Source organism: Nothobranchius furzeri, chromosome 1 (genome assembly GCF_043380555.1).
Source record: "Nothobranchius furzeri strain GRZ-AD chromosome 1, NfurGRZ-RIMD1, whole genome shotgun sequence".
Lineage (NCBI taxonomy): Eukaryota > Metazoa > Chordata > Actinopteri > Cyprinodontiformes > Nothobranchiidae > Nothobranchius > Nothobranchius furzeri.
Genome location: NC_091741.1, coordinates 91,027,501 through 91,169,081, shown reverse-complemented (window position 1 = coordinate 91,169,081; position 141,581 = coordinate 91,027,501). Strand labels below are relative to the sequence as shown.

The window sequence follows — 141,581 nt, the reverse complement described above, 5'->3', positions numbered from 1 at the left end:
AATAAGATTGAAGAAAAAAACTTAACTGATTCAGAGTCATGGGTTGAGATGGCTTTCATTTTGAGATGAGCCATTCACATCATCCAGGTTTTCTAGGAACTCAATGGTCACATGATTTTCTCTTAACTGAAGCCTCATGTTGCACTGACCAAAGTGACATCTTGCAGACATGATTAGTGTGGTCCAAACTTCCATTAAGGTTCCTGATCTGGTTCCAAAATGTGGTTAAACCCTATAGCTGGGATATTAGATTCTGGGCCTGGTGGACTGGCATCCAACAGGTTTTTGTGGTTTCACTGTTGCCAACACTTGAAGTGGTTGAATCCTCTGTGCAGCAGCTCTGCAGAATCACATCACCTGCTGATTAAAAGCAGGTGTGTTTTGCCAGTTAACTAAAATGTGCTGGATATAGCCCTCCAGGTCCAGAATCAAATACCCCTGCCCTAGGGTCCAAATCTTATGCCATGACGTTTGACTTTTGTATTGGAACAAGACAGATTTTTCCAGAGGCTGTACCTGGAAGGTATCTGACAGACCATTTGCTGCTGTGGCCCCCAGACTCTGAACTTTCTCCCACTGAGCCTCAGATCAGTAGTCTCCTTCAAACAGCAGCTCAACTCACCTGCAATTTGACGTGTGATAACCAAACCAATCTCTCCTTGCTCACCTATTCCACCTTCCCCAGAATTAGCCAGTTCCTTACATTGACCTTTTGCCAATTTTAAAATGCTTAATTCTTTAAAATGTTTCTGTGCCTCGTGATTTTAATTGAGGCATTACAGAGAACTAGTTTTAAAGTTCAAGTCACACAGGTGAAATTACCCTTCTCCATAGGGAGCTTTGAGCTGCGCTCAGGAAATTGTTTTAAAGTTTAACGTTTTATTTACTTGCAATCCTCTAATTGAGGTCAAAATGGATCTTTAAAGTTTTTTAAACACATGTATAGATTTTCATGGGTTTAGCTTTAAACATTAAATCTGTGGTCCCCGTTCAATGCACACACACACACACAATACTTCAAGACTGATCAATTGTGTCGGATTTATGAAGGAGTTTCAATTTACCAGATAGTAAGTAAATATATTTATTCAAGAATCATTTCATACCAAGAATCGAGAATGCAGCTTACAATAGTCATTTTTCAACTGTATGCGCTCTATGGGAAGATTTTCTTCTGCTGCCCAGGAGGGAGAGTTTCAGGAGCATGCTCTTTCAGGTAGTGGATGCTCTGGTAGTAATCCTTTCCCTTTTCGTTGCTCTTGCTAAATGTGGTGTAGGTGCCAGTAGGGTACATGCCATACAGAAGCCTGTAGTCAAAGTACGGGTAAGGAGAGGAAAGAGGGTATAGATAAGGGCTACCCCAGAAGACTCCTCCACCAACATATGGCATAGGGTAACTAGGAAGTCCTTGTCCAGGCCCAATGCTGGCACCTGGGTAGCCAAATTCCTCCGTTTCATGCTGGTAGTTCCCAAGTTCAGCTTCCTTCATAACATTGGACGTCTCCCCAGACTGGAGGACTGGTCCAGGCCCCATGCTAGCACCTGGGTAGCCAAATTCCTCAGTTTCATGCTGGTAGTTCCCAAGTTCAGCTTCCTTCATAACATTGGACGTCTCCCCAGACTGGAGGACTGGTCCAGGCCCCATGCTAGCACCTGGGTAGCCAAATTCCTCAGTTTCATGCTGGTAGTTCCCAAGTTCAGCTTCCTTCATAATATTGGACGTCTCCCCAGACTGGAGGACTGGCCCAGGCCCCATGCTAGCACCTGGGTAGCCAAATTCCTCAGTTTCATGCTGGTAGTTCCCAAGTTCAGCTTCCTTCTCAACATTGGACGTCTCCCCAGACTGGAGGAATGGTCCTGATGGTGCAGGGTTTTGTGGGAGCAGCATGCTGGAGTCAAGGGTCTGGGTGTTGGCCAAGCCTTCCTCAGAGAAGATATTAGGAGCAACGGTCCACTTTGTTTCTGGAGAGAATAGATCAATTATACCATTTATTAAACAGCATTTGGCAAACTATACTTCATACCTGGTAGACTGGACCCAGGACCTCCAGCTTCATATCCTGCTGGAATAGTTCCAACTGGGTATGCTGCTTGAACAGGTACAAAAGCACCATCAGGGAATCCCTCTTGACTAGAAGTACTGTACAAGGGTGCATAGCGACCAGTGGCTGATCCTCTGTGATGAGTAAAGTCATCTCCTTCACCTGGGTGACTGCTGCTCTGGCTGTGGGATTTCAAGCCTGAGGTGAAGAAGAAAGATCAATGACAACAGTTCCAAGATTTCCAATTTCATAGGTTTTTTTTAAAATTAAGAACACTATACCCTTAGATGGAAAGCCACAAACATCAAGGATCAGCAAAGCACAGAGAGCAAACCTAAATAAATAAACATACATGAAACATATTGCTTATACAAAATAGTAAAATTAATAAATTTAGTACAACTCTACCTCAAGAAGAGCTTTACAGTCACCATTGTGAACACCCAGCTGTCACCATACAGGCTGAACTGAGGCTTTATATCTGTTGTCAGACAGGTCCTGATCAATCAGAGTTTAATGAGTTAATGACACACAGCTGGTTCAGAGGCATTGATTGGTTGGTTTGAACTGTGAGAGAATATCAGAGAGAAATAAAGAGTCAGAAAAAATGAGAACATGTTGCAGAACTAGTATGACTGATGTCGGAGAATAAATGTGGAACAAAACTTAAAGAATTGAGTACGTTGAGCTGAGATGCTAAAAAGACGTCCTTAAATATTGAAACTGTTCACACAGTCAAAGACCTGTAACACATGGCTTAACACGTCCAAGCAGCATCATCATCTGGAAGTGAATGTTTTGGAAACTGCAGCTAAAAACAAAACCCATCAGACATGAGCTGGATTACCTGAACAGTTTCAGAAGAACATTTTTATTAGTAAATCATCAGATTTTTTTATTTTCTCATAAAAAAAATGTAAAATCCTGGATAGTGGCTCTCACACTCACTAGTCCTCAGCCTCCTCCCTTATGGCTAGTGTACACTCTCTGTGCTGGATTTAGATGGAACCTTCCATGCATGGTTAGGAGCTTCTGTGTCTTAACATCTGTGGTCTGTATTTCTTTCTTAGACCAGCTTGTTATTCCAGCAGGATATTTGATTACTGGCAGCGTGTAGCTGTTAATCGTTCAGATCTTGTTCTTGCCATTGAGCTGACATCTTAGGACTTGCCTTACCCCTTCTTTCCACCGGAGCCGTCAGCTGCGCGAGTCGGCCGCGTCTCCCCAAAATTCCACTATCTCCGCTCCGCTCCGGCACGAACTCCGCAGCAAAATCGGTCCCGTTGTAGTCAATCAGAGCTGTTCCACTACTGCGGCCGTGCAGCGTAGTGCGCCGCCCGCTGTTGCGCCATCCGGCAAAAATAGGATAGATTCTATTTTTGCCGGACGCCGGAGCACCTCCGCAGTCAATGGACAGAAATCACAATCGCCCAACAGAAAAGGGAGCAAGCACAACTTCCATTATTTCACAATAAATCGATAAACAAAAAGCGTTTTTTGTTTCATATGCACAGGTTTAACAACTTTTAACAACTATCAATGGCGGTTGAACTTTATATGCACAAAAATAAGACATAAATACAGTTTCCACTATCAAAGTAGTCACACTTTGTTGATCCAAACACTGCTGATCTCGCAACACAAATGATGGGCAGATTAAACAGTTCATGCCGATGCTTCTCCCACACAACGGGTGTTTGGATCTAACTTCCGTGTTTATTGCACGGACTGTATTGCAAGATCTTGAAAATCCCGTGCATGCCTGTTTGCGCACCTCAGGTCTCCGCACCGGAGCGGAGCCGTTGTAGAGCGGGTACCAGTATAATTTGAGTTCGGAAGCGAGAGGCAGCGGAAAGCGGGGGCGGAGCGGAGATAGTGGAATTTTGGGGTCAGGAGCAGCATGTCGCGGCCCTTATGCGCCGGTTCTATTTTCTACGCGCGACGCCTCTGAAACGGGTCAAGTTCGACATTTTTGGGGAAGGAAAGACAGGAAATCGGACGCGGAAACGGAGCGAAGCTCCAGAGATTTTCAGAATAAAGAAACACACTGCCTTCCGGTTGCTTTACTTTAAAAAAGGTTACTAACTGTGCAGCTCCGTGAGAAGCTATCACCTAGCTAGCGGGCTCCTTTGTTTTTTCAGGTCCGTATAGGTGATTATAAAACGGACAGAACATAAACCAGAAACCTTTTGGAGCCATGTTATAATTTTCTCCTGCTTGTTGTTGTGCTCTGTCGGTGACAGCTGCTCCCCTGCTGCTTCGCATCTCGTGGGAAGGGCCAAGCAGCAGCTTACGCAAGCAAGACGTGCTGCTGCAGTAACGTGCTGCTGACGGCTCCGGTCGAAAGAAGGGGACAGGATCTGCTCGGGTACAGGATCTGCTCGGGTACAGGATCTGCTCGGGGTCCTTCGACTGCCGATGACGTCACATTACTGCAAATCTACTCTGCTTTCACACCGCTGACGTCGTTAGGTCCGTTTTAGGGGGCTTCAGCCCCCCTAAAATAATCACAAGCCCCCCTATCATTTTGGTTTATTTTATTTTTTCAGTTAACTTTTTTTTATTTGTTCACATCTACATGCTCAACACAATCACGACACGTGTAGTTGGTACATGAGTTTTTTAGTCTGAAACAGAAATAATAATTAATGAATAAAGAACTACACCGTCGCACACAGGAAGTATCAAGAAAGGACTTCCTCCCCTTAAGCCCGGCAGCTTTGTTGACAACTTGACAAGTCAGGGGCAGGGGTTATACAGCAAAACCTTTATATCGATGAGCAAACCCTGCTCAGCGTTCTTGTAAGTCACTCAACATCACATTAGGGTAAGACAACAACAGCAGCACACCGTTAATATTTCAAGGTTATAGTTCAGACGAGAGAGGAAAATGTTACCGTACTGACATGCTAATGCTAACTCCGCTAGCATGTTTAAATGCCGCAAACAATAATGAAAAGCCGCGCCATAGTTAAATGGTCGGAAAACTCCCCTGAAGTGACGTGATTAACGAGCCAGCCAGTTCATTGAGTGACTTAGTGCCACCAACTTGAGGGTACAGTAATGAGTCTGCACAAACAGAACCTGCTCTGCGCTTGTGTGCAGGAGCTGCAGCCCTCTCTGTGGGCTCAACTCTGTCTCTGCGATGCAAATCTCTCCCTTCTTTCAACAAGTAGCCTCTCCGTCAGCCAATCAGACAGCTCTCCATTATGCAATCAAAGCATGTCCAGGAAATACTGCCTTACAGAAAAACACCCATTTAACAGCTTATTGAACTGCTTTCTGCTGCTGGTTAGCTACCAGTCACCATTCACTGCCTGCAAAATACTTTGTTGTAATTCATGTGTCATGATTAGGGTGACCATATTTGACTTCCAGAAAAGACACATTGCCCATTCCTAAAACTGTTAAATTGCACTATTTTCAGTTAAAGAGGACTTTTAATTTCAACATATAAAGTGTTTCTTCTCTGTTTGGTTAGACATAAATGAGCCCTTGATGTGTAAAAGGAAGTGAACAGTGGAAATGTCCCAGGAAAAGAGGAGGGTTAATCAACCTAATTAAATATAATTATATAAAGTCCTCTTTATCTGAAAAAAGTGCAATTTTCCTGGCAGTATTTCCTGGACATGCTTTGATTGCATAATGGAGAGCTGTCTGATTGGCTGACGGAGAGGCTACATTGCTTTGTAAATTGCAAATTGAGCAACAACAGGGAGATTTGTGCAGGCAGAGACGGAGTTGAGCATGCAGAGACAGGGCCGCATATGACTGCAGAGCAGGTTGTGCTCTTGCAGATTGATCACTGCACGCTCCAGTTGGTGGCACAAAAATCACTCCACACTAAAAACCTGAATCAGAATATGGCCGAATGTGTATATTATTGACCATTTTTCTATATTATATATTTTTTCTATAATATATATATTATATTATAGGTACATATATGTATCTATAATATAGTAAACAGCCAGTTTTATGATGTCACATATATTCAAAAGCTACATAAAAACATATATTAAAACCTATGTGTTTATATGAATTCTTTCCATGTGGGTTGTCAATTGCTTAATATTTCCTATGTTTACCTATGGGAAAGAAAGGAGATATTGTACTCATCTAACTTTAACATAAATTTTGGCAGCTTAATGTGACGTTATGGAAAATGCCATCATCATGAGCAACCAAACATAGGCTATATTAGGCTAACAGTTGTCCATATTCTGTACCATCTATCCACCAATGGCTGTTTCAGTTATTGTGAGTGAAAACTAAATGGCTTAGTAGCATTTTTTTTTGGCATTAGAAATTGAAAATGTTTTTCAATGTGTTGGCTAGATGGATATACGAAGATTTTTTTAAGAGAGTGAGTGAGGAACAGGAGAGAGATCAGGTGGTTGATGCTGAGGAGATCTGCATGGTCAAGGTCAGTGATCTACAGCGAAAACACGGGCGAGCGCACCGTTATGAGCATTTACCTGAGCACAAAGTTCCCAAGCAAAATTGAACAGTTTTCTAATTAGGAGTGAACAGGTAAGAGAACCTGAGAAAAAAAACTATAATTATCATGTGACCTGCAACCTTATGTCAAGTTGTATCTGTATAGTTGACTTTCTGTATTATAAGTTCTACTACTTGCTGGATATTTTCATATATACTGTTATTTTGTCTTGTAATAGTTAATTATATACTCCTTTATTCCATATCATAGCAGTATTATTCATATATTAAAACTGTCAAATGCACACTCATTTGGCAGAATAAAAGTTTTACAATTATTCATTTGTTCTTTATTGCCATATTTCAGTAACAGTTATAATTAAACACGTTGTAATTAAACAAATTAAATAAATGACTACAACATTTCCCCCTGTTAAGTGCAGTAGACTGAAATGAATAGCTTTATTTGGAAATATAACATATCAAATTTTTAATGGACTTACATAAAATCTTTCTTCAACATAGACCCCACTAATTAACTGATTAAGTGTTATTTTTTATAAAAAGAAGAGAGAAAATGCACAAAAGTAGGAAAGGAAAAGAAAGTGATAAAATAATAGGTTTTGTTAGATTTTCTTCAGATAATGAATTAATTGACAAAGTTTTTGCAGGGTGTGACAAAAAACGTTCGAGGTCAAGCTCCTGGGGCTAAGCCCCCCCTATATCTCAATCCTAATGACGTCCATGTTTCACACACACGTTTTGGAAAGACAGCAGCAGTTTTGTTAATATATTCTTGTTTCTTAACACCTAAATGTGTTCTTTATAATTGTCATTTGTTAATAAAACACCATATTATCTTTGTTTTGTAAAAAATGTGAAACTGCATAAAACCAACATCGAACTGACAAAAAATAGAACAGTTCTTACATGTGAAGCCACATCTGTTTATATTAATGTGGAGTTCATCTGTATATTTCCTTAGTTGTTATCTAAATACATTCTGTGACTCTAAATATTGCTTGGTGTCTTTCAATAAAGTTCTTATATTTTATTTTGCCCCATTTCATCTTTCATATATATATATATATATATATATATATATATATATATATATATATATATATATATATAATGTTTATATAGTGAAGGAGTTCAAGTATCTCTGGGTCTTGTCTATATATATAATTTAAAATTCTCATGTGTGTTTTTGTTTATGAGTATATACCTACAACAATACATAAGATACAGCTGCTAGTAATAAAATTAAAACATCATGACAAAATTCATTTGTTTCAGTAATTCCATTCAAAAAGTGAAACTTGTAAATTAGATTCATTTACTACATACAAACTGATATATTTCAAATATTTATTTCTTTAATTTTGATGATTATAACTGACATCTAAAAAAGTCCCAAATTCAATATCTAGGAAAATTAGATTATCAGTTAAGACCAATGCAATAAATAAATAAATAAATAAATAAATAAATAAATAAATAAATAAATAAATAAAAAGAAATGCTGGCCAACTGAAAAGTGTGAGCATGTACAGCACTCAATATTTACTTGGGGCTCTTTAGTTTGGATTACTGCAGCAATGTGGTGAGTGGATCAGTCTGTAGCACTATACTAGAGCCCATGTAGCTCTGATGGTGGGCTTCAGCTCTTCTAAATTGTTGGGTCAGGTGTATTGCCTTTTCACAATACTCCATAGATTTTCTCTGGGATTAAGTTCAGGCCAGTTGAGTAAATGTTTCAAAGTTGTTTGCTAAGTGCTTTTAGGATAAAATGTTGCTAAGTTGTCAACACTGTGAGGAAGGTGCGTTTGATTAGCAACTCTGAGCAGCACAGGAGGTAGGAACAAATATTTGGCTTGTTTTGTTTTTATTTTCAAAACCCAGATCGTAATTGTGTTTAAAACACACAAGGTTCATTATTCTGTGTAATTCCTTTTTCAGATATTTTACATTTAAGCTGTAATGAAGTCCAAAATGTCCTACAAATTCTCCCCAGAGAAGAAAACATTTGTAACATCGGCAAATAACACAAATCTTAATGCTTTGGGAACCTCACTTAAATCATTGGTTTCAGTTTGAAAAGTATGTATACAGTTTAAAAGAGAATACAAATATTATTTGTGAACAGAAGACTTGGTTAAAGCCACAGTCAAACTGTGTCATGTAGGACAAAAAGAGCAGAAAAGTAAGGAAATGAGAACTTAGATGATGGAACAAACCATGAATTGAGACCGTCTAAACTTGTTCTCCTGTGATTTACCTAAGAAGACTTATTACCTGTGCCTATTAAACTACTCTCAAGGAACAAAGTGTTTCTTTCAAAGTTTAAATTGAAATCCTATGATTTATCATGATGACCAAAAAAGTCCAACGTCAGAATTAAAGAGTTAAAAGTGTCTCATGTCCCATCATTTAGTTGGCTTCTTTTATTGTTATTAATAACAAGGACATTGATTTGCTGTGTATGAGAAGACAAGCATGTTTGTTGTCAGCAGCTGCATGTTGTTAACTCGTTAAGGTCTGACTGATCAGACCTTTATAAACCCTCACCTGTGTCTTGTTTGTCACTGCTGTGTTTAACCATGTGGACTGCAGGGTTTATTTTGGGGTATGGGTAATGTTTCTGCATTAGTTATTGATGTCAGGGTAATAAAATGACTTAATTTGTTTTTTGTTTTTTATCAGGTTCTCCTTGTGTGTGCTGATTCTGGATGTGCATGGCATACCAACAAAAGGTATGGTTTTATCACCACATTCTAACAATGAACCTGTAAACTTTTTGTTTGTTCTTTTACAAGGTTTTTGTTGTTTGTTCTCAGGCTCCAAATCTCATGGCCAGAGCAGTAGTCACCCAGGTGAAGGAGGTGATGTTGGTTCTCACCCGGGATCAGTCGCTGGCCACTATGCCCCCATGTACAGTGCTTCTAGAGATGTCTCCAGGGCAGGGCAAATGGTTGGACCAGCTCAAGCAGCATACCCAGTTGGTGCTGGTGCTGTTCCTCTGGTATATCTACCAGCAGGATATGATGCTGGCTCTGCTCGGGCTGGAGGTCCTGGGTCCAGTCTACCAGGTATGAAGTGTATTAGATTGCCAAATGCTGTTCAGTGAATACTGTTATCTTTTGAATCCCCAATTCTCTCCAGAAACCAAGTGGACCGTTGCTCCTAATATCTTTGAGGAAGGCTTGGCCAACACCCAGACCCTTGACTCCAGCATGCTTCTCCCTCAAAACCCTGCACCATCAGGACCAGTCCTCCAGTCTGGGGAGACGTCTAATGCTATGAAGGAAGCTGAACTTGGGAACTACCAGCGTGAAACAGAAAAATTTGGCTACCCAGGTGCCAGCATGGGGCCTGGACAAGGACTTCCTAGTTACCCTATTCCTTACGTTGGTGGAGTCTTCTGGGGTAGCCCTTATCTCTACCCAGCCTCTCCGTACTTTGACTACAGGCTCCTGTATGGCTTGTACCCTCCTGGCACCTACACCACCTTCAGCAAGAACCAAGAGAAGGGCAAGGACTACTACCAGAGCATCCACTACCTGAAAGAGCATGCTCCTGAAACTACCCCTCCTGGGCAGCAGAAGAAAATCTTCCCACAGAGCGCATGAAGTCTTACAATGGGTCAAGAAATTGTATCTACAAGTATTGTAAGCTGCATAACCATCACATTGTGGTATGAAATATTGCTCTAATAAAATCTTGCAAAAGCAACTTTGACTGGTAAATGGACGCAGTTATAGATCAAACAACTGATCTGCCTTCATATTTTAAGTGTTCCACACTGAGTGTGTGGCAAGGTGGTGAAACGAGGGCCCAGGTGGTATTTAATCCCCAGACTCCAGGGTGAGTAAAGCGTGCTAACCAGTGGCCAACTGGCCAGGGTACATAAACACTTGGGATATAGTGACAGGATGCTCACTGTATTCCCCCCCTTTCCACAAGCATGTGCCTGTGCACTCGCACAGTGTCATATGCTTAAAATCAGGGGCAGCAGTAGCTCAGGTGGTAGAGCGGGTTGCCTCATGATTGGAGGGTCATGGGTTCGATTCCAGCTCCCGCCAGGGGTATCCTGCTGTTGTGTCCTTGGACAAGACACTTCACCCAACTTGCCTGTGGTGGTCAGAGGGGCCGATGGCGCCAAATGGCAGCCTCGCCTCTGTCAGACCTCCCCAGGGCGGCTGTGGCTACAAGTAGCTTACCATCACTAGCAGTGTGAGTGTGTGTGAAAGCGTCTTTGGGTGTCTAGAATAGCGCTATATAAGTTCAATGCATTAAATCCATGGGTCTACTTGACCGTACATGGATCCTGCCAGCACCAAAGGTGGAGAAACAAAAATGAAATGTAGATGAAGATTTTAAAGTTAAATGTGAAATTCTAAGTGAACTGGACACACATTCCTCTGCTTAACTTTAGCTTCACTAGTGCATAACTGTAGTAAAATGTGTTTGACAAAGTTGAAGGTTTATCCTGTTCATCCTCCACATCAGCTGATCCATGGGTCTGACAGCTGTGCAACACAGAGCCAGAGATTAAAAGATTAAAGTTTTGTCACTTTCTCAGTCATACAAGTACAACTTGGAGTGAAATGTAACCCTAAGTCGCTCCATAGACTAACGGTTAAAAAAAATGTTCATTAAACAAACAGTACAAGTAATGGTGCAAATGTGTTCATGTATTCATACGCCCACTGTACTGTAATGTCATGGTCTTCTGCTGTCTAGCCTTGTTGGAGTGTGGTTGTGTGTAGACCAGGTGGATCTGTACATTAGTTGGACTCCAGGGTATTAGTCTTTCCACTTGAGCACCATCATTGGAGAGAACTTTCAGTCACATTTCATTACTAAATAGGACAATGAGCTGAAACAGTTGAGGGAAATTTGTTGAAACTAAATCACAGGAGATGGCCAGAAAGTTTGGAAGCCTGTGCACATGTTTGCCAAAAGATTTGTGCGATAGAGATTTTTATTTAACACATTTTTTATTGTATATCACAGACCGTCAATTTTGAAGTCAAGCAGGATGGCTCACTACAGTGCTTACAGGCGAGCAATTTTCAAGTGCTTTGGGAGTTACAGGTAGCTGGCGAGCGACGTGTTGGAGACCCCTGTTCCAGATAGCAAGAAACAGTTGTAAAAATCTTTCTTATAGATATTATAGAATGCAACTGCTTTATAGAACATATAAATGTCAGTTTGTTACTAAGTACTTTTATGTGATAACTGAGTTAATCACTTGGTCACTGGCACCTTAAAATTATGTTGTGCCTTCAACAGTCTGCCCTTAATGTAGTGTAATGTACTTTTATTTGGTAAACAAATAAGCTGCAACCTTGGCTAGGAGTCCAATGCAAAATATATTGATCTTAAAACATATTTTTTCTAGTAAGAAAAAGCCAGTAATGCCACATTGTTTCAAACAGTGTTGTTTTTATTAATGATAACCATGGCGTGTTTATTTTGTCGACGCCCCCTTTTCTCATAACAAAAACGAGATGCTGACGAGCTAAAAATAGCTCTTTGGTGAATAAAACACGACGAGACATGCGGGAGAGGACTAGATGAAAACTGCTCAAAATGCACATTTCTTCCTGTCTCACAGGAAGGGTGGATCCAGAAAATGATTTTCGGAGTGGCATTTTCTAGGGTGGTGACACACACACACACACACACACACACACACACACACACACACACACACACACACACACACACACACACACACACACACACACACACACACACACACACACACACACACACACACACACACACAAGGTGAATGTAATTGCACTGTGTGCAAAGAAATATTTCACTGCAACAAGATACTGTAGTTTGATTTTATTGTTCTGTTACGTATCCAAGGGGTGAATTTTCACCACACAAGATTAACTTTCATTTGCAGACATAAACCCACTATCTCTCTGGCCCCCAAATCCATAAATTTCTGCTCAGTGCTTGTTTGTAAACAAGAAGACATAACAAAATCACTCAAGGCCTCTTGCAGACTGCAGCATTCCTCACTCTGAATAAAGTGAACCTACTCGAAGTTCCTATGTGACTTTACAGTTATAAGTTATAAGTTATAATCATATGTGTTGAATGAACAAGATGTGTAAATCAAATGTTTCAAAAGTCTGCGCTTCAACCAACGATGGCTTTAAAATGAATATTGTTCCTGCAATGATCCATTTCAGATCTTATCTACACCAGATCAGTATGCGTTTAACAAGTTAATATCTACACTCATACACATTACAATAAGATACATATGAATGTTAATATTCACTTCACATAAGTGTTTTAAAACATTCTTATTCACAAAGTGTTAAAACATATGTATCTGAAGAAGTCGTTGCTTTCTGAGGGATGTTTGGTAAAACCCTCAGTGAGTTCAATAAAACAAGAATCACTTCCCGATTAATTCAGTTTCTAGCGGACTCGAACCGGCCAATATGGGAACAAGCATTTTTGAAACCATCTCTTTTGACATCCAGTCAAAAGCCTCTTTGTACGCTGCAAGCTGATACAGCCAAACGGCTCTTTTAAGAGCCAAACAACAACCTTGGATGCAAACAAGCATTCCAGCTTACTGTTGTGACCTGGATATATCTCAAGACTAGACGGGTTGTATTGGAGCTAAACTATACGAGCTCCAGGTACCTTGAGGTTGATGTCCTCTTGACTCTGTGACTCCCTGGATATGAAAGGGGATCTCCACAAAAGGGTATTGTAGACTCTACAGATTGTGTCGGATGACTTTTATAAACAATCCTTAGCTCATCAAACAAACATCTAAGTTCTTTTACAAATTCACAAATTCTCTCAGATACAAAGAATGGTTTTGCTAAAACATCTAGCTTCCATTACAATATTTCACACATCACATTAAATCACTCCATATCCATTACATCACATATCATTATTCATATCTGTCATTAGTTTAGGAAAAATAATTAAATTCATTTTTATAAACCTGACTCTGTCTGAATTATTACGAAGTGTGTTTGTGGTCCCTAAAAAAGCAAAGAACTCTAGAATCTTCTGATTAAACATTCAAAGATCAATCAGGTTGATATTTCATATTTGTATGGAATCATCACATCTTATTGGTCAAAATCATAAGTAATATGTTTCTTGACAATCATTGTCATTGTGTGCAGAGAAAAGTGTAAAAATGAAAAGAAACAACGTGTGCTGATTATATGAAAATAGCTGGCAAGCCATGTTGATGCATGCGCTGTGTGAGTGGTTCTGATGCTGTTGGGTCGCAGCACTGTTACAACAGTGCAGTACCCTATAAGGGATGAGCTAAATATGAAACATGTTAGATATTTGTGCGACTGCACGATTGATGATTGGAGGCTGGTCGTGAGGTGTTAATCGCCTCTCGTTAACCCCCTGTACAAGTCGCAAAACTCACCCCTGCTCGGGGGTTTTGTGTAAATATATCTGCAGGGCTTTAGGCCCAGGGCAGAGTTTTATACCTCAGACCAAACCACATTAATATTAATGTGTATTATTTACAGCAATCAGAAAATTCAGTAATGTTCACAGACATCCAAACCTTAGAAATGAAATAAAATCAATATTAAAATAAAAAAAGATTAAAAATTTTTATTCATTAAAAGTTTAGTTATATGTTAATATTTTTTGTATACTTATATGGATATTGTCCAGCTGAAGCATCTGAAGACAACATCTGCTTATTTCTAACAGAGCTGAGCGGTGGGAGAAAATATTCAGGCTTATTTAATCTTATCTTCCATCACCTTTGGGTTTAGTGCATTCACTCAATATTAATTATAACATTATACAGTAAATAACAGGTCACTACAGTCTGGTTTCTAGTAACAGAAGTTTGTTCGGTTAGAGTTTTCAGCAGCTCACCTGTTCCTGACAGGAGAAACCCTCTCATCAGCAGCTGGTGATCAACAGAATAACACAGGCCCGGAAAAAACAAAAACAAACACCGACCTCAAACCGGCCCACTGGGAATTTCCCCAGCTAGGTCCTGGTTCCGCCCGCTGTCCCCGTTAGACAGGAGCTGCTCATCACGTTAACTCTCATTGTGACACCAGATCTTGGCTAATGGAGCTCATTAGTGTGACTACATTCTACAAAGTTTTCATAAATAAACACCCAACTTAGATCTGTGGCTCGTATTAAACCAAACCAGATCAAGATTGTAATGATCGCACACGTTTATACCGCTTGGGCGATGCAGAGCGATGGAGAAACACGTTTCAACAGCGGAACCAATTGGAATACTGGCGTAACACCGGTGGAGAAAGGTGCGGGTTTCAATTAGCAACAGCAGAGTCAGGGGGAGTGGGCAAACACAACCAGAGAAACTCTGAGGGACTGGACTGATGGTACATTTTTTGAGCTTAACTGCAGGAAAAGTGTAGGTGTTTAACCTCCTCATTAAAAAATGTGTGGGTGTTAGAACACACACATTCCGCACCGGTGCGACACCCATGCCCCAGAGGGGTAGCAAGGCTTTCTTTTTCCTGCCACCCTTGTAGATCCGCCCCTGCTCACAATAACAAAAAGTAAAAGTAACTGCTCTCTGCAGCTGCCTGTGTCTCAACAGCAGCGGCTGCGTGCATTCTGCTCAGCGGACCAGCTTCAGCAGCTGAGTGAAGCTGGCTCCGGACCCACATCAGAAATCCAGCACTAACATAACACTAGCCACTCACTCTGCCGGTTAAAAAAGTACATAATTAAACAAGAAACGTGAAGTCGCCATCTCAATAAAACGGAAGGAGAAATTATTTGTGTGATATGCTTGCCAGCTACTAGATAGTGCCATCGAATAAGAGACATACTACAGAAGGAGAATTTAATACATCAGAAGAGCTTTTTCAGACAGGAAAATAAATCTGACAATCATCTGTGTACAGGTGAAACTTAACTTTATGCTTCCAAAAGAGCAGTCCAAACTTTAATAAATAAAGTAAGAAGAGCTTGGGTCCAAGGATAGAACCCTGCAGAACCCTCCCCTCCCCCCCAAAGGAGGGTAACTCTGTCCAAGGAGCAACCCCCTATACTAACAGAGATACTACTGTGCGTCAGATAGGATCTAACCCATTCCAGTGTAGTTCCTGTAATCCTGACCCACTTTTCAAGCCAGCCCAAAAGGAAGCTGTGGTCCACGTATCAAAAGCAGCTGACAAGTCAGGGAGAAGCAAAGTCACAGGATCTCTCTTATCAATAAAATTAAGAACCAATAAAAGAGTAGATTCTGTGCTATGAGCTGCTTTTAAACCAGACTGAAAAATCTCTAGGATCTCGTGTTGCAGGAATATCATTAGCTGGTTGTAAACCAGCTTTTCTAGTAGCTTATCAGTAAAAGGTAAACCGTGAGACAGGTCTAAAATTCACCCACTCCTGGGCCAAGTCTTGGTCTCTTCAGCAAATGGCTTATTGCCACAAGAGATTACAGAACCACTCCAGACACTAAGCTGCTGTTCACAACTTGTAGGACATATGAGCCTATGGCTGGAAACACATCCTTCAGCAACCACGCTGGCACAGCATCAAAAGGCGACCCAGTGGGTTTCAAACTAAGCACTGCCTTCTCCAGTTCCTTTAATGACACAGGTTGGAAGGCAGTAAAGACAGCAGAGGGATAAAAAGGCCATGTTTTATTCTAAATGGCTATAAAGAACAAAGGTGTAGTTCTAAATTTCGGACACTAGAGGGCAGCAACTTCCCATCTTCCTCTTTGGAGTGTTATTCTAGTTTAAGCCAGCAGAGGGCAGGAAATACCCATACTTTTAATGCCACAAGACGGTTTAGCTAGTTGGACTTGACTCTACTAACAACCAGCGTGTTTAAAACTGACACATAAACACAGTTTAATTTTGTTTTAGCTAATTAAATAAAGAAAATTGACTTTTTTATTAGCTGCCAACACACACAAACACAAAACCCCATAGGTTTTCATTTCAAATGCATTAAAAGAAATAGTTTTTATTCAGTAACACTTGCTCTTTTGTAAAATCCATTTTTCTTGTCTCCTCCTCGTCCTCCTCCTCCTCCTCCTCCTCAACATTAATATTACCAAAACGTCAACTAAAAGACTACATTTTTTAAAGCTTAACTAAAAAGGAGGATACACATTTTATTCTAATTGGATAAAAAACATAAAATTGTAGTTCTAGGTTTCAGACACTGGAGGGCAGCAACACCCCATCTTCCTATTTAGAGTTTTCTTCTACTTAAATACAGTTTTAATTTTGTTTTAGCTAAACAAAAACCAGCCAAAGCTATATCACCGATTCTGTTCATAACTTTTATGGACAAGATTTCTAGGCACAGCCAAGGTTATAGGGGACCTGTTTAGGTGGCCTAAGGATCAGGTCTGTCTGTGATTGTTGCAGATGATGTGGTCCTGTTGGCTTCATCAGACCGTGATCTCCAGCTTTCACTGGAGTAGTTCGCAGCTGAGTGTGAAGCAGATGGGATGGGTTTCTCTGAATCTGAGACCATGGTCTTGAATCGGGAAAGGGTAGAATTCTTTCTCCAAGTCAGAGACGAGGTCCTATCTCAAGATGTTTTCACAAGTGAGGGAAAGCTGGAGCATGAGATTGATAGGCAGATTGGTGCTGCATCTGCAGTGATGCGGGCGTTGTACCGGTCTGTTGTGGTGAAGAGAGAGCTGAGTCAGAAGGTGAAGCTCTCGATGAAGAAGAAGAAGAATAAAATATCTTTTCTATAGCGCCTCTCAAGACAAGAATCACGAGGCGCTTCACAAAAACAAAAAATGTAAAAATATAAAAAAGAATTTAGAAAATGATTAAACATATTTTTAAAATGAGCAAAAAATAGACAATTGTGATTAAAAATGTCAAGAAAGAGAGAGAGTGAATAGGAAAGAGGGAAATCTGTGGATCCTGAGGAAAGTGGAATAGGTGGGGAGAGCAGAACAAGAAGAAGGTGATGAAGGTCACACAAAAGCCAGCCTGAACAGGTAAGTTTTCAGCTGCTTTTAAAGGAGACCACTGAGTCCACGGATCTCAGGCTCAGGGGGAGAGAGCTCCAGAGTCTGGGAGCGACAGCAGCAAATGATCTGCCACCTTTCGTCTTTAGCCTGGTGCTGCACAACCAGTAGGCTTTGATCACTGGACCTCAGGGACCTGCTGGGGGTGTAGGGACTAAGAAGATCACCAATGTAAGATGGTGCTTGTCCATGTAAGACCCTGTAAGGCTCATTTTGAATATATTTTTAAACATTTTCTAAGTGCTTTATTTTTTGTTTTTGTTTTTGTGAAGCGCCTCGTGATTTTTATCTTGAGAGGCGCTATAGAAATGATATTTTCTTCTTTTTCTTCTATAGACCAGAACCATGATCTTGAAATGAACCCTGAAGGTGACTGGCAGCCAGTGAAGCTGGAGGAGAAGTGGGGTGATGTGGGTGTGTTTGGAGGACTTGGTCAGAAGCCGAGCACAGGCATTCTGAACCACCTGTAGACGGTTCAGGGAGGTTCTGCTCAGACACGTGAAAAGAGAGTTACAGTAGTCTAAGCGTGAGGAGATGAAGGTGTGGATAAGTGTCTCAAGTTCAGAGTGGGACAGAATGGGACTCAGCTTTGCGATGTTCCTGAGATGGAAGAGGGAAGAGCGAACAAGAGAACTGACATGAGAATCCAGGGTGAGAGCTGGGTCAAAGGTCACGCCAAGATTCCTGACGGAGGGTTTGATGTGAGAAGCAAGCTGACCAAGAGAGTCTCTGACTTTGGGAACCAGCTTGTCTGGGGCACAGATGAGGATCTCAGTCTTATCTTCATTCAGCTGTAGAAAGCTCCCAGCCATCCAGGTTTTAATAGAGTCTAAGCAGGTGTGTAACAGCTGCAGCTTAGACATCTCATGGGGCTTAAAGGAGATGTACAGCTGGATGTCATCTGCATGAAGATGGTAAGAGATTCCTTTAAAAGAGCTCAGGATGTGCTGAAGAGGAAACAGATAGGAGAAAGAGTTTTTGCCCCAGCACAGAACCTTGTGGGACACCATGGGTCAGGGAGGTGGTGGAGAACCAAAACATGGAGACGGCCACCATGAAGGAAAGCTCAGACAGTTAAGAAGAGAACCACTCCAGAGCAGATCCTGATAGGCCTACCCAGTCTCTCAGCCTCTCCAGTAGCAGGTGATGGTCAGCAGTGTGAAAGGCTGGAATCAGGTCCAGCAGGACCAGAACAGAACAATCTCCTGCATCACTGTTAGTCAGAAGGTCATTAGAGTCCCTAAGAAGAGCGGTTTCAGTGGAATGAGCTCTAAGAAAACCTGACTGGAAACAAGATGTTGTGAGTTTTTTCACCACAACCTTGTCCAAGATCTTGTAGATGAACCAAAGTTTAGAGATGGGTCTGAAGCTGCTTTAGAGAGATGGGACAAGACCAAGCACCCATAATTCGGGTATGGAAATGAAGCCAAACAGGAAGTAACAAAAATTGCAGTTCCACTCTCATCCACTGGGGGCTGGTGTCAGAAGCGAACAAATCCTCATTGACTTCCATGTTAAAAATACCAATTTCACAGCAGAAATAAACATGTTTACAGCCTGGTTCCAAAACATGTTTTAGGTTTAAATTATCTAGTTTACACTCATGACAACTCTGAGGGGGGTGAATTTTTTGTCACTCTTCTGTTTAAGTGTATTAAATGCCTGAAATTCTGAATAATTAATGAGCATCAGACCCATGTGACTGCAAAGCTAGCTCCGGGGAAAGGCCTCAGCCTGAGCCTCAGCCTCGCCTGAAAATTGTTCTGCGAACTTAGACCATTAGTTGTGCTGTTTGTGTGTTCTTTTTGGATATTATTTGTGGAATTGTTGGACAAGATGACTTGCTGTGGTATTAATTGCACTAATAGAGCATCCAAGGAGTCTCCACTTCATTTTTTTCCGGTAAGTAAAATTACATTGATGTATTTATGTAGATGATTTTAGGTCACTGCCGCTCTTGCACTAGCTGAGCTTAGATTTTAACATGTACTGTTTAACATGAAATTTAAATGTAATAGGGTAAAACCCAGTGCATGTAACATAACGCTGCATTTTTGAAAATGGGTTGAAATATAACATGATGGTGGAGCTGGGTTCCGACTATCGGTATGGACTCCCTCCCCTCAGCGGCAGCTCGGTGCATCTTTGATTGCAGCAGGCGCTTGTCTGCTGCTCGGCTGCCGGCTTGTGGAGCTCTCGGGAGACCTTTGTGTTCCACCCGGTTTTACCCAGCGGTCAGCCCGGCGTATCTCTGACCCAGAAGCTCCGGTGTCGTGCACAGTTAACTCTGGTTGTAGCTAGGTAGCTACCTCCGTTGGCTTAGCTCCCACCTCCGCGTTAGCTTTGGGTTAGCTTGTAGCATCGCTTCAGTTCGACGGGTGTCGTCATTTGATCCCAGCCTTACAGTCCCACCCTCAGCTCGACCTCTCTTCCCTTTTTGGAATTGTCTGGGCTTGACGGAACCTGTGACACGGTCAAAATGGCGGTGGTGGCCACCTCCCATTTTGGCACATAAACTTATAATTGGAGCCTATGGAAACAAATTGTCCAGTATATATGTTGATGGTCAAGACTTGTTTATTTTAAGAAGTGGGTGGATTACAGTGTTCTTAACTCATTCACTGTCAACCGTTTCCTGGTCAGAAAAGCCCCTGGCTGCCAGTGTTTTAGAGCGTTTTTACAGTTTTTTGAAGAGTCACAGAATATTGTGCTCTATGATGATGTAGATGCCAAAACTATCAAAAGAAAAGACTCACTTCTTAAATCAGGAAGAATCAGCGTGTTTCTAGTGTTATCCGTTCTTTCATAATGTATTGTTGAATTATGAGTGGCAGAAGCTTTTCCGGTTTGTGGCTTGCCTTTTTCACAGCAGCGGCCCAAAACTATCTCCTAATTCAATTTTCTGCTTTCTGATCAGGGGACGTGTGACATACGTGGATGAAGATCAGCTTTAGAAATGTACTGTTAATTCTCACGGTGCGAGGGCTGGTTCTGACGCCCGCCCCGTAAAAAATTGCAATTGATGATTTCGTTGTGAAGAGTTTTGTCCTGTCTGATTCTGTTTACTACTATGTTGGTGTTTTGGGTTGGTCTTTTTTTGAACAGAGATATGACTTGATGTGAGATTAGTATGTCGTTTTCTATTGTAATCTTTTTTTAGTTATTTTGCCAGTTCTGTGCTGCAATGTTGATCTGTGTTGCCTAATAGTGGGCTGATGATGTAGCTGATTTATTTTGCCTTATTGTATGTTGGTGCTCCTATGCTGTCTACTATTGGTCTAAGTGGGGTGTTCTGTTTGTGTATTTTTGGAGTTCCATAGATTCTTGGTATTCTGTTTGCTGTAGGAATCCAGTGTTTATACATTATTTCAGTTATTTTTGCCTTTTTTCTTGTAGCTGTTTCAGCAATTTTTACATGTTTTTCTTAATGTCTTCTGTTGGATCTATTTTTTAGTGTTTTCTATGTATTTCTGTCATTTAGCATCTGTTTCATCTGTTGTTTGTATTTTTTGTAGTTCATGACCACTTTAGTTCTTCCTTTATCTTTTGGTAGAATAATGTGTTCATTTTTGGATAGTGCGGTCATGGCTGTTCTTTCTTCTTTTGTTACGTTGCTGTGTTGTGTCTTACTGCTCTTTAATGTCCCAACTATAGTATTTATAAGTTCTGCTTTCTTTCCCTCGTCTGTGATCTGTTGAAATGCCACTTCTGTTGCTACTATGACCCATATGGTCTGTTTTTTGGTGTTATTGCAAAAATGAAACCTTTTTTAATTATGGTTTCTTCTGCTTCTGTTAGTTTATATTGTGAAAGGTTTACATACCCGTGAGCTTTGTGTTGTGTTGTCTTGTTTTTCTTTTTTCTTGTTCTTGTTGATGAGTTTGGACAACTTCTTTATGTCTTTGTTTTACTTTTATGAATGATTTTTCTTGTTGTTCCTCTGCTCTCTCATCTAATTAGTTTCTTTTGAGGTCCAGTTGTCTTCTTTCCAATTTGTTTTCTATTAGTTTCTGTTTCGTTAAGATCCTTCTCCTTTCTTTGAGTAGCGCTTTCTGTGTTCTTTCTATTATGTGCTGTGCTGTCTTGGTTAGGATCTGTGTTTTTAGCTGTAGGCTTGCTGGTGTGATGTTTTCATCTCGGCATCTTAAGCTGAAGCGGAGGTGGTTCCTCAGACATGCTTGTTTAAGATGTAAATGTTCCAAACGGCAAAGGTCCCTTTTTCCTTGTTGTCTATATTTCTCTTTAAACATGAGTGTCCTCTGCTGCCCGCAGATAAACGAAATAGAGATACAAGTTAAAAAAGGGACGAAGAATGAATGTACAGCAGATGAGAAGTTAGGGAGTCTGGGTCATTAATAGTAGAACAGTACCAATATTACATATTAATTATGACCAATAAGATGTGATATTCCATACAAATATGAAATATCAATCTGATTGATCTGTGAAGGTTTAATCAGACGATTCTAGTGTTCTTTGCTTATTCGGGGACCATAAACACACTTTGTATTAATTCAGACAGAGACAGAATATAGTTTATAAAATGAATTTAATTCTTTTTTCCTAAACTAATGATACATGACAAGATATGAATGAGGAGATGTGGTGGATGTGAGGTGTTGTGATGGAAGCTAGATGTTGTAGCAGAATCTTTGTGTCTGAGAGAAATTGTGAAATCTGGTTGTAAAGAATTTGTTGTTTATTATAAACTAGAGAGTTAGTTATTGATAAAAACCTCATCAGACACCATTATGCAGGTTTACCATACCCTTGTATGAGATGCTCCCAGCGGTCCGGAGGGTTGCGGTCAGAGTGGTAAGGCCACCAGACGTCAAAACCACAATACTCAGAGGTTAGTAGTTTCCTCTGAGCTCAGCTTCCCCGGCCATGAGATGCAACTCGGGGTCTGCAGTTTAGTTGTCCATGGTGGATGTCTGAGTTGAAGTAGCTCTGAAAGGAGCTGTTGTGTCTGTAATCACTTGCAGTGTCGCAGAAAGGTTTTTTGACTTAAGGTCAAAGGTGATGGTTTCAAAAGAGAGGCTTCTTTCCCGATTTGGCCGAATCGGGGGTCAGCTGGAAACTGAATTACTTGGGAAGTAATTCTTGTTTTATTAAACTACTTTGTTATGATTTCTGGCCAAGTTTGGCAAATCAGAGTTTGACACGTTTCTGAGTATTTACCAACATCCTTAGAGAGCCACGCCTTCCTTCAGATACAAAAATGTTTTTAACCTTATTGTAATGTGTATCAGTGTAAACAATGATTAACTTGTTAAATCAAACATACTGATTTGTGATATGAATCTGTGTAAGAACAGCATATTCAAATTCATTGATTTAAGCACAGATTATTCAAACATATGATTTAAACGTCTTGTTCATTCATCACATATGATTATTGTAGTGGTTAATGAACTACATATTTAGGAATTAAAGGCTGTTGCTATTCAGCTCATGTTTTAATTCCTAAGAAAGATCAAACAAATTTAATGAATGAAATTTACATGCATATATATACATGTACAGGGATATATATACATATGTATATACATATGTGTGTATATATATATATATATATATATATATATATATATATATATATATATATATATATATATAATATATATATATATATATATATATATAATAGATATAAATTCATACACCAACTTGCTTGGTTTATGTTTAAAAGAGACCCCCTTTTGGATCTGAGATGTCAGGAGGAGATGATGACCCCAAGCACGAGGTGGGTAGAAGCACCTTGGTGCGACCAGGTCGGTCCTTGGGATGTCTCTGGGTCACAACGACTGATGAAACTGGTTGCGTCTCAAAAATAACTCTGAAGGAGTTTGCGTCAGCTTTGTTCTGCAGGTGTCGTTTGTTGTGTCGTAGCAATCCTGCCTGCGTGGCAGAAATCGCTTGTTGGTTAAAGAGCATGTGGGCGACCGTCCCACTTCTCTAGAACTCATTCGCAAAATGCAGAGAGTTCTGTTTTATAAGATGGGCATTCCCTGTTCTAACGAATCAGGTTTTGACATGAAGATTTAACATACCTCCGAAACACGCCTTCCCTGAAGATAGGAAGTTCTCGTGGATGAGAAAAGAACCATGTGAGTGCAGTTAACCTTAACCCGATTTACTGTGCCCTGTATGATTGTGTATAAGTGCAGATGATCTTGTTATAGTTAAACATCACTGATTATCATAAATAATTATTATTATTAACCAAAGAATAATAATTCATCTCAGTAATCAAACACAGTTATAATGAACCATGATGATTATTTATGAACATTGTAATAGACAGTAAAAAGAGTTTATTAAAATGATTCTTTTAAATCTTGAAGTGTCCTTCGTCTTGCGGATGGAACAGCAGTCAGATAAAGGCAGTCAAATTAAAGGGGCGGTAGACAGACATTCAGTCTCCTGTGAAAGAAACACTGTAGATTGTTGTAGCAGCCAGGATCAAGGTGACCCAGGCTGTGTCTCTGACCTGAGGGTCAAGAATCAGGCCATTCAGTGACGCTACATTATTTAAATTATAACTACAACATTTTGGAGTTAACTTATTCAGAGTGAAGAATGTTGACGTCTGCGTTTCTCAGAGAGTGCGGGAACCTTAGGAGAGAATCTTTGTTTGAAATTTTTGTCTTCATGGAATGGCAACAGGCGCTGAGCAGAACCTTCTGGACTTAGAAGGTCACCTAGACAGTGGATTTATTTCTGTGGATGAAAGGTTCCTATGTTGATCAATATATAGGTGAATAATGACCCTTTTGGACGTTACAACTCCCCCCTTTCCAAGGTCACGGGGTCACAGCAAAGACCACGAGGTGTTGGATAATCTTAGAGGCCCTGAGGACTCAGCAGAGGAAGACAGATTTAGTTCTCAGGCACTGAAGCATCAGGAGTGAGGGAAAAACAAATCCCCACAAAGAAGAATAGTCAGTAGATATCCCAGTCAGGAAATAGTAATCCCATTTAGCGAAATCCGCAGGCAGGGAGCAAGATGAGAAAGAAACCAGAGCCACGAGCAGTAACAGACCAGATCCCAGCGATCCGTAGCGATCCGTAGCCGTCATGGATTTCATCAATATGTTTATCAATAATCCATTTCCTGTAGTGATGAGAGAAGGAGACACTGAACAAGTCAAACAGTTATAACTGTGGCAAGATGCTCGAAGCACAATGCACTGAACATCCGGTCACAGACTTTATTTATAGAGAGGGAGAGTGTGTGTGTGGGAAGTCAAGAATGTGTGTGTGTGTGTGTGTGTGTGTGTGTGTGTGTGTGTGTGTGTGTGTGTGTGTGTGTGTGTGTGTGTGTGTGTGTGAGTGGCTTGTGTGGGTGTGTCTGAATGAGTGAGCATGCAGAGAGGCATAGAGCAATACATTTACATCCAGTTGATTGGGTCCATGATCAAGAATTAATAAACATAAGTTTTTCCATAACATTCCCTCCTGTTTATCTGAATAGGATAACCAAACAAAGGGAAGCAACAAAACAAAACCAAATAAGGAAAACAAAATAAGTAAAGTAATAAGGAATATTATCTACTTCCATAACTTGTCACCACTAACCATGAAAGCTACATAAATCACAAATCAAGTAATAGAAAAGGGGTAAACCAGGGAAGGTGATCATCTCAGTAGTCATAAGGGCCGATAGGTTACAAATCAATTAACTCAAGACAGAAATGATAAGCATCAAAACAAGAAAAATAATAAGTAAAGTAATGAACACTACGGTCAGATATAAAAGGTCAGAATCAACACGATAAGGCAAACACAGCATGAGGTGCTGCAATCAAGGAGATAAAATGCAATGTGACAATAGTCATTAGTTTTAGTTAGTCTGGGATTTAATCAATTTCCTTCAGGGATTAATAAAGTATTTTTGAATTGAATTGAATTGAATTAATTACTGTTTGGCCAAAATATACAGTCTTAGTTTTTTTATTTGGGCACTCATTTTACTACCAAGTACTGATAGACAGTTGGTGTCTCAAATTGAGGGATTCCACTAAACCCCTTTACCTTCAGCCACTAAAAGTGACACAGTTCATAGTTCAAATAATTTTAATCACCAGATACCAGAAATGAAATACAGTTGTGGTCAGAAGTTTACATACACTTGTAAAAAATATAATATAATGGCTCTACTGAGTGTCCCGTTATTTGTAAAACTATGATTTTTCTCTGATAGAGTGATTGGAACAGATACTTCTTTGCCACAAAAAAATTCATGAAGTTCGGTTCTTTAATGTCTTTATTATGGGTTAACAGAGAAAAGTGATCACATTTGCTGGGTCACAAATATACATACAGCAGTGCTAATATTTGGTTACATGTCCCTTAGCCATTTTCACTTCAATTAGGCGCTTTTGGTAGCCATCCACAAGCTTCTGGCAAGCTTCTGGTTGAATCTTTGACCACTCCTCTTGACAGAATTGGTGAAGTTCAGTTAAATTTGATGGCTTTCTGACATGGACTTGTTTCTTCAGCACTGTCCACATGTTTTCAATGGGGTTTAAGTCAGGACTTTGGGAAGGCCATTCTAAAACCCTTATTCTAGCCTGATTTAGCCATTCCTTTACCACTTTTGATGTGTGTTTGGGGTCATTGTCCTGTTGGAACACCCAACTGCACCCAAGACCCAACCTTCGTACTGATGATTTTAGATTATGTTGAAGAATGTGAAGGTAATCCTCCTTCTTCATTATCCCATTTACTCTCTGTAAAGCACCAGCTCCATTGGCAGCGAAACAGCCCCACAGCATAATATTCCCACCACCATGCTTGACTGTAGGCATGGTGTTCTTGGGGTTAAAGGCCTCACCTTTTCTCCTCCAAACATATTGCTGGGCATTGTGGCCAAAAAGCTCGATTTTCGTTTCGTCTGACCACAGAACTTTCCTCCAGAAGGTCTTATCTTTGTCCATGTGATCAGCAGCAAACTTCAGTCGAGCCTTAAGGTGCCGCTTTTGGAGCAAGGACTTCCTTCTTGCATGGCAGCCTCTCAGTCCATGGAGATGCAAAACACGTTTGACTGTGGACAATGACACCTGTGTTCCAGCAGCTTCTAATTCTTGGCAGATCTGCTTTTTGGTGATTCTTGGTTCACTCTTTACCCTCCTGACCAATTTTCTCTCAGCAGCAGGTGATAGCTTGCGTTTTCTTCCTGATCTTGGCAGTGATGAAACAGTGCCATGCACCTTATACTTACAAACAACTGTTTGCACTGTTGCTCTTGGGACCTGCAGCTGCTTTGAAATGGCCCCAAGTGACTTTCCTGACTTGTTCAAGTCAATAATTCGCTTTTTCAGATCCATGCTGAGCTCCTTTGACTTTCCCATTGTAGCGTTTGTGGGCGTTTGTATCCAATGAGCCCTATTTACCTGGCCTAAGAGAAGTCACCAGCTGTAGTCACTCATAATCACTCACAAGAAGTTAAGAGGCCATGCTATGAAGCTCAGTTCACTGACACGTTTCTAAGTCACCTAAATTGCTAGTTCATGTTGCTGTATGTATATTTGTGACCCAGCAAATGTGATCACTTTTCTCAGGCCCTGTCCACATGTAGCCGGGGATCTGCCAAAACGTGGATATTTTTCTACGTTTTGGCCTGTCATCCACACGAAAACTGAGTTTTTTCACACGAAAACGGATCTTTTTAAAAACTTCGGCCAAAGTGAAGATCTGCGTTTTCTCCGTTTTGGGTGTCTGCGTGTGGACAGACAAAACCGGAGTTTTAAGATCCGCAACGTCACTTTCCGCGACAAAAAATGCTGACATCACGTGTGCGACCTGTGTTTACACTAGCCGGCATCATGGAAGCCCTCAGAGCTGCGCTCTGTCATTACCCGATCCATCAATTGTCCAAGCGCTTTTTGCTTTTTTGTTTTTGCAAGCGGAATTACTGCTCCTTGCAGAAGACCACAGACGAAGGACGAGGTTAAGAACGGGGGAAGTACTGCCGCCTACAGGTCTGGCATGTCCTTAACAATGTATTTATCCGGGTACGTGTGGACAGAGTTTTTTTTTAAACGAGGTGGTGTGGATGCAAGTTTTTGGAGGGGCGGATATTCGTTTTCAAAAAACCCCGGCTACGTGTGGACTAGGCCTCTGTTAACCCATAATAAAGACATTAAAGAACCAAACTTCATGAATGTTTTTTGTGACAAAGAAGTATCTGTTCCAATCACTCTATCAGAGAAAAATCAGAGTTTTAGAAATAACAGGACACTCAGTAGAGCCATTATATTATATTTTTTACATGTGTATGTAAACTTCTGACCACAACTGTATTTGGTTAGTGCTTAACCTTTTGATGCACAAATGATAAAATCTTCAACCATGATTATTTAACAATGTCTTTCATTTGTCTTTAGATGTGAATGAAACAAATTTCAACAAATATTGTTTGTAACATTTAATAACTTGCAAATAATTTTACTACATATCCACCTCTGTGGACAGCGTGCATTCTGAACATGGAATATATTGACTAGACTTACTGAAGTCCACACGGAGGGTCTCAAATGCAATAAAGTACTCAACAGCTGTGCTTAACAGCAAAAACAAATAAGTAACTATTTTGAGAACCTGTTCAAATTATATTTTTCATCTTTATTTCCTAGTTATAACCATCAGGCCACAATTGACCTTGTTATGGAGAAGGGGCGATGACAATGGGAGAAGGGGCTCCCGGATGCCCCTAAGGACAGAGCCAGCTGGGTATACCATGGACTCCTGGAAAAAGTGGTACTTGATCTGCCTCTCTCAACTGTCAGTAGAGGATTCTGAAAATGTCTGGATATTTGTCATTTTGGTGTCAGGATTCCTGCTGTTTGGCCTGAGTGGTTACCTGGCATACCGGAAAATTAACGAGCTTTCGAGAAACATTGGCTTAATCCCGGAGCTCAGGGATGGAATGCATCGCGCTGTAAACTCACAAACTCATATAATTGTCGAGATGAGTCGTAAGCTTGGAACTTTGGCTGAGATTCAGGCTCTGGCACAAAAGGTTGAGACCATCAAGGAGAGAGTGGACGGATCAGCACCAATTGGAATAGATTGATTACGCCATTACTGGATTTAGAGGGATTGAAGACCAACAGAACACTAAAGCAGAGAAGAAATTGTCTCTGTCGGTACCCAAAACAATTCTTATCTGAATCTGGGGCCCTTGAAGCCTGTGAGTGAAAACTCCCCCTTAGAAGAAATGTGGAATGCTGCCGTCGCTATGGAAACCCTTTCTCCCTGTCCCAGCCTGGGCGAGATTGTGACCAGTGAAGGCTGTGGAACCGTATCTAGGAGTCAATGTGCTCTCTAACCCATTATCTCCCTCCCCTGTCCAAACGGAGATGATGAGCACTGCTCTTGCGGCTGCACGCTCTGAAGTGAGGAGAGTCCCAACCCTACCTCCCCACCTAGTGGACACTTATATTGTGTATCGTCTGAAGTCTGTGTGCATATCTGTCTGAGGTGTTTTTTTTTTCATAGCAAAGCTGCCCTCTCTGTCGGGGGTAACTCTGAAGTGCCTTTTTTCCCCTCCCCCTGGCTCTATCCTCATATAAACCCTCTTGATCTATAATGGTAGCACGACTCGGGTTGCAAATGACCACAGTCACCAATTCTTGTCATGTGTCTATGTATGTATGTCTGATCTCAGAATTGTGTGTACTGAAACAACTGAATTTTGTCGTTAGGTGCTGGTAAACATTCGACCCATTTGGTGAATGCACAGGTCACGGTCAAGAAGTATTTGTTACCTCTGCTGGACTTGGTCAAGGGCCCCACCCAATCAAACTGCAGGTCTGACCACGGTGGACGTTCCCCTGCTTTGTTGAGGAACTCTGTGGATGGGGTTAGATGGTTGAAATTGACCGCAAACCAAACAGCTCTGGACGTAGTCTGAGATGTCTCGATGGATCCCCGGCCAGTAAGCAACCCGGCTCAGGGCACCGAACGTGGCCTTGACACTGTTGTGTCCAGCGGAAGGAAAGGCATGAGCTTGCGTGATCATACCCCACCTTAGGGACGGCGGTGCCACAAGAACAGGCGACAATTGAGGCAAACAATAGGGAGCCTAAAAATTAATGGAAGTCAATGGAGCTAAAAGAGCAATTTTCTAATCTGCTTTGCCTTATGCCCTGAATCACACATATGCTGTACTTCTACTTAAATGAAAAGTAATGATGTATGTTTCAACCATGCCAGTCCCGTACTTTGATTTGTAGCCATGCTAATTATGAGCTTTTACAAGCTGATCAATGTCAGACGTATGTATGTCACATATATGACGTCACCACAGAATCTCCTCTCCCCTAGCGTATCTGCTACTTACCAAATGGCTAGATTTATGGTAATTCTTTCCTCCTGTAATGACATGAGTCACACCCATCTACTTCCAAACCATGGATCCCCAGAAGAACAAAAAAATGAATGCAAGTCAATGGGGCAGAAGAAATGCTTTTTTTTTTAATGGGGGGAAATGCTATTTTAGGGTTTGTGTGAAAATATATCCAGGACTACAAATGTGCATCATCAAAGTGATGTTATCAAACCAGATACAAACAAATATAGGAGGAAAATGGATAAAAAATCAGTGAACTTCAGATCCTTCCTTCAGGAGGAAAGAACCAATATAAATCTGTCCATTTAGTAAGTAGCAGCTACGCTAGGGGGGAAGAGATTCTGTGGTGATGTCTTACATCTGGTTTGTAGTCATGCTAATTACAAATTTTTACAAGCTGATAAATCTCAAAGTACATGACAAGCGTAGTCGAAACACCCATCATTATTTTCAGTGAAATAGAAGTACAACACGTGCGATGGTGTAAGGAAAAGCGGATTAGATATGAGCTCTTTTTGCTCCATTGACTTGCATTCATTTTTTTATTCTTCCGGGGACCCATGAGCCGACCGGAAAGGGAGGAGATGGATGCCTAGCCGAACAAAAGAGTATGTTTATTTCATGTGACAGAAGATAGTTTTTTTTTTCAATTTCTGAACAGCCAGTATTTAGATTTGTTGAACTCACTGAGTTCTGCGATTGGATTTAACACTTAAAGTGTCTTTTACTATCATTCATGTATTTTTTCTATATTGTTTTAAGTTTGGGTTGTTGATGTAGGAATGCAGGAGTCAATGCTTATATTCTTAAGAACAAAAACCCCTCATGAGGCTCCTATTTAACAGAGATGTGAGCTTCCTATTGGCGCAGACCAGCTGTCCAGCTCATGGCAACACACACGTGTGTCCTCTATGTGTTCCTGCTCTGTCTGTTGGTTAACAGTGACTGTGTTAGTTAGCATAACACAACAGCTGAATCTCAAAGGCCAGGTGTCACCTCCAGGCAGCGCTGCACAAACGGTTCTGTTTGAGCTCACAGCTCACCCGGGGCTGGTTCACAACACAAATGTTAGAAAATTATTTTAAACTCGGCACATTTTACACGAAAAAAAAACAGCCATGTTGGATGTGACAGAGTGCTCAGAGGTCTGTGCAGTGTTAGACTTCTCTACGCTCAGCATGTCTGAAGCTCACTCCAGACAAAGTTCACTGACAAAACTTATTATTTATTTGGTTATTTGGAGGAGACCTAACGGGAGACCCAGGACACGTTGGAGGAACTATGTCTCTTGCCTGGCCAGGGAATGCCCTGGGTTCGACTGGAAGAGCTGGCCCAAGTGGCAGGGGAGAGGGACGTCTGGGCTTCTCGACCTATGCCGTTGCCCCTGAGACCCGATTCTGGATAAACAGAAGAAAATGGATGGATGGATGGATGGATGGATATTTTTGAAATATGATCGATTACTCTGTGTTTCACATGCAGGCTGAAAGTGAAAATAGTCTTCTACCCCTGTTTTCTGCATTAGCCTGTGATAGACAGAGAAACTGTCGGATTAGAAAAGCCTGACAATTATTCGACACATAGAAAATTTGTACTCATGGACTCAACCATCATGGCTCACGATAGGAAAAGTGGTTGTTGGTTTAGTGCCCAGGAGAGAGTAAAGCACGTGTCAGCTAGTAGAAGCTAACCATTAGCAACTCCAAAACATGGCAGAACTCCTCCAGGCTTGTGTTATTTGTGGAGATCAAACATCAACGTTGCAAAGCAAACAGAGTCAGTGGTGGAGTTGTGTTGCCGTAAGCCAATTCGAGACGAGTTGTCTGGATATCAGGAAGTAAGACTCCAAATCCTGCCATCTTCAGCTCCACTCTCCTTTGGCTGTCCTCCAGTTCCTGAAACAGGACCATCAGAGCATTTTTCTCCACAAAGATTGACTCAAAAGGAATTCATTTATACTAAAGACCACCATTGATTTTGCTTCAGCACAGTAAAAATATGGCGCCAGTGCTTGGCTTTGTCAGAGTGTTTGGTCACCCTTTCAAACTTTACACTGCTAATTTTCATCTTTCTGCCTTACTTTCATAGGCGGTCTTCTTTGGTTGTCCTGGATACCATCTTGTGTGATCACCAGACTCTTTATTTTTTTGAATGTCCATGATCACTCAAGCCGCATTGTGGCCAAGCCAGAGCTGGAGGCTCTGGATCCAAGCTGAACATCACTAGCAATGTTTTTTCAAACCTGAAAGGAATGAATACTTGGAGGAAAAGGGGAAAAATATTGGATCCATGAAAAAAAAAGACCGCATGGTTTGGCCGGTAAACATCAGCATGATCTCTTTTCTGATGTGAGCTCAGCCTCTACTTTCCAGCTGAGTTACAGAGTGAAACAGTTTCTCCATCCTTGTTACCTCAGGTTTGTTTATCCTCATTCTTACGGTCTCCAAAAGGTTGGAGACCCCTGCATTAACTCCAGCTGTTTCTGTAGTTTCTGATTTCTTCACCTGACTCAGCATGCCGTCATTAAATACCCACCGGTACTTTCTGCTTAACAATATAATTCTATAAACATACTCACACCACCCTGCTCCTCTTCCAGCTACACCCCAGCAGGTCCCTGAGATCCAGAGACCAAAGCCTACTGGTTGTGCAGCTCACAAGGCTAAAGACCAAAGGTGACAGTTTGTCACACACTGTCCTGTCTCCCCATTCTGTTCAGTCCTGTGTCCATGTTAACTGCTCCCACCTGCCTCTCGTCTCCCAATCACCCAAGGTCCCAGCTCCTCATGTATTTAAACCCTCTCAGTTCTGTGTGTCTTGTCGGTTCATTGTTTCTAGGTCCTGCGTGCTCCGTGTCATTAAAACCCTTAAGTTTCCTGTCTGCCTGATTGCCTGCTTCTTCCCCTGTATTTGGGTCCTCACCTCCGGCTCACCTCACCTGCGCACGTCGTGACACAGTTCATCTGCTGCTGTGGCCCCCAAACTCTGACTCTTTGCCCCTGAGCCTGAGATCAGTGGACTCAAAGGTCTCCTTTAAAAGCAGCTGAAGACCCACCTGTTCAGGCTGACTTTGGCGTGACCTACTCTTAATCCTCTATAAATTCTGTATTTTTCAGGCTCAGTGTTAACTTTATACATTTTTGTCCCATTTTTGCTGCTGTAACAGAGGGTTGACCTACTAGCCCAAAAGCTTATAAAGACTGATATTGAAATACCAAAAAACAGTGCATTAAAATAGTGCATAAAACTTACTTAACTTAGTTTTAACTCTAGTATTTTTACCACGATAACAGCCTTGCACATCTGAACCTGCAGGCAGAATAACTGCTACGTTCATATTCTCCTCCTCCTCATCATTTCCTGCCTGTAAGTCAGTTTATTCAAATTAAAACAAAACTCATATGGAGTTTAGGTTTAAGTTTAGAGTTTACTGAGCCCACCCCCCCCCCACCCACCCACCAGGCTTAGTGAATCTATTTTTAATTTTATTGTTTTCTCTTTACTCCACCCTCGTTTTATCACTTCTGCACCATCTTCTGCCCCATTGCCTTGTTTTTCGAACATGTCTGTCCTTCCCGTCTGTGACCTTGCTCTTGCTGCACCCTCATGTGTTCACGCCTCTCTCCTCCAGCTATCTGCATGCACCACTCTGCCTCTTTACTTATGCATCCTCCCTTTCAGCTTCCTCCTCTGCCTCTGTGCTTTTATTGTGATCACCACCCTCTCCTTTAACCTGGATCCGCCATGCTGGAGTGAAAGTGATGGCGAATTTCTGTCTGAAACTATTGGCCCAGTTTATTTGGGTGGAACACAGTTTTCCTCTTTTTCTACCCCTAGTTACACATTTAACACATCCTGAACAAGATTTGGAAAAATGCACAAAATATGACAGATCAGCTCATCTTTTAAATTTAAGAGTTCATCACATGTTTCACTTTACTTTTGTCCACTTTACCCTGAGTTATTATAGTTTAAATGTTGTTCTTACCTTTAAAAAACACCACAATCCTGTTGATCATGTTGCATTTGCTCAAAAATAAAGGTGCTTTTACTTCTTTAGGACAGCTAAGGTTAGGGGATGAAACACAGGTGCTGTCTGCGTCTTTTTTCGACACAAATAATGACTAAACTCAAAGGTTTCCCCAAATTTTGAAGTGAAATATTTGTTTCTTTGAACATCAGAAGATTTTTCTCCTATAGTCTTCATTTTTCCCACACATTGTGTTTTATGCGTGCAAATGTTAAGTTCTGCATTTATACATGTGTGTGAGAGAGAGAGGAGGGGTGTACTGTGCAGGCCGTGCAGAACTGACAGGATACATGGATTCTCCATCCTACTGTTATATAAAAAGAAAGTGAGGACATCAGGCTCTTCCTGCTTCACTTATATTCACACACAAGCATCACTGAGCCTTACACGCTCATTTCCCCTTTTTTCTTCTTCCTGGTTTCACCGTCTGAACTGAACGGTGCAAAGCTTTAATGCGAGCAGGTCGCTCCCCATCCGTCTCTCTGAGTGAAGTGTGTATATTATTTATTTCATAGGGATTCCCCTCTCTGTGAGCTAGATGGCTGCTGGATGTGTTATGTTCTGAGCTGCCAGTGCCAGTGGACATCAGTGTCAATGGTGGAGCATGAGGTGTGTCTGAGGAAGAACCAAGTAAGAGTGAGGGTTTGAGGTGAGAAAGGAAAAAGCTGCAAATTATCTGTTGTGTATAATAAAGATGGCTTTACAAATGAGATGGAAGAACACAGTTGTTTGGTATCTACTGAGTAACACAAATTCAGGTGCATTTTCCATCTGAAAAAAATCAGAGATCTTATTTTTCTTTGTTCACCAGAGATTTTCCCTTTTGTGTTCTTCACTCAGAAACTAGTAGAATAACCAAATAAACTCCAAAATGTGAAGTAAACACCCCAAATGTTTCTGTAAAGTTTATCAAATGAGTTTTGCGCTAGTTTAAAGGCCACCGTGCAATAGGCATCATCATAACCTCATTTTCAGTGAAGAGCAGATTTACTGTCAAAAGAGCACAAACACTTGTGAGTAATTACACTAAAGTACGTTTTCAACATTAAAAGTACAATGATGCAGTTATCTTACATTTTTAAGCATACAGGCATTACAAACCAAACTAAACTAAAATAAACTAAACCAAACTAAACTAAACTTTTTCATTGTTTATAAGTTGTAAAATAACAGTTTTATATAAGCTTTAATAAAAAATGTTCTGCCAATTTCTGAAAGAAGCAAAAAGATCAAATAAAAATATTTCTTACATGCAAGCAACAACACTTCTTTTACAAGCGAAGACAAAATACTTTTGCTTTCATCCCCCCATAAATCTTTTTCCATCGGCTTACAGATGGAAAAAAAAATACAAGAAATAAAATTGAATATGGTCAAAATTAACAAATCACATTAAAGTCGTTATGGATTTCCTCTAAAGACCTTTGTACTTTAATGACTAAAGTACAAAGGTCAAAATGTCTTCTATGACTGAGATGTTGCTTCTTCTGCTAATGATATATTCTGAATCTCTTCTTTACAGCAGGGAGATCAAGAAAATCATGACATTGTCATGTTCTATGTCCCTTTGTTCCCCAGCCCCTCCAGTTCCCACTCCAGGTTCTCCTTTTGTTTTCTCATGGCGCCCTCATGTGTCCTTTGTCTGCATCTCTGTTGTGTGTCTTAAGTTATAGTCACAGCCTCTTGTTCCTTGTATGTGTGTATGAGTTTGTGTGTGTCAGTATGTGTATGTGTTTGTGTGAGTTCTTCCCTTAGTCTTTAGGTTTAGTTTTGTGTTTTATATAGTGTCAGGTTTATCTGATTTATTCTCAGTCTGCTCGTTCCTCTTGTGTTTTTGGATTTCCTGATTTTTGACTTTGCCTTCCTGCCCTTTTGGATTTTATGTTAGTTTTGGGGTTCTTCCTAAAATAAAAGGATTGTCTTTATACATCTACTCCTGCCTCATGTCATCCTGGGTAACTGCATTTTGGGTCCAAACCACCCTCTCATCGTGACAGACATGTTCAAACTTCACAGGCTCCTTTTCTATTTGTTGCATGCAATTTAAAAAACATAACTCCGGATTAATTTGAGAGGCTGAGGAGTCCAAGTTTGAATCTTCCACTATGTCAGAGCAGGTCACAGAAATACAGTTTATGACTGAGGTCAAGGGAAGGCTCCAAAGCAGAATATCAGATGTCATGTGCTTCATGAAGGATGGACAGATGAACCAAAGTGTGAAATTAGCTCCAACAAGTCTCATAAATTATGTTATGTGATGAAGATTAATGTAAGATCTTAAACAATTATAAATCAAAGATGCTTTTGTTGATAAAACATAAAAATAGACATAATTTAACTTAAATGTCATAACTTCAGTCTGGTGCAACCATTTGCTGAAACTTACCTCTTAAAGAGGAATATTTGAATATCCCTGAGTGTTTATGTTCATGTGACAACATTCCCATCAGCTCAGCTGTGAGCGTGAATGCTTCCCACCACAACAAACATGCTCCCACAGAGGAGAAGCAACCAAATGAAACACAGACTGATCAAATTAGGTATGTTTTATAAAATGTTCAATCTGGTGATGCAAATAGTGTGAAAACATGATGCCTTCTGTGGCTTTTACAGTAGAGAGCATGCAGCATCTGTGTGTCACACCAACAACATGCTAGAAAATAAACATAAATGGTCTTAAATTGGGCAGAAAAAAGTCTGTCACATCAGCAACAGTCCACACAGCTGCAGTACGAAAAAAAAATACACTGCATGTTTTATTGTTTTATTTAACAAGGAGAAAGATTGTCTTAGACAAGACATACAGTTATAGTTTCATAACATTCCAACTCAGTGGTGATAAAACATGATAAAAATGATAAAAGTCAACTAAGAAGGACTGAGAGGTGAAAAAACACCTGCAGCCTGATGTTGGTGATTCAGTATTTTTATAGATTTAATCCTGTCTGAGGTGATCTGCTCCTGAAGCCTTGATGACTTGTGTAGTCTGTTCCACTGGGAGCAGAACTTCAGAATGCTCTTTCTCTGAGATTAAAATTTGGTAAAGTATATGATGTTTTTGTTTTTTCTGAGTTAGGTCTGCAGAAATGGTGGAAGCCTTATAAATAAGTCAATGATTTAATCTACAGGCAGATAATATGACCATATAATCCAAGCACACAGAAGACAGTGATGAGTACGTTTTTTTTTACAATTGAAACTCAACCTCGGTGCTCCTTGGCTTGGTCCAGAACGGGTTTACAATAACCCACTCTTTCCTCTGTACGTGGAAGCGTCGCAAAACATCCACAAAACATGCTATGCAGCATCTTTTAGTTCTTTTTAAAACACAGAAAGGTTTTATTTACCTGCAACGTTTCGTTTGTGGCTGCAAACTTCGTCAGGCTGACGCTGATGGTGGCGTCACTTCCTTCTCCGTTTATCCGCGGGCAGCAGAGGACGTTGTCGCCCTCTGCTGCCTGCTCTCCCCTCTTCGATGATGCAGTCCCATGTGCGATCCAATGAGTAAACTCCATCGTCCCTGTTCATGGTCCCACATCCACGTCTCCTTATCTCTATAGCTTCTTTTATCCATCTTTTGTATTTCTGTTGTTTGGTGTTTATGATCCTTGTGTTGTCCCAGTCCATTATATATATATATATATATATATATATATATATATATATATATATATATATATATATATACAGCTATAATGCTTGATATCAAAACTTTTATAGAAATGCTTTATGTTGTTATCAATCCCAATGGGCATGGAGGTGGAAATGAAAGAGAAAGGGGAAGAGGAAAGAAAGGTGGGCAAAAAAAGATTGTAAACATAAACAATAAAAAATGAACAAGAATCAATTTCTAGACCTGCAGAAAAAGAGTGAGAGAGAAAAGGGGACACATAAAAATACAACAGAACCAAAGTGTCACTACGTCAACAACCAGAGGATATACTCTGGCTCAACTCAGATCTGTCCTTTAGAAATCATGTTCAAACAATTACAGATAGTCAACTTTCAACTATCCTATATCAATCAATTAATTATTTTGATTTTTGGGTAAAAAATCATATTGCTACTCAACTTTTGTTCCCAATTATAGTGTAATGAATCAAATAGAGGGTAAATTGGATTAAATAAATTGCTTAAGAGCTATTTATTTCTATTATCATTACTTGTGACCACTAGCTGTAATACTCTATTAATAATAGAACATCACCTTGCTTGGTCTTAAGATGATTGATTATAAAGTTCTAGGATTCTTTTAATTATTAAGGGATTGTTCACACTTAGTCTATGATTCAAGAACCAGTCAGTGTTTGCAAACAAATAAGCATTTATTTTACAAACAATTAAGACTTGACAGATTGTTTAAACTATTATGTGAGTGGATACGAACTAAAAGATGGGTGTCAGGAAACTATGTGTGAATATAATGTTAGAGTCAAAATCTCCGTATCTCAGAGGGGTGCGTTCTGGCTATAAAAGAATTTGGTTTGCAGATAAGCTATAAGCTGTTATTTATCAAACTGCATACAGATGCAGTGTGTGCAGTCTGTGTGTCTACATTACCGTAGAGGCACCCTCTTGGTGGATCCGAAAGTCAGAGTGGTCGGATGACCGCTGGCACCGGAGGACTGTAGAGTACCGAGATGCCGTCCTTTCAGTCCTAGAGATGTGTCTCGGGTCACGACAGATGGATGGAAACCACGCGTCTTAAAATAACTCTGAAGGAGTTTTGCAAAATCAGCTTTGTTCAGCAGGAAAACTATCTTGTTGTTCAGCTTCGCAGGTGCAAAAAGCTTTAAGGTTTTGACGGTGTGTCAAAATCTTTCTGAGCTGCTAAGAGATGGCCAGTCTCCAGCTTTCTCTCCCGACTCCTGAGAAAGCAGAGCGGCTGGTTTATATATCCTGGTGTTATCTATTACAAAAGTTACCAAGAATCTCAGAAACACACACTCTGAGACGCAGAGTCTCTGAGTCTAGGGACAAGGTTAGTTATGTGCCATGCGTTCTTATCTTAACCTTACTCTCTGTCTGGTGTGAGCAGATGGTGATGACCTAATCCAGTAAACATACTTAAACAATCTTTGAACATGAACAATGAACATTTCATTGCTTAATTATATATGGTAATATGTAATGATTTTTAATCATAAAATCTTCTTTCTTCCATGATTATTTTGAAATATAAAATGATTACTTTTAATTATGAAATCTTCTTTCTTCTGGGAATAAAGATTTATCTAAAACAGTTCTCTTGTGAAGGGCCTTGGCTGCTACTGTTCATCTTTATTATCTGATGAAGCTGCGCTCAGCTGATGAAGTCATCTGATTAAAATGCTGAGTTGTGCAGGCTCACAGACTCCTGACAAGGGAAGATACAGCAAAACATGTAGTAGCTAGGGTTATTTGCTCTGGCTGCACATGACCTGTGGGATCTTTAAAATCAGGCCATTTGCTGACGTTAAAGATTATGCTGATATTGTTTATCAAAGTGTCACTGCTTCCTGTCTTCAACATCTTGATGTTGCCTATTGTAACATCCCCGACATGTGTTGTTAAAATGTGAAGGAGGGGGTAACATAAGAAATGTGACAGTGGATTTAAAATGGGTTTAATTGCCATAGAAGGATTTAAAAACAAGCGAGCAAGCAGATGGAGAGCATTATTAAAATAATGCCTAACAAAAATCTGGACTAAAAGTTTAACATTTAAAGGACAATGTAACATTAAAACACCTGGTTAAAACTTTGTTAAAAGTTTTACCAAAACAGAAGGTGTTTTAAAAAACACAAGTTGATAATAAAAACCGACGCACTACGAACACACTGAGTGATTTAAAATCCCAAAGTCGGTAAACTACAATGTTAACCTAAAAAAACAATACGTACACCACAAAGATCACACGGGTCTTCAGTAACACACAAAAGGGGTTTAAAACAAAGTGTAAGGCCTGGAGGACAGCAGAACCCCTAGACTGCTGAAGGCACAGCCTTTTTATCTCAGTTGCGGGTCGTCAGAGAGATTCATCTCAGCTGTGCTCCTCAGCAGCCTGGAAGAGAGGAGGAGGGGAGATGTCAGGCTGATCACCAGGGCTGGGTGATCCTGGCTCCTACATCCAAAGTGGCCAGACTGGTGGCCATAACATCTATAACAGCATTTGCCATTTTGTTTTACGTTGTCCGTTTAACACATATCATTGTTTCTTGCATGAAAGTTTGTCTTGGCTTCCTCTAAAAGCCAAACGTAGGTTTCACTGGCTTTTGTTTATTTTCAAATGTATCTTTTTTGATTTCCCGGGATATTTAAAGATCTATCTAGTTCCTATAGAATGTCAATACAGTATCAGATTGAATGATCGACTCTCTTTTGTTGTACCTCTTTTCAAAAAAGAATCAGGAAGAACTGCCTTTTGTGTCAAAGACCCGGCAGAGTGGAATAGATTCCCTCTGGAGATACGATAGTGTAATGTCCAGAAATGGTCAGTTTTCATGTACAGTTTGACCCCTCCAGTATTTGGTCTACATGGAGACAGGAGTCTACATGTGTTGCCTTTAATCTGCTGGATCTTGCATTCCATCAGCTGGAGCCCGGGCCTCTCTGCAGCTCAGAACACATGACAACAAACTGTCAACAAACTGTTCCCTTCTCAAGGCCCTTCTGTGCCAAGCTTGCCTGGTTATCTAGGCTGGACTGGACTGTTATTAGAGTGGCTGTTTTCAGCTTATATGGGTTAATCATTCATGAAATGAAATTAACAAATGGTATATGGTTAATAATGATGTTTTGATTGATCTGTGCTCTAATTACTGAAATGAAATGAGTTATTACATTGAATGATTTATATATATGGTAAGCAGTGATGTTTGATATGACAAGGCAATCATTACCTGCACTCAGACACAAGGACAAATTAAAGTTAACTTAAACTCACGACACATAGATATATATTTACCCCAAACCAGAGCATCCGGTATCTCAAAGAAGGCGTGATGTTGTGAGGTTTTCATAGTAATATCCCTTAACATGGCATGTTCCAATTGGACAAGAATTCATAACATGAGAATATTAAAACAGAATCACTAAGGTGATTCAGCGGTCACATTCCAACATCCTGGGAGATTCAGCCTCAGCTCTAGAGAACGCTACGGAACGGCCATCCAGAGCAAAAACTCTTTAACCCTGCCACTGACTGCCTACCACTGACACAGCAAATGGTTTCCTGCCGAACAAAGCTGATATTGTCCCGACTCCCTGAGTCGTTCTAGATGCAGACGGTTCCATCCATCTGTTGCGACCCAGAAAACCTCTGGACTGGAGAGTCGGTGCTGCGGTCATTCTACAACCTCGGTCCCAGAGGTCATCCGACCTCTCTGACCTTCGGATCCATGAAGAGGGTCTTCCAAAGGGTGAGGTAGACACACAGATAGCGTCTGATGCCTTTTTGATAAGAATCAACTTTGTAGCTTAACGCAAACCAAATTCTTTCCTTTTACACCCAGAACTCATTTCTTCTAGATATGAAAGTTCTGATAACATCACATTCACATATAGCTACCATACATCTCATTCCATCCACCTAGATCCATCCATCCACAATAATATTAGTTAACTTGTCATGTTTTTAATTGTTTGGAAAATAAATTCTTACTTTTTATAAACCTGACTCTTTCCTTGAATCAAGACGAATTGTTCTACAATCCCTGAAAAAGCAAAGAATCCTAGAATCTTCTGATTAAACATCCAAAGACCAAGCAGGTTGATATTCTATATTTAAATAGAGTATCACAGCTTATTGGTCATACGTAAAGGTAATATATTAAGCTTTAAAGCACTACATTTTACTACTCTACAATTGATTACTTCTTTTGGTCAATTTAAAATTTCCATCTAATCACATATTCTTGTATCTGTAATTGTTTTAGAGTTTGGTACTTGATGTCACATACTCAGGCTGACAAAGCAAGGTGTTTATTTTTATTTATTTATTTATTTATTTTAATCCTATTTACTTGTTTATTTTATTTAAATTTTTGTATGATTAGTTTGTTTCTTGCTCAATTTATTAGGTCTGTATGTATTACTTAGTTTTGGTTTATGCCACTGATAGTCTTGCTATCTCTCATTGTTTCTGTGTTTTAAAGGAGGACCGCCTTGAAAACAAGATGATGCATCTCAAGGGGGTTTATCCTCTAGAAATATAAGTAAATAAATAAATGAATGAATAAATAAATAAATAAATAAATAAATAAAGATACAACAGAAACAATCTTTGCTGCAAAGCACATAGTAATAATTCATAGTGCATTTAGAGCCAACCACAGCCTCAGGTTATGTGTCAAAAACTCCCAAGTCCATACTTCTGAGAGCACCATGTGAGAGAACATGTGTGCATACGCACTTGTGTAAATAAGGTTTTGTATAGGAGTGTTCAATAGTGAGTGTGAGGGGCCACAGACCTACCCCCAAAGACTCGAGGAAAATGGAGTTGTTCACAGTTTAGATCGGGCCAGAGAGGAAGTCAAACATGAAAGTAGTGTAAAACATCTGGAAACATTACAATAAAAGTCATGTGCAGGCAAAAACCCCAGAGCTAAGGTAAACAGAATAGAGACTAAGCCACAGATCTTTTGCAACCGTCTTTCTCCTTGCTTGGAACTTCTGAAATCACGCATGGTGTTACAGTTCTCCAATAATTTTGTGACCTCACGGGACCAGCTGTGTGGAACGCTTTCTCTCCTGTTTTGTGTCAGAACTGCTCGTGGTTGGAAGGGACCTCGTGGGTAAAACGCCTCTATTTCATTACACACCGGTTTTGTGTGCTGTGAAAAGAAAGAGGAAAGAGGAAAAGTACTTGTACAAGACATCGCCACTATCCACCAAAGGCACGACAGTGACAGCAATCTGTCTAATTTTGTCTTCAAAAGAAAAACAAGACTGGCTCTAAAAACGAAGTCCCAGTCTTTGTCATGCTTTTTAGGTAGGACCCAAATGCGGTGAGATGAGAAGACAATCAGGGAAGCAGCCAGGTGAGGTAAAAACCACAAAAAAAAGTCTTTATTTCAAAACTCAGGAGCTCGATCAAAACAAGGAGCCAACATTAGGAACCGACATGGAACAGAGAACGAGCTGCGATAATATAGATAGGGAATGTAAACTAAGACAATGGAAACAGGTGAGATGGTTGCTAATGACAAAGAGCCTACAGGTGGGATTAACGGACTGAAGCAGCTGAAACTGAGCCAGCTAAAACAATAAGACAAAGTAACAAAAACAAGACGATAATAGAAATAAATGCTGAAAGAACTAAACTAAGTAAGGGGCAAAAGTAAAACATGAGGCAGAAATAGGTAGAACAAAACAGAACACATTCAAATGAAAACATAAATACAACTGAACTAAAGGCTGGGAGAAATAATGCATGAATATGAATAATATGAAATCTATGATAGAGGAGAAAACACTGAAGGATGGGGCAGAGGAGTGGCAAGAAGGTACAGTGGCTGGGTGCAGCATATATAATAGAACATGAATATTAAGGGACAAGGAGGCACAATAAGGCTCTGGACATGACAGTACTAACTTTATTATGAGCTGTAATTACCATCTGCATAAAAGTGGATGGAAATTTGAAAATCTCAGACAATAATGTACCAATGATTGCGTGATTTTCCTCCTACAAAAAATGTGAGAGGAGGAGCTCAGGGAGGAGGTGTGATCAGGTTAAAGGAGGAGGAGGCAGATAAAGAGACAAACAGGACAAACAGGAAACATAAAGCCTAATGGCTGTGGGTGATGCCAAAGGACAAAAAGTCCCTGGAGAAAACTGTGATGACAAAATGAGAAGAGATGATGTCCTCTCATACTGATTCTGTAGTAGAACAAGACATTGACCAGCTGTGACAGGTTACCAGAATGAAATATAAAAAAGCCCGTCTCGTGCTGTCAGTTCAAGACACAGATATCCCCCAGTGATACGGATTTATGACGACATTAATACAGCGGCGGAATTGGTCACTTCACCAGGGCACACGGTTACTGAGTACGCTGCCTGGAGGCAAACAAGCATCAGATGACACAGAGGCTGGTGAGGAGGACAGGAAACAAATGCAGTTAATTTAAATTAAATTAAATGCAACATGGGCTAATCCTGAATTTTGATGTGTTTGCTGCCATATACCAACAGGAACATTTGACACCAGGTTTAGATTAGGCTTGTGTGTGAATACATAGCTGTGAACACCTGACTGAGTGTATGATGAGTGTCTAGGCTAAATGAGAGTTGAACACATAGATAATCATTTTTAATGGATTATAAGATGGATCCAAACATCCTCTCAGAGAAAAATGATGATAAAAAAGAAAAGACTACTCTAGTGTAATTCCATGAGGTGTTTTTGGTCGGTTGTTTGTATCAAGACTCTTTTTGGAGGTTTTAGATTTATCAAACAAGTTTTTGTTTATTTATGTTTTTAGCAGATTCTTTATTTATTTCAAGGTTCCAAAAGCAATTATTATTATTATGATTTACATCAATCACAAGAATTTGATCCATTATGTAACTGTGCCCTCTTAAAATGTATCTAGGCCGTAATAACCCAGTAATAACCCCTGCTTATTGCTGGAGTTATGGATAGTCCAAAGTGAGCTAAATCTCCTCTGGATTCAGTCCATCGTCTCCCCTCTCTCTGCCCAAAATGTAGATTTTATATTTTATTTTTTCCGTAAGAATGATTTCTGAGCACACTTTATTTGTGTCCTTTTCATAGAAGATTATGATTCATGTATTGCCAGTTTAAAGCACCTTGATAGAGGGCATTTTTGCAGTATACAACAAAAATCCTACATGTACAAACTAATGAATAAATAAAACAAAAAGTTCTTTGACTTTGATACCACAAAAGAAGGTTTCCTGGTCTCATAATTCATGTTTTCTGATTGATGTGGCTTTATCTGATGAAGAGATATAGGTCAGTGAGGTCATTGTGGCAACCTCAGTGATTCAGATCCATCTAAATAGGTCAGAGACTGTTTTTGACAGGTGCTGCATACTGGTATATACCAGCTTCAGTGAGCAGAAAAAGCAGGAACAAAGATCTTCCTCCTTGTCACGTGTTGGCCACAATGCTCTACAGCTGACCCCACAGTGAGTAGCTGTGATTAAATCTGGCCTCCCCTCCATTGCTTTTAGGATGCACATATTATGCTCATTAGGGGGACGAGTGGAAACTAATGCTCACATGTTGTTGAGGTGTGGCTGTAACAGGGTGTGATGGGAGGATGGTGGATCATTTAGTAGATTATGTATTTATGAACATAAACTGCAGAAAAATTCTCTCTCTTTTTTCTTACACAGAACTGAACGAGAATTAGAATTATAATGCTAATTTAATCTCATTTTTGCACATTTTTCTGTTTCTTTAACAGCAACAGATCAACGTTTTTATTTTACACAAAACATCTGACAGACCATCACATCAACACCGAGTGACACATCTGAGGAAGGCAGATGCTGTTGAAACTTGTATATAAACCCTTGATCTGTCCATATTAAGGAAACCGAATGAAGAATAAGAATTAGGTTTAAATCAATGTTAGATGTTGCATTTTGTGTTTTTGTGTATTACATCTCATGTTGTAATCAAGATTTACCGAAATCTGTGCAATACGTGTGGACCTGAAGCTTTGGGATGAAAGATTAGCAGCTATGTGACTCACAGAAAGATGGCCGGTGTGTTCAAAATCCACATAATCTTTAATTCTATTCAGAACCAAGATGTGCATGACCTTACTAAACACTGAAGGCATTAACACATTTCTCCCTCAATGGGTAACAGAAAATTGAGGACACCTGCAGGAACACTGGTTGGTCCTCATAACTGTGGATTTTATTGCATAAAGTGCTCTGATGAATATTAACAGTTAATTTAATATTGATCTGCTGCAGCTTTGTTATCACTGCATCACTTCATATTCACATCTGCTGTTGGTCCATGCAGTCATATTTATTTTTCTCTATTTCTCTGCACACAGCAGATTCGTGTTTTAAACGGACAGAAGCTTCAGAGCAGATAGTAAATAAAGCTTAATCATTGATATGATAATGATAAATATGTGAGATATCTTTTCATACTAGGTCAACAAAATAAATGAATAAAGTCAATTAACTTAAATGTAAACTAATTAACTCTGATTTATTGGGGGAGATTAGCTCCAGTGGCTCCTGAGTGGTTTAAGACCATCCCTGGGTTTTTTTAGTAAATCGCTTCCTGTTTGTTGACACATGTTCAATCTGGGGAGTGAAACCGAAGCCTGGTGGGAGACTGTGCTGGGCAGCGGGGACAAATCAGGACAAATCCTTCATTTTATCACCAAAATCGCCAGAAACCCGTTTTTATCCTTCAAGCAGATTTGACTAGGATTGTGGTTTCACTCCGCGCAATCCCAGCTCCAGGACCAGCGGTGCGCTCTGGCAGAAAACATTCATCCTCTTCCGGAGCTGGAGCTCCTCTCCATGTCTCCAAGCTTCAGCCACCGCTGGCCAGCTGCAGGAAATATCACGACGAGACCGTTTTAGTTGACAGTGTGTGTCACGGTCTTCCCGCAGCAGCCCAGAAAACACGCAGGAGTCTGCCCATCTAGTTCAGAGTGTTGCGCTGGAGAGGGGCGCGCGATGGCTGTCCCGGTGAAAGCAGCGCTGCCTCTCCTGGTTCTCTCCGTGGCAGGTGAGTACTCTTATCTGGATGTAGCCTGGGTTTTAATTAATATAGCTTAAATTATACAAACGCACTCTTTTGCTTATTTCCTAATCATGCATCGGCTCGACATCTTAGACTATAATGTGTTTTGTTGCTAAACCATCAAGTTGCTGCTGATAAAAGTCAGTGTAAAGATTTTAGTTGATGTTTGAGGCTTTCCTCTCACAGCTGGACACAAGCGGTGCAGGCAGGCAGGCGGTGGATGAACACTGGTTAACATTCAACACACTAACTTTCTGAACATTTGATTTAAACACAAATATGATATCATGGCTCATCTGCACGACACTATTAGAGCTAAATCTGCTATTTTTTTTAAAATAGAAAATGCACCAAAAACTTTAAAGTCAGCCACATTTCAATCTGCGCATTTATGTCCACTTGCTTTAAAAAACCTGATTATTGCAAAGGTCCTATTCTCTTTTAGGACTGGCACGGTGCTGAAATCTTTCTCAGGGCAAAATAATAAAGAGAAAGTTAACCTCAAAAGATGGAGGACTAAAAAATGTTCCTTGTGGAGTGCTGTGTATTATTTAATTACTAGTTAACTGTTTTCATAACAATACAAAAACAAACTTTTTCTCCGGATTTTTCTTTTCATACATGCTGTCTTAAAACAGTGATTCATATTCTCATTTATGTTTAATGAATGTTGGCCTATAAGCTGCAAGTGAATTAGGATGTGTACACAATAAAACACAGTTTCTAGAGCCTCTAATAAAAATTCATACGTACATTATACCCATTACAACTATTAAAGTGGTAAATTACATGGCGGTATTTTTTTTATTTATGGACCTGGCAGCTGAAGCGCAGCACTGGAGTTATAATTTATTATATATTAAACTTATCCTTTCTCATATTGTGTGACTTCATTCATTTATTATCATTAATTGTGAGCTAGAACAAATATTCATGGTTCTCTTTTACGTCCATTTGGGGTTTATCTTCGTTATCCACTTCTCTCTGATGATGGCTATAGCTGAAACATGTCAGGTAAAAAGCACATTTTTACTAAAACTGTGTAAGAAAAGAAAAAAATAATAGTCATTGTTATTCTTAAACTAATTTATTATCCAATTTTTCTAATAATAATAATAATAATAATAATAATAGATTTGATTTGTAACACACTTTACATTTCAATGAAATCTCAAAGTGCTACAGTAGGAAATCAGAAACAATGTAAGGAATAATTAAAAACAATGAATACAAACAAATTAAAAAACACATAAAACCATACAATGCAAAGTTAACACATGGTAAAACAACAGCATTACCAATCAGTTTGGAAAAGCTTGTGTAAATAAAAATGTCTTCAGATGTTTTTTAAAACATTCAACACTCTGAGGTGCTCTCAGTGTTTCAGGGAGTGTGTTCCACAGACGTGGGGCTGCTGCTTGAAAAGCTCGATCTCCCATGGTATGAAATTTTGTTCTGGGCTGTTGCAGGAATTGAGAATTTCTAGAGCAAAGATTTCTTGAGGTGATGTGGATAGTAAGGAGCTCTTTAAGATTAAATAGGAGCATTTCTGTGGATACACTGATAGGTAAGGAGACCTAGTTTGTATTTAATTCTATAGGGGATTGGTAACAATGAAGAGACTTCAGTACAGGTGTAATGTGGTCATATTTGTGACCCCTTGACACAATTCTGGCAGCACAGTTCTGGATGTACTGAAGTTTCTGTAGGCAGCCACTAGAAATTCCAGTAAGTAAAGAATGGCAGTAGTCTAGCCTAGATTAAACAAAGGCATGGATCAACTTCTCAGCATCTGATTGGGTAAAAAACAAAGTCTTGCTATGTTTTTTAGATGGAAAAATGATACTTTAGAAAGGTGACGGACATGATTTTCAAGTGATAAATGTTGGTCCAGTTCGTTTCTGAGATTAGTGTTAGATGTAGAAAATGTTATGTAACTTACAATTCTGTTTAGGTTAGAATTATTGCATAACTTTGTCAAACTCTAACTGCAATGCAAATCTAACTCTGACCTGTCATTTTAGAAAATGTTTTAGCTTTATGGTCAATTATCCTTTCATGTGCACTCTTCATGACCGTGGCTATTGTTTTCTGCTAACTCTGTTTTCCCTTTTATGTAACTTTTATTATTATTATTTTTTTACATATTTTCCCCTTTTGTAAATGTGTAGGCATTGTTTCTGTTCCTTGTTCTCTCCCTTTTTCTCACCAAGCTACACATTTATGATGTAATTTCTACCCTTCTTAAATATTAGCAATAACTTCTTAAATCAGCATTTATTTAACAAAGCTTTGAAACACCTTTGATAATTTTGTGTTGAAATTGAATTCATAAACAGGACAGAATAGGAAGAAATTTCTACCAAAGTTGCAGTAAAGTTTCAGGTTGTCATGAATCTCAGAAGCAGATGAGTCAACGCCTCAAGTTGTTTTAGAAATCTTGTTTGAATGCAGCTCTCAGAGGGAGGCAGGTGAAGTGAGACATGGGCTTCCTTTTCAAGCACAGAGGTGACACCAGGTAGTGAAAACCTTAAAGAGCAATTCCGTGTAAAGAACAGAAAAATGCTAATTTTCCAGTCACTTCTCACATGAAAAGAACAAAACAGGACAGAAACTGTCGTGAGCGAGCAGAAAAACTAGGGAAGAAGACAGGGACATAACGTAAACCTGTCAGGCTGTAGTTACACTCCGTGATATGGTAAACATCTCACTGGAGTGTGGACAAACATAAATGAGACATGGGTGTCTTTGACGGGATGACCGATTAGAGCAGTGTACTGAGTGAAGCCAAAGACAACTGAAGCCTGAATACTTTCCTCCTCCACAGATGGTAATGCACTGAATTATTCACCATCCCAAAAAGAGAAAGCTACAGGATGCAGATTTTTTTTGTATTGTCTGAGGACATCCGTCCATCTGCCTCGTTCAAACATGACAGCATGTCTGAATGGCTTTTTTGTTTGTTTTATGATGTCTGTGTGCTCGCGCCCTAGGACAGTTTAATGTGGGTGCGAAATAATCTGTGATCGTGTTTGAAACTAAGCATCAGAGATGATGGTATTTTTATCTTAGTAGATATGAATTATTGAGGTGTGGAGAGTGCAGTGATGTGGACAGGAGTTTCACTGTGTGTGTGTGTGTGTCTGTGTTTTACGAAATCTACTGGTAGACTCAAAGCTCAGATCTCATTCTGCATTAACTTCTGCCTCTCTCACTCCTTTTGTTATAACCGCATTCTCAGTTTGAACATTTTACACTCAAATTTAGCTTATTTCAAAATGATCAACGTCACAACCCTCCAGTCATTTTTAGACGTCAGTTGAAGACAGTCGTCTGACAGGGCAGCAGTAGCTCAGGAGGCAGAGCGGGTTGTCCAGTAATCGGAAAGTTGCATGTTCGATTCTGGCTCCAACCAGGGAATGCTGCTGTTGTGTCCTTGGGCAAGACACTTAACCCACCTTGCTTGCTGGTGGTGGTCGGAGGGACTGATAGTGCCTGTGTTGGATTCATATAGAAAAGTAAATGTGGTAAAGATGATTTGCTAAAGTTCAAATCCAACAACAAACTAAGGAAAAGAAGTGTAACCCAAGTTCTTTTAAGGCTCTAATCTACATTGATACATTGATCTGTAGAACACCCAGGTATGGTGAAAGGCTGCGAGTTTCATAAGGAAAAAAGGACTGGTAATGAACTTTGGTGACGGATGGTCCCATGTGAGTATTTTAGAAACTTCTTCTCTTTTGATTCTTTTGATCTACTGATCTTCAAGCACAACTTTGACCCCTCAGTACCACCTGGGCCAGGTTTAAACACCACAGCCTCACTGAGTATTGTTGCTGGTCATGTCCATCCCTTCATCACCACAGTGGACTCATCTTCTGGTGGGTACTTCCAGCAGGATAATGCACTATGTCACAAAGCTCAGAATATCGCTAACTGGTTTCCAGCACATGACCATGTGTTCACTGACTCCAACGGCCTCCAGAGTCACCAGATTTTGGTCAGGTCCAGAACATTTGGAATGTGGTTGAACCATCAACATATATACTGGACAGTTCGTTTCCATAGACTCCAATAACAAGTTTTTGAGCTAAAATGGGAGGTGGCCACCACCGCCATTTTGACTGTGTCACAGGTTCCGTCAAGCCCAGACAATTCCATAAAAGGGAAAAGAGATGGAGCTTAGGGTGGGGCTGTAAGGCTGGGATCAAATGATGACACCCGTCGAACTGAAGCAATGTAGCTACAAGCTAACCCAAAGCTAACGTGGAGGTGGGAGCTAAGCTAACGGAGGTAGCAACCTAGCTACAACCGGAGTTAACTGTGCACAACACCGGAGGTTCTGAGTCAGAGATACGCCGGGCTGACCGCTGGATAAAACCGGGTGGAACACAGAGGTCTCCGAGACCTCCACAAGCCGGCAGCCGCACAGCAGACAGGCTCTGCTGCGATCAGAGATGCGCAGAGCTGCCGCTGGGGAGCACTGGGAGAAAAACATCGGTTTCCGTCCGAGAGCTCCACAAGCCAGCAGCCGCGCAGTGGCGATCAGAGATGCGCCAAGCTGCCGCTTAGAGGAGGGAGTCCATACCGATAGTCGGAACCCACCTCCACCATCTTGTTATACTTCAACCCCTTTTCTAAAATGCAGCTTTATGTTAAATGCACTGGGTTTTACCCTATTACATTTAAATTTCATGGTTAAACAGTGCATGTTAAAATCCAAGCTCAGCTAGCGCAAGAGCGACAGTGACCTAAAATACATAAATATAATTTTACTTACCGAAAAAATGAAGTGGAGCCTCCTTGGATGCTCTATTAGTGCAATTAATACCACAGCAAGTCATTTTGTCCAACAATTTGTAGCGTGGGAACATCTACATACTAGGGTTTAACACTGTTTGCTTCAGTTTGGTTAGATCCTTAGAAAAGATCGGACATTAGTATATGAACTTATATTATGCACAACTATCTAGGATATTAATGCAATCAATAGAAGTTCATACACTAACTGTCTTGGTCCATATTTTAATCCAAAGATTAATCTTTAATTTAAGATGATTAAATTTAATAGCAAAAGTTTATTTATTGAATCAGAAGCTTAAAGGAATCTTTGCTTATTCAATAACCAAATATACACCATCGTGTGTTTCATTTCAAAGAGGAGTCAGGTTTTAAAAAGTTAAGAATTTATTACTAACACTTTTAAAAATGACAATTTGAAACAGCTTGATATTAAAACTTGTTATTAAAAGCTTTACCTGTGTCTGAATGAAAAGCTAAAGTGACATGCGAGGTTTGGATGCGTGAATGAATCTCAGAAGATTTATTTCAGAGAGAGAAGCGCATTCTGGGTGAAAATGTTGTTTTGCAGCTAACTGATGTTCTTAGAGAGAACAGCATCGAACGTCATCTGTCGGACAATGTCTAGCTCACCCAGTTCAGGAGACCTTCCGTGGATCCGAGATGTCAGGTGGAGAATTTCTTCCTCCGGGCACGAGGTTGGTAGAGAGACCTCGGTGCGTCTCAAATCGGTCCTGAGATGTCTCCGTGGGTCACACCACTGATGAAACTATTCACATCTCAAAATTAATAACTCTGAAGGAGTTTTGTGTCAGCTGGTTACAGGTGCATCTTTTCGGAGCAATTCTATCGGCGTGACAGCACAGCTTAGGAGAGGCTTGGGCGACTGTCCCTCATCCTCTGGTGGGTTCAAGAACTGAACTACAGCTGCAGAGATTTGGTTTTAACAAAACCTCAGAACATTCCCTCTCAGCGTCAGAAAGCTTGTTGTTATGGAGTAAAGACATGTGAGGTGGTTTACCTTTACCCTGGATACACCCTCTGCATGAGGTGGTTAACGTGCAAATGACCTTCTGGTTTACTGAACACACATTACTGATTACCATAAATAATAATAATTATTATTACCCAAAGCATAATAAGTCATTTCAGTAATTAAATACATTTATACTGAACTAAGATTATTATTTATGATGATTGTAATAAACAGTAAAACAGTTTATTAAATTATTATTTTAAAATTATTATTTTAAAATCTTGAAGTGTCCATCTTGGGACGGAACAGCAGCCAGATAAAGATGGTGTTCAGCAGACATCACGGCTCCTGACGGGTAATCTGTGGGACAAAGTTACAGCTCGACCCAGCTTGACCCAGCTGGGAAAGTGTGACCTTTGGGTCACAAATATGAGGCCATTCATGATGCTACAAATTGCACAAATAATATCCAAAAAGAACGCACAAACGCTACAACTAATGGTCTAAGTTGAGAGACAGTTTTCAGGCGAGGCCGAGGCTGAGGCCTTTCGCCGGAGTTAGCTCTGTGCTCACGTGGGTCTGATGCTCATTAATTATTCAGAATTTTAGGCATTTAATACTGTTACGTCCCCGACAGGAGATGTTAAAATGTGAAGGAGGGGGTAACATAAGAAATGCGACAGTGGAGTTAAAATGGTTTTAATTGTTATAAAAGGTTCTAATAACAAGTGCAAACAGATGGCGAGCATTATTAAGATAACGCAAAAAAAAAAAAAAAAAAAAACTCAAAAAGGTTAACATTAAAAGAGCAGTTACCAGTCCTGCATCCCAATGGCCAGGCTGGTAACTGTCACAAATACACTTAAACAGAAGAGTGACAAAAAATTCACCCCCCTCAGAGTTGTCCTGAGTGTAAACTAGATCTATTAAACAAAAAACATGTTTTGGTACCAGGCTGTAAACATGTTTATTTCTGCTGTGAAATTGGTATTTTTAACGTGGGAGTCAATGAGGATTTGCTCACTTCTGACACCAACCCCCAGCGGATGAGGGTGGAACTGTAATTTTTGCAGCTGTACTATAGCCCATAGGAAGAGGCTACAACAGATCATCAACACTGCACAAAGATAATTGGCTGTCCCTTGCCCTCCTCAAACAATTCATTACCGCAGTAAAGCAGAGAAAATCTTGTTGGACACCTACCGCCCTGCTCCAAATCTTTTCCAATTGCTGCTTTCTGGAAAAAAGATACTGGAGCATCAAGGCCAGAACCAACAGGCTGAAAAACAGTTTCTTTCCCTCAGCTGTGGGAGTACTGAATGGTCATAGAACTGCCTTTAGCAGGCCTACCCTGATTGTGGATTTTATTGCCCTGGTTTCATTGGTTTTACTGTCTTATGCATTTAAAGGTCCAACATCTTGGTTTTATTTATTTATACCTAGGATTTTATGTTGTTTTATGCTTATACACCAGAGGGGTGCATCATTTGGCTGGACTGGTTGCAAAGGCAATGAAGCTATTCTATTCTATTCTATTCTATTCTATTCTATTATGTGGTTTCATTTCCAAGGCTGGAGAAACCATTGAACCACTCTCTTTTAATCCGAACTAGAAAGCATCAGACTCAGTTTGGGCTCTTGAGCAAAAGGATGTAATCCTATTAAGTTAATCACTGTTGTTTATTTGTCTCCCAAATGCTTCACTTTTAATGGATTGTTCTAATCTGGGGATTGTTTTGCCCCAAACTCTTCTTTCACCGTTGTTTTTTTTTTAGCTGCGTCTTCCTGTTCATGTCTTCATTTCCTTCTGAGAGATGGAGATTTCTGTGTCTGAGTCAGTTTATCCCTCAGAGTTTAGAGTCACGTCCTAGCTACTTGCACACTCAACACTTAGTGGTCCTCCTTATTTGAGAGAAGCTTGTTGGAGGTCAGTTGAGACTAACCATGTTAGAGTCACACCTCTCCTTCCTAAACCTGCCTGTTTAGAGCTTAGTGTTGTTCAGTTTCAGTTTGTTCCTCATGTCCCCCAGAGCTACCGTGAGCACTAGACAACCCACCGAGTCAGAACAAAGCTGTTGTAGCTGCAGATGGAGCAGTGTTGAGATGTTTAGATACAAACTGAAAGTGCTTGCACAGCTATTTGTGTAGAAGTCATTGACTACATGAGTAACTTCTGCTGAAAACAGTGTGATGCTTTGTTCAAGCGTCAGAGCATCACATAATACATACTTGATTAAACTACAGAACAAATTATTTGAGCAAATTATCACATTTAATAGTCTGGGCTGCATGGTGGTGCAGCAGTGGTGCTTTGTAGAGAGAAGGTCATGGGTTCAAATCCCTACTTTGGGTCTTCCTGCATGGACTTTGCATGCTCTGCCATTGCATGCACAGGTTCTCTCTGACTACTCTAGTATCCTCCCACAGTCCAAGATATAACTGTTAGGTTAGTCGGTCTTTTTTAAATTGTCCAGGTGTGAATGTGTGCATTCATGGTTGTTTGTCTTGCGTGTGTCTGTGTTGACCTGTGATGGACTAGCAGCCATCTAGGGTGTACCCCGCCTGTTTGTCCATAGACTGCTGATGCGGAGTTACAATCCGATATGGTTGTAGAAGAGAGTCCTTCACAACAACACAAGAACACAAGATCCAGCAGCATTACTCCAGATCATTCATACTTTCCTTTCCAACATTAGATCAAAACTGCTATGACTCAGCTATTTCTCACAATTAGACCATTTCAGATTAAAAGTCCTGAGTGTATTATGCATCTCTTTTACACAGCTTCCTACGTTTTTGTCTGAATGCAGGCGCCCTGTGTGCAGATGTGGAGGAGAGGCTGGTGAGTCACCTGCTGTCGCCGGAGCGATACAACAAACTGATCAGACCAGCTGTCAACAACAGCCAGCAGGTCACCATTTACATCCAGGTGTCTTTGGCCCAGCTCATCAACGTGGTAAGAAAACATGTCACAACGGACATTCAGAAGCACACAACTACACTGTTGCCCCGCCTGGGATGGTGGTTTTAGGCTGCATGTTTACCTGTGTTTCAGAACGAAAGAGAGCAGATCATGACCACCAACTGTTGGCTCACTCAGGTTTGTGTTCTCACCTGATCTTACTCTGTGTGTGTGTGTGTGTGTGTGTGTGTGTGTGTGTGTGTGTGTGTGTGTGTGTGTGTGTGAGTGTGTGAGTGTGTGTGTGTGTGTGTGTGAGTGTGTGTGTGTGTGTTTGCACGCTGCTTTGGTTATTCCAAGGGACGGAGCAAGTGTCTGAGTCATGCACACACACAGACACATACTGGCATGTATTTAGATTTGTGGCAGTGCAGCCGTTTGTGGAGAAATGCGCAAAGACATAAAGCCAGTTCACTGGTGAGGTCAGCTCACGGCGTGTTGGGCACGGTGTGCCCATGTACTCTGAGTTTTCAAATGCATCACGACAGGTGACTCAACCAATATTTGTATGAAGGAACCAACATGTTTACATGTGACTTTAGCATTTACCTATGTTGAAACGTTACTGGGATTCTTGTGCTTTTTCATATTTCTTCTTGTTCTGGCATGCTAGTCTCATGGAGGTTGTCTTTATCGTGTGTTTGTGTTTACTAATGATATTGAGTTCAACTTTCAGTGTCATTTTTCATCAGGGGTGGAATGACTACAGGTTAATGTGGGATCCTGATGAATATGAGGGCATCAAGAAAATTCGACTCCCATCTCAACACATCTGGCTGCCAGACATCGTTCTCTATAACAAGTAGGACAAAGCCTTTCTGTAAAACCTGCATCTTAAAGTAATTTTATGGCTTGAAAATATAGCTAAAGGGGAAAATAAGCATAAAAACTATTTCTGCTGCCTCTGTTTACAAGGGTGTATGCCAAGCTTTGGGATTTTTGCTCACGAGTTACTAAAATACAGTGGGACAATAAGTATTTAGTCAGCCTCCAATTGGGTACATTCTCCCACTTAAAAAGATGAAAGAGTCCTGTAATTTGCATACTTAAACTATGAGAGACAAAATGAGAAAATAAATCCAGAACATCACATTTGAAGACTTAACAAGACTACTGATAATCTCCCTCGATCAGGGGCTCCACGCCACAAGACCTCACCCTGTGGGGTCAAAATGATCACAAGAACTGTGAGGAAAAATCCCAGAACTACACCGGGGGACCTAGTGAATGACCTGCAGACAGTTCAGTGCCAGGCGTGTCCCCTGTTGGAAGGAAGGAAGGAGTACGAAAAGGTTCTACTTAAGTAAAAGTACCAAATACTTTGGTACATTCCAAGTTCTTGTAGTGGCTCATTTTCATTTTAACCAACAATGATATGAATCTAAGATACATTGGATTTTAAAATAGTTTTAACATATTTCATTTACAGATAATTTCATGAGATTTCAACAGCAGAATAAAACACATAATGCAGACCAGAATTCACAGTGAGCTGATGGAGCTGTGCATTTTTTATTCATCTGCAGGCCCCAAGCTTTAGAGACTGAGTGTGATTCCTGACCTACTTTATAAGTGGACTTTAATTCATAATTCATCACCTTTACCTTTAACAGGTGAAGTCTTCCTGGGGAGGTTTGAGCTTTATGCAGTTGGATGTTCCAGGTTAAGCCTTTTCCCTGATATGAACCCATCACCTGTACGCTTTAAAATGAAACATTGAATTTAATTAACCAACTTATGTCAACTGGTTCCTCCAAACCTAGTCGCCTAAATGTAAAGGGAAATGTACGTGGTATACATTATGGCAAGAGTACATTTTTATGTGTATGGACACCTGAAGGACGATAATAAAATATATGCAAACTCTATATATTCAAAGTGATCTGATTAAAGCTGCAATGGCAAATTTGTAAAACACGTTGACTTAAAACATTTTTATTATGCCTCTTAATAACGCTCTCTTGCGGTTCTCTCCCACTTGTCTAAAAACCTCACTGTAACACAATTCCAACAGAAAACAACTATTGGACCATCGGGTTGCTGATCTCACTGAACTTCCACACTTCCCTGGGTCCTCCACTCATCACACACTCGCATATTTAGCAACAAAACATCACTGGTGTGTGAGGTTCTCTGCTCAATAATATCAGAGAAGGAGAAACAGCTGGCTGCTACCACTTCAACTTTAGGACAAGCTACCAGAGTCCTAAATTGGAAGACACGGAAAACAAAAGACGTTTGGACCTAGAAAAATGGCAACTGGTGCTCTCTTGCCTTCAGCAATGCAAATTTATGGTTCCAGCAGAATCGTCTCAGGGAAGATACCTGAGTGTTTTGTTATGAATCAAAAGGGTCAATTTTCACCATCCAATGGACACAGCATAACCTTTCATACACGCCAGAGCTGCAAAGTCATGGTTACACCATCTGGAGGATCCAGACACACACCAACCTTTTGCTCACTTATCGTTCTTCAATGCTCACATAAATAAACTGCCATGGTCTCCTGCAAAAGCCCTTCTCTCTGCCCCAGACTGCTGGATTCCTCACTCTGAATAAAAGTGAACCTACACGAATCCTACAAGGCTTTACAACTTATAAGTTAATTAATCATATGGTTGAATGAACAAGATGTTTAAATGAAATGTTTGAATAATATGCGCTTAAATAATGAATTTGAAATGAATATTGTTCTTACAATGATCCACTGCAGATCTTATGATCAGTACGTGTTTGATTTATTAAGGTAATCATTGTTTGCACTCATACACATCTTCATAAGATACAAATTAAGGTTAAGGTTCACCTCACATAAGGGTTTTAAACCATTCTCATTCACAGTGATAAAAACATTTTTGTATCTGAAGAGGACGTGGCTTTCTGAGGGATGTTGGTAAATACCCAGAAATGAGTCAAATTCTGATTGGTCAAACTTGGCCAGAAATCATAACAAAGTAGTTTGGTAAAACAACAATTACTTCCCGACTAATTCAGTTTCCCAACCGGCCAATTTGGAGCAAGCCCCCTTGAGCCATCTCTTTTGACATGTAGTCAAAACCTATTTGCATACAGCCAGACGGCTCCCTGCCTCATCCAATTTGAACGCAAACAAGAATTCCAGCTACTGTTGTGACCTGGAGACATCTCAAGACTGGACGGGTCATATGGGAGTTTAATCTACGAAATCCCGATGCCGTGAGGTCCACCCAACTTCTGATAGTCTGGATCTGCTGGGGATCTCTGCCAGGGTTTGTACACACAACAGATTGCGTCTGATGCTGTTTTATTAATAATCAACTCTCTAATTTAGAGCACACAACAAATTATTTTACACCAAGATTTCACAATTTCTTTCAGATACAAAGATTCTAATAAACATCTAACTTACATTACACCACCTACACATCGCATTCCATCACCGCATATCCACTCCATCACATCTCATTATTCATATCTTGTCATGTATAATCATTAGTTGAGAAAGAATAAAATTCCTTTTTAACTATATACTTGACTCTGTCTGAATTAATACGAAGTGTGTTTATGGTCCCTGAGCAAGTAAAAGTAACTATAATCTTCTGATTAAACATTCAAAGGTGAATCAGATTGATATTTCATATTTATATGATTATTACTGGTCATAATTCATTTGCGGTTGTCACGCTATAAAATGTGACCGATAAAGTTTATAACCTGGCTTGTTCGGTAAATTCGCTATAGCAGCTTTAACGGTTTCTTTGACTTGATCCTGATAGAGGTTTTGATGCTTTTAATGAGAAGAAAACATATCATAAGTCATCCACATCCCTTGAAGAGAAGGTTTATGAGCAGTCAGTGTCTTACCTGCAGCAGCAGTCAGTGCAACTTTGATTTGAAGAATCAGGGAGACAAACTCCTAGCAGTGGGAGATAAATATAGAACAGAACCAATTCAAGAGGGAAATTCAATCAACTGAGACAACTTAATAAAACACATTAAAAGATATTTCACCAGATGATAAATTATGTAGATTTACACCTCATTAGTTTTGTTTTTAGTTGCAGAAGGCCTAAAGAGATGGCACAGGAGTCCAAAGTGGGCTGCACTCCACTTTTGCAGCTATAAATATTGGTTATTTTTGTAGAGAAACAGAAATTCTTCTAAATGAAATGCTACCATGTTAAATACAAGTCTAAATGTCTGCTGTGACAAGAATTTCTCGTACAAATGAAAAAGTTGATTAGAGACATGGAGCAAACATGGTGAAGTGAATCAGTGGTGGGACTTTTTTAGCAGCCAACTTTAAACCTGCATAGCAACAAGAATGTTAGGTGGAACCAAAAGCAACTGTAGTGATTTGAAGTTGTATATTTATACACTGTAATTAGATAATTTAATTATCTGATTTTGTATATTTATACACTTTAATTAGATGTGGCACAAACCAAAGTTACAAGTGGAACATTACTGAAAATAGCTGGTCCTTGAAAATCCTTTTTTATTTTTTAGATGGAGGGAATTTTCTTGTAAAATGAGAAGATTTTTCCTTTTTCCTGTCTTTTGATCTTTGTGTTTTTCTTTCTTTTTAGTGCTGACGGGACCTATGAAGTCTCCTTCTACTCCAACGCTGTGGTATCAAACAACGGAGAGGTAGCTTGGCTCCCACCGGCTATCTACAAGTCGGCCTGTAAAATTGAAGTCCGGGATTTCCCCTTCGACCAGCAGAACTGCACTCTGAAATTTCGATCTTGGACTTACGACCACACAGAGATTGATCTCATCCTCCTCAGTGATTATGCCTCTCGTGATGACTTCAAACCCAGTGGGGAGTGGGATATTGTTTCACTGCCTGGACGGAAGAATGAGGACCCTAATGACATCAGATACCTGGATATCACCTATGACTTCATCATCAAGAGGAAGCCTTTGTTCTACACCATCAACCTGATCATCCCCTGCATCCTCATCACATCTCTAGCCATCCTGGTATTCTACCTTCCGTCAGACTGCGGTGAGAAGATGACTCTGTGCATCTCCGTCCTCCTGGCCCTGACTGTGTTTTTACTCCTTATCTCAAAGATAGTGCCACCGACGTCTTTAGCAGTGCCTCTTATTGGCAAGTACCTAATGTTCACCATGGTGCTGGTCACTTTCTCTATCGTCACTAGCGTTTGTGTGCTCAACATTCACCATCGGTCTCCCAGTACTCACACCATGCCACCGTGGGTCAAACGCATCTTCCTGTACCGGCTTCCCTCATTCCTCTTCATGCGGAGACCCGGTAGCTCCAACATTCGTGAGAAGTTCAGGAAAAAATACCAAAAGCAGATGTATTCAGACCAGAGGTTGTGTGGTGCGGAGGGTGGGACGGGAGGTTCTGCTGGAGTGGCAGATTCCTCCTCATCCTTCTTCATCAACGAGGAATCAGCCAAACGCTACGGCTGGAGAATCAGGGATTTATCAGACGGCACAGACTTCAGGAGGAGGATGACGCTCAAGAGAAACATTGATGTGGAGGATGCTGTAGATGGAGTTCGCTACATTGCTGAGAAAATGAAGAGTGAAGATGATGATGAGGGGGTAGGTGTTTGACTCATTCATTATGCACTTATACACACACACTGCACCTGTTAATGTATTTCTTGTTGATCTAGTTTAGAGTCCATGCAAACACACACACACACACACACACACACACACACACACACACACACACACACACACACACACACACACACACACACACACACACACACACACACACACACACACACACACACACGCACACACACGTTTAAGCCTAAAATAACCAGCTACACAAAAAGCATTTGTACTTTGATCATACAGCAGCAAAGGATGAAAAACTGATTAATTAATTGTATTAAATTATTTTAAATCAGAACAATGTTCCAATAGTTTACATAAAGGGGACGGGACTTAAAACTCTCACTGGGAACAGTCACACTCTTTTATTTCTTCTTTACTTTTACATTTTGGTCAAAATAATTCTCCATTGGGTTGACTCAAAGGTCTGAACACAGTTTGGAAGAAATATAACATTATTTACAGACCAGTGGTGTCCCACAACACTTTTCCTTAAACTCCACCCTGGATTGTAACAACACTCAGTCATGTTCTACACATCAGACATTTGCTGAACTCAGTGTTTCTGACTTTTTGGGGCTAATTTCACAGTTGTTCAGCTGAATGTTTTAGAAATCCAAGGACATGAAGTCCCTTATTCGAAGTACAGATTATTTAATGTTTATGACAAACTTTTACCTTTTCATCCTGTATTGTGATTGGGTTTAATTTTTTTGTGCATTTGATTTGGTGGAAACAGGAACACCAAAACTGACAGGTGTCCTAATCTCTGGTCAAATTTTGGTTAGGGTTAGTGACACACAGGCATCATTTACAAATGTCTGTTTCTCTCTGCAGATCATTGAGGACTGGAAGTATGTTGCCATGGTGATTGACCGTCTCTTCCTATGGATTTTTGTTTGTGTGTGTGTAATTGGCACTGCTGGCCTTTTCATGCAGCCTCTGTTTGAGAGTTACAACACTCCGATTGTTGACGACATGGAGCATAAATGAAGTCTTGGACGTTGGTTTCATCAAGGCTCCTGAAATTTTGTACATTTTTTTCTCAAAACAAACTTTGATGACTTTTCAATATAAACTTTTACATCCAACACTCCAACCGTCAGCCCTGTTGTCTCGTCTGTTGTGCTTTGATTTCCTCTCATTGTCACTTCTTCACCATTGCGGGAAGGGGCTCATTTCTGTTGATTATTAAACAAATAAAACTGAAAGGTGTTGCACACTCATTAAATCAATACATTTGCAGTGGTTTCTTGTAGGAATAAATGAAGGAATGCCTTGAATGCGCCTGAATCAGGAAGTACAAGTCAGCTGGAGAAGAAAGTAGCTTTCAGGTTTTGGTTTCTTATTTTCTGATATTTGAACATTTCACCTCTGATTGGCTAACAGCAACATGACTATGCAGACTGTTTGCTCTGCACTGATGATGTTTTATCTCCACAAATAATACAAGCCTGTTGTACTATGTAGTGGAGTTGCTAATGCTAACTGTTAGCTTCTACTCGTCGAGACGTTCTCTGCTGTTTCCTGGATGCTAAACCAACAGCCTTCCCCGCTGTGAGTCAAGATGGGTGAGTCCATGAATGCTGAGCGACAGTGTGACATAGATCTGTCAGGCTTTTCTAGTCCTAGAGTTTCACTGTCTATGTTTATCAGAAGCTAATGCAGGAGATAGGTGTAGGAGACTATTTTCATGTTCAGCCTGTATGACGAATCCAGAGTGACAGATTATAATCAGACATATTAGAACAAAAATGGTTTGAGTGTGTCACACCTTTAAATGAAACGAGTATCCGTCTGACCCTAAGACACTACTGTTGAGGTGATGCAACAATAACCCCTTAACTGCTTTGTTGACAGAAGTCAATTTGTATTCATGACTTTTACCACAAGTAAAAACTATTTGTTCCTTTTGAATGTAAGACATGTGTATTATCAAAACATGTTTTTTTTCTTTCACATGTATGTATTTTCACCCTCGTTGTTTAAAGAGAACTAGATTATTTTACATTCTGAAACATAAAGTGGTTTTGCTTCTGTATCTAGATGTAATACCAATAACTTGTCATGATGTGGTAGAGCTGGACCAGGAGGAAGAAATGGCAGATGAGGTTAAAAAAACAGCTTAATGAATGGCAGCAGATGACACCAACAGGAGCAGCATAACAGAAGATGCTACAATGATCTGACAAAGGACACGTGCAAAACGGGGTATAAATACCCAAGGATAATCAGGAACACACGGGTAGGTTAACGAGGGGCTGGTGAGTCCAATGAATCAGGTGTGAATGAGACCAAGAGTCAGAGGGGGTGGAACATAACTGAACTTATTTGGGACCAGAATTTGATTAACAAAACCCAAACAGAGAAAAAAATACAAGTAATTTACTCACAACAACTAGAGCGTCACACTTAGCAAGTCCCTAAAAAATTAAAACGATGTGTTGGAAAAAAAATTTCAGTTTCTTGAACTTCATTCAGCAACATATTTATTGATAATAGTTGTCTTTAGATGAAACAGAATGGACTTAACCTGAAATATACATGGAGAACATCAGTTGGGACATGTAAAGCATGGGCTGCATGGTGGCACAGTTGTTAGCATTGTTGCCTCGCAGCAAGAAGGTTTGCAGCTCGAAACCCGGCTGCAGCCTTTCTGTGTGGAGTTGCGTGTTCTCCCCTTGCATGCGTGGGTTTCCTGCGGGTACTCCAGTTTCCCCCACACATCACAACGTGCCCTATAGGTTATAAATTGTATGTCGCTTTGGGTGAATGCATCTGCCAAATAAATAAACGTAAACTCAAAAGCAGCTATGTGTTTAAATCTGAAAAAAAAAAAAATCAGGAAAAAACAAACATTTTAGAAGACTACTCCTGATCATCGTGCTTCCTTTGAATGTTCATCTTGCAGCTTTTTGACCAGAAGCATCCATTTAGCTTGTCTCCATCACCATGGAAACCAGCAGCAATAATATTGTGTTAAATTTGATGCACAGTGTCCTGTAACTAAACATCGCTTCACCTATTGTTCGTCTGCCATTGTTTTTCATTACAATTTTTTCTAAAAGACATTGCTTGGTTGGGCATCCAGTACTCATTTTGAGATTAACTGTCATAATGCCCTCAGCTGTCAAGGAACACAAAGGTTCTGTACTCCTGAAACTGTGTTAATAAAATTAAAGTTTGTTTTCTCAGTAAAAGATAAAGGCAGTGTGCTTTTTTTCTCTTTCACTTGCCAGCTTTGATACAGTTTTTATAACAATAATAATAAACCTGGTGTTTGGCACAAAATGATTGACAATAGAAATGAAACTGGTTATTCAACACAGAAACGATTTGACGACTGGCTCGACACTTACGGTTTTTGTATTTGAAGATCATTTTTCAACACATTTGCAGTGGTTGTGAGTAGATCTCTGTGACAACTGTTGCTCCTATTTCATGAACTCGAAGTGAGCCACAGCAGAGGTGAGCAGAAAGCAACGTGATTTTATTCTGATATTGGGACATCTCGTCTCTGATTGGATGACAGCAACGCGACTTTACCACAGACTCCATTTGCTCAGCAACATTGATGTTTTATCTCCACAAATGACACAAGCCTGAAGGGGCTCTGCCGGGGGGGGGGGGGGGGGGGGGGGGGGGTGTTCCAGGACTCTAGAAGGCACTATATCAAATACAGGTAATTTACCATTTAACATCGTTTGTTTCCCCGTCTATTTTCTATAAGAAGCTAATGCAGGAGATTGGGGTAGAAGAGTATTTTCACAACAGTCTGCACATTTAACTCAGACTGGCCAATCATATATATATAAAAAAACAAAAAAGGGTTTCTGTGTGAATTTTGTCTTTAAAAATTAAAAAAGAAGACCATACTCTGGATATAAATACCTGGAAGACCCCTGCTCCCTCTTTCTCTGTGCATGTGTGTGTAAGGTGAACCTTAGCTGACAACAGATTCTTGAAATAGTCTCATATCCTCAGGACTTCCTGCTGTTACAGTAAGGAGGGAGCAAAGCCTTGTGATTCTCGGGCATCACAGGCTGAGTAAACACACCCAATGTCGTCAGTCTGGACTGGAAGTCACACAGGAGCTCACAGTTTTCACTGAAACCCCATTTTAATGTGACCTTTCTAAAATCTGGAGGTGATTTATTGTTGTTGATTATAATGTTTGTCATTCAATTAAACACTCAGACATATTACTAAAATGTAATCATAACATTCAACAAGTTTCATGAGAACTTTGATAGATACATTGTTTCTGTTTTTTATTCTTTTGATAAAACACAACATTTTTATCTTTCTTTGTGAAATCTGCTCCAAGAAAAAACTCAACCCCACGTTGTCCTTGATCTCCTGATCGTGTGTGTGTGTGTGCGCACCCCCCCCCCCCCCCCCCCCCATTCACACACTTCTGGCTTCAGAAAGTCCTGGAGGGGTTCCATCTTCATCTTCGTATGTGTTACGACCTCAACCTGGTCTAGGATCCTGGGAGGCCTAACACAGAAACATGAGTATGGATACTAAACATTCTGACACTAAGTCACAACCAAAGAAGTAGTTTTATTAACAAAAAGCATCCCTAAGGGAGAAAACCTGGTTAATAAAACAAAGGGAGTTTTAATTTATGCTGCGGTAACAAAACTGAGTATTTAACCCTTTGATGCATGAATTATGAAATCTTCAACCATGATTTTTTTAACATTTTTTTTCATTCGTCTTTAGGTGTGGATGAAACAAATTTCAACAAATATTTTTTGTAAAATTCTATAATGTACAAATAATTTATTACATGTCAACTTTAGTGGGCAGTGTGCATTCTGAGCATGAAATATGTTGGCTTGGCTTACTGAAGTCCAAACGGAGGGGCTCAAATACAATAAAGTCTTCAACAGCTGTGCTTAATAGCAAAAACAAATAAATAACAATTTTGAGTACCTGTCCACTGTAGTGACCATTATGCATCAAAGGGTTAAGTGACTTAAAGAGCACTAAAATGAGAACTAAAACTCTCTGGTTCCAAAATGGGAACACCAGGAATGAAAGAAGCTTGCCCAGAGGCCTTACCCAAAAGTCCACTGGTGAACTAACTCACCCACACAACCAAAAGCTCTGTCAAGAGCAAGGGAAGACCAAGTCTCAAAACCTGAAGGTTTTCCCTTGCAGGTGGAAACTTAAACCATCCGAGGGCAACTATGAATTCCCAAAGTTCTCTAACACAAGTCTCTCTCTCATTAATCCTCTCCTGTCCTCCTCTCCAGTCCTCTCCTTCAGTCCTCTCCATTCAGTGCAGCAGTGATTTTATCTGCTCCAGCCGGGGGATTTCCTGATGCGAATCAGCTGCGTGAGTGTGGCTGGCCGCTCTCCAGGGTGCTGACCATGGTGCTGAAACGGAGCGGAGTAGAAGCCGGGCGCTGGGGAACTTAGGGCTCGTAACAGTATGAGCTTGATTTCTGACTTTTGCATCATTTTTGATTCAAGGAGGAAGTGCACATGTCTGGAGATGCCAAAGAGAGACTGATGGGTGTCAACACAGAACTAAACAGCCTCTTAAATGTAACCAGCTCATTTAGAGATGAGGTCCGTCAGTGACGGCAGCGCTGAATACTGGTTCATTATTCAGAGCCCAAGACAAAAACAGGGACAGCTGCTGAAACTCGAATGGTCTTCTAAAGTGATCATAAAGTATGACCAATGAGATGAAACCCGATGAGTGAAAAGAGAGAGACAAGATGTTGGATAACTGGACAGAGGATGACAGGGATGATGGAGGTCAGTAATAAACAAGAGACATGGGACTTGAGCAGTCTGAGAGACCAGCAGAGGAGCCGGCACTAAAGGCCATTTCAGGCTGTAGACAGAAATAAATAAGCGTTTCATCTTTGCAAGACAAACCCATATTAATGTATGCATATGTTGTGTAAAATCATGAAACACACACTCACCACAATGGATGAGCTTTCATTCCAATGTTACAAAATAAGTTTTTTTGTAATAAAAAGTATTATGTTAACAATTGTGATTAGAAATTAAATAGTTTGAAATTCAGTCACAAAGAAAAATGGGACCAATAATACCACATTTATAGTTATTATGTTCATTTCTGGTATGTGGTTGTCAATGTAACTCAATCTGCAATGACCTGATTGAGTAAACATGCAGGTAGCAGTAGCCTAGAAATCTAGACAGACTGTAGCAGAAGCAAAATGGGTTTCCTCTGCAGGTCGGTCTAGCCACGCTCCATCAGGGTCTTGGGTCTTGCCAATCACACTGCTCTGTTGGCTTGGTGGGCAGGGTGTTATTGCTATGGAGCAAAACAACAAAAATGGTGGCAGCTTGTTTTAAACTTTGAACTATTTAGGCTTGGGCATTTCTTTGAGTCAGGAGCAGATAGAGGTACTTAAGTTCTTTCATTTAGAAAAAGGAAGTCTTTGCATTTTCTGTAACAGTGTGTGGCGGACTGCCCCGCTGGCTGACATCCATAGTGTACATCACGTTGTCTGTCATCCAATAGCATCTGGAAATAGTTTCAAAGACAACCATAAACCCCGTGCCACGACTGAGCTCTGTCTATGGGTCGTGGCCAGACTATATTCACATATATAGGATTGTTTTCCATCGTTCTAACAGCTAACCAGATAATCATTTTCAATTTACCAAACAACCAGGCAGACATGTACAAAACAACTGACTTTTACCCAAGGTAGTACAAATAAAGTTAGTAGAACAAAATACATTCTTCATTTAAAGCTGTTATAGCAAATCTGCACAGTCACGGAACACTCACCCCTCTCCTCCAGTATCTCCACTGGATACGCCTCCTCCAGAACCTGGGACCCACACTGACAGAGTAAACTAGAAAGTGCTGAACAGCAGATGTGGTTTTCTAGGTGCAAATGTGTTTTGTTTTTCATAACTTCTAATGGTGTTTTTCTGTTTGAGACTCAGGTCGTTTGTTCTAAATATCAAGTGGTAGAAGCCGGCTGTTTCTCCTTCTCTGACATTACTGAGCAGTGGGCCTCTCATACCAGTGATGTTCTCTTTTATATGTTCATTTTGTGTTTGTCTTCATTATCCATGTTTTGTTATTTTCTTACATGGTTGAAGTAAAAAAAAGTTTTTTACCTGACATGTTTCAGCTAGTATCTCTAGCCGTCATCAGAGATTGTTTCCAAGTCAACACACAACAAATAGAACATCAAAGGGAGTGCGAGAGGGAAACAAGTCAATTTAAGACAAATGCAAGAAAAAAATGGTTGTTTTTTAGGCTCCACAATACATTTATAGCTATACTATGTTAGAACGTTGCTGAGAAGCATAAAAAACTGTTTTAAGCTAATATATTTATTTATTTATTATGAAAGCTTTAAAGGGGCATTATGGAAGTTTGACAGCCAAAACATTTATAGAAATAATAAATTTCTTCTTCATACATTCTCCAGCAATGCCCTGGTCCTGTAGAATGAGCCCTGGCATTTTTACTGTGATTGCCTGTTTTTCTGTAAAATCACAGAAAAAGAGAGATGCTCGGGTTGAGCAGGCTGCTTCATGCGCGTTCACGCTCAGGCATCGCCCGTAGCATTTGCTATCAGTAGCTTTAGCAGCAGAGAGAGAGGCAGTGCCACGTTGCCACTGTTCCTAACGCCTAGTGACAAACCTAGCTACATTTATGAGGACCTTTAGCTACTTTCTGTAAAACTTTCTTCTAGAGATTTCCTGCAAATTAGCAACAAAATAGCCATTTTCGCTCTGAACTGTTCTTTGGTTTGACGTTGTTTCAGGTGTTATCAAGGATATAAAAGTCACAGATGCTTTGAATGTTACTGGTGCTTTAGCTCACCTTGTAAGGTGTCTGACTCTCATGCAGAAGACCTGGGTTTGATTCTGGATGTGAACATAGTTTATTTAGAGTTTCTTTTTTACATTAATGGTATTTTTTCTTACAGTAAGATGCTCAAATTTTTATTTGAGACTCGCCGAACGGCATTGAATTCACAGATAAAAAAGATGTGGGTTCAACTTTCATTTTGGAACAATTTTTCAAGCAAGGGAAGGGAATGATCTGAGCATGCAGGAGGACTGACCCATCATAAAACTTTGTCAGCTGTGCTGAAGGGAAAGGTACATAACCAAATTATTTAATTAAGTAGCTGCGTGTTCTCCTGTCTTTTGTCCTCCGGGCCACACACACACACACACACACACACACACACACACACACACACACACACACACACACACACACACACACACACACACACACACACACACACACACACACGCATGCACACACACACAGACACACTCAAGTGATACAGCATGCGCGCTTAGTGCACGAGCCTACTATTGAAGCTGCCGTTACGCTTTTGGCCTGAGGGGGCAATCGCGAGCATAAAAATTCACAAGTCCGTAAGGCACCTTTAACTTTACTGTACTTTTTAAGCTAAAACAGCAAATTAGATTTGACAGTGTAAAGTAATCCACCAGATACTGCACATCAGCCATTAACAGCATTCTATTCTATTCTATTCTATTCTATTCTATTCTATTCTATAATCTGACTCTTGCAGGCAAGTGTCAACAGTTTGATCTGTTTCCTGTTGTTGGTTGTTGTTCTTCGTCTCCCCTATCATCCTGCTGCAGGATTTATATTTGCCATTTCAGCTCCGTGGTCGATATTTATGAACTACATTAGTGCATTACTGAACGTGTAGCTGCCGTGCAGATGAGTCAGACTGCTATCAATCCTCCCCTCTGAGCCACTGAGCCACTGACAGAACCATGGTGCAAACGCTTGACAGGGATTTAAACCGTGTGCAGTGATGTGCTCTGATAATGTACCTGCTGGAAGAGCAATTATCTCCTATGCTGAATGCTGCCAGCTAGTGGCTAAAGATTGATACAACATCTTCAGGCAAAACATGCCTTTAAGTCAGTTTATGCTTTCAAAAACAAAATAAACATCTAATTACATCCACATTTTAAATACCACAACAAACAAACATCTTACAGTGTTACAGTGAGATAATGCAAGAGTTTACTCCAGAAATGTCATCAGATATCTGATGAGAGGGAGAATTACAACCCAATGAAACAGACTCTTTGGACACTTGCCTTTAAGCCTCTGAGTAAGACTGTAAAGACAGCTAATTAAAATGTTTCTAACACACTTCAAACTGATTTAAAAGTCATGACAAACTCATCATCTGTGATGGCAAAAAGAGGTGCTGACATCTGTGAGGATTTTATCTCTTTACAAATATGAGTGGACGAGATAACGAGAAGGATTTGCACGCACTGATTCGACCCCTCAGGCTGCAGCATTCTTACTGGAAAGACTTCCTCTGGTCAGAAGAAAGACAAGAAAAAAATCAAGCAAAATAAAACCACACACACACACACACATATATATATATACACACACTGCAAATATAAAGAGAGAGAGAGAATGTAGGATGAAAATTTCCTGTCACCCAAGGATGACCGCTTAATTGGCTGCATAGTTTTAATCACATGGCTGTGACTCGAGCAGTGAGATGATTGACTCAGTTGCCTCTGGCTGGAAAGATCCTTTGGCGAGGAGTGTGCTGATGGTGGACACTGGTGAGGAGGAAACAAACTGTGGCGTTAATGGATTTGGAGATTCAAGCAGCTTGAGTGGTGGTGAAGAGCATGGAGGCTGCCTTTGAGGATGAACATGCTGGAAAGATGAGTGGGGTCACAGAGTGGAGCGTGACTGGCATGTTAGGACGAGCTGTGGGAGGAAAGGGGATGCTGAAAGCTTTTATGAAGAGGTTATGAGTCAGGGGTGATGCTGGAGAAGAAGATTAGCATGAGGATGAGGGGAATTATTGAAAGAATGCTTGAGTTTATTTTAGTTTAAATGAAGTGAAATCATTTTATGTCATGTGTCAGTTCTGTTGAACACAACTCATGATGATTTATGAACCAAGATCCAGAGGAGAGCAAATGCATAATTGGGAAGCAGAAGGTAGTAAGAGCTGGAGATCAACTCAAAATAAAATGTAAAAACTCAATGATGAGGTGTTCAGTAGGATTTAACTACAGAAAGCCTAAAAGGCCAATCATCTGAAATCCATACATAAAGAACAGAAAGAGAAGAAAGAAGACCTGATGAAGGAACTAATGGCAGATGAACAACAGGTGAGCCACAGTCAGCAACTAGAGGGAGTTTCTCAGTGTCAAGGCGCCTGGCCTTGCGAGGCGATGTCTTGCGAGGCCAGCCGCCTTGCTTACGAGGACACTGTCCTTCCTTGGTCAAAGAAAACGGTTAAATGGAACAGACTTGCATCACGTGACCGCAGCTTCCACGGCAGTCATGTAATGTCACGTGACACGTGAGATAACGTTATATTTTATACGTATAAGTTTCAATATAAATATATAATGAGAACCTTTTACTTTTTAAATTGTGTATATATTTGTTTAATTAAATATATAAGTGAGTTACTACCCGCTAGTTACCAAAACTGCCACTAATAAGCAACTAAACAACAATAGCTAACTTCTTTGGATCTAAAAAAAAAACCCCCAACATTTTTAATTAGTTTACTTACATTTAAACTTGAAATTTGTCCCCGAAGTAGCTGCCGGCTTCTGATCTTCCATCCTTTTGAAAATACCGCAGGGTGTATTCTGGAAAATTTTGGACCAAGGCGAGGCAACAAGACACTTCCTATGTATCCTTGCTCAGTTAGCTAAACGGCTAACAAACAGAGAACACACGCCTCAATAGAACATGAATGTTGGAACATGCCATGGTGGTTTCTGATGACGTATCTCCTAGGCAACCAGGGCGGAGCCAAGACATCAATGCAAGTTCGTTGGTATTGAGAAACACCCAGAGTCTGACATGGAGTTAGATTGTTTAGCTGAACTGTGAGCATATAACAAAATAGATTGAACTAAGATTAAACACAAAGAACGTAATCCAAACAACAAGAATCATTAAACCTCAGTGTGAAGAGGGTCTGGCGGGGAGGGGGGCACCCATCCTGACAGCATGTCTGCCACCCCTGTGGCCACCCTGCTGAGGTCAAAGCTGAAGCAATAATGGGTTATGACTTTTGCGCTAATTTTGCCCAAACGCCAGCTGCAGAAGCACAGCGTGTGAATGCATTTATCTGACACTGAAAATATGCTGATATACTTTCATGCTCTCTCTGAGATTAAGATTTAAACGTATTAGTTACATTTTTAAACTTATTGTAAAATCACTTGCATCTCAAACAGCTATTATCATCATCAACTTTATTTATATAGCACCTTCCAACTGCCAGAAGGTGAACCATTACTAAGCTATTACTAAATAGCTGTAATTCCATTTTTGTAATACAAACATTTTAAATTCATTATGGGAGTGATTATACTGCTGTTTTTGTTACACATGAGCTGACCTCCTCATAATGTTAGTCTACAACCTCCACTAAATATCACTGATGCTTTATTGTTAGCTAGGTTTTGTGCAATGTAGTGAGTAAATGTTGTGGTTTACTCAATTAGTCAATGAAAAAAAACTGTTTTTATTTAAAATGTTTTTTGCAGAACAATTGTGTTCACTGGTGATTTTGAAAGCAAAGTAAATAATGTTAAAGCTGGTTTCAGTCCGCAGCTGGTCTCATAAAAGTAAAAAACGATTTTCATTTTCTGCTGCAGTGTCTGTCTAATAATCGAACCCTGGGTAGGTTTTATTGCAGACATCCTTTATATCGTACCAACTGAAAATGGCTGGAATCACTGTAAAAACATTACAATTAGGAAAGAATTTCCTGCACTAAAAGCAGCGTTTCCCATCAACCTCGGCACGTGTCAATGTCTTTTAAATAACCTGCATACAAATGAGCAGAAACCATCACATGTTGCAGGTGGATTAACGTTTCTCTCGTGATGCTGAAAGCAGCTGTGAGGATGAAACAAACGTGTAAAGTTTCATGGTGTTTTTAAAATATGGAGCTATAAGGTGTGAAAAAAAAAACTCTGTAGAAGTGACTGGATGGTCTGCCTGGGTGTTCGTGGCTCCCGGGTCAGGAGGTTTAAGATCTTTGGCGCCTGCCCGGTCAATCCCGGTGGCTGCCTGGTGGGGTCTGGGTACCTGGGCTCTGCTGGGTCCCCGGCGGGGGGTGGTCGCCCCTGGGTCCCGGGCTCGGCCGGCTAGGGGGTGGGAGGTGGCGGGCGGGCCTATGGGCTTGCCGCTGATATCTCCCGGGACTCTGCCGGCTGCTGGTTGTGGCCCCCCGGGGCGATCCTCTGCGCCTCTCGAGGGGGGCGGGGGGCCTTTCTGCTTGCAGACCCCTTGGGGTTCCTGTGTTCTGGGGCAGCGCCTGGATCTCTGGGACTTGGAGCTCCCCCGTCTCCTACGCATCTTTAGGGGCAGATCTGTGGTCCCTCACACTCTCTGTTGGACGCTCCTATAGAGAAACCTTACATAAACAAGTGCATGTACACACACAGGTGCTCACATGGTGCTCTCAAAAGTATGGGCTTGGGCACGTTCAACACATGTCTCAAGGCTGTCGTTGCCACTAAATGCACTATGATTTATTATCGTGTGATTGTTCGGTTAAACAATGTTGATTTTATATTTCATCATCACGTTGACGCAGTGTTAGCTTGCTCCTGATGTATTGTTGTGTGTCCCATTTTTTTCTGCTCTTCTCTTTCTGCAAGTCTAGAAGCAGACTCTTGTTCATTATTGTTTATTTTTGTGGACCCCCCCCCCCCCCCTCCCACCATTTGTCTTTTCCTTTCTCTTTCACCTCTGTCTCCCTGTCTGGTCGGCATTACAAAGCATTCAAAAACAATAACAATAAAATTTCAAGTATCAGGCGTGACATTTAAAGCAGACGCTTTGATGCTCCACCTGAGAATAAATCTGTAAGGCTTGTTACCAGCATTCAGACATCAATTCTGCTTGCTTCACAGCCAGACAGGAAACAGTAAAAAAAAAAAAAAAAAAAAAAGTGACTGGATGGTAAAACCTGGGCCACATGCTGCCCAAAGGAAAATCCTTAAAGTCTAACGCACACCCAGAAAGAGACAACAGATTTTTTTATATTTTTATAAGCCTTCATAATAACTGTATCTCAATTTTTAATTAAAATATAAACACACTTTTAACAATCATTTGGCACATCATAAAAAAGTGACAACATTAAATAATGTATGTACTATCTTAGTGCTGTGCAGCAGTTAATGAACATCATCATCAACTATTGCAAAGATTTAAAGAGCAAGTCACCCCCAAACCAATGAGTGTCTAATCATGCTGTAGACACGTGTAGTCAATAATTTGGCACTTCAGTGCATTTTATTAACAATTTTAATATTCTGCCTAAAACTGTCAGTGTTGCGCCCTCTTCAGGTAAAAACTCTACACTGCATTAGAATTTAAATCTGCCATTGCTATTGGCTAAGAGGTACACTATGATGTTAGCTGGTTCATTATGATGCCACAACGTTGTTGTGAGCCTGTGCGTGTGTGTTTGTGTGTGTGTGTTAGCGGCTCCGCCCTCTTGGTCTGCCTGGCAACAGCGTTTGTTTCATTTTTCAAAGTGGGAGTGGAGTAAGACTCGGATTTGGACATTTCATTGACTTTTATAAACTGATCAAGTTAACTTGATCAGGATGTCATCCAAACACAAGGATCAAATTGAAGCAGAATTTTAATTCTGACTGACAAGAAAACAAGTGCTCTGTGAGCTCTGAACATGATGAGAACACAAAGTACAGACATTTGTTTTTATTACATTTGTTTATTCACAATTTAATTTTACTTCCTTTCTTGAATTATGACTAAAATCAAGGGGAGACAAAAACAGCTGCAAATCCAACATGTTTCACCCTTAGCAAAAATGTTGGAGGACCAGTCGGGTCGCAGGGGCAGTAGCCTAAGGAGAGAGGCCCAGACTTCCCTCTCCCCAGCCACTTGGTCCAGCTCCTCCGGGGGAATCCCAAGGCGTTCCCTGGCCAGATGAGAGACATAGTCCCTCCACCGTGTCCTGGGTCTACCTTTAGGTCTCCTCCCGGTTGGACATGCTGAAATCCTCACTAGGGAGGCGTCCAGAAGGTATCCTGACCAGATGTCCGAGCCACCTCAACTGGCTCCTCTTGATGTGGAGGAGCAGCGGGTCTACTCCGAGCCCCTCCCGAATGACAGAGCTTCTCACCCTATCTCTAAGGGAGAGCCCAGCCACTCTGTGGAGAAAACTCATTTCAGCCGCTTGTATCCGCGATCTTGTTCTTTCAGTCACTACCCAAAGCTCATGACTATAGGTGAGGGTAGGAACGTAGATCAACCGGTAAATCGAGAGCTTTGCCTTCTGACTCAGCATCACTGCAGATGCAGCACCAATCCACCTATCGATCTCACGCTCCAGTTTTCCCTCACTCGTGAACAAGACCCCGAGATACTTAAACTCCACCACTTGGGGCAGGACCTCATCCCTGACCCGGAGAAGGCATTCTACCCTTTTCCGAATCAAGACCATGGTCTCAGATTTAGAGGAGCTGATTCTCATCCCAGCTGCTTCACACTCGGCTGCGAACTGCACCAGCAAAAGCTGAAGATCACGTTCTGATGAAGCTAACAGGACCACATCATCTGCAAAAAGCAGAGACCTGATCCTCAGTCCACCAAAACGGATGCCCTCCACACCTTGGCTGCACCTAGAAATCCTGTCCATAAAGGTTATGAACAGAATCTGTGACAAAGGGCTGCCTTGGCGGAGTCCACCTCTCTCTGGGAACGAGCCCGACTTACTGCCGGCAATGTGGACCAAGCTCTGACACCGGCCACACAGGGACCTAACAGCCCGTATCAGAGGGTCTGGTACCCCATACTCCCCACAGGGCCCCCGAGGAACACGATCAAATGCCCTCTCCAAATGTTGGAGGACTAAATATTTAAAATTAATTTTCTGTCTGTCAAACAAGTTAAATAGCAGATCAAACATTTGAATTAAACCCATTCTCCCTTTAAACTCAAACAGTAGAAAGTCATGTTTAGCTTTTCTCAGATGGAAACGCTCTCAAGCGGTTGAAGAAAGAATACTTGTTAAAAAAGATAAAATTGGTTCTTAAAAATGAAAAAAGGCAACATGACAGATGTTTCAACCACATGACAGTGTAACAAAAAGAAATAAAGAAATCTACATTCAGTGTGATTCTGCATCAGCTGCTTTCCATCCATCATTTCAAATGTAATAAAAAAGATCTTGCAGATAGAGTCACTGGTTCTGTTTCACTGAAGCCCACCCTGTCTCCTCTCTCATGATCAGCTGATTTGAGGTGCAGGATGTCTGCATCTGTTTCATTTTACTGATCACACCTCCTCCCTCACATCTCATGTTTTTACACTGTTGCTCTTCTTTCTCCTTCAGGATCTCCTATAAGTCACTTGTTCCTGTTATTCCACTTTTTCTTGCTTGGTTGGTGGTTTCATTTATAAACACATCATTAAATTATCAGTTTCTCTTAAAAAAGGCAACATATTGTGTCAGACTTTTGTTTCACCGGTGTGAATAAACAACTCGCAAACTATCTAATATTAAAGCATGGTGAAAATAAGCATTTTATTTAACATATGTTTGCTTCAGGGATAGTCTTGTTTATGCAGCTTGTCAAAATCAGAAAATAACATCTTGTTCTGCATAAAAACAAAAGAATGTGTGGATGTGTACGGCCATGTTTGGTATGAGGTTCTCAGTAAACTGAAACCTCGTTCTTTCATGTTGGTTATTGTTAGCTGGTCAACATGAGTGACAGGAAAAGCAGCTTAAGTATAAAATTGTAAAGTTATTTAACTGACAGATCAGTTTTTGTCAAATTTCTCAAAATAAAAATTGTACAGACTCTATAGAAAAAAATCTTACGTGAATATCAGCCTGTGGGCATAAATGCTTCCTGAGCTCCTCCATTCAGAGCTGCAATGCATCAATATCTATCCAGTATTTGAAACGAGCATCCTCTGCAGCCCCAGAGAACAGCGCGTGCTGCTTCATGATGGTTATGCCTACAAAATCAATTAAGTGACTAAACGGGTCAATTATGGCTCAGTGATGAAACTGGGAGTTGTTCTGGACAGCAGGTGTGTGTGTGTGTGTGCGTGCGTGCGTGTGTGTGTATGTGTGTGTGTGTGTGTGTGTGTGTGTGTGTGTGTGTGTGTGTGTTATGCTCTATTAACAAGGCAGTCAGTTTAAAATAACAAATAATTAACACAAATCTGCATCTCCTGAAACACATTTTGGCAGAACCCTGAAATCTCATTATTCCCGAACGTCTCACATCTGAGTCACTGTGTCAGGTCACTGTGGCTGAGGTGTGTGTGCGCGCGCGCGCGTGTGTGTGTGTGTGTGTGTGTGTGTGTGTGTGTGTAGGGGGGTGGCGGGACGAGCAGAAGTTGTCAAGTCGGCAGAGCGCACCGACCTCTCCGCCTCGGTGGCGCATCTGAAAATCATGCTTTGATCTGCAGGTTTCTCAGCTCAGAGAAGGGAATCTGTTGTTCAGCATCTCACCTTTACCCATTGAATAAAAGCACCGCCAGACTCTGATGTCTACATGAATTTCTCGGGGAAACTAACAGCCGTCCTCCTGCTGGTGGTTCTCGCAACGCAAGGTAAGACACGCACCGGAACGCAGACCTATCCTTCTCATCGCTTCTGTTCATCCTGATGGGAACGACAGGGAATACTGACAGCATTTAACACCTGAAACGGACTCATTTGTGCGCTTTTGTCACAAAACAAACTCATTTCACTTCTAATCTGGAAGGGGGAAGGCTTGATAAAACCCGCTACCCAGGGAGTGATAAACACCTACAAGTTTATTTCAGATCACCAGTTATGTTGGATTGTGTCTGTGCGGTTGTGCATGTGATCGATCTGTGGAAGCTAGCGTTAGTTTATCCCGAAATTCCTCAGGGAGTTCCGGACCGCACGTCACGCAACACACGAGCTGCTCTATAAACGCAGGGAGAGAGGCATCTCTGCCCATTGTGTCAAAATGAAAAAATAAAGAAATAAATGAACAGCAAAAAGACCCCCATAATAATAATAATAATAATAATAATAATAATAATAATAATCACAATAAGTGTCTCCTGTTCTTTTTCCTAATAAAACACCCTATCATCGTGTATGGAGTTGTGTGTGGGGGTGTTGGCTGCTGCACAATTCTTAGAAAAAAAAGGTATATTTTTTGTCCAGTCCATATACCTTTCTCTCCAACCTGACCTCCCTGGATGGCTGAGAACTTCATCAGCATGCTCCTGATGCAGAAACAGACACATGATCCGACACGCACTGAGAATAAAATCCCAGAAGAAGACCTGCAACATGATAGATTAGCCTTCAGAGCTGCTGTGACGTGTGAAACTTGAAAACTCAGATTATTTCATCCCTGTGGATGGCATTGTGGTTTATCTATACAGACCAGAGGTCAAGGTTGTAACTGAAAGTGAAAGCACTGACACTTTGTTTATAGAAAAGTTGAAAACAATATTTACTATCATGTAATTGTTATATGATCAGTAAGTGACATGAAGGTATTTTGGTTCCTGTTTGCAACATTATATTTTTGTATACATTTTGTACATTATCCTTTATTCTCCTTTCTCTTATCTATAAAAACACATCCAAGCATCCTTCTCTATTTTTATGGTGCAGCTGTCCTCTGTTCCTCTAATCTGCAAACTGTAAACTAGGTTCCTCATTCAGCTCTCCTGGGAATCAGACTAAAAATACAAAGAGTAGATTAATGCTGCAATAAAACTAAAGTCAGATTTACCTGCCTTGTCTCCTGAAAAAGCAGAATGTCACATTTTGAGCGTGTCGATTCAGATCCTGCAGCATCAAGCCCTGAAGCTGGGTGTCATTAAACAACATTTTGACACATCAGGTCATGTTTCCTGTTATATTTACATTGTTTTGGTTGATGTATTGGTCTTTGCGTGATGGAGCAATAGGATGACACCTTGTCACCGTGGGGGCACAGCACTGTAAAAATGGAAGATCAGGATGTTGAAAATACTCCAGATTTAGATTTCTCCCATCCCACCTGTTTTTGCTGCATCCTTTCACTGAGCTTCATGTTTGGAAATAATGAGAAATGTTGAGCACTGATGAAGGTACCTATTATTTAAAGGCTTATGACAACAATAATTAAAAAAGAAACACCGATTATTGGGCACTGGTTTGAGCAAAGATTATCTTACATCAAAAAAACTTTTCAAGCTTTTTCAGGTTGTGACAAGTTTCTGGAACATTAATGACCATAATTACCAAAAGCACTCATATTCATCAATGGTGTGAGTGTTTGTATTTATTTTTTGTATGTCAAAAGGTCTTTGAGGCTTGCCAGTCGTACATCAGTGTTCATCTGTCATGACTTTGGTTCAACTCTAATTCTAAAGCTTTTGGAAAAACCGCATACAGCTCAACCAGAGAGTTAGTTCTAACAACATTCATAAAAAAGCCCACCATCTCTGTCATGTGATAATCTAGCTGCAGACATTTACCTCAGAGTTGGACTTTTTTTCTATAAACTGACTTTTTCATATATATTTATTTGGTTTTTTTTTTTTTTTTTTAGTAAATATTCAATTAAAAATTATGATGTTTGTATGCTTTAGAACATCTCAGGCACTCTGGCTTCTTAAGGTGTCCAAACTTTCCAAACATTTGTAAACAATCTTTTGTCTCCAATGTTTTTCCATACAGACATGAATTAGGCATCAAAACAGATTTGTTTTGTCATTTCTTTCTAAAACTCCTACAAGACCCGTCGTTTTCCCCCAACCCCCCAAAATGCAGAGTACAAACCATTTCATTACCTCCTCCCCATCTGGTGGTGAAGACTATTTTCAAACAAGCCGCTTTCAGAAGACACATCATTCGAGCAAATCACTGTAAAACTGCCACTATGGTGGGTCTAATGAAAGTGCCATGTCGGCATGATGATGTGGGAATTTTGTGGCTTTTGTGCCACCAAGCTTGGTAGTAATATTACCACAAAGTCAGACTTGTGAAGGCAGATCACGCTTTGGCGCAACAGAGGGTATCATCATGACCATGTGTGGAAAGTCCACTTAGCTCCGGCCGGCAACCCTATTGAAAATGAAAGTAAACACGGGCGTAAGTTTTGCTTTTGTGAACAGGAACAGCTAAGGCAGCAAACTGGAGTGATGCAGAGCTCCAGGAGCTGAAGCTCAGATTACTAGGCAGTTTACGAGGACTGGATTCAATAAAAAACAAGTTTTGTCCAATCTAACAGGAAATGTGTGACAGCGTGAACCCCCCCCCCCCCCACACACACACACACACATCCCCTTTGTACCGGCATCATGTAATCTGTGAAAACACATGATCACACCATAATCCTGCCATAGTCTGACCACTTCTGAATGACCAAAGGCACCCTGATGCCGCCTGCATTGTTTTATGAAAGCGGCTACAGTCATACCTCCCATACAACATGTAATTGTGTGACCACCAGCCCTTTCTAGCGCTCACACCTTTAAAAACATTTAGACACAAATTTTAGTGTCACTGGATGCTCAATTTCTATTGGTAACAAGTCGGTGCTCCTGTGTGTGTCTTACAGGTGTGATGTTACCATGGTAACCCTAAAAAGCCACTAAAGGGAACATTAACCTTTCTTTAGATCTTGGTTGTTTTTACACTTTTATACCAGTTGTTCAGCTCAGTGACCTAGTGGTAGAGTGTCCGCCCTGAGTCTGGGAGATCAGAGTTCGATCCCTGGTCGGGTCATACCAAAGACTTTGAAAAAATGGGACCCAATGCCTCCCTGCTTGACACTCAGCATTAAGGGGTTGGATTGGGGGGTTAAACCACCAAATGGTTCCCGAGCGCGGCTGTGTCTGCAGCTCACCGTTCCCCCAGGCGATGGGTCAAATGCGGAGAACAAATTTCGCACACACACCAGTGTGTGTGACAACTAATGGGACTTTAACTTTAACTTCATTTATTCTTATGTTTTTCTGCTGGTTTTTCAAAACTTAGGCTATTAAATCAAATATTTTGCAAAAAACCATCAGAATCTATGTAATTAAGTTTGTTGTGTGCAGAGATTTAAATTCCAAGAAATGACTGCATTGGCACACCAGAATTTCTTGAATATGTTTTAAATGTTATTTAAAATGTAGTTTCAGATGTGGAGATAATGTTCCAGATGTGGTCTTCCTTCGGAAACGTCATGAGGTGTTCTTCATCTGCCTCATCCCATGGTGTAAAGCCTGCATTTTCACAGAGCCTGAAACTCAACACAGACTAATAGCTGAGAGGAAAGGTTGAGTTTCTGTGTAACACGTGGGATGGACTCCTTCAATTGGCTCTTTCGTTCCCTTTTATGTCTTTCTCTTCAGCTGCAGAGATTTGCTGCAGCTTTGCTGATTTGTCCTTGAACTGAGGGAAATTTAAAAGGCTGTGTCTTGAAAGCGTGACGGAGTCAGAGCTCTAGCAGGAGATCAGCCTGTTAGAAGTGTTGAATTTGTATATTTCAAATAGAGATGAAAATATTCTTTTTTTAAAATTTGTTCACTGATCGTGTTGGGTTTTCACAGATGTGTGCATGCAGCTCCCTACAGTACTCCCAGTAGGGGTCTGATTAGTGGGATTCAGGAGGTGTTTGTCTCACCCCATCCAGAATCTGGTGATTTGTCCCTGAAACAGAGAAAATTATGATCCTGCAGTCCGTGAAATTGGGGTCTTTTATTCAAAAATAGAATCTGGCTGAAGTAGCTTAGAGGTAGGAGATGTGTTTGTTGGGTATGTGACATTCAACATTACAGCCTGTGGGATGGATTGTGGTGCACGTCAGCATATTCTGGAGCAGGATGGGCTCCTTCACGTTTGAGTGATTAGAGAAAGATTGCATAATGCATTTCCCTGCAGCGTCTCTCCTGCACCATCACCCAGCACAAACTAGCTGAGGGAGATGTCCAGCCACGCCTGCATTGTGTTCATCCGATCCGCGTCATATTTCAGGCTTGACCCCCCTATCAGTTCTTTACTGAGCACTTTAACAGGCTGCAGCTGCATGCTGATGTTTGCCCAAGACAGGAGAGAGTGCAGGTAGATGATAATTTAAAAAGTAAAAGTCATCAAAAGTAGATGTTTAGAATCTGCTGAAGTGGTGGTGATGCAACAATGAAACATTAATTCACTCTCAGCCGCGGTAGAAATGGTTTCGATTAAGCCTCTGTTGCTTTTATCTAAGTCTATTTGCGGGGAGTTGTCGGCTTGCATCACAGCATCATGAAGCATTTTTGCTTCTGAGACTTAAATGCTCATCTGAGCTTTGCTTGGAAACGCAGGACCGCTCTCTGGTTTCACTCCCAGAAGCAATATAGTTGCATTAAAGTCTGACAGGCAGCAAGTGCATTTGTATGTGAACGTTAGTGTGCGGCTTAAGGACCGAGGCAGCTGTAGGATCTTCTTAACGCGATTGTCATGTGATTATTGCAACCCGGCTCTGGTGCACACTTGCTGTAGCGCAGCCACCACAGGCAGACGATTCTTTCCACCTCCCTATGGAGTGGCCTATCTAACTCAGCTCCAACCTGAAGACATAAGCACACATCTTTCTCCACACAGTCGTTCCTCCTGAGTCCTCTGGGGTTTTCTGGTCTTCTGCACAGAATCCAGTCACACTTCTGGATGGAAGGACAGGAGGTGAGAAACAAATGGAGATTAGCCTTAACAAGGTTCTTTAAGTGGGGCACGGGGGTGTTTCTCCTTCAGCTTTCTCTTCTTTTTAGCATTATTTTCCATTGACTGGTCTTTGTAGCTTAACGTTGATCGCTCTTGTTTTTCTTTATTTTTTGGAGAGTTTTAGATGATCACGGAACACTTCAAACTCTCTCAGGTCACCACTATATATTCAGTGCTAACATTTATATGATTTGCCTCCTGTTTCGTTAGTCCTCAGAGGGGTTCAGGATTATTTACATCTCATGCAGACGTGTGTTCTTCCACATAAACTTCAAGTCTAACAATTTTCTAATATTTACAAAAATATCCCAATCGCAAAGTGTTTTGTCTTACTTTTTCAGTCAGAACATTTTCACAAAATAGATTTTTATGTAACTAAGCTCAGTTTTTCATTGATAGGAACTTAAAGCCTTGAGGGAGAATGTCTGGTTCAGGATCCTCCAGGTCTAATCTGTTTGTCTTTATTTGTCTTTAAACTATGACCTTCAGCATAACCTTCATGCTCTGGGGCAATGTGCAGCCATGTGGGATGTGCTCAAGATGAAGGTCAGCTTCTTGAGGCCATTGTTCCTAAGTGGAAAGAGGCAGAATGCTCCTTTGGGTTGGAGTCTTGTACAGAAGTGATGAGGAAGAGTGTGTTGCTTTAGTTACTCCAGTTTGTCCCGGTGAAGATGGAGCTGCAGCAAGAGGAAAATATGACTCTCATCTATGGTCATGTGATTTAGATCATGAATGCTCTCCCAGATACAAACAGCTTTATGATGCAGGGGAGAGCTTTGAACAGAGCTGTTGCTCCTCTTCATCAAGAGGAGGCAGCTGAGGTGGTGTTGATGAGGGTGGCACCTGGTCTCCTCTATCGAGAGGTTTTCTAAAGAAAGTTGCCAGGTCTTCCAGCTGGACCTGTTGGATGGATGGAGGAGCTTAGTTTTGTTTAAAGGGAAAAGTATACTCTTGTATATAAACCCAACCACTCATTTATTTTTTTCAACTGTCAGCTTTTGTGATTGAACACAGATTTAGAGTTTAATCATGAATGAGTTTAATCATGAATACAGACTAAAAATCTAAAAAAAAAAAGAAAGAAAACTTTTGAATTCACCACAATTTTCATGTGACTGCTCTTCTGTTGATAATGTATTTCAACTTATTGTGAAAAAACAAACTTCTTAAAATTAAACATTTACAAATAATAATAATCAACTTGTTATCCCACAACACAAGACAGGTGAAGTAAATAAAAAAAATGTCTGGTGTCAGTTGGAAACTTTATTCAGAATGACTTAGCTCAGATTTAAAGAGCAAATTGCAGGTAATTTTTTTTCTTCTAATTCGTATAAAATGCTGTCCAAAAATACTATTTGAAATGCTTATTGTGGATATTTGGTTTTAAAACAGCAGTTTTCTAGTAAAAAGTGGCCTTTCTCAGCAAAGCTTCTAAAAAGGCTCTTTTTTTTCTAAATCTCAACCTCTGACTCCAAAGGGAGTTAGAAGCTAGGCACTGCCTCAGCTCAGTGTGGAGAGTGGGTATTTTTAGGGTGGAGAGGTCGTGTTATTGAGTCAGTGTGTGTGTTTACTAGTGTTGGATTGTGTTCATGTTGATAAACTACAGTTTGTGAAGGCTGTACCAACTCCAGCCTGTCTGGACGAGTCCACGGGCTTCCAGATCAGAGAAACAATGCCTCTAACTCCGTGCCCGAGGGCGTTTTGTGCAGCTGAAAAGATGGACTTCTGTAGCCCACATCGGTCAGTACTGGGGCAGGGAAGTCCGCGCTGGGCTCCGGAGATCCGTGGCGAGGTTTAAAAAAATTAAATGCGGATTTCTGGAGCTCCGATCACTGTCAGAACCAGGTGAGAACCAGGTTAGAACTGACCACCAGAAAAAACGTGTGGCTTTGTGGGCCAGTCGAGCTGGTTTATGGGTTGGAACCGGATCAGAACTGCCGCCGAGACCACCAGGAGAGGATGCACAGCTTTTAAAAATACCAACTTGACTGGCTCTCTGGAGTGTGGGTTGGATCCAGCTCACAGAAGCCCGCATGAGCTCCAGAACCAAACGACAGGCGTCTCTCTCAGCTCAGAGGGCCTCCCGAGCGAGTTTTCTGGGTTGGAACTGGATCAGAACTGCTGCGGACCTCCAGGGAAGGATCATATGCAGCTTTAAAAAATATTAGCTCTACTGGCTCGCTGGTGTCTGGGTCGGATCCAGCTCACAGAACCCCGCATGAGCTCCAGAACCGGATCACAGGCGTCTCTCTCTCTCTCTCTCTCTCTCTCTCTCTCTCTCTCTCTCTCTCTCTCTCTCTCTCTCTCTCTCTCTCTCTCTCTCTCTCTCTCTCTCTCTCTCTCTCTCTCTCTCTCTCTCTCTCTCTCTCTCTCTCTCTCTCTCTCTCTCTCTCTCTCTCTCTCTCTCTCTCTCTCTCTCTCTCTCTCTCTCTCTCTCTCTCTCTCTCTCTCTCTCTCTCTCTCTCTCTCTCTAAGCACTAAACTACATTACGTGAATGGATATTAACGAGTATGAGACCGCTGACAGACGCTCATTAGTATTAATATTATATTAACTGACCGATACTATTTTAATTGTCTGGTACATGATAGTAATCAGTACAATATTGTGATGTTAGCACACGAGTTTAAGCTAGCATTGTTAACTTACCTGCTGCTCCTCCGCTGCTTCTCCTCAATCTCTCTGCTTTGGCTGATCGTTTCTCCCTCTGGTTGGTTTCTGCTCTCTGGGGCGAGCAGCAAACTCATAACTTTATAGTTTTGGTCCATCATTATTATAAACATTTAAAGTTTCCTCTGTGTCAGAGCCAGCATTAGGGTCTATATTGTTCTCTGGATTAAGCTAACAGGACTCCCTCAGCAGACGTCACTTGGGTTGGCTAAAAAAAAACCTTTCTCACAAAAATGACTTTAAAAGCCTAAATAATTTATGTTTGTTTAAAAAAAAGGTTTAAAACGAGTTTCTAGTATGTTTCTCTAAACATTGGTCCATGGGAGTCTCTAACCTGCAATTTGCTCTTCAAAAAAATCTGGCGGTCTCGGCTCACTCCTTTCATCCCTTCACACTTAATGATATGACATAAATAATTGACTGTCATAAAAAAGGAACATTCACCTCAATGGAATCATCACATTCTGGTCATTGCCCTTTCCAACTGTTACCATCAGGCAACACATACAGACCAATGAAAACAAGAACTAACTCCCATAGAACCAGTTTTAATGTGGGAGCAATCGTGTTCCTGAATTCCCAATGAAATGTCTCCACATTATTGTCTAAGTGTGCCCTAACTAAGCAGTGCAATACAAATATGTACCAGTGCAACATTTTCATAAGTAGACTCTTCGTATTTATATGAATTGAAGAAAGCCTCAGTGTGAAGCCAAACCTGTTGGCAGGTAAAGATAATTTCTCTTACTAATATCCCGTGCCTACTAAAAGAAACCACATATGGCAAACTTTGTATTCTTATTATATTATATTTGTATGCACACTGTAGTGTTTTTTAATATTATTTTTCATTTTATTATTCAGTCTCTTTCTCAAACATTGAGTCGACTGCACTTTCTAATATTGTTCTTTGTAAAAGGTCACATTGAAGTGGACATGTTATGACTTTTTTCATAAGTTATAATTGAAGATTCATGTCATGTTTATGGAGTTCTTAGCGCCAGATCTGAATCTTCAATCATGAAGTGATTTCAGAAACTTTATCCTTAACAGTTTCAATACCTTCCAAAAAGAGCCATTTCAGGGCCCTGCAACTTAAAGGGACTTTACGGACTTTTAAATTTTTATGCTTGTGATTGCCCCCTCAGGCCAAAAGTGTAAGAGCAGCTTCAATAGTAGGCTCGTGCATGAGGCGTGCATGCTGTACGTGCACACTCCTTAAAGAGCAAGTCACCCCTTACAAGAAGCGTACTTCACTCCCACTTCATGTTTGAAAAATGCAACAAATGCTGTTGCCTAGCAGACGGAGAGGGTGGAGCCGCTACAAATAAACACACTCACGACATTGTGACATCATAATCTACCAGTTTACATCATAGCATACCTCTCAGCCAATGGCGATGTCAGATTTAAATTCAAATGCAGTGAAGAGTTTTTACCTGACAACGACACAACACTGACAGTTTCAGGCAGAAATTTTAAATTTTAACTAAAATGCACTAAAGTGCTAAAATATTGACTACACGTGTCTGCAGCACGATTAGACACGCATTTATATAGTTTATCAGAAAAAAATAGTTTATTTGGGGGTGACTTGCTCTTTAACGAAAATAACAGCTGAGAATATCCTGTGTGTGTGTGTGTGTGTGTGTGTGTGTGTGTGTGGCCCGGAGGACAGAGGACAGGAGAACGCGCAGCTAATTAATTAAATAATTTGGTTCACCTTTCTCTTCAGCACAGCCGACAAAGGTTTAAGATGGGTCAGTCCTCCTGCATGCTCAGATCATTCCCTTCCATTGCTTGAAAAATTGTTCCAAAATGAAAGTTGAACCCACATCTTTTTTATCTGTGAATTCAATGCCGTTCGGCGAGTCTCAAAAAAAATTTGGGCGTCTTACTGCAAAACAATATAACATTAATGTAAAAATGAAACTCTATGTTCGCACCCAGAATCAAACCCAGGTCTTCTGCATGGGAGTCAGACATCTTACAAGGTGAGCTGCACTCTAGTAACATTCACAGTATCTGTAACTTTTATATCCTTGATGACACCTGAAACGATGACAAACCAAAGAACGGTTCGAAGTGAAAATGGCTATTTTGTTGCTAATTTGCAGGAAATATCTAGAAGAAAGTTCTACAGAAAGTAGCTAAGGGTCCTCAGAATTGTAGTTAGGTTTGTCACTAGGCGTTAGGAACAGCGAAAAAGTCGCTGAGTTGGCACTACCTCTCTCTCTGCTGCTAAAACTACGGATAGCAACTGCTACGGGCGATGCCTGAGAGTGAACGCGCATGAAGCAGCCTGCTCGACCCGAGCAGCTCTCTTTTTCTGTGATTTTACAGAAAAACAGGCAATCACAGTAAAAATGCCAGGGCTCATTCTACAGGACCAGGGCATTGCTGGAGAATGTATGAAGAAGACATTTATTACTTCTATACATGTTTTGGCTGTCAAACTTCCATAATGTCCCTTTAAGAAAATTACATGGATCTGACCACGCCCACCCATCTTTCACTCAGGCTGCCATAAGTTTAGAAGCTCCAATATCGGGGAGGGGCTCAGAGTAGAACCATTGCTCCTCCAGCAGCAGCTTCGTCTCGCACATAAGATGTGATTTTGTTAAAATTTCCCCGTTGGTGACATCACAAACAGCGACCTTTTGAAATTACGTGTTCATGGCACATAATTCCAAAAATCAGACACTGACAGAAGAAAGACAGAGGGATTTTTTTCCCACATTTGGAGTGTTAATTGAAACCCACGTGGCAGCACAGAAAGATGCAAAAGGTGAGTTTTGGGTTGTTCAGTTTAATTAGCACCCTTATGTTGAAATAAGAGTTTTTTCCTATTACAAGTTGCCATTTAGTGATCTGTATTGACTCAAAAATTGGGCTGGATGTTATAGAAAAATTGTGTATCGATAAAATATTTTTTACATTGATCAGTATCGATAATTAATGAAAAACATTTTTAAAATTGTAGAAAATATATTTACTTGCATCCCTGGCCATTTTTGGTATTTTTTTCTTTTTCTCTGCTTCTTTGTCACGATCCATGACTTACCCCACGGCTGGAACTAGTGGAACGGAAAGCAGGAAGTGGTTGGCTGCTCCAGGCGTGGGTAGAGTGCCCCAGAGAGGAGCAGGAAGGTTGACGGGAGCGGGAAGTTCTGCTCCGTATGAGAGCGGTAGATTCTGCCCCGGATGGGAGTACGAGGTTTGGCTCCAGGTGGGAGCGAGAAGTTCAAAGTTTGTCTTTTTGGGTAAAAGGCTCAGATCTTGAGCTTGAATGACCCTCCATGACTGAGAGCATCTGGAAGAATGTTTCCTTTTTTTAAATGTATTTATTTTTATTTTTTACCATGTCCTGTCTGGCTGTGAAGCAAACAGAATTAATGTCTGAATGCTGGTGACAAGCCTTATAGATTTACTCTCAGGTGGAGCATCAAACCTTCTGCTTTTAATGTCATGCCTGATGCTTAAAACTTTATTGTTATTGTTTTTTGAATGCTTGTAATTCCGACCAGACACTGAGACAGAGGTGAAAAAGAAAGGAAGAGACAAAGGGGGGTGGGGTGGGGGGGGAGGCTTGGTTCCACAAAAACAAATAATCAATGACGAACAAGAGTCTGCTTCTAGACCTGCAGAAGGAGAGAGAAAAAAAAGAAAAAGAAAAGGGACACACAGCAATACAACAGGAGCAAGCTATCACTGCCTCAACCTGATGAGGAAATTAAAAACATTGTTTTACTGAACAATCACGATAATAAGTCACAGTGCATTAAGTGCCAACCACAGCCGGCATGTGTTGAACATGCCCAAGTCCATACTTATGAGAGCACCATGTGAGCACCTGTGTGCGTACACGTGCTTGTATATGTAAGGTTTCTCTATTGGAGTGTCCAATAGAGAGTGTGAGGGGCCACAGATCTGCCCCCCAAAGATGCGTAGGAGATGGAAGGAGCTCCAAGTCTCAGAGATCCAGGAGCTGCCCCAGAGCGCAGGGACCCCAGGGAGATTGCGACCAGAAAAGCCCCTACACCCCTCGTGAGGCGCAGAGGATTGCCCCGGGGGGCCACAACCTTCAGCCTGCAGAGTCCTGGGGGATATCAGCGGCAAGCACACAGGCCCGCCCGCAGCCTCCCACCCCTAAGCTGGCCGAGCCCGGAACCCTGCGACCCGGGACCCAGGGGCGACCAGCCCCGCCGGGGACCCAACAGAGCCCAGGGACCCAGTTCCCACCAGGCAGCCACCAGGAGTAATCAGGCAGATGCTAAAAATCTTAAACCCCCTGACCCGGGAGCCGCGGACACTCAGGCAGACCAAGGCACCACACTCCACACCAAGTATGACAGGGGGAGGGGAGGCGAAGATGTATAGCAGCAAAACAAGTCCCAGGAGAGGGGAGGAGTCAAATGCCCCACCTGACATATACAGTCATACATTAACACAGTCATACACTCCCTCCCTCATGCTCACATATACACATGTAGCACCCAATTCAAGTAGCTCTGGATTAACCCTCGGTTAAGATGGTGATAGTACTATGAGTGGGGCCCTGGGTACACTAATTAATCTTATTGGTAAACAGGAGAAACAATGACTAACCAGTTTTAACCTTTTGTCCTTAGAACCTTATGTTGACGGTGCCTCCACTTAGTGAAAATAATATGAATTCTGTTTAATCTTCACCAAGAATAATGAAATAATCTAACATGTTAAACCTCCTTTTTACATTTTTAGTAACCCTTATCACTAATAAACTCTGTAACTAATAATGGCACAACACAAACTTTAAATCCAAGATGTGAAATTTAGTCAAACAAAATATGATTTAAAATTAAAAAATACAATATTCCAAGTTTTGAAATGTTTCCTTACAATCCAATGGAAGGTTTTTCCCTCTTCACAATTCACAGTCAAAATTTAGAAAACAACACTTTTATCCAAAATATTCCCTTTTAAGTTCAGTTCAATTTTGTTTGTAACCTTTGTGAGCTCATTCACTGAAACTGTTGCAGGCCTGATCGTTGCTTGGGCTCGTTGGGCCAGAAAACACACAAATGGCCGCTTCACTTGATAACCAGTAGAAAACAAAACGCACGTGCTCAGGTCTACTCACGAATCCTTTGGGCTAAGTGCAAGGCAAAGGAGGGGCAGTCTTGGTTGGTGACTATGCGGCCTCCACTCGGCAAGGTGGGCGGAATTAGCGGAATACCCGGGCTGCTGAGTACACTGGAACAACCACTCAGAACTCCTATCCACAGCAGAAGAGTCCAGAGAATTCCTCTCGGTCCACTGTGCATTAGAGATTACTATTTAGTTCCACAGAATAAGCTGTATTTTACGTACTCGACATACATAGCTATTACAGGCTCTAAAATGCTAACATGCTAACTCGCGATTAGCACCATACATTTTAAGTACTTATACATTCCATTTAAGCTCAATGCTAACTCCACATTCAGTACTCACTCATCACAGGGTAAAACAGTCCATAACAGGAACGTAGACTCTGCATCCACAGCTATTATTTCACTATTCTTCCATTAGCTCTGGTACACAACCTCCTCCCGCAACGTGCTGCTGCCGAATCTCACTAGCTTAGCTGTTTTTTTTCCTTTCGCCTCACTTAGCTCCCGCCTCCCTTACGTCTGATTGGACAGTAGGTTTACATCAACCAATGGGATAAAAGAAAGTACAAGATTGACAACCCAAAATGAACTTGTAAAACAACTTGAAACAATACAAAGTTTTCCTTGTTTCACATTAGATAAACCTTTAGTTTTCTTGTTACTTATAACTCCATGAACACTCAAATTATGATTGACTTCTATTTATTGTGATTTTAAACACATTTTTAACCATTTGAACTCCTTGTTTTTTTTCCAAATATATGAAATATTTACAATAAAGGCTTTACACCATATTTATATCCTTTTAACCTGTAGGGTCTAGAATAGATATTTGAGACCAGGCTACACCCTCCCCGTCTAAAACATTTAGATGTCCTCATCTAATGCAGGATTTTAGACTTTGGCTCAGAGTAGTACCTTGGGTATTTAGAGTGTTTTCCATTATGGTTTTTATCTCTGGTGCTACTGAGGTTCAACTGTATGACCATGCCTTGGTGTACAATAGTCACAGGCTCCTCAGACTGCTTTCCAGGTTTGTCATAGGTCAAGCGGATTACTGGTTTCACCTCTCGCTTTGACTTTCGAGTTTTATGTCTTATGGTAGTCTCCAACTCCTCTTCTGTGTCTGCCGCCGTATCACTAGTATCTCCTCCCACATTTGATGGCTGGCATTCCTCTTCATGGGAACTTTCAGAAGGTCCTTCCTCCAATTCCGGTTCACTTTCAGATGAGGGGGAATTATCAGATAGAAGAGGTTCTGTGTTAGGTCTATCGGGTCTGACTTCATGTCTCTGAACATGGTCACTATTAATGGTGGGGTACTTGTAGACATACTCGTTCTCAGATTCGGAGTCTGGCAAGACATCAGATAATTGATCTTCTTGGTCCAGTATCAGACGCCTGTTGGCATGACGGCTTCTGGTAACTGGTGTTCTTACTCTTTCAGGTGGGACTGAGTTGATTCTGACAAGATAACCGATAGGTAGCAGATGGTCTCTGTGTAGAGTTTTGACACCTCCAGATCCTTGTTCCGGTTTTACCTTGTACACAGGTAGGTTCGGCAGTTGTGCGATGACAATGTAAGGTATTGACTTCCATCGGTCTTGCAGTTTGTGTTTACCAGTAAGGCCAACATTTCTTATCAGGACTCTGTCTCCTTCTTGTAATGGTTGGTCTCTTACTCTTTGGTCATTACGTGACTTGTTCGAGTGTTTCTTCTACTGTGGATAGGTCCTCCTCTTCAGGCACTCCGACAACTAGAATGGCATGTGCCTGATCGAGCCCTTCACCTCTGCACCAATTTGCAAGATTCGGTTGTGAGACATTACTTTTAGTGGCCATAGTTTAACAAGTTACTGTGTAGGGGAAAAAAAAAAGATTAATTGAAGTTGCTTTTTAGGACCAGTGTTACTCTTAGTTACTTTAAGGTTACAGCAGATTTAGTGGTAACTTAAAATGTAGATAAAACAACAACAATCCCAGCGGTGCCTCCAAATGTGTAGCACCCAACTCAAGTAGCTCTGGATTAACCCTCGGTTAAGATGGTGATAGTACTATGAGCGGGGCCCTGGGTACATTAATTAATCTTATTGGTAAACAGGAGAAACAATGACTAACCAGTTTTAACCTTTTGTCCTTAGAACCTTATGTTGACGGTGCCTCAACTTAGTGAAAATAATATGAATTCTGTTTAATCTTCACCAAGAATAATGAAATAATCTAACATGTTAAACCTCCTTTTTACATTTTTAGTAACCCTTATCACTAATAAACTCTGTAACTAATAATGACACAACACAAACTTTAAATCCAAGATGTGAAATTCAGTCAAACAAAATATGATTTAAAATTAAAAAATACAATATTCCAAGTTTTGAAATGTTTCCTTACAATCCAATGGAAGGTTTTTCCCTCTTCACAATTCACAGTCAAAATTTAGAAAACAACACTTTTATCCAAAATATTCCCTTTTAAGTTCAGTTCAATTTTGTTTGTAACCTTTGTGAGCTCATTCACTGAAACTGTTGCAGGCCTGATCGTTGCTTGGGCTCGTTGGGCCAGAAAACACACAAATGGCCGCTTCACTTGATAACCAGTAGAAAACAAAACGCACGTGCTCAGGTCTACTCACGAATCCTTTGGGCTAAGTGCAAGGCAAAGGAGGGGCAGTCTTGGTTGGTGACCATGCGGCCTCCACTCGGCAAGGTGGGCGGAATTAGCGGAATACCCGGGCTGCTGAGTACACTGGAACAACCACTCAGAACTCCTATACAGCAGAAGAGTCCAGAGAATTCCTCTCGGTCCACTGTGCATTAGAGATTACTATTTAGTTCCACAGAATAAGTTGTATCTTACGTACTCGACATACATAGCTATTACAGGCTCTAAAATGCTAACATGCTAACTCGCGATTAGCACCATACATTTTAAGTACTTATACATTCCATTTAAGCTCAATGCTAACTCCACATTCAGTACTCACTCATCACAGGGTAAAACAGTCCATAACAGGAACGTAGACTCTGCATCCACGGCTATTATTTCACTATTCTTCCATTAGCTCTGGTACACAACCTCCTCCCGCAACGTGCTGCTGCCGACTCTCACTAGCTTAGCTGTTTTTTTTTCCTTTCGCCTCACTTAGCTCCCGCCTCCCTTACGTCTGATTGGACAGTAGGTTTACATCAACCAATGGGATAAAAGAAAATACAAGATTGACAACCCAAAATGAACTTGTAAAACAACTTGAAACAATACAAAGTTTTCCTTGTTTCACATTAGATAAACCTTTAGTTTTCTTGTTACTTATAACTCCATGAACACTCAAATTATGATTGACTTCCATTTATTGCGATTTTAAACACATTTTAAACCATTTGAACTCCTTTTTTTTCCAAATATATGAAATATTTACAATAAAGGCTTTACACCTTTATATCCTTTTAACCTGTAGGGTCTAGAATAGATATTTGAGACCAGGCTACACACATACAACCTAAGACTCACAAAAATGCACGCCAGACACCCACTCATACTCCCCATACACACCCTATTCACTCTGGTCCTGGTACTGCTGCACATTGGGTACAGCCATCACGGTTCCCAGAGTGCGACCCTTTCTGCTGGGGTGCTGTTGAGCAGGCTCCCCTGCCCAGCACCGAGCAAAGCAACCCACCACCCAGACCCCAGCCAGACGGCCAGATCCCCCTCCGAGCCTTCAGCCCCGGGAAGCCAAGCGACAACAGAGGTGTGCTAAGACCCCTAGTCACCCTCCGCCTGCTCCAATACAGTGTCGGTGCGTGTTGATGAGGTGTATTCGTGGCTGTGGTGAGCGGGCAGTGCAGGCATCGTCTGGCCTACGCCAGCTGATGCCAGCACACCACCCCTCTTCCCCCCACAGCCCTCTGTGTCTAAGTGCAGATTAAAATTGGAAGTGGGCACCGGCACCTGGGATGAGGCTGAAAGATCCCCTTGCCAAATGCCCTTGTATGTGCTTATTCCCAAGGCCCTAAGTGTGTGTTTGCGTGTAATGTCATTGGAGGAAGTGTTTAATGTGCAAATAAAAATGGGGGAGGGGGAGGGGGGGGGGGGGCTACCACAGGAATGCGGAAATGGGTTCATACCCGCAATCCCTGACTTGTCCATGCCCCAAAGTCCTATGTGCATGTTTGTGTGATGATGTGAGGGAGCAGGTGAAGAAAAATGTGTGGGAATGGGGAGGAATGGCTGGTTGGCCTAAGCCCTCCAGGGAGCCAGCTCCCCCACTGGCCCCAATAGGCACCTCCGTTGCCACAATGTCACCCAGGGCATGGATACCCCAGCCCATCTTGCCAGGGCCCAAAGCAGCAGCATTGCAGACCTCCACGGAGTCCGAGGGAACCGACGCAGCCCCACCCCAGCAGAATATCTACTCCCATCCCTGCATTTGCACAGCTTCCAGAATATATAAGACATAGGACATCCATGTAAGGTTGGGTCCTCTCCCTCCTGGACATTCCCCTCCCCCATGATGGACAGCAGAGGAGCCAAGGTCTACCCGTGGTCCCTGAGCCCGGGTCAGGCTCTGCCGCATGTTCCCGTCTTCTTCCCCGCAGCATACGTGTCAGGACCCAACCCCCAAGGCCCCGTCCAGATCCCCACATGGGGCCAGCCAACCCCACACCCTGAGCCCCCAGGCACCCACCCAGACCGACTGAGGGGCATTGCAGCCGCCAGGCAGCAGCCATGGCCACCGCCAAGACCCCCAAGGGGCCCCACTCACAACCGCCAGTAGTCCACCCCAAGGCAACCCAAGCACCTCCAGAGGGGGGCAGCAGCGCCCCAGTCCCAGACGCCTCCAGTGAACCCACCCTCAGGGAACGTCCGGATACTCCAAACTCAGACCCTCCACCCCACCACCCACATCTTGAACGCCATCTTCCACTCGTCACCCTCTCGGATGCGGAGCAGGTGCTAGGCATTACGGAGATCTAATTTGGTAAAAATGGTGGCTTTCTGGACAGGATCAAAAGTGGATGATAACAGAGGGAGAGGATATTTGTTCTTTATTGTGATTTGGTTAAGCCCTCTATAATCAATACAGGGGCGCAGGGAACCATCCATCTTAGCAACAAAGAAAAATCCTGCTCCAAGAGGAGATGTAGATGGGTGAATTATACCGGCGGCTAGTGATTCTGATATGTAGGTGGCCATGCTTTCACATTCGGGCTTAGACAAACGATATAATCTATTAGAGGGTAATATAGCACCTTGTAGAAGATCAATACAGCAGTCATATGGGCGATGAGGTGGCAGAGATGAGGCTCGGTCTTTACAGAACACAGCTTGTAGATCGTGATATTCAGATGGAACCAGAGACAGATGGGGAGGGGTCGGTGTACTGGAAACTGGAACTGGGACAGAGAGGTTTGCAGACAGGAGGCAGTGAGATAAGCAATACGGGCTCCAGGATGAAATCTGACTTGTCTTCCAATCAATGTGAGGATTATGGGTGACTAATCAGTCATGACCCAAAACAACCGGAGTTTGGGGCGAAGGGAACACAAAAAAGGTTAAGGTTTCATGATGGTTACCGGAGATTAACAATTTTATTGGCGCTGTCTGGTGGGTGATGGTGGTTAGAGAATTACCGTCCAGTGATGATGCCCTGATAGGGGTGGTGAGTGGGGTTGTTGAAATGTTGAGTCAGTCCACGGTTGTTTTGTCCAGAAGGTTTCTCTCACAACCTGAATCCACCAAGGCCTTAGTAGGAAAGCAGTCCTGATTAAAGGAGACAGAGCAAGTTAGAGCACACCGGGAGGATTTGTTAACCATATTACCACCCACCAACACTCCCAGAATTATTGGTGGGCTCTCCCTTTTGGGCGAACTGGGCAACTAGATTTCAGATTTCAGATTCAGATTTCAGATTTATTGGCCAAGTAAAATTGCATTTACAAGGAATTTGTCTTCGGTAGATGTTCGCTCTCTAAAACATACAACAACCATAATAAATGAGAATAAAAATACCTAAAAACACATAAGAACATGTATACCCACACACATGTTCATTTACGCACACACCTATATACATATATACATACCCACACACACACGCACGCACGCGCACACACACACACACACATATCCATAAGCATATTGATTAAGTATTAAAAACTATAGTAAAAGGAAGGTAAAATAATCTACAGATTCAGGAGAGAAATGGCTGAAGGAAAGAAATAGAAAGAAGAAAGAAAGAAAGAAAGAAAGAAAGAAGAAAACTAGATAGGAAGTGACCGTACTGGCCACAATAAAGACAAAGTCTGGAGGAGAGTCGGTGTAGTCTTTCTTCTGGGGTTAGACTGGCCCGGCCTACCTGCATGGGCTCCTCCTGTGGGACCGAAACATGAATGGGTTTTGGGGGTGATGTGGATTGGGCAAATTGGTTTGGCAACGCTGGTGGATAACATGGCTGGGCAGGTTTTGGATGGCTTCTTTGCCTCTTCTCAATATGGACAGCCAAACTGATCAGGTCCTCCAATGTTTCCGACTCGGGGCGGAAAGCTAGTTGATCCTGTAAGTTGTTATTGAGGGCTTGGGTGAATGCTCCTTTAAGGGAGTCTGGATCCATCTTGGAGGTGGTAGCAAGGGTTCTAAAGTCTATGGCAAAATCTAGCAATGTTTGTTTACCTTGATTCAGATTCCATAAGGTTCTTGAGATCTCTGCGGATGTCTCAGAATTGTCAAAAGTGTTCTTAAATTCAGTGGGAAAATTGTGTAATGTGCTTTTAAGAAAATTAGGATTGCGACTTTTTGCTTCTGCCCATTGTAGGGCGCGGCAGCGGAGCAGATGTAGGAGATCTTTATTGGGTCACTGATGTATGTTTCAGGGAATGTCTCAAACGTCAGTTTACATTGAAGAAGAAAGCCTCGAACTTACCTGAGTGAAGTTGCCCCCCCCCACCTTCGTCAAATCCAACAAAAGTGGTATCAAACCATTGTGCTACGTTTGTGCTGGTTTGTGCTGCAAAAATTTTCGTTTGTGCTACTATCATTTTAAAGATATTAATAAAAAATTTCTGGAGGTCATCAGAGGTCAACCAGCCCCCCCCACATTAATGGAATCAAACAAAACTGGTGTCAATCAACTGTTCTACGTTTGTGCTGGTTTGTGCTGCAAAAATTGTCGTTTGTGCTGCTTCTGTCTTGAAGATATTAATGAAAATGTAAAGGTCAAAAGGTCAACCAGCCCCCCCCCACCTTCTTCAAATGCAACAAAAGTGGTATCAAACCATTGTGCTACGTTTGTGCTGGTTTGTGCTGCAAAAAATTTCGTTTGTGCTACTTTCATTTTAAAGATATTAATAAAAATTTCTGGAGGTCATCAGAGGTCAACCAGCCCCCCCACATTAATGGAATCAAACAAAACTGGTGTCAATCAACTGTTCTACGTTTGTGCTGGTTTGTGCTGCTAAAATTGTCGTTTGTGCTGCTTCTGTCTTGAAGATATTAATGAAAATGTAAAGGTCAAAAGGTCAACCAGCCCCCCCACCTTCTTCAAATACAACAAAAGTGGTATCAAACCATTGTGCTATGTTTGTGCTGGTTTGTGCTGCAAACATTTTCATTTGTGCCGCTTTCATTTGGAAAACAAAAGTTTCTAAAGCTCAACCAGCCCCTTTCTATAATCTCAAACCTTGGCTGAATTCACCCCGGTAGGTGTCTGATGGAGAGGTTTCCAGGACCCGGAAATGCAAGCGGGGTGATTGGACAGTTTGAACCGGAAGCTCTTGAGCGACTGATGGAGGAACAGAAGAAACAGACACAGTTAGCTTATCATTTAACTGCCGGATTATGGATTCTAATTGGAACAAATGTTGGTTTGTCTTGGACTGATACTCGAGAAGGGACTGGATGGAATTTTCGTGTTTGGATAATGTTGTGGCGAGGGCCGGCGGGAGAGATTCTGCGAGTGGGTCGGAATTATGGCTGGATGATTCTGTCATGTTGGGTTGTAACTTTTTGACCCATGACATGCAGAATCATACACAGAGACAGAAGGTAAGTAAAAAAGGTTTATTTTTGTACGGTGGAGGTGGAGATGAAGGTCAGAGTTCGGGTGGTTCCTGTGAGGTTCTAGAGCAGAGACAGGAGTGAGTAATTGCAGATTGACAGCGTAAGGGATATAAGTTTGTAGCTTACGGTTTCCTGGTTGTTGGTAAAGGCTTAGAGAATTATTCCAGATAGGTGTGCCTCTGCATGGTATTAGTGAAGACTCTGTCAATTTTAGATACTCCCACCATGCTGCCAGAGAGGTGCTGATATTAATACTTTTGAAGCCTTCATGTTTTCTTATGATTGAGCTAATAAATGGTAAGTCTGAAAGCTTTATCGTATTGCAAAGTGTTTGTTCTATATCTAACCAGGACTCATCTAGTGGGTTATCTTGCAACCATCTTAGTATAAATTGCAGCTTGTTTGCTAAGAAATAAGGATCAAAGTTGGGTGGATCCAGTCCTCCTCTATCTTTGGTCTTCTGAAGTGTTTTTAAGCTAATTAGTGGAGGTTTATCCAGCCAAAGGAATTTAGTAATTGAGGAGTCCAGAGATCTAAACCAGTCAGCTGGTGGCTTGTTTGGGATCATTGAGAATAAGTAATTTATTGTGGATAAGACCATAATTTTAATTGTAGCAACCCTCCCCATGAGTGATATCGGTAAGGATTTCCATCTTGTAAGATCATCTTCCACTTTCTTTAAAAGTGGGATGTAGTTTAGTTTGGTTAGATCTGCTAACTTGGGAGATACATTAATTCCCAGGTATGGGATATTCTCTGACTCCAATTGTGTATTAAGTAAATTGACAAATGAGAAATTAATTGGTAGAACTGTGGATTTTAACCAGTTTATAGAGTAATCTGAAACTCTTGAAAAAGAGTTTTTCAGTTCTATTGAATGGGAGAGAGGATTGAGAATTCTGGAGAAAGAGTAAAACATCATCTGCATAAAGACTGATCATATGTTCTATTTTCTTACACTTTATGCCTTTAATACCTGTTGTTTGCCTAATTGCTGCTGCTAGTAGTCCGATAAAGATAGCAAACAGTGAGGGGGAGAGTGGGCATCCCTGCCTGGTCTTCCTCTGAAAACAGAAGCTAGCTGATATTTGGTCGTTTGTCCTGACACGCGCAGTTGGTGAATTGTATAATGTTTGTAGCCAGTTTATGAAGAAGTTCCCAAAAGCAAATTTATGTAAAGTTGCAAATAAGAACTTCCAGTTAACTCTATCAAAAGCCTTTTCTGCATCTAGAGATAATATTCTAGTTTCTATGTTTCTACTTCAAGAGAAATCTATCAAATTAAGTAATCTACGTGAGTTTGTGGATGACTGTCTACCCTTAATGAAACCAGATTGGTCAGGGCGTATTATAAAGGGGTAATGCTTCCAGTTTTTATGAATGATGTAGGGAACGTCGGCAAGCGCCGGTGAAGCAAGGCATGATGGGAGGTGATCGAGTCCAGATGGGTCAGCTGGGAGTGGATCCGGCAGGAGTGGATGTGACTCTCTTCCCGCTGCGACCTCTTGCAGCCTTGTGCTCTGTTTTGGTTTGAGAGGGGAGGGCCTGCTGACGTAGCGTGCCCGAGTCTGTGGTTTTGATTGGTTAGGAGTAAGTAGTGAGTCTAGTATGCTGCTACCTGATAGGTTATAATGAAAAAAGTAAACTTTTTTTTATCAAAGTTTTATCGACCCATTACTAGACATACTGAACTGTTGAATTATCGTCCAGCCCTACTCAGGAACTTTTACTCAGCTCGACATCATTTATATAATTCTTTACCTTTGTATGGATCCTGTAACTGTACTGGTCTGTGTCGGGGATCCACCCCTCAGCCGTGGAGTCATAGTCAAGTCAGTTTTTCTTTCTGGTCGATACAAAGAAAACACATCAGCACTGCTCCTGCAGCCTCGATTCTCCACCTCATCTAAAGAATAATTACACCCATCGAGTCACCCGATCCACTTCCATCAATTATATAATTTCCCTCCCTCCACACAGCACTTTGTGGTTCAAAGGTCTTTGATGAATGGAGCAGCAAGCTAAATACTTTTATTTGTGACAAAGACGAGATTCACTATTTGATGTACAACTAACGTTAAATGGGAATGTCTTTCCAACCATGTTAGAAATCAGGAAGTGTTTAACCCAAATGTGTGATGGAACTACTAACTCAACTATTGTTTGAAGGAAATGTTTTTTTAAAGACATTTTATCCCAAAAGGATGAAAAGTTAGGGATTTGCTCTTGATTGGATTCAGACTGAGTCCTGATTCAGTCAACGGAGCTGACGTGTGATGGACGGGTCTGATCCAGCCCAGCAGCAGGAGAGATAACACAGATTCCCTGCAGTTGTTTATTTCTGATTTATTTCTGAGTGTAAAGATGTAAAAGTTGTTTCTGTCATATCTCTTCTTGCTGCTCAAATATAAATGTAAAACATATCTAAGAAATCACATGGCTGACCTAGCAGCCAGAATTTTTTATGATTACTATAAAAGTACATTAGAAACTTGTTTTCTCTTTTTCCCTTCTTTCTTTTAAACTGATGGTCTGAGAAACTAATGTCTGGTTTACTCAAATCATGCAACAATAGAAATAATCAGAACTTTTACTGACATTGAGCTGCAGCTGATTTAGTGCACACCTCCTCATACAGCATGGTTGCAGCAAATGTAAGAAGGACTTATGCATCATTCAGCTTGTCACAGTCAGGGCAGCTAAAACCCTGGGGGGGCACATACGTGTTATGTAGCTTTTCTGTGCATGTTCTCACTGTCAGTTTAGTCCTACTATCTCCTCACACCACTGTACCCCTTTCTGGGCATCTCTTCTTGTTCTCACACATTCTGGTGTATTTCTGGAGAGTAATTAGTTCCTTCAGAGCATCCAGCTCCAGCTTCCAGGCTCATCCTGTTGAACACATGCCTGATCAAAGAGGATCCCACCAGAACAAGTCTTTCTACAGATTTAGGTTCCCTTGGCGATTAAAAACAATGACAGACTCGCCACTTGGCTCCTCGATCGATGCTGCTTGGTGAGAAGTAAGTGCTTGACTGTTTGACCTGGCTCAGTCTGTGTCAGAAGAACTTTGTTACGTTTTTTACTTTCTTCTTTTGGTGAAATGAGAAAATGACGTTTAAGGATGAGCTAATATAACTATTGTGTCATGTTCTGAGGTAGATGCCTAACCCAAGACATGCAGAATCAGAGAGTGAGGCGAGTATAAAGCAAAAATAAAATATTTTATTTTGGAACAGGAGAACTTAGGGCGCACAGGGGTCCAGTGGATGAGAAAACAGGAAGCGACGTCTAAAGGGAAAATGGAGGTGAGTATGGGAGTTGTAGTTTTGAGGGAATTGTTTGGAGTCGGGACATACTATGCGAAAGAGAAGTAGGAAAATGGAGGGGGAGTGAGCCGGGGTGATATCCAGAGTGAGATTGCAGTCCAGGAGGATGAGTGTTGACGGATTGAGTTGAGGAGGCTGATTCGGAGAGGGAGCGTGAGCGTGGTGGAGAGCGGGTCAGCTGAATGAGAGCTGATGCAGGAACGAACCGGAGAAATTTCTTCCAGAGATCGGCAGAGTATCCAAAGATGCAGCATCCTGAGGTAAGGATCCAAAAATATCCACATTAATCGTAACTTCAAAAACCTAGCAAAAAACGAATCGAAAGGCAAGCGAAAACTGGAAGGGCTAGGGACCACCAGTTAGTAGCAATCATCCGGCGTCGAAGCATGATCACCCTCCTCCTTATAAAGCCGGCCCGCTGATGAGGATCAGCTGTTGCTCCCTCTCCTGCAATCAGAAGCTCAGAGATGGTGAATAGTGTGAATAGCACTCACCCCGGCTCATGACAGAACCCCCCCCCCCCCCCCCCCCTCAACGGACGCCCCCTGGCATCCTAGCAGAGGCAGCCTCGAACTCCCTGATCAGGGAAGGATCCTCAATGAAGGAACCCGGGATCCATGAGTGCTCCTCGGGACCGTACCCCTCCCAGTCATCGAGGTACTGGACACCACGACCCCGACGACGTGAGTCTAAAATCTTGTTCACCGTGTACACCAGACCACCCTTGTAGAGACGAGCAGGAGGAGGAGGAGGGGGAGTGGGACAGAGGGATCTGGAGATCACAGGTTTAACAAGGGACACATGAAAAACAGGGTGGACACGGAGGGATGAAGGGAGGTCCAAGCGAACTGTGGCCGGAGAGGGAACGTCAATGATCTTAAAGGGGCCAATAAAACGTGGGGACAACTTACAGGAAGATGCTTTTAGGGGGATGACTTTTGAGGATAACCAAACAGACTGACCTGGGGTGTAGACGGGTGCGGGGCGCCGACGGCGATCAGCAATCTGTTTATTGCTCTGTTGGAGGTCCAAGCCCATCTAGCACCACGGAGTAACTGGGGAATGGAGGACGAAACCGGGGACTGTTGGGGAAAGAGTGAGTGTTGGTAACCGAGGGAGGCTTCGAAAGGAGACTGACCTGTAGCAGAGGAGATATGACTGTTGTGGGCGTATTCAACCCAGGGTAAGTGTGTGTTCCAGGTGGAGGGGTGTGAGGAGCAGACACAGCGCAGCATGGTTCCAAGCTCTTGGTTCATGCGCTCACATTGCCCATTTGACTGAGGATGATATCCAGAGGTGAGTGCTACCTGGGCTCAAAGGGTTTCAGGGAATTCCCTCCACATCTTGGAAATGAACTGCGGACCACGACCTGAGAGTATTTCTTCTGGAATGCCATGAAGACGAAAAACATGTTTAACCAGGAGCTGCGCTGTGACTGTGGAAGATGGGAGAGATTCAAGAGGAACCAGGTGACATGCTTTGGAAAAACGATCTACTATTGTAAGGATGGTAGCGAATCCGTGTGAGTTGGGGAGACCACAAACAAAATCTAAAGCTATATGGGACCAAGGACAAGAGGGGACAGGAAGTGGTTGTAACAGACCTGCAGGTGGGCGATGGTCACCTTTTTGTTGAGAACATACATGGCATCCAGAGATATAGTCCTTAGTATCCCCATAAAGGGATGGCCACCGGAATGTTCGTCTGATAAGTGCAACTGTTTTACCCACTCCTGGGTGTAAGGAGAACTTGCCTGTTTGTGCCCAGTGGATCTCTTTACCTCTCAGGGGTTGGGGCACAAACAATCGGTTCGGGGGTCCGTTGCTGGGTCCAGGATCGGTCCTTAAAGCCTCCATGACCTGATCCCTTATCTCCCAAGAGATTCCACTAACGATGCAGTTGGGGGGAAGGATGGTGGCTGGTTCTGCGTCAGAGTCGGAGGCGTACTGTCTGGAGAGAGCATCTGGTTTTACGTTCTTGGCACTGGACGGTAAGAGATCTGAAAGTTAAATCTGGAAAAGAAAAGTGACCAGCGGTATTGGCGTGGGTTAAGTTGTTTGGTCTCCTTCAAGTAAACTAGGTTTTTATGGTCTGTCCAGATAATAAATGGAGTCTCAGCCCCCTCCAACCAATGCCCCACTCCTCTATGGCCAGTTTTACAGCCAGTAGCTCATGATCGCCCACGTCATACCTGCTTTCTGCTGGGGTCAGGCGACGGGAAAAGAACGCGCATGGATGGAGTCTATTGTCCTTTTCTGCCACCTGAGATAACACAGCTCTGACTCCGGTGTCTGATGCATCTACTTCCAGGATGAATTGGCGTTCTGGGTCGGGACGATGTAGTACTGGGGCATTTGTGAACTTGCGCTTGAGTGTATGGAAAGCGGTCTTGGCTTCAGAAGTCCAAACAAAAGGTTGGTTTATGGAGGTGAGACCAGTTAAAGGTGCTGCTTTTTGACTGTAATTACGGAAGAATCTGCGGTAGAAGTCAGCAAAACCGATAAATCTCTGGAGCTGTTTCCTGGTAGAAGGTGTGGGCCACTCTGTAACTGCCTGTACCTTTTCTGGATCAGCTCTCAACCGCCCGCTCTCAATGACAAACCCAAAAACTTGACTGTAGAGACATGGAACTCACATTTTTCTGCCTTCACATAAAGTCTGTTTTCCAGTAGGCGTTGTAAAACTGCTCTGACATGCTGAACGTGCTGTGCCTGGTCCTTAGAGAAGATGAGAATGTCGTCTAGGTAAGCAGTTACAAACCGGTTTAGAAAGTCTCCCAGAACAGAGTTGACCAAAGATTGAAAAACGGCTGGAGCATTTATTAATCCAAACAGCATCATGAGGTATTCGAAATGTCCTAGAGGTGTCTTGAAAGGTGTTTTCCATTTATCACCCTCACATATCCTAACCAGGTGGTAGGCGTTCCTTAGGTCCAAACGGCTGAAGATGGTCGCGTCCTGGATAGGCTCGAAAGTGGAAGAAAGCAGGGGAAGAGGATATTTATTACGAATAGTGATTTGGTTTAAACCTCGGTAATCAATGCAGGGTCTGAGAGTTCCCTCCTTCATTGGTACAAAAAATAATCCTGTGCCAGAGGAGACGAAGAGGGACGAATGGTACCAGCAGCCAGACAGTCTTGAATGTATCTCTCCATACTTTCCCGTTCAGGCTTGGAGAGGTTGTACAACCGGCTCAATGGCAGAGGGGCTCCAGGCAGGAGATCAATAGCACAATCGTATGGCCTATGGGGAGGTAAAGAAGAGGCACGGTCTTAACTGAATACCTGGCTGAGGTCGTGATAGACCTGAGGGACTGCAGTGAGATCAATGTCCTCTGGGGTGGTGTAGGTGGTACTTGGATGGCAGGTAAAGCAGATCTCAAACAGTTTTGCGAACACTTCTGACTCCAACCCAAAATCTTATTTTTCCACCAGTCCAAGATGGGATTATGCTGAACAAGCCAGGAATGACCCCAAACCAATGGCGACTGAGGGGAAGGGAACACAAAGAAGGTTATCATCTCGGTGTGATTACCTGAAACCATGAGACGCAGAGGGATAGTCTGGTGGGTAATGGTAGAGAGGTTTCCATTATCCAGCGAGGAGACAGAGAGTGGCGTGGGCAACCTGGTGGTGGGTATCCTCCATTTCTCCACAATCTTCTGATCCAGGAGTGACTGTTCGCAACCAGAATCCAACAATGCTTCGAGGGTGACTTGTCTAGAATTTATGGACAAAAAACAGGGAAAAAAACTACGGGAACCAAAAGAATTTGAGTCTCCACCCACCAGTAGTCCCAGTTTTACCGGCGGGCTCTGCATTTTGGCAGTTTCGGGCAGTTATTCACATAATGTCCAGCTGTTCCACAATATAAACAAAGTCCTGACCTTTAACGATGTTCTCTCTCCTCCTGTGTGACGAGTCCTTCCCATCTGCATGGGTTCCTCTGTATCTGGTGGCAAGCATCCCGAGGTACCTGGGTTCCGGTCATGGGTTGTGGCGGCTACTGGAATTGGTGCATGTCTACAGAGCTCATGTTGACGTTTGTCGACTGAGATTGCAAGCTTGATGAGCTCCTCCAGTGAACTAGGTTCTGGACACATGGCTAGCTGGTTCCTCACCTTGTCATTCAAAGCCTCTGTGAAAACTCCAATAAGGGCGTCCTCATTCCACGTTGTTCTGGCCGCCAAAATGCGGAAATCCACTGCCAGATCAGCAACGGTCCTTTTCCCTTGGGAGAGTGTCCAGAGCTTTTTCCTTGTATCTGAGATGGACTCATGTCCGCCAAAAGTGAGTTTAAATTCCGAAAGAAATTCACAATAGGGTCCTTGTAGAAATGAGTCATCATGACTCTTTGCCTCAGCCCACTTAAGAGCCCTTCCTTGTAACACCCCCACAATGCATGAAATTTTAGCAGAATCTGAGATGAAGGCTGAGGGACATCGTTCAAAAGCTAACTTACATTGTAATAAAAAACTATTGCAATCATCAAATTCACCCCCAAAAGTTTCTGTCTGTAGTGAGGGTGCCACACGGAAGTGAGACCTCTCCATAGGAGTAACTTGCTCCTGACTGGAAGAACTTATGGTTGCTGTGGCGGCTGATGATGGTTCTGCTGGTTGGGGTGGGTGGTGAGTCTGGGAAAGGGTGTCATGAATTTGACGGACCAGGGTTTCAAGTTGCTGGTAACGCTGATTTACTGCTGAGCGTTGTTCCATGACTAGAGGCAGGTTTTGTTCCTGTTGGCTTAAACGTTGAGAAATATTAGATAAAACTGATTCTACTGGGTTAGAGTTATGGCCGGATGATTCTGTCATGTTCTGAGGTAGGTGCCTAACCCAAGACATGCAGAATCAGAAACTGAGGTGAGTATAAAGCAAAAATAAAATATTTTATTTTGGAACAGGAGAACTAAGGGCGCACTAAAGTCCAGTGGATGAGAAAACAGGAAGCAGCGTCTAAATGGAAAATAGAGGTGAATATGGGAGTTGTAGTTTTGAGGGAATTGTTTGGAGTTGGGACTTACTATGCGGAAGAGAAGCAGGAAAATGGAGGGGGAGTGAGCCGGGGTGATATCCAGAGAGAGATTGCAGTCCAGGAGGATGAGTGTTGACGGATTGAGTTGAGGAGACTGATTCGGAGAGGGAGCGTGAGCGTGGTGGAGAGCGGGTCGGCTGAATGAGAGGTGATGCAGGAACGAACCGGAGAAATTTCTTCCAGAGATCGGCAGAGTATCCAGCGATGCAGCAACCTGAGGTAAGGATCCAAAAATATCCACATTAATCGTAACTTCAAAAACCAAGCACAAAAACGAATCGAAAAGCAAGCGAAAACTCGAAGGGCTAGAGACTACCAGTTAGTAGCAATCATCCGGCGTCAAAGCATGATCACCCTCCTCCTTATAAAGCCGGCCCGCTGATGAGGATCAGCTGTTGCTCCCTCTCCTGCAATCAGAAACTCAGAGATGGTGAATAGTGTGAATAGCACTCACCCCGGCTCATATTGCTACTATAAGCAATATGGCCTTCTTATCTTTCAGAACTGCTTTTACTGTATAAACCCTCGCAGTCTCTGCGCTCCTCTGGCAGCCGTCTCCTAGTTATCCCTAAAGTTAAGACTCACACCCACGGCGAGGCGTCCTTCAAGTATTACGGCCCTCGCCTTTGGAACGGGCTGCCGGAGGACCTCAGGTCCGAAGGGAACATCCAGGCTTTTAAGAATAGGCTCAAGACCCACCTTTTTAGCTTAGCTTTTAACTGATCACTATTTATCTATAAATACATATTTATCTCTTTTATTATTTTTATCATTTTATCTACATCTTAGTGTTTTTACATGATTATGTTTTCTTTTACTATCTTTATAATCACTTTTTTTCAGTTACTTTTTATCATTATTAGCCTTTATTATTTTATATGTTATATATCTTAAATCCTCCAGTGTTTCCTCTGCGGAGCCCTCTGCCTTGGGGCCCGTGGTCAGGGGCGGCGGCGGCCAGGGCGCTCCCCGTGTAGTGCCCGGGCACTGGTGGGGTTTCTGCCCTACGCCACTGGGCGTCATGGGCCGGTGTCTTGGCTGCTGCTGTGGATCTGTTGCTGCCAGGGCAGATGGCTCCGCTGATGATGTGTCGTTCATTACCTGACCCATCTGAACTCAGCCTATTGTTTCCTCTGGTGTTCACGAGTGTGTGTGTGCGCGTGTGTGTGTGTGTGTGTGTGTGTGTGTGTGTGTGTGTGTGTGTGTGTGTGTGCATGGACGAGTGTGCGGGTGATTGTATGTCCACTTTGGAAGTTGGGTGCAGGAGGGGAACTGTAATTTTTAATTGTTTTATACTTGGGGAGGGGGGCTGGGATGGGAATGTGGGATCTATGGGGCCATTTTAATCTGTAAAGCACTTTGAGTTGCATTTTTGGTATGAAAAGTGCTATATAAATAAAGTTGATTTGATTTGATATAAGATTTTGATGATTTCTGGTAAACTTAAAGTAGTATTTCACTCATATGTTTAACCCTTTGATGCATGAATTATGAAATCTTCAACCATGATTTTTTAAACTATTTTTTTCATTCATTTTTAAAAGTGAATGAAACAAATTTCAACAAATATTTTTGTAACATTTAATAATTTACAAATAATTTATTACATGTCCACCTCAGTGGGCAGTGTGCATTCTGAACATGAAATATGTTGCCTTGACTTACTGAAGTCCAAATGGAGGGGCTCAAATGCAATAAAGTCTTCCAACGGCTGTGCTCAATAGCAAAAAATAAATAAATCACAATTTTGAGTGTCTGTCCACTGTAGTGACCATAATGCATCAAAGGGTTAATGCATTTGCAGTGGTCTAAGGTCTAAAAAAAAGCTCTATTTCAGGAAATGGAAGTGAGTCACATCACAGCTGAGCTTCAGACGGCAGGATTTTGAGTCTTATTTTGTGATGTTTGGACATCTTGCCTTGGACTGACTAACAGCAATGCGACTCTACAGCTGACATTGCTTGCTTTGCAACGTAGATATTTTATCTCCACAAATAACACAAGCCTGAAGGATTTTGCCATGTGGTGGCGTTGCTAATGCTAATGGTTAGTTTCTACTCGGCCGAGACATCTTCTGCTCTTTCCTTGACGCTAAACCAGCAACAGGCTTCCTGCTCATGAGTCAAGATGGGTGGATCCATGAACATTAACTCATTCACTGCCATTGACGACTAAAGTCGTCATTTTAAATCCAACCGTTCACTGCCTATGACGACTAAAGTCATTTACATTTTTTTACTGTGTGGGCATCGGAACGAGCCCCCACACTGTGAGAACAAACATCTCAGCTCTAAAGCCGATCTTCATCCGCATACGTCACATGATCAGGAAGCAGAAAATCCATGTGTCAGGAGATCGTTTTGGGCCACTGCTGTGAAAAAGTAAGGCGCAAACCGGAAAAGCTTCTGCCGAATACAATTCAACAATGGATTATGAAAGAACAAATAAAGCTTGAAACGAGCGGATTCTTCCTGATGTAAGAGGTGAGTCTCCTCTTTGTTTTGGTTGTTTTGGCATAGACATCATCCTAGCATGCAACGTTCTGTGACTCTTAAAAAAACAGTAAAAATGGTGCGAAATGCTGGCAGCGAAGGGCTTTACCGATCAGGAAATGGCTGGCAGCGAATGAGTTAAGTGACAGTTTGACATAGATCTGTCAGGCTTTACATAGTGTTTCTCCATCTATTTTCTATCAGAAGTTAATGTAGGAGATAGATGTAGGAGACTATTTTCATGTTCAGCCTGCATGAAACACTGCATAAGTCACGCCCATCTACTTCCGGAGCATGGGTCACTGGAAGAACGGAAAAATGAATGCAAGTCAATAAGGCTAAAAACGCTATTTTCTGATCCCGTTTGTTATGTGCCATGTATTTCACATATGATGTTCGTGAATTTTGATGCCAAGAACGCTCTTATCTTTAAACTGGGGGAAAAGTTATTTTAGGTTTTGTGTGAAAATACATCCAGGACTACTAATCACCAAACTGATGTCATTGAACCAGACAGGGAGAAAAGCAGAAGAAAAATGGCTGTAAGTTGAATAAACTTAGAATCCTTCCCACAGGAGGAAAGAACCACCATAAATCTGGCCATGTGATAAAAGCTATGGCCGAGGAGAGTCTGTGGCGACATCCCATATGTGACGTGCCGACGTCTGATTTGTAGTCATGTGAATGACGAACTTTTGCAAGCTGATCAATCTCAAAGTATGTGACTGGTGTGGTCGAAACACCCATCATTACTTTTCATTCAAAGTACATCACATGTGCGATCCAGGGTGTAAGGCAAAGCGGATTAGAAAAAAGCGTTTTTAGCCCCGTTGACTTGCTTTCGTTTTTTCGTTCATCCAGGGACCCATGAGTCGACCGGAAAGGGAGGAGACTTAGGCTCCCTGTTGTAGTCAGAAATAATCATTTAAAATTTTTTTTTTTTTCAGTGAAGTAATACTTCTTAAAGTTGTTTAATTTCAGGCACATTTTTTGAGTTTCCCAAACTTCTCAGATACTAACTTACAAAACAACAATGGCAGAGACTTGCAGCCACATCTTTCGCTGTGTGACACATCAATACATTGATGGGAAACCTATTAACTGCTAAGAATATTATAAACAAACACTGCATATATGTTTTTTAATCTTATTGCTGGTAGTTATTTTTTCTTGTTAAAGTTGTGATGAAAAATGTCAGAAATAATTTTAAATGCCTTCTGACTTATGGAGAAAACCTCCAGCTCCACTCAGTGATTTATGACCCATAATGAGCTCCAGACTCTTTCAGACAATGTTGTTATGATTTAACCCGTTGGCTTCGAGTTCAAGCATCTGATATAGTCCCTAAATCTCTTTAAGCAGGCACTGAGCATACCTGAAAATTACAAAAATTATATATATATATATCTTACAAAATGCAATCTTTTCAGAATATTTGAAAAAAATTGCTAAATATTATTATAACCCTAATTGCCCAAAATGGGTTTAACCCTCTGGAGGCAGGCGTTGCAGATTTGCAATATTAAAACCTACCTACCTTTTTACTCCACATATGTATTTCATGAGCATTTTTTAACTTAGAAGTACCCCTGAAGGACTTAGTTGTCATGACTCGCAGGAGGTGTTTAACCCAAGACATGCAGAATCAACACAACTTCAATAGGTGAGTAAAAAGAAAAGTTCTTTATTTTCTAAGCAGGAACAAAAAGCTCACTGGTAAGTCCAGTGAGGGTGTGCCGTTTGGCGTTAGTTCATATGGTAGTCCACGACGTGTGGGAAAGGAGGGTAGCCAAGGTGAGCGCAGGTTGAATTCAGCGGACTGAGGCGGGTGAGGCAGCGGAGATAAACGGGCAGGCGTAGAAGAGGATGGGACGTGGTTCTGGAAATCCGAGGTTCAAGCGGCGAGAGAAGTGTGAAGAGTTGAGTATCCTGAGCAGAGCAAACAAACAGAGTTCAGGGGAAAATCCAAAAGGCATAATCCAGAAAAACAGTCCAAGGTTCAGAGCCAATAATCCAATATCAAAGACTTAACAAGCAAACAAAGTCGAGAGGCAGGGGCTACCTAACAGGTGCAATCATCCGGCGTAGTGTGGTGTCTCCAACCTCCTTTTATACCCGACCTCCAGATTGGAGATTTGGCACACCTGCAGCACCCTCCGCTCCTCACCTGTGGAAGATTGCCTCAGAGATGGTTAGTGAGGAGAGAGTGCTCACCTCGGCTCAGGAACATGACATTAGTTGTTCGTCCTTTTATCAAAACTTATTTTTAGCCTGAGAGGGTTAAACACAAGAGAGCCATTTACTTTATCTTTATCACAACAGACTTTAAACCACGTAGTTATTTGCCACAAAAACTAGCTTCGAAGTAAGTCTGAAAAAAATTAGGATGGATTTTCATTAAAACATTGCTGCCAGAAACACAAACTGCAAAATGTATTCATGACAATCTTAAGGTTATTACAAATAATTTGATTAGCATAAACAGGTTTTTTTTTTTTTTTGTACCAAAAACTCACAATTCTGCCTCATTATTATTATTATTTTAAACTTAACAAGGTCCCTTGTTTGCATTAAGTAAGTCGATATGTATATCTGGATTTGGAACATTCTTGCAGCTGCAAAAGGTGCAGCCACACTGATCAAAGGCTTAAAGCTTTACAAACCTGTTAATAAAAGAGTAATTATTCAACTGGATAAGTTGTAACTAAGTATTTTAGTTTTACTTTAATCGAAGTATAATTACTCTGTATGTTTTATAAATGAACTACTGCTGCACGTATTAAAAAGCGAGTGCCGAGCAGCAGGAGTAGAGCATGCTCAGCTGAGGGAGGAAAAGAGCAAAGGTTATAATTAACTTGCTTTAAATTAACACTACTTAAGATCTTCACTGGCAGAACAAGCGAAGGGAATTAGGGCAGTGTCTGGTCACAGAGGAGGAAGAGGAAAAAACTATTGGCTTAATTTTTTGTGGCAAAGAACAAAAGGTCCAATTAATTGACTGATTATAATTGCCCTGGTTTTCCCACAGCCAATTAGAGGCTTAAGCAAGGTTCTGGTGGAGCAGCGAATCAGGACGCAGCAGGCAGTTTCTGAAACCAGGTACCAAGAGCTGAAATGAAAAAGTGTCTCTGGAGGACGGCTGCTTCATTAAGGTTGAAGAAGCAGCTCGTCTTGGCCAGTGACCTCAGAACACTTCAAGATATTTTATAGATGCTGAGCAGAAAACATCTCGTTTATTTAGTTACTTTTCACCCACAGTAGCTTTTATTTTCAGTTTATTGTAAATAATAACAATAATAAAACAGTCCTGCTTGTGCAATTCCTCCTAGATCTAGATATTTATGAGCTTCTTAGCTTGAAAATCCCAATTAAGGCTACGAAAGCAAGACACGTAAAGCAGAATAAACCCTACTGTTTCATGTCAGTGAACATGAATGACTTCTGGCTTCGATGCTATGCGTTTATTTGAAAAGCTGAGGAAGTCTCTTATCTAGACATGAACTTTAGGGAACGATTTAAATTCAGTCATGCGTGTGAATTTCAGACACAAATGTATTCTGCTCACTTCCTGCAGATCTGTTTTTCTGTTCTCTTGTTGACCTTTATGTGGGACTGAATATTGTGGAGTCATGTGTGTTTAATTTGCACAGATGTTAGAATTACATAAGTGTTGCTTTAATTATTGAAACTAAAGTTTGGTAAGCGGCGTTGAAACAATTACACAGAGCTTTTGGGTTTTATGGCTTTAAAACTATCATATTATTGTGCATGTTCCACATTATAATGTATTATCCCTGAGATTTAATACATTTGGAGCGCTTTCCATCCATCCATCCATTTTCTGAACCAGCTTGTTCAGAGGGGGTGGCTGGTTCCTTTCTCCAGTGGTCAATGGGCAATCAGGTGGGGTACACCCTGGACAGAGAGCCAGTTCATCGCAGGGCAACACAGAGACACACAGGACAATCATGCACACACACACACACACACACACACACACACACACACACACACACACACACACACACACACACACACACACACACACACACACACACACACACACCTAAGGACAATTTAGACAGACCAATCAACCTAACAGTCATGTTTTTGGACTGTGGGAGGAAGCCGGAGAACTCGGAGAGAACCCACGCATGCACAGGGAGAACATGCAAACTCCATGCAGAAAGATCCCAGGCCAGGAGGCGAACCCAGGACCTTCTTGCTGCAAGGCAACAGCTCTAACCACTGTGCCACTGCGCATCCCATTTGGAGAACTAATGAACCAAACTCCCACAAGAGTTCTGGGAGACTGAGTCCAGACGTCTGGAAAATACTCATCAAGGTAGAATCCCACAGGTAATAATAACAGAAGGGCTTTGTGACTTTAATGTATGAACAGTGAATATGAAACATGTAGGCTTCTTCAAATACTGTGAGGTTTCATTAAGGTGCCACTCCTGATGTAGTCTGTTTTTATTTGTGGTGGGACCTTCTCATGTGTCAGTACACATCAGATACAGGAAACTAATAATGAAACTGCTTTCAAATAAATGTAAACTACTTAATAAAACTGCAAACAGTTTGAATCAGCTCAAAAATATGAAAGTGGTAGTTCAGATCTTTTGAAGAGGATCTGGAGGAAAAGATAGTTGGGAGCTCTTTGAATCAAATCAGTTTGGAGAAATAGATTATTTGTGATTTAATTGATATGCTAACAGCCAGTAGGACTGAGACCAAAGTGGAAAACTGTCACCTTTAAAAAAACTCACAGGCTGGTGTCAAAACATTAGTGCAGACCTTTACGCTGGAGTCGGTTTACGTAATGGGCACCAGCTCGCCGTAGCACGACCGTCAACATCATGAAATTCCATTTCTAATATAAAACTGAAAACAATTGATATCACTGTGTTTGTACAAACTTCTGAAGTAATTTTAAGACAACAGAGATCTACTTTAGTTTAAGCTTTGTTTGAACTAGTTGTTAATCCAGACAAAGCTAACAAGTGTTTCTCCAAACTGAGGTTGTTCAACACACCTTATGGAACAGGTCTGATAATAAGTGTTCATATCCTCTCAACGGTGCTGACCTGTAACTGAAACCACATCTGAAGAAATAATAAAGGCTATGTTTGCTACGAGTTTAAGAACAACTATTAAAGGTGCAGTGGTGGGTGAGTAGGTGGGTCTTTCTGTCTTCTGTCTCTCTTCCTCACTAAAATAAAATGTGGCATCACTTTCATCAGGATGTGTTAGAGTATCTTTGAACAGCAGATATAAGTAGAGCCACCACAAATAATTATTTATGGGCATGAAAACACTACACAAATATGAATGAAAACTAAAATATAAAGCAGAGAAATTTCAAAGTAAAGCTGCAACTAAGTCAAAACAGCAAGTTGTTCTTCATGCGGCCATGTTTTATTTAGTTGTTTAGATCCAGCTCTTTACTTTAGCTCGCATGTCTATTTGTGTTTATGTGGATTTTGCCCTATTTGCCCCTTCAGTGAAACACTTTCACCTCCCTCTATAAAAGCTCGTTTGATGGCTTTGCACTGCATTAAAATAACATGCTTCACTCGTTGACTTAATAAAACTTTGAGGAAGAGGTCAGCCTGAGCTTTTTAAAGCATTTGTTCGCACACGCATCGCTAGGTATTTAGTTTGCAGTCCGAGGGCATTAGAATGACCTGTCTCCAGCCGGAGAACCTAACAAAGGTCTGATGGGATTATTGTGGATGAGTAAATCTATTTCTGCAGTGAAGATCCTCTTTTGAGGCCACAGCAGAGCAGCCCCAGAGTTCCTAGGGGTGCTCTGGTGGCGTGAGTCTGTGCTGTCCCAGGCGGAGTAACATTTTCTGCTCAGACAGGCGTGGCTTTTTGTGCCATCCCAAGCACAAGTGTTACTTGTGGCAGTTTTCCACAATCTGATCCTCAGTGCCGCCTCGCATGCACACCTCTCCAGACTCTGACTCTCTCTCTCTCTCTCTCTCTCTCTCTCTCTCTCTCTCTGTCTCTCTCTCTGTCTCTCTCTCTGTCTCTCTCTCTGTCTCTCTCTCTGTCTCTCTCTGTCTCTGTCTCTCTCTCTGTCTCTCTCTCTGTCTCTCTCTGTCTCTGTCTCTCTCTCTGTCTCTGTCTCTCTCTCTCTCTCTCTCTCTCTCTCTCTCTCTCTCTCTCTCTCTCTCTCTCTCTCTCTCTCTCTCTCTCTCTCTCTCTCTTTGCTTAAAGCTCCTAGTCTTTAGAGATTAGCCAGCAGCTTTTGCATTTATTAAGCAAGACTTTCAACTTAAATACCCTTTTGAAAAACTTCAAGCTAAAAGATTCAAGTTCATTTAACATCAATGTTTTTTGAATGCACAGCTTGAGGTTTCACATTAAAGGAAACAGCTGATGGCAAAGATTTAAAAACATTCTTAATTTAGCTCATTTGCTATGCTTGCTTAAGGTACTTTTATTTATTTGTTTGATTTTACAGATTGATGTATTTTGTTCACCACAGTTATACATGTTTATATATATTACATCCATCTGTTATATCTGATTACAAGGATCTACAAAGCTTTCTGCTAGGAGTAATCAACAAGGTAAAATAACAATTGTCAGGTATCAGACTCAAGACGTTTTTTGTTCTTTAATAAATGTGACACTATATCAATTTTAATGCCCCACCACCTAGAGTTTACGTCATTTGCTCAAAAAACATTGTCAGACATCTTTACTTTTTTTACTACTTTATTGACAAACGCAAAGATGAATTGTTCATGAAGTTTAACAAAAGAATAAAAATTCAGACAGGATCCGTAAAGTCAAAAATACATGATCATACTCAAGGCCGGTTTAACAATATGGGCAACTGGGCAATTGCCCAGGGCCCACGGACTCTAAAGGGTCCAGGGCAGCAAGGGCACGAGCAAAATACTGTATCTGTAATCTCCCGCTTTATATTAAACTATGGTGACCGTCCTGTTTTCCCCGGACATGTCCACTTTTCACTCTCTGTCCGGGCGTCCGGACTGGGGGTTCTTGTATTGATGAAAATGTCCGGCTTTTTATCCAGGAGCAGGGATCGAATTATGGGAGAGTTGGATATCCTACACATCCAGGGGAGCCGGAAAAAAGTTTTCTACCTATATTACGTCATTTATGGACTCTTTTGAGCAGAGAGCGCAGACAGCTGCAGAGCGCTGATCGTTGTTGCGCAGCGATCCAGGCTGCTGCTTCCAGCGCACGGTCCATTCTCAAAGTGGCGCAACCAAAAAACTATAATTAGCACACGATCGTTCATGTCTGCACATGTTCTCTATTTTCTGTCTTATTTGTGCCTGAAGCGCTCTGCTACTGCAGAGCTCATCACCTGTGCTGCGGTGATTTCACCTCACTGACGCAGCATCGAAACGCGCTCTCCGCTTTGCGGTCAGGAGATCCCTTTGATCTGCTCAAAGTAACTGATGAGGTGAAAAAGTAAGAATCCAGGCAGCAGTTTTTCTGGAGAATTTAGAGATGCAGGAAGATGAGAGACAGACAGGACAGGAAATAGTTAAATAAAAACAAGAAAACAAAACAAAGTGTTGAAAAGTAAAATGTAGGTAGATTTATCTCCACTACATGTTTTTACCTGTATAAAACAGTAAGTTATACACATGTAGTAATCATACATCTGATACAATTCAGATCACCTTCAAAACTCAGTCACACACCCAGGGCCGTTTCAGGACATTTTGGGGGCCAAGGCAAAATGACCCCCCACCCCCCTCCCCAGAAGCCTCTGTGTAATTCATGCCCTCTCCAGTAGTGTTAGTTATACAGTGTTTATAAAAGCTCCTCAGACATTACTGACATGTTCTAATATTATCAGATGAAAACTAACTTATCAGACATGCTGTCTCATGCTGCTTTTCTAAACTTGCAAAAAGTAACAAAACCATTTGAAAGCCACTATTTGTGGATTATCTGAAAGTTTCCATGGAGTGTGTGACAACTTATTTTATCATTGATCCTATCGTCTAATCTCTCAGCTGAAACAAGCATCCTTAATAATCTGTGCACAGGAAGCTTACCGATGCTGTAGTAAAACAAAAGGTATAATAATTTATTATTAATAAAACCTTGTTGCAGCACTAAAGCAGAAAAATGATATTTTGCAGTAAATATGCTAAATATTCACATATGAATTGTTTTAGAGCCCTTTTATTGGCAGAATCTGATATTAATTTAGTTCTTACAAAAAAATGGGTCCCAACATGGATTGTGTGGCGTTGCCATTGTGGGACGTTGTTACACCCTGTCCTGTCTCCCCATTCTGTTCAGTCCTGTGTCCATGTTAATTGCTCCCACCTGCCTCTCGTTTCCCAATCACCCAAGCTCCCAGCCCTCATGTATTTAAACCCCTTCAGTTCTGTGTCTCTTGTTGGATCATTTTTTCTATGTTAGCGTGTTCTCTATTAAAACCGTTAATCGTCCCTGTTTGCCTGCTTACCTGCTTGCCTCACCCGCATATGGATCCTTGCATCCGCTTCATTCACTGCCACGCGCTGACAGACGTCATAGGCACAGATCCCCTGTCCTCTATTTTGGAAATGGAAATATGATCACCCTGTATTAAACAAACAGTCCACCCGGGCTTTCGCGCTGCACAGACGCTTCGCTGCCTATGACTTTGAACGTCAGTTGAGAGTCAGTCTCATGTAGACTGACCTATGAAGAGAGGGCCTCAAGTTAAGTTTAATTTGGTACGGATGAATGATTATCCAGACCAGACTGGGCCTGTGTGCAAATGGGATAAATGATAAATTACCTGCTGGAAACCACACAAAGTTGAGGTCAGTATCAGCCACACCCAGTCCTGATGACTGCCAGACCAGTAGAATCACCTCAGTCCAGTAGAAAAATCTCAAAACACAGCTGATCATGCCCCTTTTAAAGATATTTAAGACCAAAAGAACTAAGAACAACTACTGAAATACTGCAAGACTCATTTAAGGTCAGGGTTAATGATTCAGCAATGAGAAAGTTATGTGAGGCAAACATGGCTTCCAAGGACAAAACCTCTGCACACCTACAGAAACACAAATCCTGATGATCTCAAATAATTTTGGGAAACCATTCTGTTGATTAAAAAGACAAAAGTGGAACAAACTGATATTGCATTAAAGAGAATAAATATCACACAACTGACCAAACACGTTGGTGGTAGTGTGATGGTCTGACCTTTGACAGGCCATTTAATGCTGGAAAACCCTCCAATGGTGCTGAAGGAGAACATATCTATTCAATTCAATTCAATTCAATTCGTTTTCTTTTTTTTTAATTCAATTCAAAAATACTTTATTAATCCCTGAGGGAAATTAGAGTATAAAGAAGAGTGCAGTGTTGTTCCCAAATGAACAATCATTCGTGAACTAATTTGTTTTTCTTGTGAACGTGAACCAAACTTGTTCAAATTTTGCATGACGAACGTTAAAGTGAAGGTGTTCGTTAAGGCATGCGTGAATGGGTTTATGAACGCATTATTTTGTTATTTGAGCTCCAGATCTCCTCGGAGCTAAAGCCTAGCTAAAACATCCTGTTAATCATAGATGTTATAAAATGTAGAACCTGCAAATGCGGCCATCATAGGTAGAAGCGGTCGGTGCGGCATCTACTCTTGTATGCCTATGTTGTATGGAGGACGGACGTCATGGTGCATTCCATTTACATTGGGAAATATACAACTACACATAACTGTACAAAACATCGATTTTAGATGCACCCTTAAAAGTTTATCTTGTAAAATATATTTCCTCCACAGCTACTATTGTTTTAACAAGGAGCTGCTATATTGAACCTTAAAGTTGAATTTAAAAAAAACATTCTCTGACTTTGGGGGTTGTTCCAGTTTATTATTTCTACTCTGAAGTTGACATTTCCAAGTATGGAATTAACTGGAATGAACCGAGGAAAAAGACAAACCTGAAATCACCAGTCACTGTGTCGCACCTGTAATATTAAACAATTCGTTTATTTATTTATTTGCTTTGTGTCACACTCGAAGACTGGGTTCGGGAGTAAGAGCGTTTATTATACAGATGGTGGGCTGAAAGTGGTGCTGGAACGGCTGACGGATGAGGTCTGAGGAGGAAAGGTGGAGGTTTAGCTGTAGTAGCTTTGGAAATACTCTGATCATGGATCACGGTGGAACGATGACTGAGTGAAGAGCCGGTGTAGCGTCTTCCATATATATAGACATGGATGACGCAGGTGAAACGTGGAGGGAATCCCCGCGAGGGGCATGCTGGGTAATGTGGTCCAAGACGGAAGCCGGTCAGCTGGGAGAGCCCGGCCTGGGGGCTTGGACTCTGACAGGACCCCCCGGTCCAGGGACGGCTCCAGAAGTCCCCGGGCCACCTCGGTGGGCCCAGAAGTCCGAGATGAGGGCAGGGTCCAAGATGGAGCGGGCCGGCTCCCAGGAGCGTTCCTCGGGGCCGTAGTCCGCCCAATCTACAAGGTACTGCCAGCCCCGACCCCGGCGGCGAGCGTCCAGAATGCGCCGGACTGTGTAGATGGGCTCACCGTCGAGGAAGCGGGCCGGCGGAGGTGCTGGAGCCTGAGGTGGCAGGAGGGGGGATTCCACGTAAGGCTTGAGCCGGGAGGTGTGGAAGGTAGGATGGACGCGAAGGCTTGTAGGCAGCCGCAGCCGGTACGTGACCGGGTTGATGACCTCCTGCACGGGGTAGGGCCCGAGGAACCGGGGAGCGAGCTTCCTGGAACCAGCGCGGACCCGGAGGCCTGCCGTGGGCACCCAGACCTTGTCCCCTGGAGCATAGGAGGGACCCGGGCGGTGCCTGCGGAGGTGTTGGTGTGAGTAACGGGCGTTGGCCCGGGTAATGGAGGCCCGCGCCTTGATCCATGCGTTCTTGCAACGCCTCACCAGGGATTGAGCGGCTGGCACCGCGACTTCGGGTTCCTGGTGGGCGAAGACTGGGGGCTGGTAGCCATAGCAGACCTCGAAAGGGGACATCTGAGTGGCCGAGGAGGTGTGAAGATTATGGGACAGCTCCGCCCAGAGGAGGTACTTAGGCCACTGCGAGGGCTGGGCCGAGACAAAGCAGCGGAGGTACCGGCCCAACTGTTGGTTCGCCCGCTCCGATTGACCGTTGGTCTGTGGGTGGTAGCCCGAAGACAGGCTGACAGAAGCTCCCACTAGATGGCAGAAGGCTTTCCAGAAACGGGCCGTGAACTGGGGACCACGATCTGAGACCACGTCGACCGGGAACCTGTGGAGACGCACCACATTCTCCAGAAACAGTTCTGCAGTGCGTCGGGCCGAGGGAAGGCCCGGGAGGGCGATGAAGTGAACAGCTTTGGAAAACCGGTCAGTGACCGTTAGGATGGTGTCGAGGTCGTTGACCGGCGGGAGACCTGTGACAAAGTCCAGCCCCACATGGGACCAGGGGTGGCTGGGCACCGGAAGAGGTCTGAGGGTGCCAACCGGAGCCTGGATGGATGCCTTAGAGCGGGCACAGACGTCACAGGCGCTCGTGAATTCCTTAACGTCCCTCTCCATACGTGGCCACCAGAGAGCCCGTTTCAAGAACTTGAGAGTCCGAGAGAAGCCCGCGTGACCAGACAGGCGTGATGAGTGGGCCCAGGCCAACGCCTCACTGCGACAGGCCGCGGGGACGTAGAGCCGACTGGCGGGGGTCTCTGGCGGCGCTGGGTCATCCCGGAGGGCATTTTGGATGGCCTCCTCCAACGGCCACCCAAGGTGGGCCACGAAACGGTGCTCCGGGAGGATGGGCGCCGGCTCGGACGTGGGCGCTGAATGTGTGAACTGGCGGGAGAGGGCGTCCGCCTTCTGGTTTTTAGTCCCGGGGCGATAGGCGAGATGGAACTCGTAGGGTTCGAAGAAGAGGGCCCAGCGAGCCTGGCGAGGATTTAGCTGCTTGGCTGACCGGATGTGGGTTAGGTTCTGGTGGTCAGTCCAGATGGTGAACGGCTGAGGGGTGCCCAGAAGCCACTGCCTCCATTCCTCCAACGCCCATTTTATGGCCAGCAGCTCGCGATCCCCTACGCCGTACTTCTGCTGGGTGGTGGAAAACTTCCTGGAGAAGTAGGCGCAGGGGTGTAGCCTGTCATCTGGGCCGCCTTGGGACAGGATGGTGCCGGCGCCGACATCCGAAGCGTCTACCTCGACCACAAAAGGGACTGCCTGATCCGGATGGCGCAGGATAGGAGCCGATGTGAAACGAGCGACTAGGTAGTGGAAGGCCCGAACGGCATCTGGGGTGAGCCGGAACGGTTGACCAGGAGGGCTCGGTCGGGTGAGAGAGGTGAGAGGCGCCACAATGGTGCTAAAGTCTTTGATAAATCGACGGAAAAAGTTGCAGAAACCCAGAAAACTCTGCAGTTGCTTCAGGCTGGTTGGTAGGGGCCAGTCCTTCACCGCCTGGACTTTCTGAGGGTCCATAGTTAGACCTTGATCCGAAATCAGGTAGCCCAGGAATGAAACGGACCGCTGGTGGAAGGAGCACTTCTCGGGCTTACAGAACAGGTTGTTGTCCAGGAGCCGGGTCAGGACAGCGCGAACATGGTGGTAGTGTTCGGCCTCTGACTTGGAGTAGATCAGAATGTCATCCAGGTAGGCAAACACCCACCGTCCCAACATGTCACGGAGGACATCATTGATGAAGCGTTGGAAAACGGCGGGGCTATTGCACAGTCCAAAGGGCATGACCTGGTACTCCCAGTGACCGGTGGGGGTGATGAACGCCGTCTTCCACTCATCTCCAGCTTTGATACGGACCAGGCTGTAGGTGCTCCGGAGGTCCAGCTTTGTGAAAATCCGCGCCTGGGAGATGGCATCCAGGGCGGACGTGAGGAGCGGCAGAGGATGACGATCTCTGACTGTGATCTTGTTCAGTCCTCTGTAATCTATACAGGGGCGGAGATCACCCTCCTTTTTCCTGACAAAGAAGAAGCCTGCAGCACCTGGGGACGACGAGGGTCGGATGAAACCCTGCCGGAGGGCCTGGTCAATATATTCCTCCATGGCTCTGGACTCGGCGGGAGAGAGAGAAAAAAGGCGCCCCCGGGGTGGACTGGTTCCTGGTTGCAGCTTAATTTCCATGTCGTACGGGCGGTGAGGCGGCAGTGTGGTGGCGCGCCGCTTGTCGAACACCGCAGCCAGGTCCCGGTAGGGCAGTGGCAGATTGGGCGGTGTAGGACCAGGGTCACCGGCCGGGCAGTCTGGCATGGATGGAGGAGGAGAGAGGTGGGCCTGGCACTGGGCCCCCCATTCCAAAAGGCGGCCCTGGGACCAGGAAATCCGGGGGTCATGGAGACGGAGCCAGGGAAATCCCAGGATTAGAGGAGAGGAGGGAGCACATATGATCAGGAACTGGATGGTCTCTCTGTGGCCTTGGACAATCATCTGGAGTGGCTGGGTTCGGTTTTGGACCGGATAGGGTTGGAGGGGCCTACCGTCCACCGAGGTCACTGGCACAACTCTCTCCAAGGGGGTCATGGGGATCCGTAGGCGCTTAACCAGATCCATGTCCATGAAATTGTCAGCGGCCCCCGAGTCCACCAGCGCGTGCATCTGGAGTGAGGCCTCACCATGAAGGAGGGTAACATAAAGAAGGAGTCGATTTGAAGAGGTGGGGGCTGAAGGTGACCCAGGCTGAGCGACCCCGATACTCAGTGGGTTCCTTCGTTTCCCAAACGTAATGGACAGTTCAGGCGTCTGTGGTGGGAGGAGCCACAATAGGCACAGAGACCCTCGCGCCACCGTCGCTGTCTCTCCTCTGGAGGAAGGTGGCCTAATTGCATGGGCTCATCAGTAGAAGCGGGTCCGGGAGCAGCCGTGGGGGAACGAGGAAGAGGTCCAGGCGCCCTGAATGGGCGAGTGAAGGACTTGGGCCGAACCAGAACCCGCTGATCCATGCGCAACGCCAGATCCACCACTTCATCCAGGTTCTGGGGCAGCTCCTTTCCCGCCATCTCATCCCGGATGTAGGTTGCCAGTCCCTCCAAGAAGACGGCTCGAAGGGCAAAGTCATCCCACCGCAGCTTGGCGGAGATGGTGCGGAACTCCGACGCATAAGCGCACACAGAGCGCTCCTTCTGGTGGAGTATTAGGAGTCGTGCCTCTGCCCCCATCTCGCTGCTGGGTGGAACAAACGTCTTTCTGAGGGCAGCCACGAATGCAGCGTAGTCATTGCAGTCCGGTGATTTAGAATTATAGAGCGCAGCAGCCCACTCTGCCGCGCGTCCGGTGAGCAGGGAGGTGAGCTGTGCCACTCGAGAACGCGCAGTGGGAAAGCGTCCTGGGTGGCACTCGAACTGCATCTCGAGGGTAGCGAGCAGACCGTCTGGACTCCCCGTCTCTCCATTCCACTTCTCCGGGAGACTGAAGTGTGGCTCTCCCGTCGGTGGAGTGAGGGCTTGCAGGTGGAGAGCATGAACCTGCTGCTGGAGTGCCGTGACGGCAGTAGACAACTGCATGGAGAGATCGGTCTGGGAGTTCAGTCTGGTGTTAAGCCGGTCGACCTGGGCGTGGAGCTGAACGTTCTCGTTCACCAGTTGCTCCATCTTTCTCCTCACCTGCTCGAACTCCGCTGGATTAATGGACTCAGTCATCCTGTCAGACTCAAAGACTGGGTTCGGGAGTAAGAGCGTTTATTATACAGATGGTGGGCTGAAAGCGGTGCTGGAACGGCTGACGGATGAGGTCTGAGGAGGAAAGGTGGAGGTTTAGCTGTAGTAGCTTTGGAAATACTCTGATCATGGATCACGGTGGAACGATGACTGAGTGAAGAGCCGGTGTAGCGTCTTCCATATATATAGACATGGATGACGCAGGTGAAACGTGGAGGGAATCCCCGCGAGGGGCATGCTGGGTAATGTGGTCCAAGACGGAAGCCGGTCAGCTGGGAGAGCCCGGCCTGGGGGCTTGGACTCTGACAGGACCCCCCGGTCCAGGGACGGCTCCAGAAGTCCCCGGGCCACCTCGGTGGGCCCAGAAGTCCGAGATGAGGGCAGGGTCCAAGATGGAGCGGGCCGGCTCCCAGGAGCGTTCCTCGGGGCCGTAGTCCGCCCAATCTACAAGGTACTGCCAGCCCCGACCCCGGCGGCGAGCGTCCAGAATGCGCCGGACTGTGTAGATGGGATCACCGTCGAGGAAGCGGGCCGGCGGAGGTGCTGGAGCCTGAGGTGGCAGGAGGGGGGATTCCACGTAAGGCTTGAGCCGGGAGGTGTGGAAGGTAGGATGGACGCGAAGGCTTGTAGGCAGCCGCAGCCGGTACGTGACCGGGTTGATGACCTCCTGCACGGGGTAGGGCCCGAGGAACCGGGGAGCGAGCTTCCTGGAACCAGCGCGGACCCGGAGGCCTGCCGTGGGCACCCAGACCTTGTCCCCTGGAGCATAGGAGGGACCCGGGCGGTGCCTGCGGAGGTGTTGGTGTGAGTAACGGGCGTTGGCCCGGGTAATGGAGGCCCGCGCCTTGATCCATGCGTTCTTGCAACGCCTCACCAGGGATTGAGCGGCTGGCACCGCGACTTCGGGTTCCTGGTGGGCGAAGACTGGGGGCTGGTAGCCATAGCAGACCTCGAAAGGGGACATCTGAGTGGCCGAGGAGGTGTGAAGATTATGGGACAGCTCCGCCCAGAGGAGGTACTTAGGCCACTGCGAGGGCTGGGCCGAGACAAAGCAGCGGAGGTACCGGCCCAACTGTTGGTTCGCCCGCTCCGATTGACCGTTGGTCTGTGGGTGGTAGCCCGAAGACAGGCTGACAGAAGCTCCCACTAGATGGCAGAAGGCTTTCCAGAAACGGGCCGTGAACTGGGGACCACGATCTGAGACCACGTCGACCGGGAACCTGTGGAGACGCACCACATTCTCCAGAAACAGTTCTGCAGTGCGTCGGGCCGAGGGAAGGCCCGGGAGGGCGATGAAGTGAACAGCTTTGGAAAACCGGTCAGTGACCGTTAGGATGGTGTCGAGTTCGTTGACCGGCGGGAGACCTGTGACAAAGTCCAGCCCCACATGGGACCAGGGGTGGCTGGGCACCGGAAGAGGTCTGAGGGTGCCAACCGGAGCCTGGATGGATGCCTTAGAGCGGGCACAGACGTCACAGGCGCTCGTGAATTCCTTAACGTCCCTCTCCATACGTGGCCACCAGAGAGCCCGTTTCAAGAACTTGAGAGTCCGAGAGAAGCCCGCGTGACCAGACAGGCGTGATGAGTGGGCCCAGGCCAACGCCTCACTGCGACAGGCCGCGGGGACGTAGAGCCGACTGGCGGGGGTCTCTGGCGGCGCTGGGTCATCCCGGAGGGCATTTTGGATGGCCTCCTCCAACGGCCACCCAAGGTGGGCCACGAAACGGTGCTCCGGGAGGATGGGCGCCGGCTCGGACGTGGGCGCTGAATGTGTGAACTGGCGGGAGAGGGCGTCCGCCTTCTGGTTTTTAGTCCCGGGGCGATAGGCGAGATGGAACTCGTAGGGTTCGAAGAAGAGGGCCCAGCGAGCCTGGCGAGGATTTAGCTGCTTGGCTGACCGGATGTGGGTTAGGTTCTGGTGGTCAGTCCAGATGGTGAACGGCTGAGGGGTGCCCAGAAGCCACTGCCTCCATTCCTCCAACGCCCATTTTATGGCCAGCAGCTCGCGATCCCCTACGCCGTACTTCTGCTGGGTGGTGGAAAACTTCCTGGAGAAGTAGGCGCAGGGGTGTAGCCTGTCATCTGGGCCGCCTTGGGACAGGATGGTGCCGGCGCCGACATCCGAAGCGTCTACCTCGACCACAAAAGGGACTGCCTGATCCGGATGGCGCAGGATAGGAGCCGATGTGAAACGAGCGACTAGGTAGTGGAAGGCCCGAACGGCATCTGGGGTGAGCCGGAACGGTTGACCAGGAGGGCTCGGTCGGGTGAGAGAGGTGAGAGGCGCCACAATGGTGCTAAAGTCTTTGATAAATCGACGGAAAAAGTTGCAGAAACCCAGAAAACTCTGCAGTTGCTTCAGGCTGGTTGGTAGGGGCCAGTCCTTCACCGCCTGGACTTTCTGAGGGTCCATAGTTAGACCTTGATCCGAGATGACTGAGTGAAGAGCCGGTGTAGCGTCTTCCATATATAGACATGGATGACGCAGGTGAAACGTGGAGGGAATTCCCGCGAGGGGCGTGCTGGGTAATGTGGTCCAAGACGGAAGCCGGTCAGCTGGGAGAGCCCGGCCTGGGGGCTTGGACTCTGACACTTTGTTTTTTACCAAATCATTTGGGGATGATTGTTGATCCAAGGTCTATACCTTTTTTCTCTTGGGCAAACAAGTCAGAAAATTGTCAGAATTTGAGAAGTTCCGTGATTTAAAGATAACTGATTGTTTTGCACTGAATATTTCAATTTGAGGTACATTCTTGTTTCCTATCTCAGCCTAGTTTGTCCCTCTGGTTGATTAATAATTCACCTTTTAATGGATGCCATTCAAACTGATTTCTATTAATTATATATATATATATATATATATATATATATATATATATATATATATAAGTTTGTTTTTGAACAGTGAACTTAGTTCTAAATATTTTTAATGGTGAACTAAAAATGAACTTGTTTGTTTTAAAATGTATGAACTGAACATTGAACTAGTTCATTCTTAAAACAAACTTTCCCTGGAAGAGTGGCACAAAGTTCATTTACAGCAAACTGAGAGGCTCACAATCAGTTATCACAAACACTTGGTTGCTGCTGTTGCCAGAAGAAGAATGACTACATCAGTTACCTTTAGGGGGAATTATTTTTTCAAACACGTCCAGGTTGATTTGAATCACTTTAATGAAATAAAACATCCTTTGAAAACTGCCTTTTGTTTTTGTCTTTCTTTTTTTCTGTCACTGGTTTGCTGATCTGAAACATTTAGGTGTAGAAACAAAGCAAAAATAGAATAAAGCTTTAAGCGAACCAACACTTTTCCAAGCTTTGTAAATTTTCCACAGTTGTAAAGACATTGCATCATGAATAATGTAGTTTCTACTGTGACCTTTTGATAATGCTACATAATCTTTGGTCCAAATCAGATTAAGCTCCTGACATAACTAATAGTGCACTTATAACCTGAGGATCAGGTTTATCTTTAGAAATAGGCCAAATGTTACCTTCAATTATTTATTTGCTGTTATCCTCATGGAGTCATGGCGGACCTGCTGCCTCTTCTGACAGATATGTGGTCATTTCACAAAAGTCTAATGTAAATTTGTGTCAGATTGGTTTGAGATGATGCTACATCTGAAGGATCTAAAGGGCACAGAAGTCATTCTGTAATCCACTTCAGTCTCTGGTTCGTTCTCCTTCACTGGTGAACTTTAACCTTGATGCAGAGAGAAAATTAACTTTCTAGCCACTCAGATTATTATTTTTTAGCAGACACTGATAAATCCACTTGAGTGACTGACCTTTTGCTAATAAATGGAGTAAAGTTTAATTTCCCAGCAGCGATCATCTCAGACAGCTCCACAAAGATATATTTAACAGTCAGTGTTAAATGACACTGCATTCCAGCTCCCCGCCTGCTAATCTTCTCCCATTTCCTCCTCATCTTTCCTTTTTCCATGTCTTCAGGCGGTTTTCCATCCAAAGCAGAGGACAGATTATTCCGAAGGTTGTTTCGGAGATACAACCAGTTCATCCGACCGGTGGAGAATGTCTCTGATCCAGTTACTGTGGAGTTTGAGGTGTCTATATCTCAACTGGTCAAAGTGGTAAGAGCAAATAATCCCAGCAACAAACAGCTCTCCTGAAATACAAATGAGATGTTTAAAAAGAATCCAAAACACATCATCAGCTGTTTTTATGTTATGTTTGTCAGGACGAGGTGAATCAAATCATGGAGACTAACTTGTGGTTGAGACACGTGAGTTCTGATTTGGTGGTTTCCATTATCTGTTTGGTCATTTTCACCATCTTATTAAGATTTTCTGCTTCTCCGGTGAGTTAGGTGTGGAATGACTACAAGCTGAGATGGACTCCAGTTGACTATGATGGCATCGAGTTCATCCGAGTCCCTTCTAACAAGATCTGGAGGCCAGATATCGTTTTATATAACAAGTACGTTTTAGTGCACAAAAGTGGAAGCTTCAAACTCTGATGGTCTGAGAGAAATTTCTACATTAATTAGATTCTATTGTTTTATTTCCCTGACCATAATTTGGGAGATGTTGACAAGTCGCTTTGGACAAAGCGTCTGCTAAATACATAAACATAAACAAACATAAACATAAGTGTGCCAATTGGAGTGAAGCAAATCTAAATACTAAGCAGTTGAAGTTCAGAATAACATTTATCTTGCATGCAAACAGTGATTTTCTGGCATTTATAGAACCTCATGGCTTCTGTTGGTTTTAGAATAAATAATCTACGGTGATTACAAAGTAAGAACAAGTGAGCAGAATAACTGATGAGAAGCAGGTAGGCAGAGAGCAATACTGTGGAGCTGAAGGAGAATTACACTCATCTAACTAAATACCAGCAGATTATGACACATGTAAATCAGAAATTACAAACATGGCACTGATTTCTGCTGATAATCTCAATCCAGATTTCAGTTTTACACAGAAATAATCTTGAATTAAGAAACTGTTTAAGTGACCTTACTCTTTAACCTCCTGTGGTCCTGTGTCCACATATGTGGACATTGACTTCTTGTACTACAATATTTTAATGTCTGGAACTTAGACGTTTTTTTATTATTCAGAGAAATTTTATATTATCTTGAACATTTTTCTTTCCTCTCTTTTTTGTTAGTCAAAAATGAGTCTTAGGAGGTTACATATGAAAACTAATATTATTCTTATTCTGGAATTTCAACCAAACCATTGCCATAAATGGTAAATAAAGCTCAAGATGAGCTGAAATATATTGAAATATCTGAAATGAGATCAATTGTTTTAGCAAAACATGTTAGCTAAGAAATTAATTTATGTAAAACAAATAAATGAAATCTTTTATTTTCTGGAAAATCAATCTCTGCAGTGTAAACCTTTAAATTAGATTTTCTTTGCCTGAAATCTTCCCATCTTATAGAACCAAAATGATCCTTTCAGAGAAATTATACAGTTTTAAAGAAAATCCTTTTTTTGTAAAACTGATTGAGGTACTTGTCAAAACTAAAGTAAATTTTACTGGAAAAAAATAGACACCCAAGTAAGCCCCACACTAAGCCAAGCAAACTAAGCCATACCTCAACATAACCATATTCATAACCTGCAGCTACACCTTTGAGATCAGGTTGTCTCATTTCTTCTCCATACCTGATCTGAGTGTTTGCTCTGACTCTTCTGATCCTTTAGCTAAATGAAAAACTCTCTCCCAGTGCTGTAGGTGATTTCCTGGTGGAAGACAAAACCAAAGCTCTGCTGAAGTATGACGGTACAATCACATGGGTTCCCCCAGCGATATTCAAATCCTCCTGTCCGATGGACATTACGTACTTCCCTTTTGACTACCAGAACTGCTCCATGAAGTTCGGCTCCTGGACCTACGATAAAGCCAAGATCGACTTGGTGCTAATTGGTTCCAAGGTTAGAGTGGGTTTGTGTGTGTGTGTGTGTGTGTGTGTGTGTGTGTGTGTGTGTGTGTGTGTGTGTGTCATGGGGAGGAATATGTGTACTGTTATATTATCTGTGCTATTTTCATATTCATATTTCATTTGCCAAAACAGCTAACTCTGTTTGAAAAGTTACCCAAAATACATATTATTATTATTATTATTATTATTATTATTATTATTATTTACTTTATGTTGTTTCAGCCTAAATTTAGTTTGATGATTTTGATCACAAATGGCTTTTATCTGTTTTTATGCTCTTCATATTTATTTCTGTTTGAATAGGAAACTTTATTAACACATTTATGATAGATTTAATAGCCTAAAGTGTTTCTTTATTGGAAACAATGAACTTTCACAGCGATCTTGGGGGGGTAATTGCTTTAGATTAGTTGTTTATTTATTTTTTTATTTTTCTCTTTTTTAGTTAGTGTGATATTATAATATAATAAACAAGTAACATATATCATATAAGAAGTGGTAAGGATATATCAGTTTACACGTCAGCCTGCTCCCTTTCAAACAAAGGAATGTTGTGGAATAAATGATGATGACAGTAAATTCTGATGGATATATCTGTTTGAAATAAAAATGAAATCAAATTAAATGAAATCTTGCATCAAAATCCCCCAAATGAAGTTGGGAAAAAGCACAATAGAAGAGATATCATGTCTGAAATGTGTTTAACAGCTAAAGTCCTGTGTAATCTTTTCCATTGTTCTCACTCGTACTCAGCTTCAAACACAATTCAACCTCTGGGTCCATACCAACCAACCAGAGTTCATCTCTGAACTTGTCTCAGTGAAGAAGCGCTGAAACTTAAAAGGGAAATTTGTACATGAATAATTTGTATGTTCACCACTAATGTATCATTAGTTTTAATTGCTAAAATTTCATATAGTACTAAAACCAACTTTAAATGTTTAGGCTTATATTAGGCTATTTAACATGTATTGTTTGTTTGTATCCAGATGACTAAAACCAGGTTTACAAGGCTGGTTAATCATGCTGATTTTTGACCCTTTAAGTTCTTCCCTATTACCATAACGGCTGTAACAATACTCTTAGATAATCCTACCATGTGTGGTCACTTAGAGAGCTATGTTCTGCTCAGAAGGACGTAGGACTGTTCATAAATCTGGGCTTTCAAACATGTTGGATTGGATCTGATTTACAAACAAACGTGCTTTCTGTTGAATGTGACGTCTAGCCCATCAGAAAACGAGGTGATGAAAGCCTGCGGCATGCTCCTCTGCCTTGCTTGTTTACCTTGAAGTCATGCTTGATCTCATAAGATTTTCCATCTGATGGGGGAAAGTCCACGAGTGGAGTCAGTGATTTGCACGCCGCACACCAAAACTGGTATAGCTGCGATATAGTATCACTGCATGTGCATTTTCTCATGCTTTGAAAATTGGCTGGCAATTAAAAATTCTGGCGTGCGAACCGCACTTAAGTATTAACCATTACTTTAATAGAAACACATTTGGGAACAAGCCTCTCGTCGTGTTTCAGAATTGTCATCTGATACTCAAATATCAGAGATTCCACCTCACCAGACTTTATGTGTTTGTAGTTTGTTTTTTTAAATTAAAAACTCTCATGTGACCCTTGACAGGTGAACCTAAAGGACTTCTGGGAAAGCGGGGAGTGGGAGATCATCGATGCACCAGGATACAAGCATGACATCAAGTATAACTGCTGTGAAGAAATCTACCCGGACATCACCTACTCCTTCTACATCCGCCGCCTGCCTCTCTTCTACACCATCAACCTCATCATCCCCTGCCTCCTCATCTCCTTCCTTACTGTGCTGGTCTTCTACCTCCCGTCAGACTGCGGAGAGAAGGTCACCTTGTGCATCTCAGTCCTGCTCTCCCTCACCGTGTTCCTGCTGGTCATCACAGAGACCATCCCCTCCACATCGCTGGTCATTCCTCTGATCGGAGAGTACCTCCTCTTCACCATGATCTTTGTGACTCTGAGCATTGTCATCACCGTCTTTGTGCTGAACGTTCACTACCGCACCCCCATGACTCACACCATGCCGGAGTGGGTGAGGATGGTGTTTCTTGGAGTACTGCCCAGAGTAATGCTGATGAGACGACCGATCGACCAGAGCTGCTCATCACCTGCTAGAGTTACAGGAGGAGGAAGCAGTGGAGGCTTAAAGACAAGAAAGAGCAGCATAGGAGGAGGAAGCAGCTCAGGTAGTGTAAGTGTTGGTGGAATAACCGGAGGGGTGCCGTGTCCAGCTATAGAGAGTGGCTCAGCAGGAGGTGGAGGAACCTCCACAGCTGGTGGCTCCATGAACTGTGTAGATATTGGTGAGAAGAACCGTGACTTAAACCGCGATATGACCCGGAGGTGTCCCTACAGAGGGAAGGAGGTCCCAACTCCTGTTCCACCCCTGAAGGTGCCACCTCCTTCAACTCAAGCACCCCCAACTCAGGGGCCTTCGGAGTCGGAGCTGCCGAAGGTGCCGAGGCCCCTGAAAGCCTCGTCGCCAGTCAACGCGGTGGTCGCCTTTTCTGTGGTGTCGCCAGAGATCAAACAGGCCATTGAGAGTGTGAAGTACATCGCAGAGAACATGAGGACTCGCAACAAAGCCAAGGAGGTAATGACACAAGTCAGCAGGTTCAGAAGTGTTTGGTTTTATAAATGCTTTAGCTGGAGGTGGCCCGGTTGTTCCTGGATGTACAGATGGGCTTACGGAGGCCTTCAAGCAGCCTTCAAATGAAGCGATGGGAGCTGCACTACAGCTAGATGCTGCTTATTGAAATTCGAGTTAAAACATGTTGTGCTTGTTTATGTTAAAATGCTGGAGGGCGTGTCTCAATTCATAGAGGTTTTTTATTACCACCTTCCTCTTGTGATCTGAACTGCAGTGCCCAGTTTACACTTGGCATACAGGTGCTGGCCAGTAAATTAGAATATCATCAAAAGGTTGAAAATATTTCAGTAATTCCATTCAAAACGTGAAACTTGTACATTATATTCATGCAATGCACACAGACCAATGTATTTCCGATGTTCATTACGTTTAATTTTGATATTTATAGGTGACAACCAATGAAAACATCAAATCTGGTATCTCAGAAAATTAGAATATTCTAAAGGCCAATGAAAAAATGTTTGTTTCTCTAATGTTGGCCAACTGAAAAGAATGAACATGAAAAGAATGTGCATGTATAGCACTCAATACTTAGTCGGGGCTCCTTTTGCCTCAATAACTGCAGTAATGCGGCGTGGCATGGACTCGATCAGTCTGTGGCACTGCTCAGGTGTTATGAGAGCCCAGGTTGCTCTGATAGTCGTCTTCAGCTCCTCTGCATTGTTGGGTCTAGCGTATTGCATCCTCCGCTTCACAATACCCCATAGATTTTCTATGGGGTTAAGGTCAGGCGAGTTTGCTGGCCAATCAAGGACAGGGATACCATGGTCCTTGAACCAGGTGCTGGTGGTTTTGGCACTGTGTGCAGGTGCCAAGTCCTGTTGAAAGGTGAAGTCTGCATCCCCATAAAGTTGGTCAGCAGCAGGAAGCATGAAGTGCTCTAAAACTTCCTGGTAGACGGCTGCATTGACCCTGGACCTCAGGAAACAGAGTGGGCCAACACCGGCAGATGACATGGCACCCCACACCATCACTGACGGTGGAAACTTTACACTGGACCTCATGCAACGTGGATTCTGTGCTTCTCCGCTCTTCCTCCAGACTCTGGGTCCTTGATTTCCAAAGGAAATGCAGAACTTGCTTTCATCAGAAAACATAACTTTGGACCACTCAGCATCAGTCCAGTCCTTTTTGTCCTTGGCCCAGGCGAGACGCTTCTTGCGCTGTTTCTTGTTCAAGAGTGGCTTGACACACGGAATGCGACACCTGAATCCCATGTCCTTCATGAGTCTCCTCGTGGTGGTTCTTGAAGCGCTGACTCCAGCTGCAGTCCACTCTTTGTGGATCTCCCCCACATTTTTGAATGGGTTTGTCGTCACAATTCTCTGCAGGGTGCGGTTATCCCTAGAGCTTGTACACTTTTTTCTACCACATTTTTTCCGTCCCTTCGCCTGTCTGTTAATGTGCTTGGACACAGAGCTCTGCGAACAGCCAGCTTCTTTAGCAATCACCTTTTGTGTCTTGCCCTCCTTGTGCAAGGTGTCAATGATTGTCTTTTGGACAGCTGTTAAGTCAGAAGTCTTCCCCATGATTGTGGTGCCTTCAAAACAAGACTGAGGGACCTTTTAAAGGCCTTTGCAGGTGTTTTGAGTAAATCAGCTGATTAGAGTGGCAGCAGGTGTCTTCTATATTCAGCCTTTTCAGAATATTCTAATTTTTTGAGATACCAAATTTGGAGTTTTCACTAGTTGTCACTTATGAATATCAAATTTAAATGTAATGAACATTGGAAATACATTGGTCTGTGTGCATTGCATGAATATAATGTACAAGTTTCACGTTTTGAATGGAATTACGGAAATATTTTCAACCTTTTGATGATATTCTAATTTACTGGCCAGCACCTGTATAAGGTTGGGTGTAGCATTAGGAAATTCAGCCATAGAGTGCATCACCTAATCAGATTTCAGATTTCTCTCTAGAGATAATCTAATAAAATAAGGATTCAGTATCCTGCTGAACATCCCGCAGTGGAGTAGGAGAGCCTGACATCATTGTTTTAAAAATACAGTTGCAGCTGCTGCTTTGCAAAGGCAAGCTGCAACACTTAAAACAGTAGACCCTACCTAATAATTCCAGATGTGTATGTGTGAATATGCCTTTCAGGACAAATGAGAAGCTCATGAGTTCAGAATGAGTTTCAATTATCAGTGAAATTTAAAGCAAAATTAAAGCAAAATTAATCTCGAGGTTTAGACGTTCAAACTGCTCATGTTAGAAAACAAAAGTTTTATTGCTAAATCACGATAATAGATGATTAAATAAAGCACAGTCATGAAAAGTTTTGTGGCTCCCTGGAAAACTTCCCTTCAAGTGACATCACATGAGGCAAACTTGGTTTATGTGGAGTCAGAAAAAAGAGGCTTATCTGAACTAAATAGTTTGTAATCTCTTTTTAAGGAGAGGATTGAAGCTGCAGTTGTCAATTCTGACTCACGCACACTAAAACATGAGAGTCTGTAACAGCAGATTAAACCGGCATCTGGGTTTCCACATATGAGTGATTAGATACCAGATGGGGGATTCCTATCATGTGTAAGGTATAATGTACTTAAACATGAAAAAGCATGGGATAAAAACAGTTTTGTTACAATGGAAGGTGTTTAGAGAAAGAAAAACAGCTGATCAATTAAATTTAGATACTAGTAGTAATACTGAAGTTGTTGCCCATTCACAGCCAGCAAAAACATAATGGAGTGAGAACACGGAAGCTTGTTTCATCTGTTATTTACCTTTGATCTTGCTGCTTCCTGTCCTCTCTGCTAGAGTTGTGACATCACCAGCCTGATAAAATGTGACATGGCTAATCAGACGGTGGCCACTTTGAAAAAACATCCAATTAGTATTCAATTTAGCACCATATATGGCACTGGCCTTAAAATAACACGGGGTTGTACTGTTCTGGATCTCACGAACAAAACTCAGCAAAAACCTCAGAAGTTGGTCACACACACAAAAGGCAGCTTTAGATCTTTCATTCCAAAATTACTTAGACAACAACTAAACCAAATTCTTAACATGTGAAAATAAAACCCGTTTTAGTCATTATCAAACAGTTAATTTAAATTAGGTGAGCAGGCTGTTGCCCACAGTCTCCTCGGCACACTCAAGTAACACACCAGCAGCCACCATGGAGCAGAAAGCATTTACATGTTGCTATATCAGGAGTTTAAAGCTGCTTGTTCGTTACAGAAGCCGGGCTTTGTGGACGCCCTCCTCACTCTCTGGATGCTGCTGATATCTTTGTTGCCTCAGCTTCATCTTTTCTTAGCAACACTTGGCTCTTTTTCAGAAGCATTCAGAACAGTTAAACATTCCAAATCACTGGCTTCATTGCCCCAGCTTAATCATAATCTCATTCTGCACACCTGGAAATGGTTAGGAGGGACCGTGCTTGTGCTCTTCACTCAGCTCTGGTATATCCTGTCACCAGATACATTTTTAAATAAACACGGCTGCATGTTTAGGACTCCTGTCATCATTCAGAAGGAGCAAAAATCATCAAGAGCCATTGAATGGTTTTGTAATGTAACATCTTAACATTTTTCAAGTGTATCAAATATACAGATTTGAATTTTTTGAAGATCTTCTCATCCTGCTAACCCTGTGATTTTGTGTTTCATTGTTTTATTATTAAAATATGTACCATTATTACAATTATGAGTATAAATTCACATTGTATTTGCGTTCAACCTTTTCAATTGAAGGGGTCATATTATGAAAAATCCTTTTTGGAGCTTTTTAACATGTGAAATTGTTATTTCATCATTTAAAAAAAACACGTTTTTGGTACATTTCTGTAATTTCCAGTTTCAGCTGCAAATTTTGAGTTTTACTGTGAAAATCCTTAAAAGCGTCAATGGAATCTAGTCTCGTCATCAGGCCCTGCTCCTCTCATGGAAGCAAGTCTCTGGTCTGAAACCTGTCTGCCCTGGTCAGCGCAGGATACCTGGCTTGGGCGACAGGTGTCATATGACAGAGTACCATAGCCAATACGGCGACTGACTCGTCCAAGACTCTGTCTAGAAAGAACCCACGCATGCAACAGGAGAACATGCAAACTCCATGCTGAAGATGTCAGACTTGGATTTGAACCCGACCTTCTTGCTTACAATTAAAACAAATAAATGCTCGAAATATCTCACTTTATATGCAATGAGTCTATCTCATATTAGTTTCACCTTTCAAGTTGAATTAACCCTCCCACTGTCCTAATGGGTGACCCCACAAGGAAAGTTGACTATTGAGCAGGGTTTCCAATGTTTTCATGAAATCAGACAAAGTCAATTGAAAGTAAGAGAAATCCTTCATACATAATTTGAGTCATTAATTCTGCAACTAAATTTGAATACATTTCCCTTTAGTTCATGAAAACCAGCTGATCTGTGAACTAATACATGACGTAGTTTAGTATTTCCTCAGAAAAATAAATGTTCTGGTTGTCAGACAGTAACAAGCTCAATGTGGTAGTTTGAGAAATTATAAAACCAACACTGAACAATTTGAAATACTGTTTAGGCTATGAGGTGTAGAAGGTGTAGTTGTAAACGAGTGTATGGGCTCATCCTGATGTTTCTTTCCTCTCTCCTCAGGTCGAGGATGATTGGAAGTATGTAGCCATGGTCATCGACAGGATCTTCCTCTGGGTTTTTGTGACGGTGTGTGTCCTGGGAACTCTGGGACTCTTCCTCCAGCCACTGATCAGCTTCTTGAAATGAGACACTTGGCTTTGTCCTTTGTCCAGGTCCCTTCTCTCTCTCTCTCTCTCTCTCTCTCTCTCTCTCTCTCTCTCTCTCTCTCTCTCTCTCTCTCTCTCTCTCTCTCTCTCTCTCTCTCTCTCTCTCTCTCTCCTTGCTGGACAGCATTATTGTTCTTCTGTTCTGTCTTGTATCACCCTTCATTCTGCCTCCTGCTCTTGTCTGGGACTCCATCATTAATCTCTATCACCAGTCTCTGACCCACATGAACCCACTCCCCCTCCACCCGTATGTTTTACTCTTTAAGCTTCCAAGCATCGCTCTTATCTGGTCCCCTTTTCTCTAGCACAGGCCTGCCTCCATCCCTCTGTTTCTGTCCTCTCTGGCGCCACTGCGGACATCGTTCCATTTTCCTTTCTTGTCTCTCATTGTTGCCTCATTTTCAATGTGTGCATCTGGTGAAAAAGTAAAATTACTTTCTTTGAAACTGATCTGAGAAAGATACGAACCAGAACATGATAGCCAATACTCTAACAGATCAGTACAATAAAGAGAACTATGGTATGTGGCACAACCTAGAATTGTATTATGCTTTAAAATGACCCAAAATTTCTCTGACTGCAGACAATGATAAAAATGTGTTTGGTTTCCTTGTGAATAATTTGGTAAAAGTACATTTTGCATGCCGTCAGAGAGGAGGACAATGACTGTGGTTGCACACCTTTAATAATGATGTTTTTTACATATGGTTAAAGCGCACACACGTGTTCAAAAACTTGTAATGAATAGAAGTATGTTGAAAGCACAATAAACTGGTAAAAACACTTGAAACAGCTAAACAGCCTCTTGTTCTCTATCTTATGAACATTATTATTAATTTCTATTTTTTGTTTTCTTTATTTTGTTTTCCAAAAGGTCCGTTTTTTTCTCAGAGTATCTGATATTTGTCTGGTTGTGTTATATTTTAACATAAACCAGACTTTTTTATTGTCTCTTTTTACTTTTCACAGTCAATTGAACCATGTTTTGCCCATAAAATATAAAAGAGGAGGACCCCTCAGTTGTTTCTTTTCACTTTAAACCAAAGTCAAAATGAGTGTTTTAAGGAAAAATAAACCTAACAACCTATGAAGGTTGCTTAACTTATCCTGTTCCATGACACCCGTGAAGACACATTTTTCACCTAATGTGGAGTAAATCTTTAATGTGAAGTGAATATGTTAAACGTTCATAATAATATTATGAATGTGTGAATATACTGATAAAAACATCAGTCAATCAGTAACTAATCTGGTGTCATTCAAGATCTGGAATAAATCGTTATGGGAATAAACATTTGTTGACTCATCATTCATTACCGTGGGACATTCAACATTATTGAAACCCTTTAGATATAAAAGCACATTATAGGTACCACAGAATATGATTGCAATAACTTGTAAAGTTAGAAGATAATTTTATGAGCCAAAACAAGATAAGTTTATTTAAAGGATTTGATAAAAAAGTCTTGTGTCTTCACAGGTGTCTTGTGATTTAGAACAGGATAAGTTAAGAAACCTTCATAATCGGAGTATGAGTTGGATATGGACCAGGATAGGGATAGTGGACAAGTACACTGGGACAATCCCGGCTCCGACCAGAAAATTCTGATGTTGTGTCCTTGGGCAAGACACTAAACCCACCTTGCATGCTGGTGCTGGTTGGAGGGAATGGTGGTGCCAGTGTTCAGCAGCCTCGCCTCTGTCTGTGTACCCCAGAGCAGCTGTAGCTACATTGTAGCTCATCATCACCAGTGTGTGAATGGGTGAATAACTGTTGTGAAGTGCTTTGGGGGGTTGTAGAACACTAAGAAGACGCTATACAAATACAGGTCATTTACCATTTTACACAGATATTCACATGAAACCTCCGGTGTCATATCGGCCTGACCTGCATAAAGAGAGTTAACTTCTGGCCATTCGATGAGATGCACGGCCCTTTGCCACGTTACACAGGGTATCCAAACAAAGTATGAGGAATAAGATAGAGATTATTGTAACAAAGAGGACAGCTCCGCGTAGACCGTCGACCATTTCTACTGGGTTTACTGAACTAAACAAAATAAGACAGAAAAGTGAAATGCTGACTCCTGAACGTTGATGTGTGGTTGCTGTTGTTGTCCATGAAAGAGTATGGAACTAATAATCCCAATCTGAACTCTAAATGTGACATCTATAGCAGAGGCGCCTCCAGAACAATCTGATACGGGTGGCCAGACAGGGCCTAGTGGTAACTGTGGGAGTTTAACCTGTGGCGATGCCTTGTGTTGCTCCTTTATTCTGTTTTATTAAAAAACAATATGTATCCAAAACATTTAACTGAAATTGGAAAAACACAAGTATTTTACGAAAATACATTTCAGTTATTTCAAATGTTATTTAAAAATAAAATTTATAATGTTTATTTTTTTTGTTAGTCACCTGTTGCTATCTTCACAAAAAAAAAACTGTGGAGATATGCACGTTTTAAAAATGGTGAGCAGCAGAAACATAGAATATTTTTTATTTCTGACTTTTATACTCATTAATTGCATACATTTTATTGTGTTTTACATTCACGTCTTGAATAAATAAGATGAATTTATGATTTAAGTGAACATTAATATGATTTATGAGCATCTTTGAGTGTCCTAAAAATCGCTATGTCAGTTTGATGTATAATAATAATGATGATAATAATAATAATAATAATAATTATTATTATTATTATTATTATTATTATTAACACTGGTCTGTCCTGGGGGCAGCAGTTATCTAAAATAAGCTGATTTTAAAGACTTCTGCGCAACTTACTGTAATGGACAAAAAATTTGACCCCTGGATTTGATGTTAGGAGCAGTGAGACAGAATCTAAAACATATTCTGTCCTGTCATGGCAATCTAAAACATGTCCTCAGAAACGTGGAATGGACACCACTGGATTAAAATTCACAAATTACTCTCTCTCTCTCTCTCTGTCTCTCTCTCTCTCTCTCTGTCTCTCCGTCCGTCCGTCCGTCCGTCCGTTCTCTCTCTCTCTCTCTCTCTCTCTCTCTCTCTCTCTCTCTCTCTCTCTCTCTCTCTCTCTCTCTCTCTCTCCGTCCGTCCGTCCGTCCGTCCGTCCACCTCTCTCTCTCTCTCTCTCTCTCTCTTCTCTCTCTCTCTCTCTCTCTCTCTCTTTCTCTCTCCGTCCATCCGTCTCTCTCTCTCACTCTCTCTCTCTCTCTCTCTCTCTCTCTCTCCGTCCGTCCGTCCGTCCGTCCACCTCTCTCTCTCTCTCTCTCTCTCTCTCTCTCTCTCTCTCTCTCTCTCTCTCTCTGTCCGTCCGTCCGTCTCTCTCTCTCTCTCTTTCTCTCTCTCGCTCTCTCTCTCTCTCTCTCTCTCTCTCTGTCCGTCCGTCCGTCCGTCCGTCTCTCTCTCTCTCTCTCTTTCTCTCTCTCTCTCTCTCTCTCTCTCTCTCTCTAAGTTGTGTAAAAATATTGACATGTTTAAAAATGTAGTGAAACATCTTCCCCTACTATTAATTCAATAGTTTCCCTGTTTTATCCTTACAGTATTCACCAAATGAATGAAAAAAGGTCAGACAGATGAATAAATAGCCTTTTTTCTTGGTCAAAGGGTTAATGCCATAAATTTAAGGAGCTTAATCAAATATCTGCACTGACATCAATAAAGGTCAAACACAACTTCAAATATTTGCAATGCTGTGATCATTAAATTGTTATTTTCTTGATTTTAATGTCTAGAACAGTTGAAGCGACATGTTGTTTTAGACCTTAAGGAACCATTCATCTCTCTTATCTCCCATAATTATGATGAAAACTCCTCTGAGAAATGCATTAAGATTAAAAGCTGTTTGATGGTCCCTAGTGTGAGCGGCCTTTTCGATAAAAAAACGACATTTTGGCAAAGAAGTTTAGATTTTTTTACTTGGTTTGTGATATTTACCTAAATTTCTCCCTTCCTCAAAGGTCACTGACAACCCGTAAGCCTCAAGTAGAGAGAGGAGAGAGCCGTGAGGAATTTACGAGTAGCTGCACACGCTCTGCCATCATCTCAGCCTCACATCCTCAGGTGTCATATAAGGAACGTTCCTGGGCTTCTGATGACACACACACACACACACACACACACACACACACACACACACACACACACACACACACACACACACACACACACACACACACACACACACACA

At 42.1% G+C, this 141,581-nt stretch overlaps 4 protein-coding genes across 4 annotated transcripts; 3 read left to right on the top strand and 1 right to left on the bottom strand.

The window, feature by feature from the left end:
• Nucleotides 1–1,068: 1,068 nt before the first annotated feature.
• On the bottom strand, nt 1,069–2,517 carry LOC107377060 (uncharacterized). Its single transcript, XM_015946458.3, has 4 exons — nt 2,451–2,517; nt 2,324–2,376; nt 2,025–2,240; nt 1,069–1,962 (listed from the first exon to the last, which is right to left on the bottom strand). The coding sequence occupies exons 1-4, from the start codon at nt 2,474–2,476 to the stop codon at nt 1,157–1,159; spliced, it is 1,101 nt and encodes a 366-aa protein (XP_015801944.3). The 5' UTR covers nt 2,477–2,517; the 3' UTR covers nt 1,069–1,156.
• A 6,533-nt stretch (nt 2,518–9,050) lies between these two features.
• LOC107382079 (uncharacterized) lies at nt 9,051–10,217 on the top strand. Its single transcript, XM_015954069.3, has 4 exons — nt 9,051–9,111; nt 9,189–9,238; nt 9,323–9,574; nt 9,648–10,217. The coding sequence occupies exons 1-4, from the start codon at nt 9,086–9,088 to the stop codon at nt 10,112–10,114; spliced, it is 795 nt and encodes a 264-aa protein (XP_015809555.3). The 5' UTR covers nt 9,051–9,085; the 3' UTR covers nt 10,115–10,217.
• Nucleotides 10,218–46,184: 35,967 nt separating this feature from the next.
• LOC107374508 (neuronal acetylcholine receptor subunit beta-2) lies at nt 46,185–64,116 on the top strand. The gene is made up of 6 exons (XM_015942697.3): nt 46,185–46,615; nt 55,217–55,362; nt 55,462–55,506; nt 56,058–56,167; nt 59,934–60,924; nt 61,786–64,116. The coding sequence occupies exons 1-6, from the start codon at nt 46,564–46,566 to the stop codon at nt 61,939–61,941; spliced, it is 1,500 nt and encodes a 499-aa protein (XP_015798183.1). The 5' UTR covers nt 46,185–46,563; the 3' UTR covers nt 61,942–64,116.
• Nucleotides 64,117–77,318: 13,202 nt separating this feature from the next.
• LOC107377075 (neuronal acetylcholine receptor subunit alpha-3) lies at nt 77,319–138,202 on the top strand. The gene is made up of 7 exons (XM_015946484.3): nt 77,319–77,584; nt 128,009–128,148; nt 128,256–128,300; nt 128,385–128,494; nt 129,759–129,966; nt 131,611–132,609; nt 137,259–138,202. Exons 1-7 carry the CDS (start codon nt 77,527–77,529, stop codon nt 137,382–137,384), a joined length of 1,686 nt encoding a protein of 561 aa, XP_015801970.1. The 5' UTR covers nt 77,319–77,526; the 3' UTR covers nt 137,385–138,202.
• Nucleotides 138,203–141,581: the final 3,379 nt, after the last annotated feature.

Excerpts from the sequence above, each read along its gene's own strand:
- LOC107374508 (XM_015942697.3), top strand. The coding sequence starts at position 46,564 with ATGGCTGTCCCGGTGAAAGCAGCGCTGCCTCTCCTGGTTCTCTCCGTG. Across the intron at positions 56,168-59,933 it reads GACATCGTTCTCTATAACAA|TGCTGACGGGACCTATGAAG; the intron begins GTAGGACAAAGC and ends CTTTCTTTTTAG. Across the intron at positions 60,925-61,785 it reads GTGAAGATGATGATGAGGGG|ATCATTGAGGACTGGAAGTA; the intron begins GTAGGTGTTTGA and ends TTCTCTCTGCAG.
- LOC107377075 (XM_015946484.3), top strand. The coding sequence starts at position 77,527 with ATGAATTTCTCGGGGAAACTAACAGCCGTCCTCCTGCTGGTGGTTCTC. Across the intron at positions 129,967-131,610 it reads TGGTGCTAATTGGTTCCAAG|GTGAACCTAAAGGACTTCTG; the intron begins GTTAGAGTGGGT and ends GACCCTTGACAG. Across the intron at positions 132,610-137,258 it reads CTCGCAACAAAGCCAAGGAG|GTCGAGGATGATTGGAAGTA; the intron begins GTAATGACACAA and ends CTCTCTCCTCAG.
- LOC107377060 (XM_015946458.3), bottom strand. The coding sequence starts at position 2,476 with ATGGTGACTGTAAAGCTCTTCTTGAG. Across the intron at positions 2,241-2,323 it reads TTGTGGCTTTCCATCTAAGG|GCTTGAAATCCCACAGCCAG; the intron begins GTATAGTGTTCT and ends TCTTCACCTCAG. Across the intron at positions 1,963-2,024 it reads TCCTGGGTCCAGTCTACCAG|AAACAAAGTGGACCGTTGCT; the intron begins GTATGAAGTATA and ends TATTCTCTCCAG.
- LOC107382079 (XM_015954069.3), top strand. The coding sequence starts at position 9,086 with ATGTGGACTGCAGGGTTTATTTTGGG. Across the intron at positions 9,239-9,322 it reads GCATGGCATACCAACAAAAG|GCTCCAAATCTCATGGCCAG; the intron begins GTATGGTTTTAT and ends GTTTGTTCTCAG. Across the intron at positions 9,575-9,647 it reads TCCTGGGTCCAGTCTACCAG|AAACCAAGTGGACCGTTGCT; the intron begins GTATGAAGTGTA and ends AATTCTCTCCAG.